At 41.7% G+C, this 124213-nt stretch overlaps 4 protein-coding genes across 10 annotated transcripts; 2 read left to right on the plus strand and 2 right to left on the minus strand.

Moving 5' to 3' along the window:
* The first annotated feature begins 251 nt into the window (after positions 1–251).
* LOC115155325 (trace amine-associated receptor 13c-like) lies at positions 252–1850 on the plus strand. Its single transcript, XM_029701893.1, has one exon. It carries the CDS (start codon positions 360–362, stop codon positions 1317–1319), a length of 960 nt encoding a protein of 319 aa, XP_029557753.1. The 5' UTR covers positions 252–359; the 3' UTR covers positions 1320–1850.
* Positions 1851–24429: 22579 nt separating this feature from the next.
* On the plus strand, positions 24430–25888 carry LOC115156283 (trace amine-associated receptor 13c-like). The gene is made up of 2 exons (XM_029703741.1): positions 24430–25036; positions 25127–25888. Exons 1-2 carry the CDS (start codon positions 24477–24479, stop codon positions 25437–25439), a joined length of 873 nt encoding a protein of 290 aa, XP_029559601.1. The 5' UTR covers positions 24430–24476; the 3' UTR covers positions 25440–25888.
* A 17444-nt stretch (positions 25889–43332) lies between these two features.
* LOC115155505 (ras-related protein Rap-2a-like) lies at positions 43333–68973 on the minus strand. The gene is made up of 2 exons (XM_029702171.1): positions 67880–68973; positions 43333–45860 (listed from the first exon to the last, which is right to left on the minus strand). The coding sequence occupies exons 1-2, from the start codon at positions 68191–68193 to the stop codon at positions 45623–45625; spliced, it is 552 nt and encodes a 183-aa protein (XP_029558031.1). The 5' UTR covers positions 68194–68973; the 3' UTR covers positions 43333–45622.
* A 521-nt stretch (positions 68974–69494) lies between these two features.
* Positions 69495–120532, minus strand: LOC115155503 (muscleblind-like protein 2a). Of its 7 annotated transcripts, none has more exons than XM_029702164.1 (10): positions 120338–120532; positions 110256–111047; positions 85293–85457; positions 84640–84864; positions 83892–84146; positions 80128–80181; positions 79301–79454; positions 77986–78021; positions 76594–76688; positions 69495–73200 (listed from the first exon to the last, which is right to left on the minus strand). In XM_029702164.1, the coding sequence occupies exons 2-10, from the start codon at positions 110427–110429 to the stop codon at positions 73186–73188; spliced, it is 1173 nt and encodes a 390-aa protein (XP_029558024.1). In that variant the 5' UTR covers positions 110430–111047; positions 120338–120532; the 3' UTR covers positions 69495–73185. The 7 variants fall into 7 exon arrangements, with proteins under 7 accessions (XP_029558024.1, XP_029558025.1, XP_029558028.1 ...); XM_029702165.1 differs by lacking the exon at positions 120338–120532 and adding an exon at positions 119029–119467; XM_029702168.1 differs by lacking the exon at positions 80128–80181.
* Between the last annotated feature and the right edge of the window lie 3681 nt (positions 120533–124213).

The following is a 124213-nucleotide window of genomic DNA, read 5'->3' on the forward strand; positions in this document are numbered from 1 at the left end:
ATGCTCAGAATTTGAGAAGATTAACCCTTTCTCTCATGTCTAACTACCAGTAAGGCTGAAGGACAGGACAGGTGGGCACAGCAACATCCAATCCTGTCATACATTACATCATGCTTTCACAAATGATTTCTTTATCCAACCATTTTTTTTCTTAATTTCTGTGCTCACTTGGCTATGTTTTGTGTGTGTGTGTGTGTGTGTGTGTGCGTGCAGAGAGACTCTGGAGAGGGGAGTGGCTGTCAGTCAATCAGGGATAAATAGAGAGGCAGAGCTCAGAGTTTGTCAGAAGGCGGACCTGACAGGGTCACACACAGGACCAAGCAGGAGCAGGACCTCAGCATTTTGATCATTTTCTACAAATGGAGGAACATGAAGATATTCAATACTGTTTTCAAGACAGAAACTCTTCTTGCAGAAAGACTTTGCCATCGACATCTATCTACATAACACTGTACATCTTCTTCTCATTGCTTTCAGCAGTTACAGTATTTTTTAACATACTGGTGATCATCTCCATCTCTCACTTCAAGCAGCTCCACACTCCAACCAACCTGCTCATCCTCTCTCTGGCTGTGGCAGATGTCCTGGTGGGACTGATTGTGATACCAGTAACGACTGTAGCATTAATGGAACCATGCTGGGGTTTTGGGGAATATTTCTGTGTTTTTTATTTCTACATCACTTGTTTATGTGCTTCTTTATCTCTGGGCAGTTTGGTGTTGATATCTATTGACCGCTATGTTGCTGTGTGTGATCCCTTATTGTACCACTCTAGAATAACAATAACAAGAATGATGTGTTGTATATTCATTACCTGGTGTTTTTATATCATATATGATGCTGCTATTATAAAAATATTTGTAAATGTACAGGTACCCAGTCAGTGTTTGAAAGAATGTTTTATTGTTGAAGGGTTTATGTGGGGTAATATCATTGACCTGGTAATTACAATGGTTGTCCCATGTTCTATTATTCTAACACTTTATTTGAAAATCTTTGTGGCGGCCAGATCACAGGCCAGAAAGGTATTTTCAAAAGAGGCTGCCAGTGTGTCTGGTGTTAAAACTGTACAGGCAAATAAGTCTGAGAGAAAAGCAACAAAAACTCTATCTATTGTTGTTTTCAACTATCTCATTTGTTGGATTCCAATTCAATTTTATTTATTTTTTCTTTTAGTTGACAATGTATCATCATTCATCATCAGCTTTCTGCCACTTGTTAATTCCTTAATTAATCCAATAATTTATGCTTTCTTTTATCCATGGTTCAAAGTGACAGCTAAACGTATTTTAACTCGGGTGAAGTTAAGGCGTTCATAGTTTCTATGTTTTTATTCTCTAGTTTGACATAATTATGTTATACTGTTTTGTTGTTGTTATTACTTCTTTCATGTAACAATATATTGGCATTACTTCGCTCCGTGTTCTCGTCATAGATACATGTGGGGTTGATACAGAATGATTTTCCTGAGTTGAATTGGAATGAGTTGGAGAATGCATAAGAAGGCATAAGCTTGTTTTATAAAATACATTGTAGTCATTTTGGGTTGTATATTCCAAATACTAAAGTCTGTGGTTGTTCCATATTATTTAATAATAAATTGTATGTAATTATTCAAAAAGTACATTTTGAGGATGTCTATGTTGTTTAACATCACCCTCTGGTGGCTTAATTGGACACAATGTCTTTAACAAGTGTAGTAAAGTTGAAATGTACAATACCTCATGATATCAGATAACATCCAGGTCTAAATCAATGGTCTATTGTAGTAGTTGATGGTAAAATGTAAGAATATGCAAGTATGGGTAACACTTTATAATAACATTCAGTAATAAACCATTTGTAAGGCATTTACAGTTTGTTCACCATTAATCATTACTCCCACATTAGTTAAATGTTAGTCAGCTAGGTATTCTCACATTTATAAATAACTACTATATGTATTAATGATTAAACACAACAGTGCAGGAGACTGTAGCAGACACTTCAACCTCAACATACTGGGTATGAACACTACCACTACTCTCACTACATCACTGCTGCCAGGTCAGGGGTCAAAGCAGAGCAGCTCTCTCAGATACTGTTTACTCTGAATGAATATAGAGATTAGTAAGACTTTATAATAACACTTTGTAATAAACCATTTATAATTGATTAGTAAATAGTTTATTCATCATTCATTTATCATTACTCCCAGATGTGTTTTAATAATCTAGTTATTCACACATTTATAAACAACTTGTATAGTATGTAATAATGATTCAGCAGATCGTTCATCAGATGTTTAATACATGTCCTTATAAACCATGTACTAATCATTAGTAAAGTCGTTTTGAAGTCTCTAATCTAAAGTGAGGATTATTCTTACGTTCTTAATACTTTATGTGTTTTGAGTGACCAGTGTAATTTATCACAATAAGATGGACATGCTGTTGGTAGATATTCCAGCAGTACCTGATGCTCCTTCAGGTCTCAAAATGACCTAGAACATATAAACGGTTAAACAATAAATACACAACACAGAGGATGTTAAAGGAAATATATTGAACATTTTATTCCAAAACAGTCACTCTGTTGTAGTAGTGTGCTGAAGGAAGTAACGTGTTTTGTCTGAAATTGACAGCATTTGTGTTTGTTGGCAGTGACTACAAAAACCAAAGTATGGATTGCAGTCACTCATTAGAGCAGTTCTTAAACTGCTTACAGGGTAAGGGAAACTATATCTAAATACATAATTTAATTGAACATTACGTTTAAATGGTTACCACCTCTAATACACTACAAGTGAAGTTGTCCAAATACTTATTACTTTTTCAAATGGGGGGACTAGATACATAAGGTGTTTTTGAAAATTCCCTCAAATAAAAGGTGACATTCTATAATGTCTCCTCATATGAAACATTTGATCTCAAATCCATAGTACTGGAGTAAAGATCCTCATTTAAAAACTGTTTCACTGCAGTGTTTTACACCCACTGGGCACACTGGTTGAATCAACGACGTCAGGATGAAGTGGTTGGTGCCGTTCAGTGGGAACGGGCAATCTCTGTGGCAGCGGAGCGATGATCCAGTCCTGCAGAAACGTCCTTGAAGATGATGTGGAGGGCCTCACCAGGAGATCGACAGAGCCCCTCTTCTGTAGGGGGCGTCACCGGGAGGTAGACAGCTCTCCTCTTCTGTAGGGGGCGTCACCGGGAGGTCGACAGCGCTCCTCTTCTGTAGGGGGCATCACCGGGAGGTAGACATCTCTCCTCTTCTGTAGGGGGCGTCACCGGGATGTCGACAGCTCTCCTCTTCTGTAGAGTGTGTCACCGGGAGGTTGACAGCGCTCCTCTTCTGTAGAGGGCATCACCGGGAGGTAGACATCTCTCCTCTTCTGTAGAGTGCGTCACCGGGAGGTAGACAGCGCTCCTCTTCTGTAGAGGGCATCACCGGGATGTCGACAGCTCTCCTCTTCTGTAGAGTGCGTCACCGGGAGGTAGACATCTCTCCTCTTCTGTAGAGGGCATCACCGGGAGGTAGACATCTCTCCTCTTCTGTAGGGGGCGTCACCGGGAGGTTGGCAGCGCTCCTCTTCTTTTTCAGAGAGCATCACGAGCGGGTTCAGAGATACAGCCACCGGTGAGGCATGGAACTCTGGGATGGTTATGGTTTACCTGAACGGGACAACCTTCCCCGGGTGGTGTGACATGAAACTGTCTGTTGTCATGGTGTAGCGGCAGCTCCAGCACCAGTCTGTAGTAACGACCCGGTTTACGCCAGTTCTCTGCTAGTGCTTTGAAGTCCAGGGTGGGGCATCCGTGCTCTGCACTGTTAACCGATTTTGTAATTTCATAAGTAACTTACTGTATTAATTATGGTGCATTGTCGGGAAACATTTGTTGGTGTGGAAAGAGTCTCTGTCTCATTAACATATTTTAAGGCATGTCTTGTATGTTCCAAAATTTTTGGCACCTGCTAGTGAGAGTTGTGTAGCAATTATTACTATCATTATTATACTTTTTTATCATTATTATTATTATTATTATTATATATTTTTTAATCAAATGGCTACCCAGACGATTTGCATTGTCCCCCCCTCTCTGTTTATTATCTATGCATATTCGCTTTAACTCTACCTACATGTACATATTACCTCAATTACCTCGACTAACCGGTGTCCCCGCACATTGATTCTGTACCGGTACCCCCTGTATATAGTCTCGCTACTGTTATTTTACACCTGCTCTTTAACTATTTGTTATTTGTTATTTTAATTTTTTTACTTAACACTTATTTTTCTTAAAACTGCATTGTTGGTTAAGGGCTTGTAAGTAATCATTTCACTGTAAGGTCTACACCTGTTATATACAGCGCATTTGACAAATACAATTTGATTGAATGATTGATTGAAAAACAGATCGAACAGGCCTTGCTTGGAACATCCCTGCCTGGGTACGCATTCGAAGAGGAAGTCTTCGGGCGAGATGATTTGAAAGCCATTCGAATCTCTTCAGTAGCGTATTGTCCAGACTCCAAAGTGACAATTTTAGGTTGTTCTAAATTCAATAGCTCAAATGCCACCAAATCTGTTAGTTCGTATGTATTTTCAAACACTTGCACAGAGGTCAACTGTTTTGTGCCTGTCTTTAGCTTCAAGTGTCGAGATTGGTTTAAGGTGCTTGATATGATGAAACAAGTGCAACAGTTTTTCCACCATCGTGAACATTTACAAAGATGGTCCCTTCTGTCCTAAAGACAGAACTTGGGCTTAACGGCAAGAAGGTTGATCTATCATCAAAAAGAAAACATACGAAACCTGGAAGGCCATGGAGACCCAGCGTGGAAGAGGCCATGTCTGAGGCCCTCACAGCTTGAAGACGGGGATTTGGAGAATGATGGGGTTGTTGAGTTACAATTGCTCCCTGAAAAGGAGGAAAATGCTGATTCATCTTTTTCTATAAGAAAATAATAATAGTCTTTCCCATAAAAAATTATTATACAAATAAACATGTACTATGTAGTAATTTGTAGTATTGTGTCATAATAACATGTATGATTTATATAAAGGTTTAGTATAACAAATATAGTTTAATATTGTATAGTGAACTTTTTAGTAATTGTAATATGCATGTATTTCTGTACTAAACATTTTGAAGAAAATAAAAATATTTAAAAAGAAAATTGTATTTACCTTCAATGAATGACAGCTCTCTCTCTTCACACAAGAGAAATTGGTTAGTTGGGGTGTGTGTGTTTGTGTGTCTGAGGCCAGGCTGCGTGGATGGTGTCAGGTTACAGTAGGACCCTGAAAAGGATCAAATGCCTTCTTTTCTAAGAAAATAGAATGAACAGTCATTCCTTAAAAAATGTATTATACAAATAATAATGTATTGGGTATTAAAGTGTAGTATTTGTTTGATAATAATATGTACAATTTATAAGAAAAAAAACATTAAAAAAAACATGTTGTATAGTCTAATATTGCATAGTGAACTTTTAATAATTGTAATATGTATGCATTTCTGTCCTAAACATTTAGAAGAAAAGAAAAGGTTTGAAAGAAAATTGTGTTTACATTCAATGAATGACATCACTCTCTCTCTCTCTCCCTCTCTCTCGCTCTCTCTTTCTACACAAGAGAAATTGGTTCGTTGGGGTGTGTGTGTTTGTGTGTGTCTGAGGCCAGGCTGCATGGTTGGTGTCAGGTTACAAGCGGAGAGAGATAAAAAAAAAACCTGATCAAGGAGAAAAAGCCTTGTTTTCTAAGAAAATAATAATAAACAGTCTTTCCTACAAAAAATAATTATACATTTAAACATTTATTGGGCATTAAAGTGTAGTATTGGTTAATAATAATTTATATCTATACTTTACTGGTATAGTTTAATATTGCAAAGTAACTTTTAATAATAGTAATATGTTTGCATTTCTGTACTAAAGATTTAGAAGAAAATGTAATTGACCTTTTATGAAATCTCTGTCTCTGTCTCTCTGATCTGTGTATCTCTCTCTCTCTCTCTCTCCACACAAGATAAATTGGTTCACTGGGGTGTGTGTGTGAGCGTGTGGTGTTTCTTTAACCTGTTTAATCTTTAAACTTTTTAAAAGAGTTCTCAACAATATACATTTTAATGGTCAATAGTTTGCTCTTCTAGGGGGTCCCTTAACCACAAGGGGGAACCCCTAGTGTCTTCGAATCAACTGTTATAAACCTATCATTTATATTTTTACATTTATTTTATTTTATATAACCTTAATTTAACGGGGCAAGTCAGTTAAGAACAAACTCTTATTTACAATGACGGCCTACTCCAGCCAAACCCGGGCGACGCTGGGCCAATTGTACGCCGCCCTATGGGACTCCCAATCACTGCCGGATGTGATACAGCCTGTATTCGAATCAGGGACTGCAGTGACTCCTCTTGCACTGAGATGCATTGCCTTAATATTATAGACTACAAATAGAAGCACAGCCGAGAGCTGCGCAGTGACACAAGCCTACCAGACGAGCTAAATAACTTTTATGCTCGCATCGAGGCAAGTAACACTGAAACATGGACGAGAGCATCAGCTGTTCCGAATGACTGTGTGATCACGCTCTATGCAGATGATGTGAGTAAGACATTTAAACAGGTCAACATTCACAAGGCCGTTGGCCAGACGGATTACCAGGACATGTACCTCAAGCATGCGCTGACCAACTGGCAAGTGTCTTCACGACATTTTCAACCTCTCCCTGTCTGAGTCTGTAATACCAACATGTTTCAAGCAGGCCACCATAGTCCCTGTGCCCAAGAACACTAAGGTAACCTGCCTAAATGACTACCGACCCGTAGCACTCATGTCGGTAGCCTTGAAATGCTTTGAAAGGCTGGTCATACCTCACATCAACACCATTATCCCTGAAACCATAGGCCCACTCCTATTTGCATACTGCACCAACAGATCCACAGATGATGCAATCTCTATTGAACTCCACAATGCCTTTCCCCACCTGGACAAAAGGAACACCTATGTGAGAATGCTATTCATTGACTATAGCTCAGCGTTCAACACCAAAATGCCCTCAAAGCTCATCACTAAGCTAAGGACCCCGGGACGAAACACCTCCCTCCGCAACTAGTTCCTGGACTTCCAGACGGGCCGCCCCCAGGTGGTAAGGGTAGGTAACAACACATCCGCCACACTGATCCTCAGCATGGGGGCACCTCAGGGGTGCGTGCTCAGTCCCCTCCTGTACTCCTTGTTCACTCATGACTGCACGGCCAGGCACGACTCCAACACCATCATTAAGTTTGCTGATGACACAACAGTGATAGGCCTGATCACCCACAACGATGAGACAGCCTATAGGGAGGAGGTCAGAGACCTGACCGTGTGGTGGAAGGGCAACAACCTCTCCCTCAACGTGATCAAGACAAAGGAGATGATTCTATACGACATGAAAAGGAGAACCGAGCACGCCCCCTTTCTCATCGACGGGGCTGTAGTGGAGCAGGTTGAGAGCTTCAAGTTCCTTGGCGTCCACATCACCAACAAACTAATACGGTCCAAGCACACCAAGACAGTCGTGAAGAGGGCACGACAAAACCTATTCCCCCTCAGGAGACTGAAAAGATTTGGCATGGGTCCTCAGATCCTCAAAAGGTTTTACAGCTGCACCATCAAGAGCATCCTGACGGGTTGCATCACTGCCTGGTATGGCAACTGCTTAGCCTCCAACCACAAGGCACTACAGAGGGTAGTGCGTACTTCCCAGTACATCACCGGGTCCAAGCTTCCTGCAATCTAGGACCTCTATACCAGTGTCAGAGGAAGGCCCTAAAAGTTGTCAAAGACTCCAGCCACCCTAGTCATAGACTGTTCTCTCTGCTACCGCATGGCAAGCGGTACCGGATCGCCAAGTCTAGGTCCAAGAGGCTTCTTAACAGCTTCTACCCCCAAGCCATAAGACTCCTGAACAGCTAATCAAATGCCTACCCAGAGTATTTGCATTGCCCCCCCCCCTCCACTGACGTTACTCTCTGTTATTATCTATCCATAGCCACTTTAATATCTCTACCTACATGTACATTATTACCTCAATTACCTTGACACCGGTGCCCCCCACACATTGACAAATTGACTCTGTACCGGTACTGTATATAGCCTCCACATTGACTCTGTACCGGTACTGTATATAGCCCCGCTATTGTTATTTGCTGCTGCTCTTTTATTATTTGTAAATCTTATCTCTTATTTTTTTAGGGATTTTCTTAACCTCATTGTTGGTTAAGGGCTTCTAAATCAAATCAAATCAAATACATTTTTATTGGTCACATACCCATGGTTAGCAGATGTTAATGCAAGTGTAGGGAAATGCTTGTGCTTCAAGTTCCGACAGTGCAGTAATATCTAACAAGTATTCTAACAAATTCACAACGACTAATTTATACTCAATGTAAGTGGATGGAATAACAATATGTACATATAAATATATGGATGCGCGATGGCCGTCCGGCATAGGCAAGATGCAATAGATGGTATAAAATACAGAATATACATATGAGATGAGTAACATAGGATATGTAAACATTATTAAAGTGGCATTATTTAAAGTGACTAGTGATACCTTTATTAAATCCATTTATTAAAGTGGTCAGTGATTTGAGTCTGTATGTTGGCAGCAGCCTCTCTATGTAAGTAAGCATTTCACTGTAAGGTCTACATCTCTTGTATTCAGCGCATGTGACAAATAAAATTAGATTTGATTAGACCGCTGCGCCACTCGGGAGCAAATAATAATGTCTAACCTTTAACCTTTTAAAAATAGTTCTCAGGGGGGAGCATCCTAGGATGTCCGAGGATGAAATGTCCAGGGAATGTCTCAGTCAACCCAAAAACTCCAGAGGCCTCACACCCTCTTCTTTGAAAGGGCCATTGCACTCTTTCAGATGTGCCATTTATTTATGACGTAAAACCTGTTGGGGTTAGAGGGCAGTATTTGCACAGCCGGATAAAAAACGTACCCGATTTAAACTGGTTACTACTCTTGCCCAGAAACGAGAATATGCATATAATTAGTGGATTTGGATAGAAAACACTCTAACGTTTCTAAAACTGTTTGAATGGTGTCTGTGAGTATAACAGAACTCATATGGCAGGCCAAAACCTGAGAAGATACAGGAAGTGCCCTGTCTGACAATTTGTTATCCTTCTGTTGCATCTCTTTCGAAAATACAGCATCTCTGCTGTAACGTGACATTTTCTAAGGCTTTCATTGGCTCTCAGAAGGCACCAGAACGTGGAATGACGTGTCTCCTGTCTCTGGGCGAAGAACAGCAGGAGTATTTGTTAGTGGTCAGGCTGGGAACAGTGACACTGGAGATGCGCGTTCATGAGAATTCTCCATTTTTTTCTTTCAGCCTTTGAATGAATACAACGTCGCCCGGTTGGAATATTATCGCTATTTTACGAGAAAAATAGCATAAAAAATTGATTTTAAACAGCGTTTGACATGCTTCGAAGTACAGTATTGGAAAAAAATTTGTCACGAAATGCGCTCACGCGTCACTCTTCGGATAGTGACTTGAAAGCACGAACAAAACAGAGCTATTTGGATATAACTATGGATTATTTGGAACCAAAACAACATTTTTTGTTGAAGTAGAAGTCGCCGAAAAGCTATTTTAAAATCTGACACCGCGATTGCATAAAGGAGTTCTGTATCTATAATTCTTAAAATAATAGTTATGTATTTTGTGAACGTTAATCATGAGTAATTTAGTAAATTCACCGGAAGTTTGCGGTGGGTATGCTAGTTCTGAACATCACATGCTAATGTAAAAAGCTGGTTTTTGATATAAATATGAGCTTGATTGAAAAAAACATGCATGTATTGTATAACATAATGTCCTAGGAGTGTCATCTGATGAAGATCATCAAAGGTTAGTGCTGCATTTAGCTGTGGTTTTGGTTTTTGTGACATATATGCTTGCTTTGAAAATGGCTGTGTGATTTTTTTTGGCAGGGTACTCTCCTGACATAATCTAATGTTTTGCTTTCGCTGTAAAGCCTTTTTGAAATCGGACAATGTGGTTAGATTAATGAGAGTCTTGTCTTTAAAATGGTGTAAAATAGTCATATGTTTGAGACATTTTTTAGGTATTTGTATTTTGCGCCACGCGATTCCACTGGCTGTTGACTAGCCCAGGGAAGTTAAACAGATCATTTTACCCCCTTAACAACCTTTTAATGTAGTGGGCTAAATCAGGGGCAGTCAAACAAATCTACTGGGAAACAAAAGTATACACCTCAGACAATATATTCATTTTTGAGTTTGCATCACAATATGACACTGTAAATACTTCACAGAAGACTGAAATGTAACAAAAAGCTTAGTGTTTATAGAGCTGAATCACAAAATATCTTACAGGTATTCCCTCTTTCACTCTCTCATCATGTCACAAGCTGACAGGCTCCCAGAGACAGGGTCATAAAAGGCCCCAGCTATCTCAACTGCCCCTCCCCTCTCCAACAGCCATCAACCCAGAACATCCTGAAGACAGAATATCTAAAAGATTATCTGGGAATCCTTTCTTGCTCATGTAGCTTTTTGAAGGTGAGTTGAATATTCAATGTTATGTTTGTATATAGATATATATTATTTAGGAATGACATGTATGTTTAAAAAATGTTTATTTATCCATTGAGCAGTAGTCATTGTTTTTATTCATACTGTTTGTAGACAATAGTTTCTGCCCTCTTAGGTTCTATTTGATCCTCTTACTATATCAAAACCTCTCATAATATAATCTAAGATTAGAAACTATGATTAGAAATTATGATTAGAAACTATGGCCAACTACATTCAAACTATGATTAGAAACTATAATTAGAAACCTTGACAAACTATGATCAAACTATGATATGAAACTATAAACAACTATGAAGCCATATCTGTGTTTGTGAGTGATGATCTACTATTTAATAGTGTAATATTACTCTCTCTATCTCTCTCTCTCACTCTCTCTCTCTCTCTCTCTCTCTCTCTCTCTCTCTCTCTATACTATCAACCAATCAATCAAATGTATTTATAAAGCCCTTCTTACATCAGCTGATGTCACAAAATGCTATACAGAAACCCAGCCTAAATCCCCAAACAGCAAGCAATGCAGATGTAGAAGCACGGTGGCTAGGAAAAACTCCCTAGAAAGGCAGGAACATAGGAAGAAACCTAGAGAGGAATCAGGCTATGAGGGGTGGCCAGTCCTCTTCTGGCTGTGCTGGGTGGAGATTATAACAGTCAAGATGTTCAAACATTCATAGATGACCAGCAGGGTCAAATAATAATAATCACAGTGGTTGTAGAGGGTGCAACGAGTCAGCACCTCAGGAGTAAATGTCCGTTGGCTTTTCATAGCCAAGCATTAAGAGTTAGAGACAGCAGGTTTCCATAGCCGCAGGCAGAACAGTTGAAACTGGAGCAGCGGCACGACCAGGTGGACTGGGGACAGCAAGGAGTCATCAGTGTCACATCTACTCCCAAAACGCCCTCTGGTGTCCATCCGGTGTCATCCTAACCTGCAGTTTTTGCGTCTCTCACATGGATAGGCTGACCATTCCATAAAAATGTAGCTCTATAGGAGAAAGCCCTGCCTCCAGCTGTTTGCTTAGAAATTGTAGGGACAATAAGGAGGCCTGCGTCTTGTGACCTTAGCGTACGTGTAGGTATGTACCTACTTCAAACCAAGATGGCGTAGAAGTCGGACGTCTGTTTTTGTCTTGTCCCGTTTCGTGTATATATCGTTTTCTTCGTATATATTTTGCATATTTTTTCATCTCAATTTCCATCTACTTACTGAACATACTCTCCTGCATCCCGCCTCACCCAATGTGGTACGGATCTGCTATTTTTATACTTTCGAACCGGAACCCCCACCAGAGGCTAGCAAGCTAACTAGCTACTAGCTAGTAGTCAATTAGCCACTGCTAGCGGTCATCACTGTTAACTCGGCCATCAGCCAGCCTCAGCCCGTCAATTCGTGCTAGTCTGCACAGTGCGGTATCAACCCAGAGCATATCGGACTGCTTTTTCTCTACCACATCTCCGGATTCCTACCGCAAGCTCTGAACCTTTACACCGGATCATCGCAGCTAGCTAGCTGCTATCCGAGAAACTACTCCTGGCTAACGTCTCTGTCCCGAAGCAAGCACCAGATAGCCTGGAGCTAGCCTGGAGCTAGCCCCATCTCCCGGCTAGCCGAAGAGGTCCATCAGCCAGTTCTTGGGCTACAATACCTCATTTGCCAATTGGCCTGGACCCTTTACTGTCGACACGGAGCCCCACCAATCCATCACGACTGGTCTGCTGATGTAACCGTCCGAGGTGGTTTCAACAGGCTCTTCCATTGCAATGTCCCCGGATGCCCGTCTGCTAGCCCCAGCCCGCTAGCTGTCTGAATCGCTGTGTCTCCAGCTCGCCTAGCATAGTAGCACTACTGAATTGGCTCCCTGACTCATCTATTGCTACTCACTGGATGCTATGATCACTCGGCTACACATGCCTCTCCCTAATGCCAATATGCCTTGTCTATTGCTGTTTTGGTTAGTGATTATTCTCTTATTTCCTTGTCGAGCATCCAGCCCTTCCCAATATGCCTAAATTAGCCATTTTGTTCCACCCCCCACACATGCGGTGACCTCACCTGGCTTAACTGGCGCCTCTAGAGACAAAACCTCTCTCATCGTCACTTGTCCCTTGTCTGTACATTATGCATTGAATCTATTCTTCCGCGCCCAGAAATCTGCTCCTTTAACTCTCTGTTCCGAACGCACTACATGACCAGTTCTTATAGCCTTTAGCCGTACCCTTATCCTACTCCTCTTCTGTTCCTCTAGTGATGTAGAGGTTAACCCAGGCCCTGCAGCCCCCGGCACCACTCCCATTCCCCTGGCACTCTCATTTGTTGACTTCTGTAACCGTAAAAGCCTTGGTTTCATTCATGTTAACATTAGAAGCCTCCTCCCTAAATTAGTTTTTTCACGGCTTTAGCACACCCCGCCAACCCGGATGTCCTAGCCATGTCTGAATCCTGGCTCAGGAAGGCCAACAAAAATCCTGAAATTTCTATCCCTAAATATAACATTTCCCGACAAGATAGAACTGCCAAAGGGGGCGGAGTTGCAATCTACTGCAGAGATGCAGAGCCTGCAGAGTTCTGTCAAACTATCCAGGTCTGTGCCAAAACAATTTGAGCTTCTACTTTTAAAGATTTTTCCAGAAACAAGTCTCTCACCATTGCCGATTGTTATAGACTCCCTTCAGCCCCCAGCTGGGCCTTAGACACCTTATGTGAATTGATTGCCCCCGATCTATCTTCAGAGTTCGTACTGTAGCTCTTCATCCCAGCTGCCCACTGCACTGATGCTACGAAACACTGTCACCACCGATAAATCTACGATAATCGATCATTTCAATAAGCATTTCTCTAAGGCTGGCCATGCTTTCCACCTGGCTACCCCTACCTCGACCAACATCTCAGCACCCCCTGCAGCAACTTTCCCAAGCCCCCCCCCCCACTTCTTCTTCACCCAAAACCAGACAGCGAATGTTCTGAAAGAGCTGCAAAATCTGGATCCCTACAAATCAGCTGGGCAAGACAATCTGGACTAGACAATCTGGACTCTCTCTTTATAAAATTATCCGCCGAAATTGTTGCAACCCCTATTACTAGCCTGTTCAACCTCTCTTTCGTATCGTCTGAGATCCCCGAAGATTGGAAAGCTGCTGCAGTCATCCCCTCTTTAAAGGGGGAGACACTCTAGACCCAAACTGTTATAGACCTATATCCATCCTGCCCTGCCTTTCTAAAATCTTCGAAAGCAAAGTTAACAAACAGATCACCGCCCATTTCGAATCCCACCGTACCTTCTCCGCTATTGAATCTGGTTTCAGATCTGGTCATGGGTGCACCTCAGCAACGCTCAAGGTCCTAAACAATATCATAACCGCCATCGATAAAAGACAATACTGTGCAGTCGTATTCATCGACCTGGCCAAGGCTTTCGACACTGTCAATCACCACATTCTTATCGGCAGACTCAATAGCCTTGGCTTCTCAAATGACTGCCTCGCCTGGTTCACCAACTACTTCTCAGGTAGAGTTCAGTGTGTCAAATCGAAGGGCCTGTTGTTCGAACCTCTGGCAGTCTCTATGGGGGTGCCACAGGGTTCAATTCTCGGGCCAACTCTTTTTTATGTTTACATCAATGATATCACTCTTGCTGGTGATTCTCTGATCCACCTCTACGCAGACTACACCATTCTGTATACATCTGGCCCTTTTTTGGACACTGTGCTAACAAACCTGCCAACGAGCTTCAACGCCATACAACACTCCTTCCGTGGCCTCCAACTGCTTTTAAATGCTAGTAAAACTAAGTGCATGCTCTTCAATCGATTGCTGCCCGCACCCTCCCACCTGACTAGCATCACTACTCTGGACGGTTCTGACTTACGACATGTGGACAACCACAAGTACCTAGATGTCTGGTTAGACTGTAAACTCTCCTTCCAGACTCACATTAAGCATCTCCAATCCAAAATGAAATCTAGAATCCTATTTCGCAACAAATCTTCCTTCACTCCTGCTGCCAAACATACCCTTGTAAAACTGACTATCCTACCGATCCTTGACTTCGGCGATCTCATTTACAAAATAGCCTCCAACACTCTACTCAGCAAACTGGATGTAGTCTATCACAGTGCCATCCGTTTTGTCACCAAAGCCCCATATACTACCCACCACTGCGACCTGTATACTCTCGTTGGCTGGCCCTCACTACATATTCATTGCCAAACCAACTGGCTCCAGGTCATCTATAAGACTTTGCTAGGTAAAGCCCCGTGTTATCTCAGCTCACTGGTCACCATAGCAACACCCACCCATAGCACGCGCTCCAGCAGGCATATTTCACTGGTCATCCCCAAAGCCAACACTTGCTTTTTTCCAGTTCTCTGCTGTCAATGACTGGAACAAATTGCAAAAATCACTGAAGCTGGAGTCTTATAAATCCCTCTCTAACTTTAAGCATCAGCTGTCAGAGCAGTTTACAAATCACTGTACCTGTACACAGCCACCCAACTACCTCATCCCCATATTGTTATTTATCCTCTTGCTCTTTTACACCCCCAGTATCTCTCCTTGCACATCATCATCTGCACATCCATCACTCCAGTGTTAAATGCTAAATTGTAAATATTTCACCTCTATGGCCTATTTATTGCTGTCACGTCCTGACCAGTAAAGGGGTAATTTGTCATTGTAGTATGGTCAGGGCGTGGCAGGGGGTGTTTGTTTTGTGTGTTTTGGGGTTTTTTGGTTCTAGGGGATTTTGGTTGTAGTTTTCTATTTCTATGTTTTTTTTTCTATGTGTGGCCAGGTATGGCTTCCAATCAGAGGCAGGTGTCTTTCGTTGTCTCTGACTGGAAGCCATACGTAGGCAGCTTGTTTCTCCTGTGTTTTTGTGGGTGGTTGTTTTCGGTATAGCCTATGTGCCTTACAGAACTGTTTATTGTCAGTTTGTTATTTTTGTTTAAGTGTTCACTTTATTTAAATAATAAAAGATGAGCACTTTACCCGCTGCGTTTTGGTCCCCCTTCATCGACACTTGTGACAGAACCACCCACCAAAGAAGGACCAAGCAGCAGAAGAAGGAGCAGCAGGAGAGATATTTGGAGTCATGAACGTGGGAGGAGATCCTCAGTGGCAAGGGTCCATGGCCCAGGCTGGGGAGTACCAGCGCCCGAAGGCGGAGCTGGAGGAGTCGAAGAGGGAACGACGAGGGTACGAAGCGTTTTATCCTCCTATTCAGGAGGTGGAGAGGCAGCCCCAAAAACAGTGACAATTGCCTTACTTCCCTACTCTTCTACATGTGCACACACTGTACAGAGATTTTTATATTGTGTTTTTGACTGTACGTCTGTTTATGTGTAACTCTGTGTTGTTGATTTCGTCGCACTGCTTTGCTTTATCTTGACCAGGTCGCAGTTGTAAATGAGAACTTGTTCTCAACTGGCCTACCTGGTTAAATAAAGGTGAAATAAAAATAAAATAAATAAATATACGGCAGGACCAAACCAGAGAGATAGGTAGGAGCAAGCCCATGTAATGCTTTGTAGTTTAGCAGTAAAACCTTGACATCAGCCCTAGCCTTAACTGGAACCCAGTTTAGAGCAGTTAGCACTGGAGTAATATGATCAAAGTAAAGCATTGCAGTAGTATAATCTAGAAGTGGCAAAAGCATGGATTAACTTTTCTGCATCATTTTTGGACAGATAGTTTTGCACGGTTGATCACTGAGGTCCTTCACAGTTTTATTTGAGACGACTGTACAACCATCAAGATTAATTGTCAGATCCAACAGAAGAGCTCTTTGTTTCTTGGGACCTAGACCTAGCATTTCTGTTTCGTCCGAGTTTAAGAGTAAAACATTTGCTGCCATCCACTTCCTTATGACTGAAACACAGGCTTCCAGGGAGGGCAATTTTGGGGCTTCATTTTCATCGAAATGTACAGCTGTGTATCGTCCACATAGCAGTGAAAGTTAACATTATGTTTCCGAATGACATCACCAAGAGGTAAAATATATAGTGAAAACAATAGTGGTCCTTAAACAGAACACCGAAACTTACAGTTGATTTGTCAGAGGACAAACCATCAACAGAGACAAACATATCTTTCCGACAGATAAGATCTAAACCAGGCCAGAACTTGTCTATGTAGACCAATTTGGGTTTCCAGTCTCTCCAAAAGAATGTGGTGAGCTAGGGTGTCAAAAGCAGCACTAAGGTCTAGGAGCACGAGGACAGATGCTATGATGTGGTCTAAAACCAGACTGAAGCGTTTCGTATACATTGTTTGTCTTCAGGAAGGCAGTGAGTTGGTGCGGAAAAGCTTTTTCAAAAAGTTTTGAGAGGAATGGGAGATTCAATATAGGCCGATAGTCTTATATTTTCTGGGTGAAGTTTTGACTTTTTCAAGAGATGCTTTATTACTGCCACTTTTAGTGAGTTTGGATACACATCCGATGGATAGGGAGCCGGTTATTATGTTCAACATAGGAGGCCCAAGCACAGGAAGCAGCTCTTTCAGTAGTTTAGTGGGAATAGTGTCCTGTATGCAGCTTCAAGGTTTAGAGGCCATCACTATTTTCATAAATGTGTCAAGAGATATAGGATTAAATAACTTGAGTCTCTCCCATGATCCTAGGTCCTGGCAGTGTTGGGCAAACTCTACCTCTCTCAATGTATACCAAAGTAACAAATATTTAACAATGTTTCAATGTTTTGTGTTACAACTGTTCTGAAAGACACGGACATACCATTTTTAGGGAATTATTCATATAATGTGTTACATAATGTGCATCTTTATGTAATAGATCATCTCTCTCTCTCTCTCTCTCTCTCTCTCTCTCTCTCTCTCTCTCTCTCTCTCTCACACTCTCTCTCTCTCTCTCTCTCTCTCTCTCTCAGGTTTTGAAAAAGACAAATGACATTTACTCCTGAGTGTTGAACTTTTGCCCACTCTAAGCCACCCTGGTCCTTATCTGACCCTGCTGGTCATCTACGAACGTTGGAAAATCTTGAATAACAATAAAGGGCACATGATCTCTTAAATGTGCACTCAGCACAGCCCTTGGAGCATGGTTCCTCTCTAGTTTTAATCCTAGGTTTATTACTTCTAGGGATTGTTTCCAAGATGCTGTGCTTCGGCATATGCATTGATTGGTCTTAGGTTTTTAGATTGGGTATCTGTAAAACTCTTTGACAACTGCTGATGCAGGAATATCTACAGGGGGTCAAAATTGTTGTTCAAATGTTGCATATAAAAAATGTTAGTACCTAGGCATTGCGCAATATGTTAGAATGTCTAATAAACAACTATATTGTATACATTAGCAATATTGTTTTGTCAAAAAATGATTAAAGTGTGTGTACCTAGTATGGTGTATAAACGTTAAGTTGTCTTAAAAAACAGCATGTTGATGAGTTAGTACCTCTTAAGGATTGGACCCTTTTTTTCAATTTTTCGCCTAAAATGACATACCCAAATCTAACTGCCCGTAGCTTAGGGCCTGAAGTAAGGATATGCATATTCTTGATACCATTTGAGTGGAGAACAGGAGGGCTAACCTGTTGGGGCTAGGAGGCAGTATTTTCACGGCCGGATGAAAAATGTACCCAATTTAAACAGGTTCCTACTCTGGCCCAGAAAATAGAATATGCATATTATTAGTAGATTTGGATGTAAACCACTCTGAAGTTTCTAAAACTGTTTGAATGGTGTCTGTGAGTATAACAGAACTCATATGGCAGGCAAAAATCTGAGAAGAATTGAATCAGGAAGTGGGAGAAATTAGAAATGCAGTTTTTCTTTTGAATCCCTTGAAAAATACAGTGACATAGGATTTACATTGCACCTCCTAACTCTTCCATTAGCTGTCAACAATCTTTAGGAACTGGTTTCATCCGTCACCTGTTACCGGGCAGAAAATTGTGGCTCAGTCAATCACTGGCCAGTCTGAGGACAGGTGTCTTATGACGCACATGCACGTGACTTCGTTGTTTTATATGTTTCTTCTGGGATGAATACCTATTGCCCGGTTGTAAAATTATCGCAATTTTACGTAAAAAAAATACCCTAAAGGATTGATTGTAAAAATCGTTTGACGTGTTTCTACAAACGGTAATGGAACTTTTGGCCATTTCGTCTATGGATTTGCATCCACGCCTCATGGCATTGTAAAGTGTTCTGGATGGGTCAACAAAACAGACATATTTGGACATAAATGATGGACTTTGCAGAACAAATTAACATTTCTTGTGGAAGTGGGTAGAGTGCATTCCGCCGAAGATCAGCAAAGGTAAGTAAATATTTCGAACATATTTTTAGAGATTTGTCGACGCCGTGGTTATAGGCTAACTGTATAGCTTAGCATTGAAGGCTAAGTTCTGTACTCAGAATATTGAACAATGTGCTTTTTCTGTAAAGTTATTTTGAAATCTGACAAAGTGGTTGCATAAAGGAGTAGATTATCTCTAATTCTTTAAATAATTGTTATAAATTTTGGCAACGTTTATGAGTTCTTCTGTAAATGTATGTGCCTATTCATCGGGAGTTATGGGGAGAAAACATTTTCTGAACGTCATGCGCCAATGTAAATATTGGGTTTTTGGATATAAATATGAACTTGATCGAACAAAAAATGCATGTATTGTCTAACATGATGTCCTAGGAGTGTCATCTGATGAAGATTGTCAAAGGTTAGTGCTTAATTTTAGCTGTATATCTGGTTTTGTGACGGCTATCCGTGCTTGGAAAATTGCTTTTTGTTTTGCTAATGTGCTATCCTAAAATAATCTAATGTGCTATCCTAAAATAATCTAATGTTTTGCTTTCACCGTAAAGCCTTTTTTGAAATCGGACAATGTGATTGGATTAACGAGTAGAGTATCTTTAAAATGCCGTATAATACTTGAATTTTAGTTTTGAGATTATTATTTTTTTGAATTTCGCGCCGCGCTATCTCACTGGTTGTTGTCCAACCAATCCCGTTAACGGGATTTTATCTCGAAGGGGACCTCCTGTTCTCCACTCAAATGGTATCAAGGAGGAGATGGGAAACAAAGTGAAAATTACATGATTTGGGAATCTGGGGCCAAAAGGGGAAGACTGGGCGAAAGCATGAGGAAGCTTCTTTAGGGCTTTTATTTTTTTGGCGTCCAGCAGAAAAGAATCCTGGAGGCATAGAGTCAGGTGAAGAGAGAGTGGGAATTGTCATGGTCTCAGATTTCAGTTTTCATGAATATAGTTATGCATAACATAGCACATTGTTAATACTGTTACGTTTTGTGTTTTTCGTTGCTTTGCAAGTCTTGTGCTATCACTCTCTTAGGAATCAGAAGAAGAAAGTGGAGAAACTAAAAGCAGCTCAGCTGAGGTGAAGGAAGCCACCAGCTTCAGCTGGAATGTCATTTTGTTGTGTGATGAGTGATGGAAATAAGAGGGTGTATGGTGTAATCATAGAACAGAGGCCATAAGTCTCTAAGTTTGAATGCCTCACGAAAAAACAGGAAAGAACCTGGACCGTGAGGTTCTACATCCGGTGATACCAGGGGATCTGGTATACCTTCGAGTGTTCCGGAGAAGTGGAATCAGCCAAGGAGGGAGGGTCCCTACGAGGTGGATCGAGCAACGTTAACTGCCGTCCAGTTGAAAGGCAGAAACACGTGGTACCATCTAAACCACTGTACCAAAGTCCCGTTGGAAAGGAGGAGACAACCACCAGGCCATGAAGACGCAGAGGATGCTGATACACCAGGTGGGTGTCCAAAGGGAACGAGAGCAGAGGAGATCAACGCGCCAGGCAGGGGCCAGGCAGGAGCCAGGAAGAAGCCGAAGAAGAGGTGGATCAAGGAGCAACTGCCAACAGACACTCTCTCCTGAATATCCAGAGAGTCCAGGGATGGGGAGGAGTGACATGCTTGTTGCTCCTGATGACATACCTACTCTGGCAGATACCCCTGACAGAGGTGCTGTCCAAGGGGATGGAGAAACAACTACAAGAGAATGGGAAGGAGACTTTCTTACCATCAACTTCTCTGTCCTCACATGGTCTTTCTAATAGAAAGTGAAAACCAGTACAGATTTAGAACGGTAGAAATGGCCTTGACAGCAACAGCGACAAACCTAGAAGAAATTGTAAAATCACCTCCCACTAGAGACTAGTACACTAAGACAATAGCAAAACCACAATAAAGTGGGTTGATGCAAAACATCTGGACATCTGTTACCAACTGGGGTAGAAGAAATTACCCCAGAATCAAACATTGACCAAAAATGTAGAAAAGCAATAACAAATGGCTGGTATATTAAGTGGGCTCAGTACACAGCAACCAAACATGGGATGGACAATTGTATATTGTGTAGCAAATCTCCTTTGGCAGATCTGTTAATTGTGCCTGAACCTGCATCATTTATGGAATGTGCTAAATGGAAAAATGTGGAATGCAGGTTGGCATTAGGTGGCACTAAAGGCAGAAGTGAATTAAACTAAACTATGTTGGGAGACCATGAATGTGCAGCATATGACATAAGAACTGAATTAAATGGTCCTCATAAAGGTTTACTATTGTAAAAAGTAAATATGAATGGTTCTACAGCTATGGAGATAGTGGGATAGATGTGGGAAAAACGACAGTTAATAGGTTCAACTATTTGGGTGTTAGAAACTGCAGGAGTTCGTAAATGATAAAGGAATGATTATAAATCACAAAGGTAAATGTGGTAATATAACTCAAGTAACACCATCTCTTACGATTTTAAAGAATCAGGATAGAGGTATAGCTGATAGCTTCTGGATGTTTTGGCAGAACAAAAACTCTTGAATGTTTTACCAGAAGACTAGACAGGTCTCTGTGTCTTACTTAGAGCAATACAACAGGTGACCATTATTAAATCACAGCAGCATGAGTCTGTAAAGCATAGAGTAAGGAGAGCCTATGAGAACAGGTGTAGGCGACTAGCAAAATGATATGGCAGAATAGACAAGCTTTAAATTGATGTTTAGCTGAGAAAGGTGGTGTCTGTGTGGTGTTTGGAGATGATTGTTGTACTTTTACTCCCAATTACACTGCACTAGATGGATCTTTTACTTTAGCTATGACCAAACTGAAGGGACTGTGACAAGAGGTTAAGGACAATGCAGGATTTGATACCCATGCTTGGGACTGGCTGGATTTAGCTTTAGGTAAATGGGGTGCAATGTTTACTAAAATGGCTATCATGGTAGGCCTTGCACTTGTGACAAGGAAATTGTTTTCTGTTTTGTCCTACCTCTGTTGAAATCTCTGTTTGTCCAAACTACAGTTAAACAGATGGCGATAGGTCAATACCGCCCTCCAGTGGTTGTTAATGCTGTACCTGGGGCTCCTGGACAATATACAAATAGACATGGTGTAGCTTGTAATGCTCTTGGAGGACCACTTGATTGTCCTTTTGGTAACCCAGATTGTCTCTATGGGGTTACTCCAGGATATGATAAGGTTAATAAGATAAGGTGAATGCACCAATTTGTAAGTCGCTCTGGATAAGAGCGTCTGCTAAATGACTTAAATGTAATGTAATGTGTCGTGAGGTGCCTGGCAATTCCCATGCCTACTGTATTCTGTACTACTGTTTATGGGTGCAGACTAATCTGTCCACAAGAGATCAGCTGCTGACTGACTAACTAGTTGTCACGTGTGCTCCCTCTCCGGCCTCTAGGTCACCAGGCTGCTCGTTATGGTGCACACCTGTCACCATTGTAACGCACACCGTGTGGCTCAGTTGGTAGAGCATGGTGTTTGCAACGCCAGGGTTGTGGGTTCGATTCCCACAGGGGACCAGTACGGAGAAAAAAAATGTATGAAACGTATGCATTCACTACTGTAAGTCGCTCTGGATAAGAGCGTCTGCTAAAGGACTCAAATGTAATATGCTTGCAATGATTATGGTGATCAAGGTTTTCCTGTTTTTAGTAAAGCACCTGACGCTAATGTGCTTGATTGAAAACTGGTCTGCCGCAATATGTATAACCTTGTAATCACTTACTATGGAGTGTATTGTCTATTTCCTTTCTACCTTTGACAAGGGATAAATGAAATTAGAACTTCTGACTTAATCTCGTAGGTAACATGGGGAAATTCCACAGACCAGGTGTTTTCATTTGTGATTTCACTGTTGTTACAGAGGTGTCTGCAAGGAAGGATCTTGTTTAAGTGTCGTATTTAGAATGACATTAAGGGTTTTTATTATTTACTTTATTATTCACACTGTTTTGTTTTGGATTATTATTATTTGTGTTGTTTTATTATTTTCTTTATATTGAATTTAACTCTAATAACCTCAGGCAAGGCTATGTATTACATGCTCATGCTTCTACATTGTATTTTAAGTTTGTTTTTACTTTGTATTTTAACAAATTGGATCTTTTACTCCTTTCCATTGTATATGTATGGTGATGTTTGATCCGGTCTTCTTTGAGTTTGTGGAGTCCCAATCGTTAGGCCAGATAAGGGAACGTTTGCCCCAGTGCTTGACGATTTATGCTCCCTTTGCCGTGATTTAGTTGTGTGTTTGGGACTGAGTTAGTCCCAACGGGGGGATTATGTGGGAGCTAAACTCATGACTATGATTACATTTTCATTATTAGCAGCATCTAGGCTGTCCACTTTGAAGAGCTGAGACAGTAATGGAACATATAGGACCAGGCCCCGCTACCATTATAACCTATACAGCTGTCAGATGTGGGCGTTAACAAGCAAAACTGAGATGGAGAGATAATGGTGGAGAAAGGTCAAGGGAAGCTATTTTCATATAGAGGGAGGGGATTCTATACGTTATGCAAAGACAGAATACTATAAAGGCAGGACTCTAATATAAGAATTTAGTATTTTCCATGGAAGGGCTGGGCTCTGTTACGCTTGTAATCAAGTCTAAATTGAACACACAAGTTCCGGTATCTGTGCAAATACTTGACTCAAGATATTCCACAACAACCCCTGCCTGCCTTATTAACCTGTCTGTTGCCCCACCTCTGGTTTACTGACCCCTGCCTGCCTTATTAACCTGTCTGTTGCCCCACCTCTGGTTTACTGACCCCTGCCTGCCTTATTAACCTGTCTGTTGCCCCACCTCTGGTTTACTGACCCCTGCCTGCCTTATTAACCTGTCTGTTGCCTGCCCCTATTGGATTATTAAACCATTGTTAATTCGACGTTGTCTGCATCTGGGTCTTGCCTTCATACCTGATACACTTTACCCCTTCCTACATAGAAATGACCTCGAATAACCTGTACACCCTCACATCGACTCGGTACCGGTACCCCCTGCACACAGCCTCGTTATGGTTATTTTATTGTGTTACTTTTTATTGTATTTTTTTGTTTAGTTTACGTAGTAAATCTTTTTTTAACTCTTTTTCTTGAACTGCAGTGTTGGTTAAAGGGCTTGTAAGTAAGCATTTCACTGTTGTATTTGGTGCATGTGACAAATACAATTTGATTTGAGTTATCCTCTTTCCCCTGTAAACTATAATTTGAGTGACCAAAACATCACCCATACTATATTTTCTCCACTAAAATGCTCAGTTGAGAAAATGTACCTTTTCTCTCATCTCTAACTACCAGTAAGTCTGAAGGACAGGCTAGGTGGGCACAACAACATCCAATCCTGTTATACATTACATCATGCTTTCACAAATTATTTCTGTGCTCACTTGTGTATAGTGTGTGAGTGCGTGCGTGCGTGCGACTGTGTGTGTGTGCAGAGAGACTCCGGGGAGGGTGTCTGTCAGTCATTCCGGGATAAATAGAGAGGCAGAGCTCAGAGTTTGTCAGAAGGCTGACCTGACAGGGTCACACACAGGACCAAGCAGGAGCAGGACCTCAGCATTTTTACCTTTTATTACAAATGGAGAAACATGAAGATGTTCAATACTGTTTTCAAGACAGAAACTCTTCTTGCAGAAAGGCTTTGCTATCAACATCTATCTACATAACACTGTACATCTTCTTCTCATTGATTTCAGCAGTTACAGTATTTTTGAACATACTGGTGATCATCTCCATCTCTCACTTCAAGCAGCTCCACACTCCAACCAACCTGCTCATCCTCTCTCTGGCTGTGTCAGATCTCCTGGTGGGACTGATTGTGATACCAGTAGTGACTGTAGCAGTAATGGAATCATGCTGGAGTTTTGGGGAATATTTCTGTGTGTTTCAATTCTACATCGCTTTTTTATGTACTTCTTTATCTCTGGGTAATTTGGTCTTGATATCTATTGACCGCTATGTTGCTGTGTGTGATCCCTTATTGTACCAGTCTAAAATAACAATAACAAGAATGATGTGTTGTATATCCATTACATGGTGTTGTTGTATCATATACAATGCTGTTATTATAAAAAACATTGTAAATGTACAGGTACCCAGTCGGTGTTTGAATGAATGTTTTATTGTTGAAGGGTTTATGTGGGGTAATATAATTGACATTGTAATTACAAGGGTTGTCCCATGTTCTATTATTATAACAGTTTATATGAAAATCTTTGTGGTGGCCAGATCACAGGCCAGAAAGGTATTTTCAAAAGAGGATGCCAGTGTGTCTGGTATTAAAACTGTACAGGCAAATAAGTCTGAGAGAAAAGCAGCAAAAACTCTGGCTATTGTTGTTTTCAACTATCTCATTTGTTGGATTCCAACTCTATTACTTTTCTTCTTTTTTTCTTTTTTAATTGACAATTTATTATCATTGTTCATCAGTTTTCTGCCAATTGTTAATTCCTTAATTAATCCAATAATTTATGCTTTCTTTTATCCATGGTTCAAAGTGACATGTAAACATATTTTCACTCTGAAATTAAGGCGTTCATAGTTTCTATGTTTCTATTCCTAAATTGGACAAAAACTATATGTTATACAATTTGTTGTAATTTTTTCTTTCATGTAACAATACACTGACATTACTTATCTCAGTGTTGTCATCATAGATACATGTGGTGTTGATACAGAACAATTTGTCTGGATTGGAATGGAATGACTTGGAGAAGGCATAAGAAGGCTTAAACTTGTTTTATAAAATACATTGTAGTCATTTTGGGAAGTATATTCCAAATACCAAAGCCTGTGGTTGTATTCTAAAAGTACATTTTGTGGATGTCATGAGTCATTCTATATCTTGTTTAACATCACCCTCTAGTGGCTCAATAGGGACAACGCCTTCAACAAGTGTAGTGAAGTTGAAATGTTCAATACTGCATGATATCAGATAACGTCCAAGTCTGTCTCACTGGTGTATTGTGTAAGTAGTTGCAAGAGTATGCAATTATGTGTAACACTTTAAAATGTTCAGTAAATAAACATTTGTAAGGAATTGACAGTTTGTTCACCATTTATTATTAAGCCCACATTGGTGAAATGTTACTCACCTGGGTATTATGACATTTATAAATAACTACTATATGCATTAATGATTCAACACAACAGTGCAGGAGACCGCAGCAGACACTTTAACCTCAACATACTGGGTATGAACACTACCACTACTCTCACTACATCACTGCTGCCAGGTCATACAAGAGCAGCTCTCTCAGATGCTGTCAGATGCTGTTTACTCTGAATTAATATAGAGATTGGGTTTCACTCTAAATCATTTATAATTTATAATGGATTAGTAAATAGTTAATTTATTTATCATTACTTCCACATTTGTTTTAGCAAGCCGGCTATTCACACATTTATAAACAACTTTTATAGCATGTAATAATGATTTATAAGATAATTCTTAATATGTTTAATATATGTCCTTATAAACCATTTAATAATCATTAGTAAAGTTGTTTTGCAGTCCCTAATCTAAAAGGAGGACTATTCATACGTTCCTAATACTTTATAAATGTTTTGAGCAGTGACCAGTGTAATTTATCCCAAAAAGATTGACATGCTGTTGGTAGACATTCCAGCAGTACCTGATGCTCCTTCAGGTCTCAAAATGACCTAGAACATATAAATGGTTAAACAATAAGCACACAACACAGAGGATGTTAAAGGAAATATATTGAACATTTTATTCCAAAAGAGTCACTCTGTTGTAGTAGTGTGCTGAAGGAAGTAACGTGTTTTGTCAAAAATGATAACATTCTTGTTTGTTGGCAGTGACTATCAAAACCAAAGTGTGGATTACAGTCACTCATTAGAGCAGTTCATAGACCGCTTACAGGGTAAGGGAACCAATATCTAAATATTGGTTCTGAACAATATCTAAATATTGGTTCTGATCAGTTAAATATCTAAATATTTAACTGAACATTATGTTTAAAGGGTTACTACCTTTAATACACTACAAGTGAAGGTGTCCAAATACTTATGACGTCTTCAACTGGGAGACTAGATACAAAAGATGTTTTCATATCTAAACAGTCAAATAGATATGTATGAAAAAACCGTCAAATAAAAGGTGACATATTCCGGTTGGAATATTATTGAAGATTTATGATAAAAACATCCTAAAGATTGATTCTATACATCGTTTGACATGTTTCTACAAACGGTAATGCAACTTTTTTTTACTTTTCATCTGGACTTTGTGCATGCGCCTTCTGCATTTGGAATAGTGAACTGAACGTGCAAACAAAAAGGATGTATTTGGACATAAATATGGACTTTATCGAAACAAAACAAACATTTATTGTGGAACTGGGAATCCTGGGAGTGCATTCCGATGAAAATCATCAAAGGTAAGTGAATATTTATAATGCTATTTCTGACTTTTGTTGACTCCACAACATGGAGGGTATCTGTATGGCTTGTTTTGGTGTCTGGGTGCTGTACTCAGATTATTGCAAAGTGTGATCATTGAGGAGATTTTTTGAAATCTGACACAATGGTTGCATTAAGGAGAAGTTTATCTTTCTATGCATAACACTTGTATATTTTATCAACGTTTATGATGAGTATTTCTGTAAATTGATGTGCTCATTCACCGGAAGTTTTAGAGGCAAAACATTTCTGAACATTACACGGCAATGTAAAATGCTGTTTTTGGATATAAATATGAACTTTATCGAGCATAACATACATGTATTGTGTAACATTAAGTCCTGGGAGTGTCATCTGAAGAAGATCGTCAAAGGTTAGTGATTCATTTTAGCTGTATTTCTGGTTTTTGTGACGCCTCTGCTTGCTTGGAAAATGGCTGTGTGGTTTTTCTTGTCTAGGTGCTGTCCTAACATAATCTAATGGTATGCTTTCGCCGTAAAGCCTTTTTGAAATCGGACACTGTGGTTCGATTAACGAGAAGTTTATCTTTAAAATGGTGTTTTTATTTATTTGTATGTTTGAGAAATTTGATTATGAGATTTTTGTTGTTTTGAATTTGGCGCCCTGCTATTTCACTGGCTGTTGGCGAGTGGGACGCTACCGTCCCACATACCCCAGAGAGGATAATGTCACTTTATATGAAACATTTGATCTCAAATCCCTTTTTTTGTTTTACTGCAGAGTGAAACAAAGAGAGGGATTGCTTTCAGTTTGTGCAGTGGCCAGAAGATGTCAGTATAATTCAAAACCTGTGACAGGAATAACTTGATTTACATTAAGTGTACGAAACATTTCTATGACAAGGCGAATCCAGGTAAAAGCCATGATCCCTTATTGATATCACTTGTTAAATCCACTTCAATCAGTGTAGATGAAGGAGAGGAGACATGTTAAATAAGGATTTTTAATCATTGAGACATTGAGACATGGATTGTGTATGTGTGCTATTCAGTGGGCGAATAGGCAAGCCAAAATATTTAAGTGCCTTTGAATGGGGTATGGTAGTAGGTGCTAGGCGCACCGGTTTGAGTGTGTCAAGAACTGCAACGCTGCTGGGTGTTTCACGATCAACAGTTTCCCGTGTTTATCAAGAATGGTCCACCACCCAATGGCAATGTTTAGGTATAATGCTGGGAACAACTTGTGGATTTGACAGCTCTAATGCAGTTCCACCTCCGACACCGTCAAAACATCAGCAATGTTTTGTGGATATGGGCCCAATTTTGAAACATAGGTCTACAGTATTGCAATACATGATTGTCTCACCTGAGCTTCAAAACCAAAAGGTTACGTCCTGATTGCTTGACCAATGACCAGTCATCAGCATCAGCGCACAAAGGCAGACATGCATATCCAGATTAGTATCCACAAAGCATCTTAGAAAAGGTCCTAGGAATCCTGTTTGGCATATTTGTTAACAATTTGACGCATGAAGTCAACACAGTGTATCACGTTGTTAAGAAAATATGCCTAAATTGGGCATGCCTATAAATTGGGCAATTAAAGGCATCTAGGGCTTATGTTCACTTTGATTGTGTTCTAAGAAAAGTATAGATCTTTCAAACGTTGATTGCAACGTTGTATGCAACATTAATTGCAGGTGAGTTGATACCTACTGTGCCAAAGCGATTTAGAGTTAAACAAGGGTAACGAGTGTGTTGACATAACGGTAATATTGTGAAAATTCCGCTTTTAAAATCCATCAGAATTTGTTTAAAAAAGATTATGTATGCACATTAGGCAATAATTACGAGTAGGCAAAGCGATTGTGTTAGGCGAAAATTATATCAAAGTTTTACCATTGTAACATTTAATGTCTGTATGCACCTGTCTGAAGCCTGCTATGGAGTTCAAAGCTGGCGATGCCTCATCGCGACAATGTCAATGAGCTTCATCACTATCTTTCCTTTGCAGTACCTCAAATTGTCATGATTACCATCTGAGATAAACTTTTATGAGTTGATTTTAATCCATGTCTAAGAAGTGTCTTAACATCCTAAAACCTACTCTGAGCTGGGAGTTTTTTTTGTCTTAAAACTGTTTTTTAAACCTAGGAGATTTTCTGAGATGATTTGTGGATAAAGGCCGTTGTACTCCAGAGAAGTGACATGATATCCATCGTAGATATTGGCTGCTAACATTATTGTTTTTCATCAAAAAATGAATGTGTAAAACTTATTTTTGTATCCTGCATTTTGAAAATGCATAGCTGTTTATGGCTATAGGCTTAATTACATTTTCTCAGCGATTGTCTGCGCGTGTGCTCGCATGCATGGGGTTCTCGAGGTTTGAACCACTCCATTTTGGGGTCACGGGGCTAAAGGTTTGCTCTAACTAACCACCATATACTAAAATATCCACACAAGCCACTAGCAAGCCAGCCAAATATCGTGAGTTAAAAAATGATGAATATTAGGCTATATTATGAAGTGATTATTTAAGAGCATAGAAGATAAATCACAATCAGTAAAAACATTTTTTAGCTAGCCAATTTGCAGATTTACATTAGGCATCTCCTCAATGATCAATTGATAGCCTATCCTCTTTTCCCATGTCAATGGGAAAAGTGGTCCCGTGTGGTTCAGTTGGTAGAGCATGGTGTTTGCAACACCAGGGTTGAGGGTTCGATTCCCACGGGGGACCAGGGTGGAGAATAAATTGTGTGAAATGTATGCATTCATTACTGTAAGTTTCTCTGGATAAGAGTGTCTGCTAAATGACTAAAATGTAAAATCATGTCTTCAGGAGGCACTGTAACTAGCTTGCTTACCATTTGTGATGAGAAATACATGTAAAAAAGTTTGCTACAGATGCAGTTAGTATGTTCTAGTATTTATTTTATTTTGATCACCTGCCCCCTGAAAAGCCCGTTAGCAGCATAGGGTTCACAGATGAAAGAACTGTCTCCTTCCTCTATGCAAGACATACAGTGCAGTGCTCCAGTTTCCCTGCATGTCTGCATTCCTAGTTTCTTATTCAGGAGATCTCTGCTCTACTCTGCTCTGGGCTTTGACCAGTGCCTCCGCTCTGCCTACTCCTGCGTGTAGATGGGGATGGGGACAGGGATAAAAGATACAGACGCCTGGTGGTATCTGGGGTGGAGGGATGGAGCTGGGCTTGTTTCATGCCTTTGCTGTTTGGCATCCGCCCACCTTCTCCCTGGATCTACTGGCAATAAGAGAAGTCTCCTACGCCTTGTGTTCTGTGGGACTGAGATGTGGAAATCACACTCTGCCTTGGCAGCATCAGAACAGAACCTCTCTCGAGGCTTAGAGAGAGCATGAAAAATTGTGTGTTTGTGAGAGAGAGAGAGAGAGAGAGAGAGAGAGAGAGAGAGAGAGAGAGAGAGAGAGAGAGAGATATATGGACCAGGCATGTAATAATTTATGCCTTTAGCAGTTTGATCAAGTATCTTACCTTGCCTCCTGCTATCCCTGGCATCAGAGAGAGGAGAGAGAGAGAGAGAGAGAATTTGTGCTGCTGTGGACCAGACATGTAATAATTTATGCCTTTAGCAGTTTGATCAAGTATCTTACCTTGTCTCCTGCTATCCCTGGCATCAGACAGGTCCAGTGAGAGGCTCTGTAGTCCAGTCTATTGAAAGATTGTAATTGTTGAGTTGTTTCCCTCTGTTAATCCAACCCTTCACTAAACCTACAGGGCAGAGGTCCCTTAGTGTTGACATATTCACAAGGGTGTTGGAACAGTCGAAGAGTGACTCAGATGTAGCGATCTGACATGCATTTTAATATCAAATCAATATCAAATCAAATCAAATTTTATAAGTCACATGTGCCGAATACAACAGGTGTAGACCTTACAGTGAAATGCTTACATTCAAGCCCTTAACCAACAATGCAGTTAAAAAAAATGAATAAGAATAAGAAATAAAAGGAACAATTAATTAAAGAGCAGCAGTAAAATAACAATAGAGAGACGATATACTGGGGTACCAGTACTGAGTCAATGTGCGGGGGCACCGGTTAGTCGAGGTAATTGAGGTAGTATGTACATGTAGGTAGAGTTATTAAAGTGACTATGCATAGATAATAACAGAGAGTAGCAGTGGCGTAAATGAGGGGGTGTGGGGGGGAGGGGGTGCAAAGCAAATAGTCTGGGGTAGCCATTTGATTAGATGTTCAGGAGTCTTATGGTTTGGGGGTAGAAGCTGTTTAGAAGCCTCTTGGACCTAGACTTGGTGCTCCGGTAACGCTTGCCGTGCAGTAGCAGAGAGAACAGTCTATGACTAGGGGGACTGTTACAGTACAAGATAGACGCAGCACAACACTATGTATGTCATCTATAGTAAACTATTGCATAAACATCTCACTCAATCATTTCAATGAGGCGGTGACAATCATTCATTTGTACACCAGACAGTCAACAGCAGAACAGGAACTCATGCTCGCAACCAGAGAATGTATTGCTGTAACCAAGAACTGGAGACAGATTCCTTGGAAGGACATAATGTGAGGTAGTCAGTATAATAAGCCTTGCTTCCCTGCAACATGTGTATGCCCTGCTATTAGTGAATGAGGCTTGCTAGCTCTTTCGTTATTAGAGGAGCACTGATATATCTGCAGACCCACAGGAAGCTGCGTTGTTTGTTCAGATGCTACTGTGAAGAGAGGCTGCATCACAGTGGATGGGAGACCAAACAGAAAATCACACACTGTACACTGTATATACACTGTATATCCGCTATTATAAATGCCCCAATTATGTATTGAAATTGGATTTGTTGGTTACAGTGCATTCAGAAAGTGCAGTCCTGTGTGGCTCAGTTGGTAGAGCATGGTGTTTGCAACGCCAAGGTTGTGGGTTCGATTCACACGGGGGACCAGTACAGAAAAAAAAAATGGATGAAATGTATGCATTCACTACTCTAAATCGCTCTGGATAAGAGCGTCTGCTAAATGACTAAAATGTAAGTGTATTCAGACCCCTTGACTTTTCAACACATTTTGTTACGTTACAGCCTTATTCTGAAATGGTTTAAATCTGTTTTTTTTCTTCTCATCAATCTACACACAATACCATATAATGACAAAGCAAATAAACATTTTGAAATTTTTGCAAATGTATTAAAAATAAAAAACTGAAATATCACATTTACATAGGTATTCAGACCCTTTATTCAGTACTTTGTCAAAGCTCCTTGGCAGCGATTACAGCATTGAGTCTTCTTGGGTATGACACTACAAGCTTGCCACACCTGTATTTGGGGAGTTTCTCCCATTTTTCTCTGCAGATCCTCTTCTTTGCTATTTTCTGGTCTCTCCAGAGATGTTCGATCAGGTTCAAGTCCTGGCTCTGGCTGGGCCACTCAAGGACATTCAGAGACCTATCCCGAAGCCACACCTGCGTTGTCTTGGCTGTGTGCTTAGGGTTATTGTCCTGTTGGAAGGTGAACATTTGCCCCAGTCTGAGGTCCTGAGCACTCTGGAGCAGGTTTTCATCAAGGATCTCTCTGTACTTTGCTTTGTTCATCTTTCCCTCGATCCTGACTAGTCTCCCAGTCCCTACCGCTGAAAAACATCACCACCATGCTTCACCGTAGGGATGGTACCAAGTTTCTTCAGGAGGTGACGCTTGGCATTCAGGCCAAAGAATTCAATCTTGGTTTCATCAGACCAGAGAATCTTGTTTCTCATGGTCTGAGTCCTTTAGGTACCTTTTGGCAAACTGCAAGCGGGCTGTCATGTGCCTTTTACTGAGGAGTGGCTTCCGTCTGGCCACTCTACCATAAAGGCCTGATTGGTGGAGTGCTGCAGAGATGGTTGTCCTTCTGGAAGGTTCTTCCATCTCCACAGAGGAACTCTGGAGCTCTGTCAGAGTGACCATCGTGTTTTGGTCACCTCTCTGACCAAGGCCTTCTCCCCCGATTGCTTGGTGTCTTGATGGTTCCAAACTTCTTCCATTTCAGAATGCTTGAGGCCATTGTGTTTTTGGGGACCTTCAATGCTGTAGAAATGTTGTGCTACCCTTCTCCAGATATGTGCCTCGACACAATCCTGTTTCGAAGCTCTACGGACAATTCCTTCGATCTCATGGCTAGGTTTTTGCTCTGACATGCACTATCAACTGTGGGACCTTATATAGACATATGTGTGCCTTTCCAAATCATGTCCAATCAATTGAATTAACCACAGATGGACTCCATTCAAGTTGTAGAAACATCTCAATGATGATTAATGGAAACAGGGTACACCTGAGCTCAATTTCGAGTCTCACAACAAAGGGTCTGAATACTTACTTACTTACTTATAAGCTTGTATTGTATGAAACAAAAACTAAATATATATAACCCAAATTTTGCCGCAAACGAGAGCGGTAGAAGCTGTCTGTGCATCAGAAGTCACAGCAATGATGCACAACAGGCAGACAAGCACAAGGGGTGGTAGGTGTGTGGCTGGAGAGGGAAACTCTAAGATCGCAGCCGTGCCTCAGCTGTGTGCTGTGACGTTATCCTCACTGAAATTTGTTGGCAACACTGTTCGTCTATCTTTGCTAGTAGTAGCAGAGAGGAAGAGGCAAAGAGAGAGGGTCCACTCCCGTCAAAATCTGTCCATATGAGAATACAGTGATAAGCAGACCACCTGCCTTGTTTCTTTTGGGACACCGACTTGTTAAGGCGGAGACAAGACCATCTCTTCACTATATACAATATCTCCGTAGTAGATAGCTGGCTTTAGCATGGCTAGAAACATAGCAAGTTAGCTAGCCTTTTTAGCTTCCCACATCTCCATGTGAAATAATCAGCTTTATAGTTAAATATAATATGCTATTCTTATAATTGCCAGTGTAACCTACAACATTATCCCAAGTTGATATGCTGCTTAATATCAGCTAAAAATAGAATGTCATCATATCAAGGAGAAAAAGCACATGGCTACCAAGTTTCAAAATAGCCTCGTAGTTATTACTTCTCAACAAAATGCTGTTTGGTTTATTGTTTAAACAGTTGCTGAGATTATATTTGGTCATCAATGCAAAATTGTTGGCAGGTAGCCTAGCGGTTAAGAGCATTGGGCTAATAACCGAAGGGTCACTGGTTCAAATCATTGAGCTGAGTAGATGCGGGGAATATGTTGATGTGCCCTTGAGCAAGGCACTTAACTCTAATTGTTCCTGTAAATTGCTCTGCTAAATTACAAAAAATGTAACAAAATCTAGATCAGATAAAAGAATCAAGCAACAGCTTCATTGCCTACACAACACTGCCCCCATGGCAGCATAATGAACTCTACGTAGAGTCACAGATGTAGAGCTGAGCAAAAATCTATAGGCAGGACCATGTTCTACAAGGACATCTCTCCATCCACATTAGCATCTCCTGTCATGTCACAATGTTCCTCCACCTTTTAATACCAAGTTATTAGAGCTGGAGATACTACTTTTAAATCCCCCTAGCCTCCTGCTATTACAGTCTGAATCTTTGACTCTCTAATTTTTCATTTTGCTAGACAGTCAAGTTCACTGTAAAATATTAGTCCCATTTCATTTGAAATTTACTGGTTGTTTGTATTCTATTACCAGAGCTGTCCTTAATAAAATCAGGGAACAATTATGCTAGACAATGGAAGGTCAAACTGTCAGTCAAACAAGTAGCCAATTACTACAGTTCTACTTGACTTTGAAGTGCTACTAAAATATGCATTTGTTTCCCCATCTGATTACTTAAACACAATTACTTACATAGATCAGTAGAGTTCTGTGCATTAATTTAATATCTCCCTTTCTACTGTATTCATCCGGCAGCATCTGGCCACATCTGGTAGCATTTGGCAACATCTGGCAATGCACTTAAGGAGAGGAGAAGGAAAGATGGGAGGATATTTGTTACAGCTGATCAAGCAGAGAGGGAGGGGAAGTACAGTATTTGTGGATAGAGGCCATTAACCCTAACCCTAACCCTCTCCCCCCCAGGTGCTCGAGGGCGCCAGGCTGCCCTGCATTATGCATTCCTGCCACCTTCATTACGCACACCTGCTTCCCTCGTCATGTGCATCAGCGATTCATTGCACTCACCTGGACTCAATCACCTTTGTTTTTTCCTTCCCTGTATCTGTCTGTTCCCCAGCTCTGTTCCCCGCTTCAGCATTAATTGTCGTATGTCTTTGTATTACCGGTTCTGGCGCTGGTCCTGTCCTGTTCCATGTCTGTGTAAATTAAATGTTCACTCTCATTACCTGCTTCTCATCTCCAGCGTCGGTTCTTAGACTAACCCTGCCAAAAATGAACCCTAACCTGTCAAAAACTAACCCTAAACCTAACCCTGCCAAAAACTAACCCTAACCCTTACCCTGCCAAAAATGAACACTAACCCTGATGAAAACTCACCATAACCCTGCCAAAAACTAACCCAAACCTTAACTCTGCCAAAAACTAACCCTAACCCTGCCAAAAACTAACCCAAACCTTAACTCTGCCAAAAACTAACCCTAATCCTGCCAAAAACTAACCCTAACCTTAACTCTGCCAAAAACGAACCCTAATCCTGCCAAAAACTAACCCTAACCTTAACTCTGCCAAAAACTAACCCTAATCCTGCCAAAAACGAACCCTAACCTTAACCCTGACAAAAACTAACCATAACCCTGACAAAAACTAACCATAACCCTGCCAGAAACCGTCTGCTCCTCCCAGTGCTGCTGAGTCGTTAACACCAGAGAGATGGATAACATTCACATACTATTATTTTACTCTGTCTGGGTGATAGAGTTTTGGAGAGTTATTTATGGGGGTGTGGGAGAAAAGGAATGACTGACAGTAGGCTACCAACTTGCCCTTTACATGGCTTGTCACATGGCTAGTTTACTAAAACCTGTTATTTAAACCTGTTACTCAAACCTGTTACTTACTTTTGGGCTCCCGAGTGGCGCAGCGGTCTAAGGCACTGCATCTCAGTGCTTGAGGTGTCACTACAGACAACCCGGTTGGATTCCAGGTTGTATCTCATCCGGCCATAATTGGGAGGTCCATAGGGTGGCGCACAATTGGCCCAGCATCGTCCGGGTTTGGCTGATGTAGGCCGTCATTGTAAATAAGAATTTGTTCTTAATTGACTTGCCTAGTTAAATAAAAAAAATACATATAATTAAAAACATGTTATTCAAATCTGTTACTCAAACATGTTACTAAAACCTGTTACTCAAATACAGTATGTCCACCTTAACCTGTTAATACATCAGAGGGAAAAATATTCCTCCTAGTTAGGGGCATAATTTACGATGCCCCTTGCTCGGGACAACATAATACCTACCCTGCACCTTCCTCATTCTCTCTCTCGCAGGCTGTCTCTTTTTCAGACAGAAATGGCCCATACAATGTTACACTGGTGTGAAAGTTGTGTTGTGCTCTACAATGACATGTCTATTCAATTGTATTCTATTCTAATGTTTGGTTGAATGGGCTGTTGCTCAGGGGACTGTAGGCTTGGCTCTTTACTAGCTCTTTGTTTTTATACATGAATTATGCATCATATTTCATGTTCTCTCAAGCATGATACATTTACAGTAACTCAGAGGAAATATAGGTAGATGATGAGTAACCAGTCTGAGACCATTGGGCGCTAGCAATCTCCCCAAATCAATCTTCATGAACGCTCTCAATTAATCTACAAATAGGCTTACCAGACTCTTAGCAAATGCTCCGAAGAGATGCTGTTATGGATGTTTTCAAGCTTGAAAGCTAGATGTCAGCCTTGAAAAAGGGAAAACATGGATTTAAATCTGTAAATAAGAAATGGCCAACCACATGCCAAGATCATCCCCCTACACAGTGCAAATTACACAGTGAGATTCACAACTCATGTGTTGCCATCTGGTTGCCATGACACACAATCATTAGGCCTCATGCCAGTCCTACCCAGGCCAGTGCTTTCTATCTCTCCCTCGTCTTCTTTCTATCTCTCCCTCATCTTCTTTCTATCTCTCCCTCGTCTTCTTTCTATCTCTCCCTCATCTTCTTTCTATCTCTCCCTCATCTTCTTTCTATCTCTCCCTCGTCTTCTTTCTATCTCTCCCTCGTCTTCTTTCTATCTCTCCCTCGTCTTCTTTCTATCTCTCCCTCGTCTTCTTTCTATCTCTCCCTCATCTTCTTTCTATCTCTCCCTCGTCTTCTTTCTATCTCTCCCTCATCTTCTTTCTATCTCTCCCTCATCTTCTTTCTATCTCTCCCTCATCTTCTTTCTATCTCTCCCTCGTCTTCTTTGTATCTCTCCCTCGTCTTCTTTCTATCTCTCCCTCATCTTCTTTCCCATTGTTCCCATTCTGAAAGGCATGAAACATCAAGGAGGGTTGTGTGTGTGTGTGTGTGTGTGGGGGGGGGGGGGCTAGGCACTAGACAGGAGGTGGGGGTGCTCTGACTGCAGTTGAGCTGAATGAATTCCACCTGATGTACTGTCTTAGAAAAAAAGGTGCTATCTAGAACCAAAGCGTTTATTCAGCTGTCCCTATAGGAAAACCCAAATGTGTTTACTCCTCCTCATACACTTTTATAAAACAAGGCTTATAAAAAGGGTTCTTCGGTTGTCCCCATAGGAGAACCCTTTTTGGTTACCGTTAATTTTTTAAACCTTTATTTAACTAGGCAAGTCAGTTAAGAACAAATTCTTATTTCACAATGACAGCCTAGATACAGTGGGTTAACTGCCTTGTTCAACAACACATTTTAACCTTGTCAGCTCGGGGATTCAATCTAGCAACCTTTCGGTTCCTGGCCCAACGCTCTAACCACTAGGCTACCTGCCACCCCATGTAAAACCCTTTCCACAGAGGGTTCTACATGGAACCCAAAATAGTTCTACTTGGAACCAAAAAGGGTTATCCTATGGGGACAACCAAAGAACCCGTTTGAAAGCCTTTTTCCTAACAGTTTATGAGGAGTAAACATATCAACACATTTGAGCTGTGAACGCTGTCACATTGTCCAAGCATGTGTTTGGCCCTGCACTCTACAGATGTACCTAGTCCAGCAAAAAAAAACCCCATAACTATTAGCTGTTCATTCCATGTTCGATTTCTGTATTACTTTATGATGCTGTTACCTGATCTGTGGTTTGTCTCTCTACATCTAACCCCATTATCGCCCACGATCCTGAATGTGAACCTGTTCAGCTACTGAGACTTTTATTCTCCACAAAATAAATGTTAGCCTTTATCTATGGGTTATGTGAAAGACAGGACCACATTGAGACTTTGTAATGCTCCACTGATCAATGTAAGGCTTATCCAATGATCAATGTAATGAAACCCTTTTTGTGTGGTCCATCCATTGGAATCTCTTTGATCTCCAGAGAGTCTCCAGAGAGTTTTCCCTGATCTCCTGATCCGGGCTCCGTGAACTCCTTTACTTTCCAGTTCACAGTGTGGGGAACGTGTGTTTTTTAAAGGGGAAGAGAAAGAGAGCCTTCCCCGTAGTGTCACTAAAGTTCCCCCAGTGACAGAGTTAAAGGCAGGGAGGCAGAGGATGGTGTGACTCATGCAGCGCTCCTCTTCATCTTGACATTTGACATACTGACGGGGATCTCAGCTGGAACAAACATGCCACAGAGTGTCACAGCTGCTGGGAGCAGCGAGAGCAGAGTACGACTCCGGTCTGGAGCTGAATAGGTAACCATGAGTCAGCTCCTATTTAATTCATACACCTACACTCCACAGATCATGGCCGCTCTTTTCAAGCATTTTTTTGCTGCCGCCTGTTCTCCATAGATGATGCTGAACTCTGATTGTGCTCGGATTTCTTTGAAAGTCTGTCTCCCAGTGACTCTGTGCTGAACACTGTGGGTGGGTTGGAGAAGTCAGACTGCAGTGTAGTGACCTGCTGGCGTTGGCTCTGAGAGGACTGCAGTGATACACCAGACCCACGGCCATATTCCTCATAGAAAAAAAAAACTGGAACATACTGTACTGTACAACTACAAGCAGGCTACTGCTAAAGTTGAAACAAACGCCTACACTTTCTTTCTCAACTTGATCAGATAGATCAATACCCCCCCCAAATAAATATTCTCTATCTCTGTATGAGACATACTTTAGATACAAGATACATTATATGTATATATTATAACTGTCTGACTGGGACATTTAACTCTATGGGCTAGGTGGGACGCTAACCAGTGAAATATCAGGGCGGCAAATTGAAAAACAACAAAATGTCATAATTCAACTTTCTCAAACATACAACTATTTTACACCATTTTAAAGATAAACTTCTCGTTAATCTAACCACATTGTCCGATTTCAAAAAGGCTTTACAGCGAAAGCAAAACATTAGATTATGTTAGGAGAGTACATAGACAAAAATAATCACACAGCCATTTTCTAAGCAAGGACATGTGTCAATAAAACCCAAAACACAGCTAAATGAAGCACTAACCTTTGACGATCTTCATCAGATAACACTCCTACGACATTATGTTACACAATACATGTATGTTTTGTTCGATAAAGTTCATATTTATATCAAAAAAGGCATTTTACATCGGCGCGTGATGTTCAGAAAATGTATTCCCACCAAAACAGCCGGTGAATGTGCACATCATTTTAGAAAAATACTCATCATAAACGTTGACAAAATATATAACAATTATTTTAAGAATTATAGATAGACTACCCCTGGATGCAACCGCTGTGTCAGATTTTAAAATAGCTTTACGGAGAAAGCACATTTTTCAATATTCTGAGTACATAGCTCAGCCATCACGGTGAGCTATTCAGACACCCGCCAAGTTCGGGGCAAGCTAAACTCAGAATTAGTATTAGAAATATTCTCTTACCTTTGCTGATCTTCGTCAGAATGCACTCCCAGGACTGCTACTTCCACAAGAAATGTTGTTTTTGTTTGAAATAATCCATATTTATGTACAAATACCTCCGTTTTGTTCGTGCGTATAGATCACTTATCCAAAGGCATAACGTGCGAGCGCGGAACAAGAGACGAAAAGTCAAAATGTTCCATTATCGTACTTAAAAGCATGTCAAAAGCTGTTTAAAATCAATCTTTATGGTATTTTTAATGTAAAATGTAGATAATATTCCAACCGGACAATAGCATATTCATTCAAGAAGAAAAAGAAGGAGGGGCGCTCTCGCGGGACCGAGCATATCCAATCCCTTTGTTGCCAGGCAGACCACTCAGTAACTGAGCTCCTATTATCTGCCCAGTGACAGGAAAATGCTCAAACCACTTTCTGAAGGCTTTAGACAGCCAATGGAAGCCTTAGGAAGTGCAACGTCACCCCACAGACACTGTAGCTTCGATAGAGAATCAAAAGAAGAACTACAATTCTCAGACTTTCCACTTCCTGCTTGGAATGTTCTCAGGTTTTTGCCTGCCATATGAGTTCTGTTATACTCACAGACACCATTCAAACAGTTTTAGAAACTTCAGCGTGTTTTCTATCCAAATCTACTAATAATATGCATATTCTCGTTTCTGGCAAGAGTAGTAACCAGTTTAAATCGGGTAAGTTTTTTCATCCGGCCGTGAAAATACTGCCCCCTATCCATATCATGTTAACGCAGTGTCATGATGTTGCCCTCTTTGGGTACAGTGAGCACAGTTGACCCCCTCCCTCTGCACCATCTCCCTCTGTCTCCTACACCCAGGCTGCTGTGGTCAGAAGAGGTCATAAATACCTATGAGGAGATTTTCTCCTCGTGGCCACAATATAGAGACAGAGTGGTTTCATAGAAAGAACCCAGAAATTCTTCCACCTCACAGGACTGGAGAACCGAACGACATTTATGTTCTGGAGAAGGTATAAAAGATCAGTGAAGAATCCAGCTACGAACTGGTCCGTTTGGTACAATTTTGTGAAAGTCATGAGAGACACATTACCATGGCTCTGTTTATATAATAGCCTCAGTTGTGAGACTTACATCTAATGGTTGTATAAAATGAATGAATAAGGATGGAACTGTTTGTGAAATTGTGTAATGTGATTTTGGACTGTTTAATGAAGGAAACTCCAATTCCCTTTGGAGTCTTAACCAAGTCCTTGGCACGCCCCCAGGGACACAGACAGGACCAGGCGTCCTGAGACAGCCTTTTTCTGTATTCCGAATATAACCCCCACCCAGGGTTTCTATCACCAGACCAGCTTACCTCGATAACGAGAGGGCCAAGGTTTGACCATGCATTCCTCGTTCTGAACTTTAACCATACCACGTGGTTAAACTCTTAGACTATTGATACCGACAGAATAATAACAAGTCTTTGATATTAACTACTAGTCTGCAGCTAGGAATTCGGTATCATTGAACGCGAAGACCGACAACCGCCGGAAACATCTATCTATAACGACATGAATGAATGTCACTCTGAACTATCCATCCTAACCACGAGAGAGAGAGAGAGAGAGCGCGGAAAACTCTCCAACAGAAACAAACTTTTCAACAAAGATCCCGACGACACACTCAGCGTAAATATATATATTGATTGCAATTATTCCCGAATGAGTGAGCATTCATGTGCAAAGGATTAGCATTTCAATTGTAATATTTATCAACTCTGTAGTGTCTTCTCCGCTGACCCCACCCCCCTTTTCTCTAACAAGCCGCCATGCCGGTTTATCCCACTAGGGCACATTCTCCTATCATTTCCTTGTAACCATATCTGTTTGTTATACATTTCTGTGAATTACTTAGTTAGTCAATAAATGATTTTAAGACAATTGATGTATGGATGACTCACAGTGAAGACTGGGTTTGTGCAGATAACTGTCACGTCCTGGCCAGTATATAAGGTTAATTGTTTTGTAGTTTGGTCAGGGCGTGACAGAGGGTATTTGTTTTATGTGGTTCAGGGTGGTGTGTTTGTTTAAGGGTGTTTGTTTTAGTAATTCCGGGTGTTGGTTTATGTTTAGGTATTTCTATGTGGAGTCTAGTATGTCTGTTTCTATGTCTGGTGAATTGGTGTTGGGACTCTCAGTTGAAGGCAGGTGTTTTCTATCTGCCTTTGATTGAGAGTCTCATAAATGAGGGTGTGTTTGTGTTTGTGTTTTGTGGGTGATTGTTCTGTGTAAAGCCCTATGCTTTGCCAGACTGTTGTGTTGTTCGTTTGTTCTAGTGGTTTTGTTATTTTGTATTCAGTTGTTTTTGTAAGTGAATAAATCTAAATATGAGCATACACGTACCTGCTGCATTTTGGTCCTCATTCACCAACGACAGCCGTGACAATAACCAACAATTTACGACGTTTGGAATGAGACTGGCGTGAAGTAAATACTAATACGTCATTAATCAGGAGACTCGTGGATCAGATATTATGATATCTGAAAGTTATATTAGGAAAATTATAACTTTGTAATCTGAATATTTTCCTTGGTGCCCCGACCTAGTTAATTACAGTTACACGATTAATCAGTTTAATCGCGTAATAATAATTACAGAGAGTTATTTGATAAACATGTCTTCAGTTTAATGATGCCAAAGACACGACAGCAGGTTGATGTTTATTGGGATGAATCTGGTCCTGGAGGCAGAGCTGAGCGGTTTCCACTAGATGGGAAGGCAGCAAAGTCAAAATTGGTTTTATAAACTGGGTGGTTCGAGCCCTGAATGCTGATTATCTGACAGCCGTGGTATTCTACAGGTAAGACACAACATTTCTTTTTACTGCTCTAATTAGGCCATATACCACACCCCCTTGTGAATTATTGTTAAATATATCATAAATATTAATTAAAACAACAATTTGCTTTTTGGTCTTCATTTAAGGTTAGGGTTAGGCATAAAATCTGATTGTATGACTTAGTGGCTGTGCCAGCTAGTGACTACCGTGCAGAGCTGCCTCCAGTACATGAGTCATCCCAGTAAATACCAACCTGCAAGCTAAACAGTAGTGTGTATTGGGCCCTTAGATAAAGTATTCTTCATATTATTATCATAATTCTTATCATCATCATCATCATCATCAAGGAACACAAAAACACAACCCCCATATAAACAAAGAAGAAAGTAAAGTTTAATTCATCAAGCATTGTGCACTTGCTGTAGCAATCAACGTTGGGTTCTTGTAATTCACAAAGTGACTGTGCTATTTAGAACTGGAGGTGGCAAAGGATAGATTTCTCTCTCCCAGAACACTTTAGAGAGAACCCGGTGATGGCGTAGAGTGCCTTTCACTCCAATAAGTAAACATAGAAATAGTGTCATTCACGCTGCAATGCATTGTGCTAAATTAAAGTGTCATTCATCCATTCATTTAGGGAGGGAGAAAGAGTAAATGGTGACATAAAAAAAATATAAAATGAACAATGAAAATGGTAACCCAGGCAAGGTCTGGCTCCCCGTGGCCTACAACAATGTATAGTTGAGACAGTGTCCGGACCCAGATGTGTATGTGTTTGGTTTGTACGTTTACACAGCCTATAATAATCTCAAACAATAAAGTCATCTTCTTTTGTTTACTAGCCATGCATACAGTTCACAGGAGGTTGGTGGCACGTTAATTGGGGAGGATGGGCTCGTGGTAATAGCTGGAACGGAATCAGTGGAATGATATCAAACAGTTTTCAGGTGTTTGATGCAGTCCATTTGCTCCGTTCCAGCCATTATTAGAATGCTGCTCTCCCCTCAGCAGCCTCCACTGATACAGTTGACAACAGTTCAGTCAGTGTCTTCATAGGAGCTGGCACTTTCCAGACAAAATATTTACACTACTGTTAAAAAACAATCATCATCATCATCATCATCATCATCATCATCATCATCATTACTGTTACTACTATACATTTGAATACTCTGAATACTTAAAGAGGAGTGGGATGATGAGAAAACGTTGCACCCCATTTCATTGTGATACCCAATTAAAATCAAATTCAATGGAGAGGATGATGAGGGATGGCACCCATTCCTGAAAAGTAAACCCTTTCTAGAGTCTGTAGAGATATTCAAATACTGAAAGATGGAGTCCTCCTAGTCCCATCTGAATGAAACGGTTACAATATTCAGAACTTTCTGAAACCAAAACAAATGACAGGATTATGTGACAGACACCTCTGCTACACTTAACACAACACCTCCAAAAGGAGAAAACAGGAAGCAAGACTGTCTTTTCCACCAGTTTATCCCCCTTCCTCAAAACAAATAAAAGAGAAAATTAAAAAGAGGCTCTTTCAAGTCACCTCTTTGATTCTGGCCTAGTGATGAGTACAAAACATCTCAATGGATAAAGGTAGGTAGGCTTTCTCTTTTCCTGCACAGAGAAACCTAGTACACAAATCAATTACTCACCAATGTTTCAAACAAGTGGATCTGAGGGATTACCTCCTCTTGAGTCGATGCAGTTGCTATCTTCTGCTCTGTCAGTTAAAATGGAGAAAGAGGCTCGATGTGCTGATAGAAAAACTGGGTCATATCAACAAAATTAAAACTATGTTAAAGAAACATATTAATGATCGCAGAACAGCATAAAGAGTACACATCCTGTTCAGTAATTCCGACAGACGACTCAAGACAGAAAAAACAGGATAACATAAAGCGAGTGCACTTTTCTTTAGTCCTGTTTGTTTGTCAATTTCTCTTGAGGCAAATCCTTTGAATTCCTCATTTAATTCTATTAATTATGAACATATCATTATTATTAATTACATCATGACTGATTTTATGCACCAAAGAGTTCAATTCCACCACATTTCTACCATGAGTTTGTTAATCGTCGATGTTGTTGGTGTAAGTATTGTCCTCCTCTCTGTGAATCTTCCTGTATGCAGACTCCCTGGCGTTGCCCTAGGCCCTGGGACTTTGTTCTCTCTCCACTGGCCACTAGCGTCGCCCTAGTTCCTGGGGGTACGTCCTCTCTCCCCTGGTGTCGCCCTAGGACTACGTCCTCTCTCCCCTGGCGTCGCCCTAGGCTCTGGGGCTACGTCCTCTCTCCCCTGGCGTCGCCCTAGGCCCTGGGGCTACGTCCTCTCCCCTGGCGTCGCCCTAGGCCCTGGGGCTACGTCCTCTCTCCCCTGGCATCGCCCTAGGCCCTGGGGCTACGTCCTCTCTCCCCTGGCGTCGCCCTAGGCCCTGGGGCTACGTCCTCTCCCCTGGCGTCGCCCTAGGGCTACGTCCTCTCTCCCCTGGCGTCGCCCTAGGCCCTGGGGCTACGTCCTCTCCCCTGGCGTCGCCCTAGGCCCTGGGGCTACGTCCTCTCCCCTGGCGTCGCCCTAGGGCTACGTCCTCTCCCCTGGCGTCGCCCTAGGGCTATGTCCTTTCTCCCCTGGTTTCCCCCTAGGCCCTGGGGCTATTGTATATTGCAGGAGGAGCAGCATGGGTCATTCTTGTCTGGCTGGGCGGCATAGTCCATCTGCCGAACAATCTCGGCAAACAGTTCGTCCACCATGGTTTTGCTCTTGGCCGAGGTCTCCATAAAGGGGCAGCCCCACTCCTCGGCCAGAGCCTGGCCCTCGCTGGCCGACACCTCCCTCTCACTCTCCAGGTCCACCTTGTTCCCCACCAGGATCACTGGGACCTTCTCGTACCTGCAGACGACACACACACAAACAGATGCAGAAAATGACCAGAAACCATCATGTGACATGAATACTATGCACTGTCAAGGCAGATCAGAATGAGATGTGATTTGCTGAGATGAACTAAGATACAAGGGTGCTGACTAGTTTCTCAGCCTTTCTGTTTTCATGTACCTGACGTCATGTACTCTGCACTCTCCTAAATAATCATTTAATAGGCATAATGAAAGCTTCTCTGCTGCCACATAAACAATTACATTAAATCCGTGTGGCACATTTTCCTGAAATATATAATCTAAAAGGCCTGACAAATTCAGTTCTGAGACGTGTCTTGCTGAGAAAGAAATCTATACCGCCAACATACTATATTCCTATTACTATCAATGACAACTCACTATCAATGACAACTTAACCAGCCCAGCAGTCAACAGGAAGTGGGCGAAATCACCCACAATCCCCTGGAGGCAGGAAGAATCAATATTGGGCGAGTGCTGCCACTGAGGAACTGGGCTACTTGCACGAGTGCCAGAAAGACAAGTGTTACATCCTATTCCTAATGAAGGACCTGATGTCTTAATACTAACACTCTCAATGAAGAGTACCACAAACATTTACTGAACATGATTCAAAATGTCTGCATCTTATTGATGAATACAAATAAATTGGTTATATTGACAACATTTCAGTTAATTGTAGACATGTCGGGAGGAGCTGCTGATATGAATTAGGCAGCTCTATTTTGGACACATCACAGAGAATAAAGGCTGTGCTTTTATTCTTTATCTGCAAGTAGTTTTCTCACTAGTTATAATATGAACCAGAACACACCGCTATGAACACTACTCTTCTCATGTTATTGAGCACAAACATCCCAGGGGAATCATGCTCCCAGACACCTTCATTAGACTTTTCAAAGGTTAGCCTCTCTGTATGAAATATTAATTCCTCTAAATGATTTAACACTATTTGACAGAAAACACCTGTCCTTGATTTCTATGGTAACAGGTACACAAGGAAATGCATAGTATTGGAGAGATTGAGAGAATCAGTGACTTTCTTAAGTAGAGGAACGTGAGCTTCTTCTCACGAGGTCCATGGTCTGCAGGTTCAAGTGCTAAATAAGCTTCAACTGATCTACTCCTGAATATATTATCCAGAATGAACCCTAATTTTCACTTTCCTCATTCTGTGGGCAAGCCAAGAACTACAGGGGGTTAAAACAGCAGAGTTCAGGGGTCTGTGAGCTACTGTGTGTGGCTGTGACGCACAATACAGTCAGCCACCACACAGCGTTACAGAACGGCTGGAATACAATAGCCTTTTGAACCCAAAATGTACAGTCCTTCGATTGTTCAAACAGCTGGAGACAGCATTCCTAACTCCAACAAGTTATTGGAGGCCCCTGATTGGGCAACACTGTTATTCAGGAACACATTTTTGTGGCGACAGTAAAAACATGCAGTCCAACTATACACTCCCTCCCCATGATCACTGACAGGGCCTAACCATAGTGGTGAGGGTGTGTAGATTGGAGGGCCTGACCAGGCCCTGCCTCTGTGGAGGTTGTGCCCATTTAGAGAGAACCCACAGGGGGCACAGCATTTAGGGGGATAATGGCAGTCCCCTCCACGGGCGGGCGTCTCTATTCTGAACAGGGCTGTGGTGACGGCGCCATCTCTACCAGCCCCAACTCATATGGAGGCCTGTGGCTGTCGTCACATGACTTCCCATACTGCCTCACCGCCTCACCACCTCGGATTACAGCCTGCTGTCCAAACCCACTCATTCATGGGAAGAAATGCCCTGGAGATCCCAGGGAACATGGAGAACAGTGGTATGGAAGCGTGTGTTTATTCTAGAGCGTGTGTGTGTGTTTACGCAGAGGTAAGAGCAAAAGTAACACTATTTGGTAAAGGACTTGAGCCTGGCTCTGAGACTCACTGAGCTCTGATGGAAAATGATTTCAGACGAGCTTACAAACACAGCATCTCTCCCTGCTTCTATTGTCACAGCTGTCTGCTTCTCAGCACTCTATACTTCACGGGAACAACCCCAAACAACCCCAGATGATTATGGATGATGAGCTAGAGAGGAGCAGCCGGGACGGGAGAAAATAATTCAAATGAAAACATATGCATCCATTAAAATAATGACAGATTTCATAGGCTACCTAACGGTCTAAAGGCAGAACAGCCACTCCACCATGCAGGAGAGCAGAACAGGCAGCACCAAAAAAATATTTATCATCTGGAGAAGGGCTATAAATATCCGTAATAACAGAGGGGAATCCTGCAATCCCAGGAGGTGTGTGAGGACGGCTGCCACGGATACCAAAGTCTCACAGAGACTTCGCACAATGGGCTCTCTAGGCCAGGCGCTGGGTGAAGGAAGGGAGGATGAGGGTGGACAGAAAAGGTCCAGGGTAGCTTATACTTATGCCCCTATTTTAGGTTTCGAGCCTGTTGGGTGTACATTCTCCACTCTGAAGTCTTGAGCGGTAGTCTTCAACGTAGATACACGGCCGAGCATGCAAACACTCCACTCCCACTGTCTGTCAGTCTGACTGCATGTGGCTAAAGCACTGTCGCTGCAAAACACCCAGCGCAGCTCTCCCAGACACCCCTTATTTATAATGCAAGATTCATCAACTGATATAGTCCTGGGCCTAGCTGAGGGAGGCTGGGTGGGAGCTACGTGGTGGTGTCTGGGCCCAGCTGATGGGTTTATCAGGCCCTAGCTGAGACAAAGCCAGCCAGCCTGGCCTACATGGTGAAAGAGGGCCAGCCAGGTCCCTGCACAGTGAGATGGAGTTTGTCCTGAGTCTCCTGTACCTCAGGCTGGCTGTGTGTCTGTCTCAGTGAGTTCACACAATGGCGCCCAGCTGAGGAGGAGTGGGTGTGACTGGAGCTGATGCAGGTGGTTTTACTGAGATGAATCAGGGCAGGGGCACAAATGAAATCCACCACAGTCCAGGAGAGAGGGGATTCATTAAGGCTGATGAGGTCCACCACAGTCTACGGGAGAGGGGATTCATTAACTTCTCTGGGCAAGGTGGGACGTGACCGTCCCACACTATTCAACAGCCAGTGAAATAGCAAGGCGCGAAATACAAAACAGCAAAAATATCATAATTTCAATTTCAATTTTCTCGAAAAATCAACTATTTTACACCATTTTAAAGATACACTTCTCCTTAATGTAACCACATTGTCCGATTTCAAAAAGGCTTGACAGCGAAAGCAAAACATTAGATTATGTTAGGAGAGTACATAGACAAAAATAACCACACAGCCATTTTCCAAGCAAGGAGATGTCACAAAAACCCAAAACAAAGCTAAACGAAGCACTAACCTTTGACGATCTTCATCAGATGACATTCCTAGGACATCATGTTACACAATACATGTATGTTTTGTTCGATAAAGTTAATATTTATATCCAAAAACAGCATTTTACATTGGTGCGTGATGTTCAGAAAATGTGTTCCCACCAAAACGTCCGGTGAATGAGCACATCAATTTACAAAAATACTCATCATAAACGTTGACAAAATACATAACAATTATTTTAAGAATTATAGATACAGTACTCCTTTATGCAACCGCTGTGTCAGATTTTAAAATAGCTTTTCGGCGAAAGCACATTTTTCAATATTCTGAGTACATAGCTCGCCATCAAAGCAAGCTATACAGACACCCGCCAAGTTCTGGGGTCACCTAAACTCAGAATAGGTATTATAAATATTCTCTTACCTTTGCTGATCTTCGTCAGAATGCACTCCCAGGACTGCTACTTTCGCAAGAAATGTTGTTTTTGTTCCTGAGAAAAATTGAATCAGGAAGTGGGGGAAATTAGAAATGTAGTTTTTCTTTTGAATCCCTCGAAAAACTACAGTGACATAGGATTTACGTTGCACCTCCTAACTCTTCCATTGGCTGTCAGCAATCTTTAGGAACTGGTTTCATCCGTCACCTGTTACCGGGCAGAAAATTGTGGCTCAGTCAATCACTGGCCAGTCTGAGGACAGGTGTCTCGTCACGCACGTGCACGTGACTTCGTTGTTTTTTATTTTTCTTCTGGGATGAATACCTATTGCCCGGTTGTAAAATTATCGCAATTTTACGTTAAAAAATACCCTAAAGGATTGATTGTAAACATCGTTTGACGTGTTTCTACAAACGGTAATGGAACTTTGAACATTTCGTCTATGGATTTGCGTCCACGCCACATGGCATTGTAAAGTGTTCTGGATGGGTCAACAAAACGGACATATTTGGACATAAATTATGGACTTTGCAGAACAAATGAACATTTCTTGTGGGTGCCCATCCAAGTGCATTCCGCCGAAGATCAGGAAAGGTAAGTAAATATTTCGAACATATTATTTAGAGATTTGTTGACGTCGTGGTTGTAGGCTAACTGTACAGCTTAACATTGAAGGCTAAGTTCTGTACTCAGAATATTGAACAATGTGCTTTTTCCGTAAAGTTATTTTGAAATCTGACAAAGTGGTTGCATAAAGGAGTAGATTATCTCTAATTCTTTAAATAATTGTTATAAATTTTGTCAACGTTTATGAGTTCTTCTGTAAATGTATGTGCCTATTCACCGGGAGTTATGGGGAGAAAACATTTTCTGAACGTCACGCGCCAATGTAGAAATTGGGTTTTGTGACGGCTATCCGTGCTTGGAAAATTGCTTTTTTTTGTTTTGTTAATGTGCTATGCTAAAATAATCTAATGTTTTGCTTTCACCGTAGCCTTTTTGAAATCGGACAATGTGATTGGATTATCGAGTAGAGTATCTTTAAAATGCCGTATAATACTTGAATTTTAATTTAGAGATTATTATTTTTTTGAATTTCGCGCCGTGCTATCTCACTGGTTGTTGTCCAACCAATCCCGTTAACGGGATTTTATCCTCTCGAGGTTAAGGCTGATGAGATCCACCACAGTCCAGGGGAAAGGGGATTCATTAAAGGCTGAGCCCTTTTAAATACATCACCATCAGCAGAAGAAAACAGCTCCGGGTCCTGATCCCAAAAAGGATGTATAGCCCTAATGGCAGGATGTATAGCCCTAATGGCAGGATGTACAGCCCTAATGGAGGGATGTACAGCCCTAATGGCAGGATGTACAGCCCTAATGGAGGGATGTACAGCCCTAATGGCGGGATGTACAGCCCTAATGGCAGGATGTACAGCCCTAATGGCTGGATGTACAGCCCTAATGGCAGGATGTACAGCCCTAATGGAGGGATGTACAGCCCTAATGGCGGGATGTACAGCCCTAATGGCAGGATGTACAGCCCTAATGGCTGGATGTACAGCCCTAATGGCAGGATGTACAGCCCTAATGGCAGGATGTACAGCCCTAATGGAGGGATGTACAGCCCTAATGGCTGGATGTGCCAAAAGGATCCCTCTGCTGGATGACAAAAGCAGACAACAGCTGAGATATTACTCCAGGCCCCTGAAAACAATCTCCTTGGATCCCCTTCCGACTGTCTCAAGGTAGCAGGAGGATATCCACTCCTTCCCGTTTCCTGTAAAGCTCTGATACTATTCTTGGAATATGACGAGACGAGTTTGTCAAAAACAGGAGTTAGAAATGAAACGAGTGACAAATGCTAGACATGCACTATTGTCATCGCTAGGTGGAAGATGTTAGACGGCCCACTTACAGTTGAAGTCGGAAGTTTACATACACTTAGGTTGGAGTCATTAAAACTAATTTTTTCAAGCAGTCCACAAATTTCTTGTTAACAAAGTCTAGTTTTGGCAAGTCGGTTAGGACATCTACTTTGTGCATGTCACAAGTAATTATTCCAACAATTGTTTACAGACAAATTATTTCACTTATAACTCACTGTATCACAATTTCAGTGGGTCAGAAGTTCACATACACTAAGTTGACTGTGCCTTTAAACAGCTTGGAAAATTCCAGAAAATGATGTCATGGCTTTAGAAGCTTCTGATAGGCTAATTGACACAACTTGAGTCAATTGCAGGTGTACCTGTTGATGTATTTCAAGGCCTACCATCAAACTCAGTGCCTCTTTCCTTGACATCATGGGAAAATCAAAAGAAAATCAGCCAAGACCTCCACAAGTCTGGTTCATCCTTGGGAGCAATTTCCAAACGCCTGAAGGTACCACGTTCATGTGTACAAACAATAGTACGCAAGTATTAACACCATGGGACCACGCAGCCGTCATACTGCTCAGGAAGGAGACGCGTTCTGTCTCCTAGAGATGAACATACTTTGGTGTGAAAAGTGCAAATCAATCCCAGAACAACAGCAAAGAACCTTGTGAAGATGCTGGAGGAAACAGGTACAAAAGTATGTATATCCACAGTAAAACGAGTCCTATATCGACATAACTTGAAAGGCCGCTCAGCAAGGAAGAAGCCACTGCTCCAAAACCGCCATAAAAAAGTGAGACTATGGTTTGCAACTGCACATGGGGACAAAGATCGTACTTTTTGGAGAAATGTCCTCTGGTCTGATGAAACAAAAATAGAACTGTTTGGCCATAATGACCATCGTTATGTTTGGAGGAAAAAGGGAGACGCTTGCAAGCCGAAGAACACCATCCCAACTGTAAAGCACGGGGGTGGCAGCATCATGTTGTGGGGTGCTTTGCTGCAGGAGGGACTGGTGCACTTCACAAAATAGATGGCATCATGAGGCAGGAAAATGATGTGGCTATATTGAAGCAACATCTCAAGACATCAGTCAGAAAGTTAAAGCTTGGGCGCAAATGGGTCTTCCAAATGGACAATGACTCCAAGGATACTTCCAAAGTTGTGGCAAAATGGCTTAAGGACAACAAAATCAAGGTATTGGAGTGGTCATCACAAAGCCCTGACCCTAATCCTATAGAAAATTTGAGGGCAGAACTGAAAAAGCGTGTGCGAGCAAGGAGACCTACAAATCTGACTCAGTTACACCAGCTCTGTCAGGAGGAATGGGCCAAAATTCACCCAACTTATTGTGGGAAGCTTGTGGAAGGCTACCCGAAACGTTTGACCCAAGTTAAACAATTTAAAGGCAATGCTACCAAATACTAATTGAGTGTATGTAAACTTCTGACTCACTGGGAATGTGATGAAAGAAATAAAAGCTGAAATAAATCATTCTCTACAATTATTCTGACATTTCACATTCTTAAAATAAAGTGGTGATCATAACTGAACTAAGACAGGGAATTTTTACTAGGATTAAATATCAGGAATTGTGAAAAACTGAGTTTCAATGTATTTGGCTAAGGTGTATGTAAACTTCCGACTTCAACTGTATATGCTGACTGCAGCTCTAAGGCTGATTTGTTGCTTTTCTCAGAAGACAAAAACACACCCACATTGGGGCAGCTCACAGTCTGTCACGCCCTGACCATAGAGAGCCATTGTTTCTCTATGGTGAAGTGGTTCAGGGCGTGACTGGGGGGTGATCTAGTTTATTTATTTCTATGTGGGGGTTCTAGGTTTTATTTTATATGTTGGTGATTTGTATGATTCCCAATTAGAGGCAGCTGGTAATCGTTGTCTCTAATTGGGGATCATACTTAACTAGCTTGTTTTTCACATGGGGGTTATGGGATATTGTTTATGTGTTGTTGCATTGTCGTAACGGTTCATTTATTCTTTATTTGTTTCTGTATTTTTCTAAAGTTTCACTTTCTAATAAATTATGTGGAACGCTACTCACACTGCGACTTGGTCCGATCAATATTACAACGAACGTGACAGAATATCCCATCTGACCAGGACCAAGCAGCATGACCAGGTGAAGGAGTCCTGGACTTGGGAAGAGATTCTGGATGGGAAGGGATCCTGGACTTGGGAAGAAATCCTGGCAGGACAGGATCGCCTTCAATGGCGGGAGACGCAAGCGGTGAAGTAAGGACAGCGACGACGACAGGGTTCGCGGCCACGACAAAAGCTCAAGAAGCAACCTCAAAATATTTTTTTTGTGGGGGGGGGCACATGGGTTGGTCGGCAAGGCCGAGGGGCGAGTCGGAGAGCGAAGCGGAATATTGGGGTGAGTCAGAGTCCGTTGAGGAGTTATTGGATAAATTGTAGGAGAGTGAACGGAGGGGAGATTTAGAGACTTTCGAGGAATTGTTGGATAAATTGGAGGAGCGGGAAGAGAGAGAGCTGTTGGTTTGGCGTAGTATGCACCGCATTCGCCCTGAGGAGCTTGTTAGTCGTCCAATGCCACCTGTGTCAGCTCCCCGTACTCGTCCTGAGAAGTGTGTTAAAGTTCCGGTAGAATTGAGGCCGGCTATACGCACCAGGTCTCCAGTGCGCCTTCACAGCCCAGTACTCCGTGTCACCTCCTCGTACTCTCCCTGAAGTTCGTGTCCCCAGTCCGGTACGTCATGTGCCTACTCCTCGCACTCTCCCTCAAGTGTGCCTTCCCAGTCCGGTGCGTCCTGTGCCTGTTCCTCGCACTCGCCCTGAAGTGTGTGTCACCAGTCCGGTGCTACCTGTATCGGCCTCACGCATCAGGCCTTCAGTGCGCCTTCACAGTCCAGGATATCCTGCGCCAGCTCTACGCATTGGTTCGCCAGTGCGCCTTCACAGCCCAGTGTGTCCTGTGCCAGCACCCCACACTTGCCGGGCTAAAGTGAGCATCCAGCCAGGACGGGTTGTGCCAGCTCTACGCTCCACACCTCCAGTGCACCTCCATGGTCCAGTCTATCCTGCACCGGTTCTACGCACCAGGTCTCCAGTGCGCCTCCACAGCCCAGTGCGTCCTGTGTCTGCTCCCTGCACTCGCCCTGAAGTACGTGTCACCAGTTTGGCACCACCTGTGCCGGCTCCACGCACTAGGTCTCCAGTGGAGCATTCCCAGTCCAGTACGTCCTCTGCCTCCTCCTCGCACTCTTCCTGAAGTGCGTGTCCTCAGTCAGGTACGTCCTGGGCCTGCTCCCCGCACTCGCCCTGAGGTGCATGTTACCAGTCTGGCGCCACCTGTGCCGGCCCCACGCATCAGGCCTCCAGTGCGCCTTCCCGTTCCAGAGCTTCAGGCGACAGTCCCCAGTCCAGAGCTTCCGGCGATGGTTCCCAGTCCAGAGCTTCCGGTGACGGTTCCCAGTCCAGAGCTTCCGGCGACATTTCCCAGTTCAGAGCTTCCGGCGACAGTTCCCAGTCCGGAGCCTCCTGAGACGGTCCACGGCCCGGAGCCTCCTGAGACGGTCCACGGTCCGGAGACTCCAGCTCAATGGCCGGAGCTTTCCTCTGCGCCGATACCCAGTCTAAGCACGGCGGCCAGTCCAGCTCCAAAGCCAGAGTCTTCTTCTGCGTTGATGCCCAGTCCAGGTCCAGCGTCCAGTCCAGCTCCAAGGACAGAGTCTTCTTCTGTGTTGGTGTCCAGTCCAGGCACAACATCCAGTCCTACTCCATGGCGGGAGTCTTCCTCTGCACCGAGATCCAGGCCAGGCACAATGTCCAGCCTGGGTCCATGGCTGGATCCGAGTGATGAGCGGGTTATTCGGCCCGCATCAGAGCCACCACCAAGAATGGTGGATCCGCGAGCTGAGCGGGTTCTTTGTCCCACACCAGAGTCGCCTCCGATGCCGGCCGATCCGCGGGATGAGAGGGTTCTTCGTCCTGCACAAGAGCTGCCACCGACACTAGACACCCCCCTAACCCTCCCTTTTGGTTTCAGGTTTTGCGGCCGGAGTCCGCACCTTTGGGGGGGGGTTACTGTCACGCCCTGACCATAGAGAGCCATTGTTTCTCTATGGTGAAGTGGTTCAGGGCGTGACTGGGGGGTGATCTAGTTTATTTATTTCTATATGGGGTTCTAGGTTTTATTTTATATGTTGGTGATTTGTATGATTCCCAATTAAGAGGGAGCTGGTAATCGTTGTCTCTAATTGGGGATCATACTTAAGTAGCTTGTTTTTCACTTGGGGGTTATGGGATATTGTTTATGTGTAGTTGCATTGTAGTCACGGTTAATTTATTCTTTATTTGTTTCTGTATTTTTCTAAAGTTTCACTTTCTAATAAATTATGTGGAACGCTACTCAAGCTGCGCCTTGGTCCGATCATTATTACAACGAACATGACACAGTCATGGTCTCTTATTGGAGGTTCAGTGACATTTCTGAATAATTTGCTAAATCAAAGGGCAGGAAAGAAACCAAACACTTACAAATGACATAACATATCTGAATTAATCAACTTCACCAAATCTGAAATGAATACTGACTGTGTTTAATTTGAAATGTGTTCTACTTTCCCCCATGCTAGATGAAAATATGGGAGAAGAGGAGTAAAGTAGCTAAGATTAGATTGGTCTAATTTCTGGGTTTTATAAATAGAAACTGTGGCTTGGAGTGACAGTCAGTAGGTTTCACCCTCTCTCCCCTGATCTCTGGTTCCACATAAAGATTTGTGGTTCCACATAAGAAGTGGCACACACAATGGAGCATGAACCTATACACATCATCATAATAATAATGAAGTAAATAAAAGTATAGATAACCTTCGGTAACTGTAAATTGTCACCAATAAAACGTAGAAATGCAGCAAACACATGACGTTTTCTGGTAACACGTCGTACGCATACCACTTAATTTAAGGATACATAGAAATGTGATGCATTTGTAAAACATCATAAAACAACAAAATACAAAAAAAGGTGCGCTTGAGGCTGCATGTTTCTCTGTTTGTAATTGTTATTTTCTCTCCCGCTCAGTCATCTTCAACAATACCAGTAAAAGCATCAAACATTACTGTCTCTCTCAACAACAGTGCAATCACTTATATCGCCACTACTACTAAACTGCTTGGCTGACAAGGCAAACTATGCCATTATTTTCTATTGACTTGCCCTTTTCGCTTGTGACTGAACTTCAATCATCTCTGAGTAGCTCTGTTTGTGTGACGCTGAAGCCAGGCTTAGAAAAATAGACAAGTAGTTCCCTGCATCAATTCTTATAAAAAGGTTCAACTTGATCTGGGTGAAACAAATGTGTGGGTGGTCTTGACAGGGGTAACATTGACAGAGTTATTGAAATTCACATGAAACCGATGAACCTGGGGGATTCTTTACAAGTTGACATTCTATCAAATAGGATATTTCTCCATCTAATCACACAATCACAATGCTGTGCTAAGAGAAATTAGGACACTATTGGAAAACCATATAGCCATGATCATTTTAACCAATCGACACATGGCAAACTCTGTTGACTTGATTGGTATATTCTTCAGTTGTAGATCACTGCGACATAGGGTGAGTCCTGCATTCAACTATACTATAAGTGTACTCTGAGAACAACAAAACCTTCTGTGGTCTCATTCTGACCCTGTCACCATAACAACCTAAGTCCTCTGGCTGACAATGGCAAGAAGTACAACATTACCCAGAAGGTAAATCATCCCTGTCCCTCCTCCATTTCTATGCGCTCCATCTGTGTCACCCGTCAGCTGGTATAACCTGTGCATGGCTTACTGTTGCTGGGGAGTGATGATCCCCAGCAGGCATGGGGAAGGAGCTAATCATCAGGCCCCATGACCTCTGTTAATGATGCTCTGTGCCAATGACGGGCGCCTAACACTGATACGCGCTGACAGGGCTCGGGACTGGCGTTGCACACACCAGCGCCTCCGACCTGGCAGGCGGCGGTGACGGCTCCTGTTTGAGACAGTGACGAGGACAGGAGGGGCTAAGTGAACAGCAGTGACAGCTGCATAATCCCCAGTGCAGCATGTAGCCTTGGAGGAGAGACATGGGGCCTCCTTGGCCACGTGGTCGTGAGGAGATGTCAGGATTGCCGGCTGGGCTGTGCACTAAAGCCCCACTCTACTTTCACCCCTCTGTACGTTGGGAGGGTGTGGTGACATCCAGCAGTGCCCAGAACGTCTGTTAATATACTCTCCACTTATATTATTACACTTCTATGTTATACTCTATATACAGACTGATTACTCCAGCACTTCCCAAACTTGGTCCTCGGGAACCCCAAAAGGGTGCACGTGTTGGTTTTTGCCCTAATACTACGCAGCCGATTCAAATGATCAAAGCTTGATGATTAGTTGATTATTTAAATCAGCTGTGTAGTGCTAGGGCAAAAACCAACAGTGCACCCCTTGGGGTCCGGGAGGACAGAGTTTGAGAAAAGCTGGATGACTATGAATCATTCAACTACACTATTTGACAGCCTACTCTTCCATTACAATATGATGGTAAATTAAATGGCTAATGATTCAGACAAGAGGTTGAGTCATTTCCTGATCTACTACCAGGAACAGAATATAAGCTAATCAGTGTTTCTATGTGCAATCATTTAGCTGTTCGCTATGCGCCACGGCAAAATCCTTGCCGCCACGGCCCCAAAAAAATATGGAACATGAAAATATTTCTGCTGAGGTTCACGCTCCCAACATGAGAATACGAGAGTTTACTTTCCCTGGAAAGGCTCACACGAAAATGGCTAACGTAGGCCTAACCGGTTAAATAAAAAGGTTACAAGAAGAGAATAGGCTACAACGACACCGTGAAATCCCCAGTTTGGAAGGACAACAGCGTTATTTACTTTTCCTCTGCAAATGAATAGAATATGACAACCCATAGTAGAATAGTTAATCTATTTACCTAGTCGACATTTTGTGTGTTCTATGCTAAATAAATTGCAAGTGCTATCGGGAGAAAATTCACAGAATATAATACAGGCTGCATTTATTCAGGAGGCTGCTCAAGCTCTTACCATCCGCACTGGTTTACACTTTATACAGTCTGAGTATGGTCTAATTAACAAAATGAATGCAATCATTTAATGATAATGAACTGAATTATGGAAAACAAATAGACCTAACTGCTTGCACTTCGTGCAGGCTGTGTATCCATCTACCGTGTTGTCCTTCCAAACTGGGGATTTCAGTGTCGTTTCTCAGTGCCTATTCTCTATTCGTAACCTTTCTTTTTATTTATCCGTTAGCCATTTTCGTGTGAGCCTTTCCAGGGAAAGTAAACTTGGCAACTTCTCGTATTCTCATGCGGAGAGAGTGAACCTCAACTCTGCTCGTGGACAAATGAGCAGGTTTTCACCACACAAATAAGGGAAAGTTCCCTGCTCCAGACTCAATGCGTGGGTGGCTGGTAGCCTTGCCTGCCTAGCGGATAGAGAGTTGGGCCAGTAACTGAAAGGTTGATGATTTGAATCCCCGAGCTGACTAGGTGAAAAATCTGTCGATGTGCCCTTGAGCAAGGCACCTAATGCTAATTGCTCTGGATAAGAGCGTCTGTTTAAAAAAACTAAAAATGCTAATGTTACACAACAAGCACCTAGGGATTTTAAATGTGTATTATCTTGATTTAAAACGTTCCCGACCCGCAATGTAATTGTTCTGAACAGCGAGCAGACCCACGGGTTGAAAGAATGTTTTCATTCTACCCGCCAGCTGATTTTTTTGCGACTCACCTGCAGGGAATCGTGGGTATACGACGCGATGCAGGACTTTACTAATGATTAGCGCAATAGGATAAATGTAGATTCAGCCTATTTATTTATAGCCACTATGCTGCATCCGCTAGGCTACAGGTGATAACGAATACTGCTAATAGCATAGCCTACCTGATAATGTGGACCAAAATGTACAAATCATTTAAACAAATCATTTTATCAATATGTAATTTTGCTCATTTCTGGAGGTGGAAATTATATTTTAGATGGTGTCAGTATGATTGTATTTTCATCCATTTTGTCGTAGAATGTAATTTTATGTCCCTAAACAAAGTGGACAGTGAACACCATCTGTGGATATGATGCTCATCTTTGTAGTGGTGCCGTCATGCGAGGCAACCATGGGAACAGCTAAGGGGTCACGGTCTGGACGCCCCAGCACATAGAATCCCCAGCGTAACCTCTACTGTGTAAACATTCACTGTAAACACACTGTTCAACTCCAGAGAACATGCTCTTCTCTTCAAACAAACACTGTTTCACTGCTTAAGACGGGAGAGAGCTGCATGTTAGACAAGGGTCACCACAATCTCAGCAATACTCTATCCCACCAACCCTAAAGATTCAGATCAACTTTATTATCCCACTAGGTGGAAATTCATTTGGTCATGTGCTTAAAAAGACAGTACATAAAACATAACACAGAAACCACACAAAATAATTAATTCAAAGTGATATAGCTACACATGTACAGTGAAAGTTCAATATGCTGTATACTCGAGGGACCAACAGACTAAAAGAGTCCCCATATCTATCTGTTTTAATTTGATTTTGTCTGGCTACTGCTGTGACTGAATTTTGAGTGAAGGGGATGATTACTGTTCTGTAAAATGCTTTCAAGTTTTAGGAGGATGAGTTGTGTATACAGGTAGGTGGCTGATTCTTCATCTATACCAATGATCCTTCCTGCAGTCTTAATTAAGCGCTGAAGCTTGACTTGGTCTTGCACTCACATGTTCCCGAACACGCATATCAGACCAAAGGACTGCACTCTGCAGGACAGATTTATAGAACATTTGTAAAATATGGCGATCAACATGTAAATGGTTCAGTTTGCATAAAAAAATAACATTCTATGTTGCAATTTCTTTATATTTGCAAAGTCACAGTCATTGAATTTCAGTTTGTCTATTTCGATTCCCAGGTAGTTATATGTGGTCACTCTATCGACTGATTCCCCATTGATCTTCGCAGGGATAGTGGAGTTTTGTTCCTTCTCAAATCCATATCCATCTCTTTTGTTTTCTTAACGTTTATTTCAAGAAAGTTATCTGCACACCACTGGATGAATTTTGCTGTTTCTCTGTGAAAACCTTGGAGAGAGGCTTGATCTGGGTGGAGGAAACGTTTCTCTGTGAAAACCTTGGAGAGAGGCTTGATCTGGGTGGAGGAAACGTTTCTCTGTCAAAACCTCGGCGAGGCTTGATCTGGGTGGAGGAAACGTTTCTCTGTCAAAACCTTGGAGAGGCTTGATCTGGGTGGAGGAAACATTTCTCTGTCAAAACCTCGGAGAGGCTTGATCTGGGTGGAGGAAACGTTTCTCTGTCAAAACCTTGGAGAGAGGCTCGATCTGGGTGGAGGAAACGTTTCTCTGTGAAAACCTTGGAGAGAGGCTTGATCTGGGTGGAGGAAACGTTTCTCTGTCAAAACCTCGGCGAGGCTTGATCTGGGTGGAGGAAACGTTTCTCTGTCAAAACCTTGGAGAGGCTTGATCTGGGTGGAGGAAACATTTCTCTGTCAAAACCTCTGAGAGGCTTGATCTGGGTGGAGGAAACGTTTCTCTGTCAAAACCTTGGAGAGAGGCTCGATCTGGGTGGAGGAAACGTTTCTCTGTGAAAACCTTGGAGAGAGGCTTGATCTGGGTGGAGGAAACGTTTCTCTGTCAAAACCTCGGCGAGGCTTGATCTGGGTGGAGGAAACGTTTCTCTGTCAAAACCTTGGAGAGGCTTGATCTGGGTGGAGGAAACGTTTCTCTGTCAAAACCTTGGAGAGAGGCTTGATCTGGGTGGAGGAAACGTTTCTCTGTGAAAACCTTGGAGAGAGGCTTGATCTGGGTGGAGGAAACGTTTCTCTGTGAAAACCTTGGAGAGAGGCTTGATCTGGGTGGAGGAAACGTTTCTCTGTCAAAACCTTGGAGAGGCTTGATCTGGGTGGAGGAAACATTTCTCTGTCAAAACCTTGGAGAGGCTTGATCTGGGTGGAGGAAACGTTTCTCTGTCAAAAACATGGAGAGGCTTGATCTGGGTGGAGGAAACGTTTCTCTGTCAAAAACTTGGAGAGGCTTGATCTGGGTGGAGGAAACGTTTCTCTGTCAAAAACTTGGAGAGAGGCTTGGAGGTAACCCACAACAGCGGTGTCATCTGCATATTTACAAAATGTGTGGGCTGCGTCGGTGAAAGTACGCAACCTTAAGGGACTCCCATATTCACCTTTCTAGATGTAGAGATGGCAGAGTTAAACTTCAGTTGTTGAGTACAGTTCACAAGGAACCTATTAATCCACTTGATCAGTAGAGAGTTGACACCCAAATTCACAAGCTTATCCACTAGGCTATTTGCCTTTTCTAAAAGTTGGAAGATATTGACCAGCATGACCACTAACGCATCATCAACACCCATGGAGGCACAGTAGGCCAATTGGTTTGAGTCTAATTGGAATGAGAGACCAGACAGAATTAGTTTTAGAATAATTTTTTTCACTACATTTCATAAGTACAGATGTCACGGCTACAAGGCGTAAACACATAGGGCATAGGATGATCTGCAAAATGTAAATACTGTATGTCCTCCCTAGAGGTCAACCGATTAATCGGAATGGCTGATTAATTAGGGCCGATTTCAAGTTTTCATAACAATCGGAAATCGGTATTTTTAGACACCGATTTTGGACAATATATATATATTCTTTACACCTTTATTTAACTAGGCAAGTCAGTTAAGAACAAATTCTTATTTTCAATGACGGCCTAGGAACGGTGGGTTAACTGCCTTGTTCAGGGGCAGAACGACAGATTTTTACCTTGTCAGCTTGGGGATTCGTTTTTGCAACCTTCCGGTTACTAGTCCAACGCTCTAACCACCTGCCTTACATTGCACTCCACGAGGAGCCTGCGTGGCAGGCTGACTACCTGTTACGCAAGGGCAGCAAGAAGCCAAGGTAAGTTGCTAGCTAGCATTAAACTTATCTTATAAAAAACAATCAATCTTAACATAACCACTAGTTAACTACACATGGTTGATGATATTACTAGTTTATCTAGCGTGTCCTGCGTTGCATATAATCGATGCAGTGCCTGTTAATTTCTCATCGAATCACAGCCTACTTCGCCAAACGGGTGATGATTTAGCACTGTCGTTGCACCAATGTGTACCTAACCATAAACATCAATGCCTTTCTTTAAAATCAATACACAAGTATATATTTTTAAACCTGCATATTTAGTTAATATTGCATGCTAACATGAATTTCTTATAATTAGGGAAATTATGTCACTTCTCTTGTGTTCCGTGCAAGTAGTCAGGGTATATGCAGCAGTTTGGGCCACCTGGCTCATTGCGAACTGTGTGAAGTCCATTTATTCCTAACAAAGACCGTAATTAATTTGCCAGAATTGTACATAATTATGACATATAACATTGAAGGTTGTACAATGTAACAGCAATATTTAGACTTAGGGATGCCACCAGTCTTTCACTGAAAGAATAAACGTTTTGTTTTCAAAATTATAGTTTCCGGATTCGACCATATCAATGACCAAAGGCTCGTATTTCTGTGTGTTATTATGTTATAATTAAGTCTATGATTTGATATTTGATAGAGCAGTCTGACTGAGCGATGGTAGGCAGCAGCAGGCTCGTAAGCATTCACTCAAACAGCACTTTCGTGCGTTTGCCAGCAGCTCTTCACTGTGCTTCAAGCATTGAGCTGTTTATGACTTCAAGCCTATCAACTCCCGAGACTAGGCTGGTGTAACCGATGTAAAATGGCTAGCTAGTTAGCGAGGTGCGCTAATAGCGTTTCAATCGGTGACGTCACTCGCTCTGAGACTTGGAGTAGTTGTTCCCCTTGCTCTGTGTCATGACTTCCCCCGAAGTCGGCCCCTCTCCTTGTTCGGGCGGCGTGCGGCGGTCGACGTCACCGGCTTACTAGTCGCCACCGATCCATGTTTCCCTGTTCGTTTTGTTTGTTCTTTGTCAGTGGTTGTTGGAGGTGTTTCTCCTCACCCTGTTATTTTGCTGTTGGAGATTTTGACTTTGTTTTTTGAGTAAACAAGACTGTTTTTGAACTCAACCTGTGTCCTGCGCCTGACTCCGCTACGTCTCCAAACCAAAAGCGTTACACTCTGCAAGGGCCGCGGCTTTTGTGGAGCGATGGGTAACGATGCTTCGATGTGTTCCTGGTTCGAGCCCAGGTAGGAGCGAGGAGAGGGACGGAAGCTATACTGTTACACTGGCAATACTAAAGTGCCTATAAGAATATCCAATAGTCAAAGGTATATGAAATACAAATGGTATAGAAATAAATAGTCCTATAATTCCTATAATAACTACAACCTAAAACTTCTTACCTGGGAATATTGAAGACTCATGTTAAAAGGAACCACCAGCTTTCATATGTTCTCATGTTCTGAGCAAGGAACTTAAACATTAGCTTTTTAACATGGCACATATTGCACTTTTACTTTCTTCTCCAACACTTTGTTTTTGCATTATTTAAACCAAATTGAACATGTTTCATTATTTATTTGAGGCTAAATTGATTTTATTGATGTATTATATTAAGTTAAAATACGTGTTCATTCAGTATTGTTGTAATTGTCATTATTACAAATAAATAAATAAAAAAATAGGCTGATTAATCGGTATCGGCATTTTTTTGGTCCTCCAATAATCGGCATCGGCGTTGAAAAATCATAATCGGCCGACCTCTAGTCCTCGCTACACTTTACTTGTTATACCTGTGTAATAACACTACAATTACCCCATTAACAACATTGTGTTACCATTTTGTAGTTGCTTAACAGAGGAGAACAGAGGTGTTACATAATTGTAAGGTAATTACAAAATCATAACACGTTGTCGATACATTTATGATTAGTGTGACTACACACTGTATATGGGCAACTGTCATGCAAAGGGTTGGTTTATTGTCCATAAACGGGCATTGCCTTTGTTCCTGTGGGGCTGTGGTGGGGTATTGGTGTGTCTTACAGTGGAATAATAAGTAGCCCGAATGCCTTAGGAAAGTGCAACCAGACTTGAGGAGAGACTCTGAGACAGTCCTTGGGTGTGTGTCTGACTCCACAAATTGCTGGCCCACACCTGATGCATTCACGCACGCATGCACGCACGCACTCACACACACACACTAGGGGATGATTCCCCGCCAGCCAGGCAGCCTCCCTCCCCTCACATACCTCTCCCTGTACTCACCTCTATGGGGGAAAACATACCTCTCCCTGTACTCATCTCTTTATGGGGGAAAACATACCTCTCCCTGTAGTCATCTCTTTATGGGGGAAAACATACCTCTCCCTGTACTCATCTCTTTATGGGGGAAAACATACCTCTCCCTGTACTCATCTCTTTATGGGGGAAAACATACCTCTCCCTGTACTCATCTCTTTATGGGGGAAAACATACCTCTCCCTGTACTCATCTCTTTATGGGGGAAAACATACCTCTCCCTGTACTCATCTCTTTATGGGGGAAAACATACCTCTCCCTGTACTCATCTCTTTATGGGGGAAAACATACCTCTCCCTGTACTCATCTCTTTATGGGGGAAAACATACCTCTCCCTGTACTCATCTCTTTATGGGGGAAAACATACCTCTCCCTGTACTCATCTCTTTATGGGGGAAAACATACCTCTCCCTGTACTCACCTCTTTATGGGGGAAAACATACCTCTCCCTGTACTCACCTCTATGGGGGAAAACATAACTCTCCCTGTACTCTTGTCTTTATGGGGGAAAACATACCTCTCCCTGTACTCTTGTCTTTATGGGGGAAAACATACCTCTCTCTGTACTCACCTCTTTCTGGGGGAAAACATACCTCTCCCTGTACTCACCTCTTTCTGGGGGAAACATGCTGACATCATTCTTTCATCTAGTCAGGACAGGAATTGATGTGAATGGTTTTAAATGCAATTCAAACTCAGCGCGATACTGAGCTTATTGAAAACAAACAAACGCCAAGATATCCAGGAGACTAACTCATAAATTGGTCATGGCAATTGTAGTAGTAAATATTGGAGAAGGCAATTTCAGCTCCAGATAATGATATTTCGGAGAAATCAGATTACTTGAGACCACGTTGTTCATATGCAAAGACTGAGGGGATTGTAACATGCCAATGGAAGGGTGCAAATGAAAAGTTGAGTCATTTAGTAGTTCTGTGTTGTTAATCTAGTTCTCCATTGAGAGGCTTCTCAGTGGGCAGAGAACCTTTTCTCTTTGTAGCTCATCAGACTCCTCCATTGAGAGGCTTCTCGGTGGGTAGAGAGCCTCGTCTCATTGTAGCTCATCAGACTCCTCCATTGAGAGGCTTCTCGGTGGGTAGAGAGCCTCGTCTCATTGTAGCTCATCAGACTCCTCCATTGAGAGGCTTCTCAGTGGGTAGAGAGCCTCGTCTCTTTGTAGCTCATCAGACTCCTCCATTGAGAGGCTTTTCGGTGGGCAGAGAGCCTCGTCTCTTTGTAGCTCATCAGACTCCTCCATTGAGAGGCTTCTCGGTGGGCAGAGAACCTTTTCTCTTTGTAGCTCATCAGACTCCTCCATTGAGAGGCTTCTCGGTGGGCAGAGAACCTTTTCTCTTTGTAGCTCATCAGACTCCTCCATTGAGAGGCTTCTCAATGGGCAGAGAGCCTCGTCTCTTTGTAGCTCATCAGACTCCCTCCGTTCACCCTGTCAGATACACTGACACCTACAATGAGTGATGTACCCAGCGCCACAGCTCAGTGCAGGCTGAATCCCCACTTCACACCAACTCTAGAAGAGGGAAACACCAAAATGTGAATGTAGCCCAGGTTTGACGATACTATGGCATTCATATGGTGAGTGCATTTGCATAAGGTTTTTACCAGGTCTTGAGAGTGGATGACTCATTTCTTGTGTGACTTTGTAAGTCCGCCACAAATTAGGCCACTGCACACTCTGCCTTTATGAATTACTTTGCTAAGCTAAGGGATAACCGAGTCGTCTTTATAGCATGTCTCATTATTGTAGCATGATTATAAACATGCAAGGACAATGTAAGGACAATGCATGCGGACACTAAAGATGGCCTGGACCACCCATATAATGACAGTGCTGATCAGTGCTTTTCACACGCAGATTGCGACAATAATTAATAACATAACTTCCTCTCTTCAGAAACAGGCCTCAAAGTGATCCTCCAAACGTTGCGACTCTTGCCATTTTGAGGGTCTGTCTGTCTGTTAGAATCAGGCCTCTGTCTCTCTCTGCAGAGGCACTGGAGATGTGACTCTTGGGTATTCCAACTGTCTATTTCACTGGGGTTGCAGCATCCAGGCTCATCCAGCATACAGTTTTATGGACAGCCCATCAAACACACAGAGCAGAGCTGCATTTGAGGTAGCCAGTCAGATAGACAGACAGACAGACAGAGACAGACAGACAGACAGACAGACAGACACTATCTCCACTGTAATAAGTGCAGGGGAAAGACAGACAGACAGACAGACAGACAGACAGACAGACAGACAGACAGACAGACAGACAGACAGACAGACAGACAGAGACAGACAGACAGACAGACAGACAGACAGACAGACACTATCTCCACTGTAATAAGTGCAGGGGAAACTGGTCTCAGATCTACTGATGTCCAGGGCCTGGTGTAGTTCAGTAGTACAGTAAAGTCTAACAGAGGAGAAATAACAGCATGGACTTCTTACTAAAATGGCTCTAGAGCTATAGGGGAAAAATAGAAGATGCCCAACCATATGCCTCCTACCATACAAAATAAGACACAGATATGTCGTAAAAACTATGCTAAATAGGCTATATCATTTATATTGTTGAAGAACCCGGTTGAACTGCCTTCAGAGAGATAGATAGGCTAGTGTTGGATGATACAGCACCACTTGAAGAGATTACCCACTTGGCACATACTGGTTGAAACAACGCTGTTTCCGCATCATTTCAATGAAATGACGTTGAACCAACGTAGAATATACGTTCAATTGACGTCTGTGCCCAATGGGTTTGCAGTAGTAGGCTATACCATGCTTCAATAGGCCAGAGTAGGCAGTGGTTCTGCGTGTTGTATCATCACAGGCCACATCCTCAAAAGTAGTCATTTTTGTGTCTACTCTGCACAAAGGTGCTTCTTCACAGATTGTGTAGTACCATTTGAGATATTAATTATGTTTTCTGTCAATGTGACAGATGAGTTGTCAGCTATCAGTGGGAAAATACAAGCAGGCATTATCATACATTGACATCTATGCATGTTTACAATGAGAAATAGGCCTACTGTTGGCCTTCCATAATACATGAATTTGATCCAAAACCACCCACCTTTTCACTCTGATGATCTGGTCCCTCATGGGTTTGATGTCTTGGAAGCTCTGCTGGTTGACAAGACTGTAGACCAGTATGAAGCCTTGGCCATTTTTGATGTAAAGGTCCCGCATGGATGCGAACTGTTCAGTACCAGCAGTGTCAAGAATCTCCAGAACAGAGGGTGAGGAATCCACTTCGATTTCTTTGCGGTAAAAATCCTCAATGGTCGGGTCGTATTTCTCAATAAAAGTCCCGGTGACAAACTGAACAGTGAGGGCGGATTTCCCGACCCCACCGCTGCCAAGGACCACCACTTTGTACTCGCGCATTGCTCCCTTGTTAGTTGATGATTTCAAGAGATTGTCGAAAGCTATCACTCTCCGCGAGACATAGTAGAATATCCCCGCCCAAATGGCATTTATTCCTGTTCCATTTTGTACGGATATAAAAAATATTGCCTTCCTTACCACCGTTCAGCAATGGCAAATACAAAAGCAGAGCACAAAGCCTTGCTGACCGAAAATGGATTTCATTGTAGAAATTCCCCCAGGCATACCAGACATGACTATTTGCATCCAAACGATTACAACTTCAAAATGTGCATTAAAAGCTATCAAAACGCTTCGCTTACCATTCTATGCATCATAAAAACAAAACTTGCTCCAGCAAAGACATTGGAGAAAAATCCGATGACGGATTCTGGAAGACTGGCGCGTATTAACTCAACAAATGTTGATAAATAAATACTATTTTAAAAGTTAAGAATACAAGCGTTCTTCTTTGGTTATTTTCACCATCGCTTCCCGTCCTTATACGCTCACCAATACAATCCTGGCCGCCATACTCTCGGGTGGAGACCCACCGCCGCCGCGTAACCAACCAGTCCTCTCGGCTTCCGTACCAACGAAAAGGAGACGGGTCTTCGCCACTAGAAAGATGTACCAGGAGCCCAATGGCTACCTTTATTTGCTGTAAACCTCACTTATGACTATCTGAATGCAACACGGAAACGGCCAGTAAAATTCTAGGGCTGGATTTCCGTTCATGTGTTGAATTTCCCATCATTCGGTAGCCAAGTGACATCCTCGGGGCGCTCATCCAATCACAGAAGCAGCTTGAGGATGTGTATCCAAGACAAGGAATGTGCGCCTGGATGCTGTTGCGATGGTAACGCTACAAGCCGTGTACATGCATCAAAAAAGTAGCTGTCTTTCAAACAAACAGCAGTGCAATGTGAAAGTGGAGGCTAGCAAAATACCATCTTGGACTAGACTGTATAGAGGACTATAAATAACTAGACAGCAGGACGTGGATGTATTTGGATGAGTCAATGTCTTTGCAATATCTGCGAATATGTGTTATCAGATGCAGATGTGCATAGACAGACTATGTGATACAAATGGCAACAACTTAGCATATTCATCCAAAAATACCCAATAATTCATGTTTTTTTTTGTCATAGGAAATGGGATAAGACTAAACCTAACATGTACATTGAATTCCTGAGGTGGAGCATTTCATTATTTGGGCTTTTGAAATAATGTCCTCTGCTTATATAAAATACCCTAAATAAATAGGCCTATTATTTCCTATGTGAATCACCAAAACAAAGGAATCAGAAAACTTGGCATTTACTTAAACTTTTATTTATTTTTTAACATTAGATTTTACACAATTTTGCATTTACCAAAACTACTGTATAGAACATAAATGAGCACAAATAAAACATTTAAAATTGCCACATGAACAGATTCAAAATTAGTAAGGGTTTGTCCCCTCTGTTCTAGAGTACGGCACAACAGATGGAACCATATGTGAACCAGCACAGCAGTTTAAACATAACCCTGCAGTAACTGTAGCACCACCATTTAGAATGGCACCTGTCAGTTTTCTCATCATCAAGCTTTTCTCAGTGAAATATTTGACTGCACTCTTTACAATCTACCATTTTGACCTCAAAATGAAAATGTACTGTAGTGAGAATTAAAACAGCATATTTCACAAATTGCAATAGTCTAATTACAATCCTTATATTTCATGAGTGCTAACACAGAACAACTTAAGAACAATACATCAAAAGGCAAGGCAAAGATCACTAATAAGCTAGTCTGCTCAGATCAGTTTACCAACTGTTCACAAAGTGCTAAGGAATCATGTTACTATTGGGTCAGTAAAAGTGAACACATTCTGACTGTCCAAATCTTTTGATTGAGTGGTCTAAAATCTCGACTGATTTTCAGGTGCAGATTTATCTAGCTATAATAACATTCAAAACATTTAGCAAAAATCAAGTTGAAATTAACATTGAAATAAACATACATTTTCATAGAAACATTTTTTTCTTGTGAAAGATGCCTTCGGTCAACAATTGACATAATTTAGGAGAATCATTGCCACATTAGCCATACCCACGACTATATGTTTAACAAAAGTGCTTTTTTGAGTTTTCCCTTGTCTGTATGAGTCCAGGGATGTTTTTTATCTGGTGGAATAGAAAGATTAGAACATGTATTAATGGGTATGTAAATGCCATGGGTAGGCTGTCAAATGCAAAATCAATATACTACTGTGATACCAAGGCAACATGATACTGAAAATATTGTTTTTGCCACAAAATAGGAAATGTTCAGATTCCGGCAATACAATCTAGTGTGTTGCAGTGCTCTAGAAAAGCATAACAATTACATCATTTCCAAAAATACAGAGCTTCCGTAATTGCAACTTTAGGAGACAAATTAATATAGTTATGAAATTATACTGTACTACAATGAAAAGTACATTTACTTAAATGTTTATTTTTTGGTAGACTGTGACCTATACAATAAACTGTTTTTATACATAATAAAAGCAATTCTACAACCTTGCTCGTACTGCAGTGTGTTGTCCTGTATAAGTGACAAGGCAGTGACAAAGATGAGATGTGGAAGCTTGCCATTGGTAGCTCCAACATTCCATCCCTGATCACAGACGGTTTTTCATAGGCTAACGTGACAGGACAGGTCCTTTTGAGGAACCACCAGCAGAGCAAAGCTCAGCTTAATAAATTACATTCATTTTAAAATAGAATACAACATTGTTCAATAACTAATGTTAAACAAATAAAACTAAGTATATTCCATTTATTTCCATCAAACATTACATAAAAATGAACTTTTCTGAAAATGTTAAATAAAAAAAAGTGTTGGAAAAGGACAAAGATGGTAAGGACATGCGTAAAGGAGTCTCATTGTTGATTGTCTGAATTGATCAAACATCATGGAAAAAAATGTCCTTGATACTGTTAAGATTTTTTTTTTTTTTTTTACATCTACAGATTTCACTCACACACAAAATTAAAAGGGGAGAATGAAAGACTGGGTAGCATTTAGAGTTTGCACCTGTGTGAAAATTTTAACTGTTATTTCAAGATCAAATAAAAACATACAAGTTTGAGCAAAAAGGTAAAATAATGGTACGTGTAGATACATTGTAAATAGTTCAATATTTTTAACTTTGTTTTTGTCTTTTATATCCTTCTGTAAATAACTGGCTTCATTAGTCTTCTATACCCTACTGTAAATAACAGGTATAGACTTTGGACTGGTGGATAAATCTGTCTTGTGTTTGTAAGTGCTAGTTTTATAGACCAGTTTGTAAATACAATGAAGCTTTGACAATAACATATGTAGAGTTATGAGTTTCCTTACATTTGTAATGTGACCACGTCCTACCACTAAAACATATATTGTGATACATTCTACTTGAAAGATGTTAGACTATGATATCAATGCAGTAAACGTGAGGATATGATAAAGACAGCTGTATAAAGAGAAGAATGAGTTAGCAACATAGAATTACCATACATATCCGGTTTTCTAATCTCATCTCCAATCACTTTTTTTTAGTCGCAAAACACTTTCAACTCATTAAGAATGAAGCTAAACCATGTTACATAATGAACCCTCACTGAACATCATGCCAAAGCAGTCATGTTCAGATCTGTCAGATATTGACATCTCAAAACAAAAAAAAAGTAAATGATCAATGAAACGTTAAAGCAGTAAAAACTAACCCACTGTACAAAGAGTACCAATGCACTGAATTCACATCACACAAAACAGGTGTTAATTTTCTTCCAGAAGTGATTATTGTGAGACTGTGGAGTGTTTTGAGAAATTGTGAGGGTTTTCTATTTAATGTGTAATATTTTTTCACACAGAGCCTTTTCAAGATGCATGTTATATACACATTACTTTAGGCACTTCTACAGTTAAAATAAGACAGGATTAACAAGTGACCTCCCATCATGTGTAAGTCAGCCTTTTTAACAAAGATCACATGTACTATACCTTTCTTTTGAAGTCGTATCATTCTGGTCCCCCTTTAATGTCTGTGGCCTTGGGAGTATAACCACCTAACCCTTTAAATGTCTGTAATACCAAACTCTTACTCAGCCTTTCAGTTCCTCTAAGGTGGCTTATTTTCAGCCCACCAATCACTCTGCTAGGTCATTGGCACATCTGGTATATGTTGTTTCTTGGATGAATGCTAAAACACTCAAGGCCCAATAGACATAACGCAAACAGTGCAGCGCAAACAGACACTTGGAACCAGTGATCGCTAGATTCATTATCAATTCTGGAATTAGTGGCTGATTAAATCACTGCCATTTGGCCACCATAAGGTAGAATAATTAAATGTTCTGCTATTATCATGTCTTATTCCTTCATCATAAAGGGACCAAGGCACACCGGGAGGGGGAGCAGTGATCCTATACTCAGAGAACAACCATCAGATAAACAACAACAGACTATCCATCCTCCGTCACATTCATCCTTTACAAGAACAAGAAGAGCACTCCTTCCAGCCTGATGCACAGGCCAAGTGGAAATTTGTATATAGGGTAAAAACAAGAGAGCTTTCAATGGTCTGTGTTTTAAATAAAATTAATCAAACACTTAGATGCACAATCATTTCTGAAAAAAAAATAAAATAATGATTTGGGTGAGTTGTGTAGTTTTAGCAAAACATTAAAAAGGTCATAAAAGTAATTGTTGAATACCTTTATAATTACATTTTCAGAATCCCCAATCATGTGTGTATACATATAATAAAATCAGTCATTTACATATCAGTAATGGTAGTAGTCCTAGCAACACAGGTATGTCATCTGTATATATATATATATATTTTACCATAGCTCAATGTTATACATTGCCTCTAATCTTCTTCTCAGCATGCAGGTTGCTGTAGTTCTCTTGTGGAGCAAATGTAGTATTTACAGACGGGCTGTTTGGGACCTCTAAGGGCAGCGTCTTGACACTCTGTTCCTTTCCTGTTAGTTACTTGAGGATGATCTGTTTTAGGAGCAGAGATTGAGACATCATGTTACTCAATTGGTGGCATTCAAAATCAACATGACCGATTGCCCTTAGGTCCAAGTAACAGTACCAGTGAGTTTTTGGAAGACAAAAACAGTACTGATGCAGTTCTGTACAAGATTCATGGCAGGAAATGATGAAAGAAAAAGGGTTCTTATCTGCAGAAGTAGAACAGTAGCAAAACTGTGACCAGTATAATCAAACAATGCTGACGAAACAAAGAAAACCATGGGTAAAATATACATTTAAATCCTGCATGTAAAACAAACATAATTCTGTTGAGTTGAGACATCTTCAGATAAGATTCACAGCTGAGGCAGTAGTTTACATACCCAGGTTATTGTAATAACATTGAAAATAAAAATAACAAAAATCGACAACAAAAGAGCAAAGTAAAATGTTGCAAATCTCAACAAAAACTAACTGAAATCAGAGAAAGTAAAAAAAATTATGTATAGCCTAGCTAGAGATTTTTTTTGTATATTTATTTTATTTAACTAGGCAAGTCAGTTAAGAACAATAACTCTTATTTACAATGACGGCCTAGCCCAGCCAACTCTGGCCCAATTGTGCACCGCCCTATGGGACTCCCAATCACAGCCGGATATGATGCAGCCTGGATTCGAACCAGGGACTGCAGTGACACCTCTTGCACTGAGATGCAGTGCCTTAGACAGCTGCGCCACTCGGGAGACACACACATACACTGAGTGAGTACACCAAACATTAGGAACACCTTGCTAATATTGGAATAGCACACATACACAATCCATGTCTCTATTGTCTCAAGGCTTTCTAATCCTTCTTTAACCTGTCTCCTCCCTTTCATCTACACTGATTGAAGTGGATTTAACAAGTGACATCAATAAGGGATCGTAGCTTTCACCTGGATTCACGTGGTCAGTCTATGTCATGGAAAGAGCAGGTGTTCCTAATGTTTTATACACTCAGTGTATATTCCATGTTAACAACCTGGGTGAAAAAAATACCAAAATATCCAGCAGAATAAGAGCTTCAGGACAAGGCTGGTGGTTTGCAAGTATGTGTATGTTTTAATGTTCTCCCAGAATCTGACCTGACCCCCAAGTGGAAGTGTCTAAAAGAGGCAACACAGGGAAGTCACAGGCACATGTGACAGCCCTGTCCCACACACACTAGAGCTGGGCGGTATACCGTATTGTACTATATATCGGTATTGATGCAGGACCGGTTTGGGTTTTTACTTCACTTTCTATAACGGTATTTGAACGTTTGGTTTGTTAAATGTGATACGCTGTGTGTAACGTCCATTTTTATAGTTTACTTTGCTACTTGAGTCATCTCTCTCCGTACCACTTTCCACACAGACCTAGCCCCCGCCCCCTGGTACTCAAGGAGCGCATTTGTTGTTCCTCGATCACGAGAAACTTTGTTCAGTCTGCATGGTCAATGCAGCACATGCAACAATGTTGACGACAACCAGTGGTGTAGCGGTGCCTTGAGAAGTGGGTATACTCTAATTTTGCCACGATCTTTGCCGAACGGCCCGTTTGGGCAAAGGAAAGGCGCACTGTGTGAAACATTCTATGAGAAGCAGTGACATACACTCTGAATGATCTAAAATGATGAAGCCCATATTGGTCTTTCACAGTCAGGCCAACCCAAGCTGTACTGTGCAGTAGGATAATAGTAGGCCTACTATTGAAACAGATAAACTGAGGCAGAAATTCACAGGTTCAGATTTTTACCCATTATTTTCAGATTTTCGTTCTCAAAGTCAGACCTTTTTATTTTTTTCTATTTACTTTTTAAACAACAAAATGGTATATTCTAAGTCCATAACAAAACCACATCAGGAGACCACTTTTGAGGTCTGGGGGGGGGGGGGGGGGGGGGGGGGAAAATCGAAGAAATGTTGATTGCTGAGAGTAGTTCCCCTTTAATTGAAGTGTGCAGGCACCTAGCACTACTGTTTGATTAGCAGTGTTTCTCTAGCACATGAGATGGATATTTGCAAAATGTATTTATACATCATATACCTCCACTACACTACTTTGATATGTATCAGTGGGGATTAAGAAGTGAGTATACGCAATGCCCACTGAAAAATAAGTGGGTATACCATCCACTAAACCACTGATGACATCAAGGCTGTTTTCACTTTGCTTCTTAATATAAATCCACTAACATTCTATAACTACACTATTAGTTTGTGTTTCTTACATCTTCAAACAACTAGTTTGTGTTTTCTTAGCAAGTTGGGCCTAAATCTTGTTAGCCTGATAATACCGGTGATGGTGTACACCTAAATCAGCATGTTGTTTGTGCAACAGTATCTTCTAAATCAAAGAGGAAGCATGAATGTGTTCGCTACATGAAGTAGCTAAGAGAATACATTCAATATGTAACCAAATATTATAGGGTCCGCTAGGAAACACTGACCAACACTTTGGCTTCCTACCCTGTCACAATAACTCCTCCCTGGCATTTTAATTAATTGTCATGTCAAAGAACACTGTATTCAAAGTGCCCACTATTATATTCTAACTACAGAACTAGAATAATCATTCTATTTCCATGATTTCAACAGTTCACCCCCCCAAAAAAAATATTAATAAGGCCAAAAATAAGGCCAAGAATTGTTTGCCCATATCGTCCAGCCCATTGTGTGGAAATGATCTCAAATGAGTACAAGAAAAAGAAATGCAGAAATTTATGAAAATGTCGACAATTATTTTTGATTGAAGTTGAATTGAACTGTATCAAACAATCAGAATGGCAGAAAACCCATTCAAATCACTTAAGAAAGTATGTGTTGCCACCCTAGAGTCACACACTACTCATGAAGCACATTAAGAACTTTTATTATTCAAAAACATAAAATTACCATCAAATACGGTCCGACTTTAAAAAAAAAAATACAGTGATATATTTTGTCCATAACGCCCAGCCCTCTCTCTCACACACACACACACATACACACACACACTTAAGTCCTTGTGATAATAACAGCAGATTCTAAGCTTTCATTCATCCAATTGGTCTCTTCAGTCTGAGGGGCTAATTTAGGCTGGTTCAACCCATAGGCTTATCTAGAGCTTTTTTTCCCCCCATCACTTGACAGAATTATAGTCACACCTGAATTAAATAAAAATCAATTGTCACTAAATAAAAAACTATTAAGGAAGTTCTGCAACAAACTACTATTTGCAAATGAGCGCTCTCTAAGTGCTTTCTGTCATTACTATATTTTAATACAGCATGTAGAACCATTCTAGTCAAGCTTGCTAATAAGCAAGGCAACAGGCAGGAGAGCCTTGATGATGTCATGACCAGCACTTATTCAGAGCTCAGGGATTCATGAAAGAAGGCTTTAAAAAAGGAGCAAACCTGATTGGCTGGTGCTGTTGCTGCGTAGGGAACACTTGTGGCAGGAGTAGTTGCTGCAGAGACAGTAGCAGGCGTAGCACTGTACATCATGGGTACTTTTTCAGGAAGGGAACCATGGAAGCAATGAACAGGTAGCTGGAGCATTATGGTAACCATAGCAACATTTAGTCTATTTCTTCTTCGCATGGTGAATACAGTACAAAACATCAGCAGCAAGCCATCATTAGGTTTTTATTTTAATGTAACCTTGATTTAACATTTTTTTTTGTATATTTCTTTTATTTAACTAGGCAAGTCAGTTAAGAACAAATTCTTATTTACAATGACGGCCTACCCCGGCCAAACCCTCCCCTAACCCGGACGACGCTGGGCCAATTGTGCGCCGCCCTTTGGGACTCCCGATCACGGCCGGTTGTGATACAGCCCGGGATCAAACCCGGGTCTGTAGTGACGCTGCTAGACCACTGCGCCACTCAGGATCCCTAGGTTAGACCAGCAGATGGCATGCAATCACAGTGCAAAGGGTCATGCAATCATAGTGCAAAGGGTCATGCAATCACAGTGCAAATGGTTATACAATCACAGTGCAAAGGGTTATACAATCACAGTGCAAAGGGTTATGCAATCACAGTGCAAAGGGTTATGCAATCACAGTGCAAAGGGTTATGCAATCACAGTGCAAAGCAAGAAAGCATGGGATAAATAATGGAGGAAAGCTGTTTTAAGTAACAGTTCAGGAAACTTGTCAGATATTTGTCTGATTCCCAGAGAAGACAATTTGAAACTAAACGCTTCCAATTACGACATGGAAAAATGATGTTTTGCTTATATCATCATTAGGAAGGTATCTTCACTGCTGTGTTAGAAATAAGTTCCCTTTTTATACAAATAGAGGAAAGACCAAGACCTGTCCAATAAAATCTCTGGGAAACTGATCAAATGTCCTAATGCACAGAGCAGTAAAGAACTATAAATATCAACCAGCAGCGCTTATAACTGATGTCACATATTTTGAATACTTGTATTATCTACAACGGTATGATTATCACTACAGAGAACAACAGACACAAAACAAATAAACTAAATAATCATAAGAAAAAAGTAGGCCACTCAGTGATGGCGAAGAGTATAAAATAAAAGCCAGAGCTTTGTCACGGATATAGCTAACCGAGAAAAAAATATATGCTGAAACTTGTTATAAAATACACTTTCACACAGGTGATTTAAAAATGTACTGGTTCCTAACGTATATAAAAACACCCTTACCCCCTGACCCAGAGAATATTTAACATTGGAATAACAGGAAAGTATTTTAAACCAACAGAGAGAACATTCCACCCATATTCTCCATTCATTAGAGGTGATATCAGAAAAAAGAAACAAGGGACCTACCAACGCCGGTAGCAGGAGACATGCAAAACACTGACCCTGTGTGATTGTGCAGTGGGAAGTGAGTAGAGGAAAATGAGGGAGAAAAACAGGTTAGCTAGTTTTCAGCATGCTTTTACACATTCAAAAACCAAATACAAGCCAGACATTAACCCCTCAATGTAAACCAAGGGTTCTTTAGCTTGGCGAGCATACACAGATACAAGCCCATGACAACCGATGTGTGTTAGAAGTATAATGTGTGGGTTTAAGTGTAGGGTGTAGATGAGACTTGCAGAATAAAATAGCTCCTGTCGACTGACATGGGAATCAGTGCTAGGGCAGCCAGGCAGTACAGTAGTTAATTTAGTAGGGCGATAAAGCATCAAACAAGAGTGCATAGTGGCTGTTACTGTTGATTATGGCTGTCAGAGGAAGGCCATGATGAGAGAAAGAGCTAAGCTCATGATATAATTAAGCAATAAGGCCCGAGGGGGTGTGGTATATATGGCCAATATACCACGGCTAAGGGCTGTTCTTATGCACGATGCAAAGTGAAGTGGCCATATACCACAAACCCCCGAGGTGCCTTATTGCTATTATAAACTGGTTACCAACGTAATTAGAGAAGTAAAAATAAATGCTGTGTCATACCCGTGATATACCACAGCTGTCAGCCAAATCAGCATTCAGGGCTCGAACCACCCAGTTTATAATGGTATATTCATATGGGGTTCTACTTAGCCATGTACTTACTGTATCACAACAATGTAGGCCAATGGTCTGAATTTGATACATTTGATTAAAGCAGGTCTCCTTCAACCAACCTGGATGATGTCATCTGGACGCACTGATATATCTAACTGCCAGGACATTGAACTATTACGCATGTGACAGTGACATTGAATGTGCATAATTTGCAAATAATTAACAGCTCAAATTACAAGGTGTTGCATTACTTCATCATAGCTAGGAATGCAGAAAAACAAGGAAAGACACCTGACTCACAATAAGACACCTTAAACAGATATAACCACCAAACATTAGCAGGGAGCGAATGAGGAGTGAATTATATAATTATAAAGTCCTCATTAGTCATAAAGGGACAGCAGGGCTGTGGAACCATGAATTATACTCAGACAGCTGGGCTGTGGAGCCATGAATTATACTCAGACAGCTGGGCTGTGGAACCATGGATTATACTCAGACAGCTGGGCTGTGGAACCATGGATTATACTCAGACAGCTGGGCTGTGGAACCATGGATTATACTCAGACAGCTGGGCTGTGGAGCCATGGATTATACTCAGACAATTGGGCTGTGGAGCTATGAATCATACCTGTGGGATAGAACGCAGCTGTCTGCTGGAGCTGTGCATTGGCCAGAGCCTGCTGGTAGTGCAACATACTGGGGTTGAAGAAGGAGCTGGCCCCGTGGCTCTTCTCCAGTGCTTGTCTCTTTGGTTGGGGCTGCATGCAGCCATAAGGGAACGCCTGCCGAGGACAAAGAACATGTTAACACAACACAGATAAAACACTTAACAGTAGCTCTCAAAAATTCACTGGCTATGAGCTTTATACTGTATGTAAATAATATTACTGGCTATGAACTTTATACTGTATGTAAATAATGTCACTGGCTATGAGCTTTATACTGTATGTAAATAATATTACTGGCTATGAACTTTATACTGTATGTAAATAATGTCACTGGCTATGAGCTTTATACTGTATGTAAATAATATTACTGGCTATGAACTTTATACTGTATGTAAATAATGTCACTGGCTATGAGCTTTATACTGTATGTGAATAATATTACTGGTTATGAGTTTTATACTGTATGTAAATAATATTACTGGCTATGAGCTTTATACTGTATGTAAATAATATTACAATCATTGCCAAATGGTAGAGCAAAACTGTATACAACTATTACATGACAAAATAAAGGTATTTATGATCAAATTAGTGAATGTCTAAAACTTCATACTGTTAATTTAACACCTATTAAATTACTGAACGATAACTGACGGTGAATGATTCTGTACACATACTAGAGGAGTCTTAAGAAGTTATAAAAACAAAAATGACAAATTAAATTATGTGAGTTGCTACAGTACAATTAATAGCTACATGCAAAGCAAAAGGTGAAAGGTCAAAGTACCAGGTCTACAGTTGCCTCGAGGGGTCGCTTCATTGCTTTGGCAGTCGACTGAGTCTTTTAATAGCAGACAGCGAGCACATGATGGCAGTGGGCCAATGGGATTCAAGCGTATTAACATACAGGTAACAGCAAGCAGAGGTGCGTCATGGAGACAGCATTGCATTGTGGATAGGTGAGAAGGAGAAAACAAAAATAATCTGAATGCAGTTTACCACCACATACAAAACAATAGGCATGCACAATAAACAAATGTAACTGATTTAAGGAAACATACGACTGACTCCTGAATTAGTATGTAAGCATTTACCATACTCATTAATAGCTTAATCTAATAGAATTTAGAATCACAACAATACTGTGCAACGACAATAGGACTGAGGTTATTTTCTAATGTAAAAAACAGAAACAGTAGTAGATCAAAATATGTTCATAATTATCAAATCATTATCAAATTGAATATACAGTTTAGTCTACTAAATAAACGTTCTAGTAATGCATTAATTGACAGACAATTGCTATACCAGGATTGTACATAATACACATAAATTTGAAATAGAGACAAGAGGTAAAAGGCTAACTGGCATTAGCTAGGCTACTGTGAATGGTCACCCTTGTGAATTTGTTCTCGACTGAGAGCTAGGTCTGATTGATGTAATCTTGAGTGTTTTACATGTCATACTAAATAGGGAACAGAGAGAACAATATACCCACTGAATTGATGATAACTTATGTACAGAATGTGGAGCTCTGTTTATTGTGAGATTAGGTATCAAATTTGCACTTTTTGTTAAATTTGTTAAACACATTGGTCATTCATCGTTTCAGTCAAAAACCGTACCTTCACTACACTACAAAATTCCTCAGCATTACAGACGTATCACTACATGACCAAAAGTATGTGAACACCTGCTCGTCGAACATCTCATTTCAAAATCATGGATATTAATATGGAGTTGGTCTCCCCTTTGCTGCTATAACAGCCTCCACTCTTCTGGGAAGGCTTTCCACTAAATGTTGGAATATTGCTGTGGGTACTTGCTTCCATTCAGCCACAAGAGCATTAGTGAGGTTGGGCACTGATGTTGGGCGATTAGGCATGGCTCGCAGTCGGCGTTCCAATTCATCCCAAAGGTGTTTGATATGGTTGAGGTCAGGGCTATGCTGGTCAGTCAAGTTCTTGCACACCGATCTCAACAAACCATTTCTGTATGGACCTCGCTTAGTGCACAGGGCCATTGTCATGCTGAACAAGGAAAGGGCCTTCCCCAAACTGTTGACACAAAGTTGGAAGGACAGAATTGTCTAGAATGTCATTGTATGCTGTAGCGTTAAGATTTCCCTTCACTTGAACTAAGGGGCCTGAACCATGAAAACAGCCCCAGACCATTATTCCTCATCCACCAAACTTTACAGTTGGCACTATGCATTGGGGCAGGAAGCGTTCTCCTGGCATCCACCAAACTCTGATTCGTCCCTCGGACTGCCAGATGGTGAAGCGTGATTCATCACTTCAGAGAACACATTTCCACTGTTTCCTGAGTCCAATGGCAGCAAGCTTTCCACCACTCCAGCCGACGCTTGGCATTGTGCATTGTAATCTTAAGCTTGTGTGTTGCTGCTCAGCCATGGAAACCCATTTCATGAAGCTCCCGATGAACAGTTATTGTGCTGACGTTGCTCCCAGAGGCAGCTTGGAACTCGGTAGTGAGTGTGTGGCCTACCACTTGTGTGGCCTACCACTTCACAGCTGAGCCAATGTTGCTCCTCGAAGTTTCCAGTTCACAATAACAGCACTTAGTTGATCAGGGCAACGGTCGGACTTGTTGGAAAGGTGGCATCCTATGAAGGTGCCCTGTTGAAAGTCACTGAGCTCTTTAGTAAGGCCAATCTACTGCCTATGTTTGTCTATGGAGATTGCATGGCTCTGTGCTTGATTTTATACACCTGTCAGCAAACGGGTGTGGCTGAAATAGTCAAATCCAGTAATTTGAAGGTGTCCACATACTTTTGTATATATAGTGTATCAAGGTACTAAAGCATTTACCAACTCTAGTAATACTAGTGCTGTAATACAACAGTATTTAAGTAATTCTGAGACCATGCAAAAAATGAAAACAGATGATAACTGATGATAAAATATATGGAGGAACAGAAAATAGCAGAGCAAGGATGGAGGATACAGAACAGTCTATGTAAGGCCATGCATGTTGTTAAAATTAACAGCCAAAATAGAAGTCTGAATGTGCCATTATGTGAAATGTGTACATTGTGTACATGAGTAATGTTAACTGCTGAATCAGCTATTCAAATGCTGCTGCTGGAGAATTTGACCATGGATGTTTAGCAGATAGGGCTTTATTCTTAGGAACTTCTTGGAAGTTTAAGATGAAGGCAAAACCAACAGCAGACAATAGATCACAATGAAACAAGACAGTAACTGTAGAAACAGGGTTCACTTTGCAGCAGCTGGCAAATCGAACATAGATTTTCAAAAAGCATGAAAGCAAAGTGAGACGGCCAAAGCTAATCTTTAGTTAAACAACTAGGTAAAGGTTGGCTAACCTGCTAGGTAAAGGTTAGCTAACCTGCTAGGTAAAGGTTAGTTAAACAGCTAGGTAAAGGTTAGCTAACTAGCTAGGTAAATGTTATCTTTAGTTCAACAGCTAGGTAAAGGATAGCTTTAGTTAAATAGCTAGATAGAGGTTAGTTAAACAGCTAGGTAAGGGTTAGGTAACCAGCTAGGTAAAGGTTAGGTAACCAGCTAGGTAAAGGTTATCTTTAGTTAAACAGCTAGGAAAAGGTTATCTTTAGTTAATTAAACAGCCAGGTAAAGGCTAGCTTTAGTTAAACAGCTAGATACAGGTTAGTTAACCAGCTAGGTAAAGGTTCGTTAACTAGCTAGGTAAATGTTACATTTAGTTAAACAGCTAGATAAAGTTTAGTTAAACGAATTGGTAAAGGTTAGTGAACCAGCTAGGTAAAGGTTAGTGAACCAGCTAGGTAAATGTTAGTGAACCAGCTAGGTAAAGGTTATATTTAGTTAAACAGCTAGGTAAAGGTTAGTTAAACAGCTAGGTAAAAGATTAGCATCACATAAGGAGATACACAAATGTATGTTTATGCTATGTGACAGTTTAAAGGCAATTGAGGACTACTACTTACTTGGCAAACTACATTTTGAGTCTTAAGAGCATATATTAGATGTAACAATCTTTAATGTAGCTACATTGTAAATAAAAATAGGGTGGCAGGTAGCCCATCGGTTAGAGCATTGGAACAGAAACAGAAAGGTCGCTAGTTCAAATGTCTGCACTGACAAGGTGAAAAATCTGCAGATGTGCCCTTGAGCAAGGCACTTATCCCTAACTGCTCCAGGGTTGCTGTTGATAATGGCGGACCTTGGCTGTGACCCACTCTCAGGGGGAGTTGGGGTAAGCAAAAAACACATTTCCAATTCAAACATAAGTATAATACATACTTGTACATGTGTGAAATAGGATAAATATAAGCACCCACTAAATTATTATTATTATAAATAAAGCAGTGCTCCACATTCAATAAGTTAGCTAATCAACCAACAAAGGGTTATTGAATAGGATTAAGATAGTAGGCCTACTGCTGTGAATGAAGAAGACATTGCATTTTAAAATGAATAGGACAAGTTGCCCTTAATCAGAAGGGATGCTACAGTATTATAGTAGCTATATAGGCCAATGGTGTGTGTTCTATGCTGCTGCACATGGGTCTGGAGGGAAGCATCTTACCATGGCTGCAGCTGCTGCCTGGGCTGCCACAGCCGTATGGTTGACCTGGTGTTGAGAGGATTTGATTTTGGCCTGTAAGTGTGCAGGGGGGTGGAAGTACTTGCACTTCTCCCTGGAGCAGCGCGACTTGATGTAGTCCATGCAGACGGTGACCGTGTTGTCACTGGTGTCGATCATGGGGCTGTCGCTGGGGTGGGCAAAGCGGCAGTCCGTCTCGCCTCGCGCACAGGTCCCCCGCTGGAACTCACGACACACCTACAATAGGACAACCACACAGGAAGAGATGGATGAAGTAATAGCGTCCTGGAAATGTACCCTGTTTGACAGTCAACAGGCATTCCGTAATGAGTGTGCAGTGAGTCTACAAAACATTATGAACACCTGCTCTTTCCATGACATAGACTGACAAAGTGAATCCATATGAAAGCTATGATCCATTATTGATGTCACTTGTTAAATCCACTTCATATCAGTGTAGATGGAGTGGAGGAGACAGGTTAAAGAAGGATTTTTAAGCCTTGATACAATTGACACATGGATTGTGTATGTGTGCCATTTAGAGTGAATGGGCAAGACAAAAGATGTAAATGCCATTGAACGAATTGAGGCTGTTCTGAGGGCAAAAGTGGGGGCTGCAACTCAATATTAGGAAGGTGTTCTCAATGTGTTGTACACTCAGTGTATTAATACAGCATATCTCAGACAATGATACGGCCTTGTTCTTGTTCGTGTGAAGGTGATTTGTTACCTCAAGTTTGTCAACGCGCAATAGCTTCTGTGAGGGGGAAGAGGAGGACGAGTTGGAGCTCTGGAGTGTGACCGGGGGGCTTCCAGGAACCATGACTGGGGTGCTGGGGAGCAGCTCCGTGGGTATCAGGCTCATCCCATGGCTCATGGAGGTCATGGGTGTAAGGTAAGGAGAGTAGCTGAGACCTGGGCTCGTACCAAGCCCCTGGGTGACATTGAACGCAGGCTGTAAAAGAGAAGGGACAGCAGTCAGTACAGACACTACTACACATCTGAAATGAAGGATCTGAGTTTTTGGATGGTGTATAATTAAGCAATAAGGCACGAGGAGGTGTGGTATATGGCCAATATACCACGACTAAAGGCTGTTCTTACGCACAACGCAACGCGGAGTGCCTGGATACAGCCTTTAGCCGTGGTATATTAGCCATGTCACCAACCCCCGAGGTGCCTTATTGCTATTATAAACTGGTTACCAACATAATTAGAGCAGTAAAAATAAATGTTTTGTCATACCCGTGGTATACGGCCTGATATACATACCACAGCTGTCAGCCAATCAGCATTCAGGGTTCGAACCACCCAGTTTATAATGTCTGATATACTACGATTTTCAACCAATCAGCTTTCAGGGTTCAAATAAACTGTACTTACTACAGGCTGCATGCTCGTGCCTGGGATCATGAAGTGCATCTGCTGGGCTAGCATGGCTGCTGCCGTCTTCTGCTGGATGAGGTTGTTGCGTCCGTTAATCTCTAGCTGGGTTTTTAAATGAGAAGGTGGATGAAGGTACTTACAGTTTTCTCTTGAACAACGACCCTGGAATAAGAGTAAAAACACAAAAGAAAGCTAACTATTAGACAAGATAAATCCCTTAAATGTAGGCCTAAGCCTAACATGAGTAGTCTATGCCTACAGCTTTATAAATACAATATACATATTTATTTTACATAAAAGTGAAGCATCATTACTGGACAGGGTCACTAGAATTCATTGACAACCAAGGAAAGCGACAAAGACGTCCATAAAAATAAGACACAAAAGACCATCCCCAGAACATTCATGAAAGATTCATGTTGAGCCTCAATCATGTCCTGAAGATGCAGTAGCCCACGCCCCTATCAGACCAAGACCATTCAGCTCAGAGGACAGGACACTAATGCAATATCAGGAAACTCAATCATAGTGACACAGAATCACACCTTCACACTTGAAATGTTTTTCTGTGGGGACAGATAGTATGGTAGTTTGGCTGATGCTATTGTTGTTGCAGAGGCAGTATGATTGACAGAGAGGAGCACACTGTGCCCCAAGACAAATGCACACAAGAGATGGATGCCTGTAGAGCAGGTATTCCCAAACTGGGGTACGCGCAATGCCGTCAGTGGTACGCCAAATAAAAATGTGATTCAAATGTTTTATTTTTTAATTTATTTTTATCACATTTTCAAACAGTCCATTTATATTTTCCAACGGGGCTATACATTTGGGTGAGTTTTTTCTCCTTGCCTGAGAAGCCTTGTTTCACTGCCAAAAATACAATTAAACCATCTAGTGTTCAGCAAAATAACAACACAATGTCAAATACAGGAAGCCTAGTCAGATAATTAACATCCAATCACATTAACCGTTACTTTCTCACGGGAATTCCAATAACGGTCCGTATGTTGCCAAACGTAGCTGCTGCACATTCCGTTTGCTCGAAAATTGATAAATGGTTAAAAAAGTAAGGCCCGCGCCCATAGAGACACACACCAACTCTACTGGTGGTACTGCTACTACCAGCAATACTACATGTGCACCTGTCAACGACAAGTTGTTCTGTTTTCACGAGCACATCCAACGCTAGCATCAGTAATTCTACATTTGTTGTTAGCCCAGCTAACATGTACACTGACAGTTGTGAATCTGATGCAGCTGAAGAGCTACTGCCCTCTTATCCGGGAAAGCACAGAACAACAGACAGGACGTTGGACCCTCGAAGAGGCGCAAATATGATGAGAACTACATTGATTTGGAGTTCACTTATATTGGGAGTAGCGTCTTTCCTCAGCCACAGTGTGTTATACACTACCGGTCAATTGCTTTATAACACCTACTCATTCAAGGATTTTTCTTTATTTTTTACTGTTTTCTACATCGTAGAATAATAGTGAAGACATCAAAACTATGAAATAACACATATGGAATCATGTAGAATCCAATTTTTTTTAATACAAATCAAAATATATTTTAGATTTGAGATTCTTCAAATAGCCACCCTTTGCCTTATTGACAGCTTTGCAAACTCTTGGCATTCTCTCAACCAGCTTCACCTGGAATGCTTTTCCAACAGACTTGAAGGAGTTCCCACATATACTGAGCACGTGTTGGCTACTGTTCCTTCACTCTGCGGGTGACTCAGCCCAAACCCTCTCAATTTGTTTGAGGTCGGGGGATTGTGGAGGCCAGGTCATCTGATGCAGCACTCCATCACTCTCCTTCTTGGTAAAATATCTCTTACACAGCCTGGAGGTGTGTTGGGTCATTGTCCTGTTGAAAAACAAATCATTGTTCCACTAAGCCCAAACCAGATGGGATGGCGTATCGCTGCAGAATGCTGTGGTAGCCATGCTGGTTAAGTGTGCCTTGAATTCTAAATAAATCACAGACAGTGTCACCAGCAAAGCACCCCCACACCATAACACCTCCTCCTCCTTGCTTTACAGTGGGAAATACACATGCGGAGATCATCCGTTCACCCACACCGCATCTCACAAAGACACGGCGGTTGGAACCAAAAATCTCCCATTTGGACACCAGACCAAAGGACAAATTCCCACCGGTCTAATGACCATTGCTTGTGTTTCTTGGCCCAAAGAGGTCTCTTCTTCTTATTGGTGTTCTTTAGTAGTGGTTTCTTTGCAGAAATTCGATCAAGAAGGCCTGATTCTCTTTGCTTATTTGAGCTGTTATTGCCATAATACGGACTCTGTCTTTTACCAAATAGGGTTATCTAAATTAACTTTTAAGAAGGCACACCTGTTAATCAAAATGCATTCCAGGTGACTACCTCATGAAGCTGGTTAAGATAATGCCAAGAGTGTGCAAATCTGTCACCAAGGCAAAGGGTGTCTATTTGAAAAATCTCAAATATAAAATATATTTTGATTTGTTTAACTCTTTTTTGGTTACCACATGATTCCATGTGTGTTATTTCATAGTTTTAAATGGCTTCACTATTATTCTACAATGTAGAAAATAGTAAAATGAAAGAAAATTCCTTGAATGAGTAGATGTTCTAAAACTTTTGACCGGTAGCGTATGTGCAAAAGTACTATCTCAGAACTCGATAAAACCTTAACTCTTGCGCAGACATTTAGAAACAAAACATGCCAATTTGAAAAATAAGCCACAGGAGTTTTTTGAGCGAGAATTAAGACGACTTTCGAGTAGTAAGACATGTATAAAAGCAACAGATACCAATAATAAGAAGGGGCTAGAAGCGTCTTATATTGTGAGCTACCGAGTGGGTAGGACAGGAAAGTCCCATACTACTGTGGATGACTTTATTCTTCCTGCTGTCACGGATATGGCTGGGACAATGCTGGGGGAAAAGGCCCCAAAAACTATATACAGTGAGGGAAAAAAGTATTTGATGCCCTGCTGATTTTGTACGTTTGCCCACTGACAAAGAAATGATCAGTCTATAATTTTAATGGTAGGTTTATTTGAACAGTGAGAGACAGAATAACAACAAAAAAATCCAGAAAAACGCATGTCAAAAATGTTATAAAATGATTTGCATTTAATAAGTATTTGACCCCCTTTTAATCAGAAAGATTTCTGGCTCCCAAGTGTCTTTTATTCAGGAAACGAGCTGAGATTAGGACCACACTCTTAAAGGGAGTGCTCCTAATCTCAGCTTGTTACCTGTATAAAAGACACCTGTCCACAGAAGCAATCAATCAATCAGATTCCAAACTCTCCACATGGCCAAGACCAAAGACTGACATTAACCTGTGGTGAGTTACTCACAGTTTTCGATGAACAAATAAGGTTTTATAAGGAGATGGTTAAATAAAGAGCACAATTATTGATTATTATAATATTATTATTATTTGTGCCCTGGTCCTATAAGAGCTCTTTGTCACTTCCCACGAGCCAGGTTGTGACAAAACCTAAACACTCCTTCTTATGTTTAATAAATATAGTGTGTGTGTGTGTGTGTGTGTGTGTGGCAGGCTTACAATGATGGCAAAAAAAACAACATTTGAGAGTGAGCTGACCCTGGTGCTAGAGGATGAACGCAGCTGGAGGTTAAACGTTTGAAGGGGTACGGGACTTTAAAAAGTTTGGGAACCACTGATACATTTTTACATTTTAGTCATTTAGCAGACACTCTTATCCAGAGCAACTTACAGTAGTGAATGCATACATTTCATACAATTTTTTTTTTTCCCGTACTGGTCCCCCATGGGAATTGAATCCACAACCCTGGCATTGCAAACACCACGCTCTACCAACTGAGCCACATGGGACCAGAGTAATGGAATGGAAAACAGTTTGAAATGCTTTATTGTCATAAGTGTTTCTCACTATGATCAGGAGGTTATCCACAGACACACTAGGAGTAATTTATGAGAATAATAATGAACAAAGTTGATAGGCCTAAACTTTTACCATTGCAGGAAATCAGTAGGCAGGGCTTTCTCCTATTGAGCTAAATGCTTATGGATTGGTCTGCCTTTCCTCTGACCCTATTACGGGGGCTGAGTCACTGTCTTACTAGTGCTCTTCCATGCCGTCCCTAGGAGGGGTGCGTCACGTCGTACCAGACTATACTCGAATTGAATGGGTTGAGTCACTGCCGTGATCTTCGTTACCGGATTTTATGGAGCGAGATCCCTGCCAACAGGTTGAACGTACGTATCGTTAGTATTGTATGAAAATCTGTACGTAAAATGTTAGGATTGTAAGAAAAGCCATGAGTGAAACATTAAATGTAAACGTGAAATTTCATCAGTTAACATACAAACACAATGTTACGATTACGGACTAACATTCAAGGCTTGAACAAATCTTCTATTTAATTTCTGAAGTACAATAATACCTTTCAGACTTGAGGGTTTCATCTCACACAAAAACAAAAAAAAACGTACACCAAACGGCCTGTGAGGAGTGCTACGTCGACAAGCATAACACAGTAAAGTTTCAGTCCGCTAGGTATCTCTACAGCATAGACATATCTCTGGGTGACGTGGACATCCCCATGCATGCGCCTTATCAGAATAGAACTAATTCAATATTGCACCATCCCATTCTCTGGGCTCTGTTCGCAATCATAACCAATAGAATCTTCCAGGAATAATGAATCATAACCAATAGAATCTACCAGGAATAATGAAACAGATTAATAATAGCTGTTTGGTGAATCTATTAATTATGTATGACAACTGGAGTCTTTGCCACTCCCCAAAAATAATAAATATATATATATATATATATATATATATATATATATATATATATATATATATATATATATATATATATATATATATATATATATATATATATATATATATATATATATATATATATATATATATATATATATATATATATATATATATATAAATAAATAAATAAATAAATAAATAAATAAATAATTAGTATTTTGATATACATTTTTTTTTTTACTCAATCTTGCCAAAGCACATTCTGTAGGAGGGGTTAACATGAATTTAAAATAATTTGACATGATTTACATGCATCGGGTCACGAACGTATGGACTTTGTCGCAGAGGTCTTAGGTAGTCTCTGTATAGGCTAATCCCTCCATCACGACACTGCTGCCCAGTTGAAGAGCTTGAGATCTCACCACAGCACCATGCGCTTTCAGAAAAGCACCCCTCAGCCTCAGAAGATGCCCTTCTGGAGGGATTCAGCCATAGTCATTATACCCTAATGTAGGCCTATTTGCCTACTAGCAAAATAAAGTGCAGAGCATGCATGTGTGCAACTCATCATTCACACATATTTGAACATTTAATTCATCCTTCATTCAGCTCAGTCAGTCAGTATGTCATCCATTCAGTCATTTGTCTTAGTTGCAATAGGAACTAAACCAAAGGGAAATGTTACTATTCACATACGTTCAATACAACAGGTGTAGACCAGTGAAATGCTTACTTATAAGTCCTAACCAACAATGCAGTAATTTTGTTTTTACAAAATCCGAATAAGAATAACAAATAAAAGAAACAAGTAATTAAAGAGCAGCAGTAAAATAACAATAGCGAGACTATATACAGGGGGGTATCGGTACAGAGTAAATATGCGGGGGCAACGGTTAGGCGAGGAAATTGAGGTAATATGTACATGTAGGTAGAGTAATTAAAGTGACTGTGCATAGACGATAACACAGAGATTAGCAGCGGTGTAAAAGGAGGGGGGGGGGGCAGCAATACAAATAGTCTTGGTAGCCATTTGATTAGATGTTCAGGAGTCTTATGACTTAGGGGTTGAAAATGTTTAGAAGCCTCTTGGGCCTAGACTTGGCGCTCCGGTACCGCTTGCCGTGCGGTAGCAGAGAGAACAGCCTATGACTAGCGTGGCTGGAGTCTTTGACAATTTTTAAGGCCTTCCTCTGACACTGCCTGGTATAGAGGTCCTGGATGGCAGGAAGCTTTGCCCCAGTGATGTACTGGGCCGTTCACATTACCCTCTGTAGTGCCTTGCGGTCAGAGGCCGAGCAGTTGCTATACCAGGCAGTGATGCAACCAGTCAGGATGCTCTCGATGGTGCAGCTGTAGAACCTTTGAGGATCTGAGGACCCACGCAAAATCTTTTCAGTCTCCAGGGGGGGAATAGGTTTTGGTGTGCCCTCTTCAAGACTGTCTTGGTGTGCTTGGACCATGTTAGTTTGTTGGTGATGTGGACACCAAGGACCTTGAAGCTCTCAACCTGCTCCACTACAGCCCCGTCGGCCCTCTTTCCTGTAGTCCACAATCATCTTCTTTGTCTTGATCACGTTGAGGGAGAGGTTGTTGTCCTGGCACCACACGGCCAGATCTCTGACCTCCTCCCTATATGCTGTCTCGTCGTTGTCGGTGATCAGGCCTACCATTGTTGTGTCATCGGCAAACCTAATGATGGTGTTGTGCCTGGCCGTGCAGTCATGAGTGAACAGGGAGTACAGGAAGGGACTGAGCACACACCCGATGGGCCTCTGTGTTGAGGATCAGCGTGGCCGATGTGTTGTTACCTACCCTTACCACCTGGGGGCGGCCTGTTAGGAAGTCCAGGATCCAGTTGCAGAGGGAGGTGTTTAGTCCCAGAGTCCTTAGCTTAGTGATGAGCTTTGAGGGCACTATGGTGTTGAACGCTGAGCTGTACTCAATGAATAGCATTCTCACATAGCTGTTCCTTTTGTCCAGGTGGGAAAGGGCAGTGTGGAGTGCAATAGAGATTACATCATCTGTTAGGGTTGTATGCAAACTGGGGTGGGTCTAAGGTTTCTGGGATAATGGTGCTGATGTGAGCCATGACCAGCCGTTCAAAGCACTTCATGGCTACAGACGTGAGTGCTACAGGTCGGTAGTCATTTAGTGTTCTTGGGCACAGGGACTATGGTGGTCTGCTTAAAACATGTTGGTATTGCAGAATCGGACAGGGAAAGGTTGAAAATGTCAGTGAAGACACTTGCCAGTTGGTCAGCGCATGATCACAGTACATGTCCTGGTAATCTGTCTGGCCTTGTGAATGTTGACCTGTTTAAAAGGTCTCACATCGGCTACGGAGTGTGTCATCACACAGGCTTCCAGAACATCTGGTGATCTCATGCATGTTTCAGAATGATTTGCCTCGAAGCGAGCATAGAAGTAGTTTAGCTTGTCTGGTAGGCTTGTGTCACTGGGCAGCTCTCGGCTGTGCTTCCCTTTGTAGTCTATAATGGTTTGCAAGCCCTGCCACATCCGACAAGCATCAAAGCCGGTGTAGTACGATTCGATCTTAGTCCTGTACTGATGCTTTGCCTGTTTGATGGTTCGTCGGAGGGCATAGCGGGATTTCTTATAAGCTTCCAGGTTAGAGTCCCTCTCCATGAAAGCGGCAGCTCTACCCTTTAGCTCAGTGCGGATGTTGCCTGTAATCCATGGCTTCTGGACGGGGTATGTATGTACGGTCATTGTGGGGACGACGTTATCGATGCATTTATTGATGAAGCCAATGACTGATGTGGTGTACTTCTCAATACCATCGGAGGAATCCCGGAACATATGCCAGGCTGTGCTAGTTTCCCTGCATTAAAGTCCCCGGCCACTAGGAGCGCTGCCTCTGGGTGAGCATTTTCCTGTTTGCTTATGGCGGAATACAGCTCATTGAGTGTGGTCTTAGTGCCAGCATCAGTCTGTGGTGGTATGTAGACAGCTACGAAAAATACAGATGAAAACTCTAGGTAGATAGTGTGGTCTACAGCTTATCATGAGATGCTCTACCTCAGGCGAGCAAAACCTTGAGACTTCGAGACAAAATAAGTTAAAAAATGAAGTTACAAACAACGCAAAGAAACGAACAAAAAAAACACAATTGGATAGGAACACGTAAAATGTCAGCCTTCTTCTCCGGCGCCATCTTCTACTCCTAAAAGTCTTATCCATTTGTTTATTGAAATTATATAAATTCTCAAAATGTTCTTTGGCCTATTACTTTAATAAAAATACCCCATAATGACAAAATGAAAACAGGTTTTCAGAAATTGTTGCGAATGTAATAATGAAATAGCTTATTTACATAAAGATGCAGACCCTTTGCTGTGAGATTCAAAATTGAGCTCATGTGCATCCTGTTTCCATTGAGCATCCTTGATAAGTTTCTACAACTTTGAGTCCACCAGTGGTAAATTCAATTGATTGGACATGATTTGGAAAGGCACACACCTGTGTATAAGGTACCACCGTTGACAGTGCATGTCAGAGCAAAGAAATTGGTAGAAGGAATTGCCGAGACAGGATTGTGTCGAGGCACAGATCTGGGGAAGGGTACCAAAACATTTCTGCAGCATTGAAGGTCCCCAAGAACACAGTGGCCTCCATCATTCTTCAATGGAAAAAGTTTGAAAACACCAAGACTCTTCAATAGCTGGCCACCCGGCCAAACTTAGCAATCAGGGGAGAAGGGCCTTGGTCAGGGAGGTGACCAAGAACACGATGGTCACTCTGACAGAGCTCCAGAGTTCCTCTGTGGAGATGGAAGAACTTTCCAGAAGGACAACCATCTCTGCAGCACTCCACCAATCAGACCTTTATGGAGAGTGGCCAGACAGAAGCCACTCCTCAGTAAATGGCACAACAGCCCGCTTGTAGTTTGCCAAAAGGCACCCAAAGACTCTCAGACCATGAGAAACAAGATTCTCTGGTCTGATGAAACCAAGATTGAACTCTTTGGCCTGAATGCCAAGCGTCATGTCTGGAGGAAACTTGGCACCATCCCTATGGTGAAGCATGGTGGTGGCTGCATCATGCTGTGGGGATGTTCTTCAGTGGTAAGGACTGGGAGACTAGTAAGGATCGAGTCAAAGATGAACATAGCAAAGTACAGAGAAATCCCGCTCCAGAACGCTCAGGACCTCAGACTGGGGTGAAGGTTCACCTTCCAACAGGACAACCCTAAGCACACAGCGAAGACAACGCAGGAGTGGCTTCGGGACAAGTCTCGGACTTGAACCCAATCAAACATCTCTGGAGAGACCTGAAAATAGCTGTGCAACCCCCTCCAACCTGACAGAGCTTGAGAGGATCTGCAGAGAGGATTGTGAAAAACTCCCCAAATACAGGTGTGCCAAGCTTGTAGATTCATACTCAAGATGACTAGAGGCTGTAATCACTTCCAAAAGGTGCTTCAACATAGTACTGAGTAAAGGGTCTGAAAAATTATGTAAATTTATTATTATTATTTTTTTTTACACATTTGCAAAAATGTATAAAAACCTGGTTTTGCCTTTTCATTGTGGGGTATTGTGTGGAGATTGAGGATTATTTTGGGGGGGAATAAGGGTGTAACTTAACAAAATGCGGAAAAAGTCAAGGATTCTGAATACACTATGTTAATGAGATTTAATTCTCAATAATTTAGCAAACATTTCTAAAAACATGTTTTCACTTTGTCATTATGGGGTATTGTGAGAAAATGTTTTATATTTAATCAATTTTGAATTCAGGCCATAACACAACAAAATGTGGAATAAGGGGTCAAGGAGTACGAATACTTTCTGAAGGCACTTTATGTTGAGTCCTGACACACACAGATGGGGCATTCCCGTTCCGTTGTTGCCTCTTCAGGAAGCTGGTATATTTTTGGTCAATTGCATATTACTGTTTGAATAAATCATGATTATAAAAAAAAAAGCAAATTGTGAAACAAGTGTCCAGGTACAGTTGAAGTCGGAAGTTTACATACACGTAGGTTGGAGTCATTAAAACTCATTTTTCAACAACTATAGTTTTGGCAAGTCGGATAAGACATCTACTTTTTCCAACAGTTGTTTACAGACAGATTATTTCACTTATAATTCACTGTATCACAATTACAGTGGGTCAGAAGTTTACATACACTAAGTTGACTGTGCCTTTAAACAGCTTGGAAAATTCCAGAAAATGATTTCTTGGCTTTAGAAGCTTCTGATAGGCTAATTGACATCATTTGAGTCAATTGGAGGTGTACCTGTGGATGTATTTCAAGGCCTACCTTCAAACTCAGTGCCTCTTTGCTTGACATCATTGGGAAAATCAAAAGAAATCAGCCAAGACCTCAGAAAAAAAACTGTAGACCTCCACAAGTCTGGTTCATCCTTGGGAGCAATTTCCAAATGCCTGAAGGTACCACGTTCATCTGTACAAACAATAGTAAGCAAGTATAAACACCATGGGACCACACAGCCGTCAAACCGCTCAGGAAGGAGACGTGTTCTGTCTCCTAGAGATGAACGTACTTTGGCGCGAAAAGTGCAAATCAATCCCAAAACAACAGCAAAGGACCTTGTGAAGATGCTGGAGGACACGGGTACAAAAGTATCCATATCCACAGTAAAACAAGTCCTATATCGACATAACCTGAAAGTCCACTCAGCAAAGAAGAAGCCACTGCTCCAGAGCTGCAAAGAAAAAGCCATATCTCAAACTGGTCAATAAAAATCCTATTCTCACTATACACCAAGTCACTTGGCTCTGTCATATCCTCACATGGTCTCTCCTATCATTGCTATGCAGACGACACACAATTCATCTTCTCCTTTCCCCCTTCTGATAACCAGGTGGCGAATCGCATCTCTGCATGTCTGGCAGACATATCAGTGTGGATGACGGATCACCACCTCAAGCTGAACCTCGGCAAGACGGAGCTGCTCTTCCTCCCGGGGAAGGACTGCCCGTTCCATGATCTCACCATCACGGTTGACAACTCCCTTGTGTCCTCCTCCCAGAGTGCTAAGAACCTTGGCGTGACCCTGGACAACACCCTGTCGTTCTCCACTAACATCAAGGCGGTGACCCGATCCTGTAGGTTGATGCTCTATAACATTCGCAGAGTACGACCCTGCCTCACACAGGAAGCGGCGCAGGTCCTAGTCCAGGCACTTGTCATCTCCCGTCTGGATTACTGCAACTCGCTGTTGGCTGGGCTCCCTGCCTGTGCCATTAAACCCCTACAACTCATCCAGAACGCCGCAGCCCGTCTGGTGTTCAACCTTCCCAAGTTCTCTCACGTCACCCCGCTCCTCCGCTCTCTCCACTGGCTTCCAGTTGAAGCTCGCATACGCTACAAGTCCATGGTGCTTGCCTACGGAGCTGTGAGGGGAACGGCACCTCCGTACCTTCAGGCTCTGATCAGGCCCTACACCCAAACAAGGGCACTGCGTTCATCCACCTCTGGCCTGCTCGCCTCCCTACCTCTGAGGAAGCACAGTTCCCGCTCAGCCCAGTCAAAACTGTTCGCTGCTCTGGCACCCCAATGGTGGAACAAGCTCCCTCACGACGCCAGGACAGCGGAGTCAATCACCACCTTCCGGAGACACCTGAAACCCCACCTCTTTAAGGAATACCTGGGATAGGATAAAGTAATCCTTCTAACCCCCCCCTAAAAGATTTAGATGCACTATTGTAAAGTGGTTGTTCCACTGGATATCATAAGGTGAATGCACCAATTTGTAAGTCGCTCTGGATAAGAGCGTCTGCTAAATGACTTAAATGTAAATGTAAAAATAAAAGATCAAGATGGGCAAAATAACACAGACACTAGACAGAGGAACTCTGCCTTGAAGGCCAGCATCCCGGAGTCGCCTCTTCACTGTTGACGTTGAGACTGGTGTTTTGCGGGTATTATTTAATGAAGCTGCCAGTTGAGTACTTGTGAGGCGTCAGTGTCTAGTTTGAGAAACACTAATGTACTTGTCCTCTTGCTCAGTTGTGCACCGGGGCCTCCCACTCCTCTTTCTATTCTGGTTAGAGCCAGTTTGCGCTGTTCTGTGAAGGGAGTAGTACACAGTGTTCGAGATCTTTCGTTTCTTGGCAATTTCTCGCATGGAATAGCCTTCATTTCTCAGGACAAGAATAGACTGACGAGTTTCAGAAGTGCTTTGTTTCTGGCCATTTTGAGCCTGTAATGCTGATGCTCCAGATACTCAACTAATCTAAAGGCCTGTTTTATTGCTTCTTTAAATCAGAACAACACTTTTCAGCTGTGCTAACATAATTGCAACAGGGTTTGCTAATGATCAATTAGCCTTCTTAAATGATAAACTTGGATTTGCCTACACAACGTGCCATTGGAACACAGGAGTGATGGTTGCTGAGAAATGGGCCTTTGTATGCCTATGTAGATATTCCACTTTAAAAAATCTGGCATTTCCAGCTACAATAGTCATTTATATTAACAATGTCTAAAACTGTATTTCTGATCAATTTGATGTTATTTTAACGGACAATTTTTATTTTTTTGCTTTTCTTTCAATAACAATGACATTTCTAAGTGTCCCCAAACTTTTGAACGGTAGTGTACATCTCGTTTGACCAGCGTTGTGTCAGGTCATTCCGGTTCACACTGACCGTGGTGTGCAGAACTTTTTCCAACTGATCTGTCTATAGCGCCTGCTAAATTCAGGGCATCAATGTTGTTGCGAAAAGAAGCAAAACTTTTGTAGTTCTCGATGGCTAAAGTTATATCTTTCAAAACAGCTGCGGTAAAAAGGACTATCAACATATATTGAGCAGCTGACATTATAGACAGAAGCACGCTACATGGCAGACCAATCCAAACTCATCTCCCGGCATGTCCAGCCCATCCATTATGTCAGCCAATCATGGCTAGTGGGAAGGTTCCCACTAGCCATGATTGAAGGCTCTTAATTTAACCATTTTATTTGTATTTACAGATGGAATACAAGTTTGTTATTAAGGCACATGAAAGTTCACATGAAACGTATTTTGCTATAAAAAATAAAGCCATTCAAATGCCTCTCCTGTGAAGTAGTGACATGCGACATATGCCTAGCTTCCTGAAACGGGTCACATATTGACATGAATATACACTGAGTGTACAAAACATTAAGGACACCTTCCTAATATTGAGTTGTACCCCTCCCTTTTACCCTCATAACAGACTCAATTTGTTGGGGCATGGAATCTACAAGGTGACAAGTGTCCAACAGGGATGCTGGCCCATGTTGACTCCAATGCTTCCCACAGATGTGGTAAGTTGGCTGGGTGTCCTTTGGGTGGTGGACCATTCTTGACACACACCGGAAACTGTTGAGCATGAAAAACCTAGCGTGAAAAAGTCACACCAATAAGGGATCATAGCATTCACTTGGTCAGTCTGTGTCATGGAAAGAGCAGGTGTTCTTAATGTTTTGTACACTCAGTGTACATTATTCAAGTTATGATGAAATGTCAAATCAATATGCAGTGCTTAGGCCAGGAGTGGATAAATAACCAATGATAATGACGTTAGCAGCATGAAAGGTCTCTGGAAGACACAAGCAAAACGTGAGGATACAGTACTAGCCTATAGATTTATGTAAATTGAGTGAGCATAAAACAGGTATAGATGAGGTACTGTAAATGTCTGGGGTCATTCTGGGTTTGAAGCCATTATTTTAATACGATAGTATTTTCATCTGTACAATGCATGGCCTTTCAGCTCTTCTGCTGACATATTTACTGGTCCTCAACACATTAAAAGGGAGCGCACAGTCTTATGGGGGCACGGGGCAGTCTTATGGGGGCACGGGGCAGTCTTATGGGGGACCGGCGCGGGATTATGGGGGACCGGCGCGGGATTATGGGGACTTGGCAGTCTCAGCTGCTGTAAAAACAGTGCCGGAAATAAGGGATCAAAAATAATGACCCTGGGTGACGCACAGGCGCCTCAATTTGCTTTAGCCTACTTCTGAAAAGAAGGTGAAGCGGGTGCTGACTGCTGAGAGGAAAGGGGTGAATTAGGGGTGACGTAGTTACCCCCCCCTCATCATAAAAATGCTCTAATGTACTGTAGATCTGCTCTCTCGGTCCCGTGTGGCTCAGTTGGTAGAGCATGGTGTTTGCAACGCCAGGGTTGTGGGTTCGATTCCCACGGGGGACCAGTACGGAGAAGAAAAAAAAATGTATGAAATGTATGCATTCACTACTGTAAGTCGCTCTGGATAAGAGCGTCTGCTAAATGACTAAAATGTAAATGTAAAATCTCTAAAGTAGTCCTTCTCTCAGTCTGTCACAGATTTGTTCCTAGTGTGAAATGTTAAGCATTGGTGGAGTTCCCTTCCGTTTCACAAGTGGACTCTGTTCACCCCTCTGGTGTCCTTGGCTAGTCCTCAGTGCACTGCTGTTCTAGAATAATGCACAAGGATTTGCTGAGGTAGAACAAACGTTAAAAATCTTGTATTGACAGAACAGGATTTAGGCTACACTGGCTTTTAATCATTTATTTCTAATCTCAGAATGATACATTATGTTTCATCCATCTAATGTCAAAGAAAGTCACCTTTTAATATTGGGCAGATGTTCAGTGATCAATTTATACATTGATTATCAATTTGTCATATCACACATTGTCTCAGATTACACAGAATGAAGCGAATAGCTGACTTCAACAATTGCTAGGCTATTTGGAGGAGATATAACTCAGAGTAACAAGAGAAGGTTTTATTTTTCCCTTGGCGTAAACCCTCCACATCTAAAAACAGGCTTCACAATATATGATCTACCAGGCGCTGAAAGTACAAGCTCATGAAACACAAGAGCCATTTTTGTGATGTACTGTATCTGGTGGCAGCTCTGTACATAATTTTCGCTAGCACGGCAGCAGACAAATGAGACTAATCTCAGTATAACAGCGTGTTGTGCTATACTGCGCTGGCCACCCCACCCACACACTGAATGTTAAACACCATGCAATAAACAAGACAGCCCGAAAAGCTGAAGGAGCAGCCTGAGCACAAAATACACAATTCATATTTGCTCTTCAGTCCTGTTTGGGATGCAGGTTAATGGGGATTAAAAGTGATTCTGAGCAGAGACATGTAATAAGACTTTCAGCTTTAGTCCCATGCCCAGCGCAGAATAAAAATTGGCGTAGCTCACCACATTCCAGCAAAAGAATAGTCAGTCATTCTGGTGTCAGCCTAGTTTAAACCACCTAAAGTCTTCTAATCTCATTTCCCCCCAAATGTGTCAGGAGGAAATTAGGCCTAGATTCAGTTCACACTTCACAGCTAGCTAAATTGACAGCCATTCAAGAGGCATGGAATGGATGTTCCATTTAATATTCCGGCTGCTACTTTCAATATAGCTGTTAGCACAATGATACAGTTTTAGCTTAGGCTACATCCTGTTGTGTTGGGAGGTAACTGTAGTGACCTACACAGTAGTTGAGGAAAGTGTGTCCTACATTTTTTAATTTTCAGAGTGCTATAGTTAAGCAATAAGGCCCGAGGGGGTGTGGTATATGGCTAATATACGACGGCTAAGGGCTGTTCTTACGCCCAACGCAACGCGGAGTGCCTGGACACAGCCCTTAGCCATGGTATATTGGCCATATACCAAAAACCCCCGAGGTGCCTTATTGCTATTATAAACTTGTTACCAACATAATTACAGCAGTAAAAATAAATGTTTATACCACGGCTGTCAGCCAATCAGCGTTAAGGGCTGGAACCACCCAGTTTATAGCTAGTAATAACACATGTACAACCTAATAGGCTTGCGTAGGCTGTAAAACCTAAAGGCTAAGCTAACTTGTAGGCTAAGCTAACCTAGACAAGGCAAAACGACTTAAGCAGCCATCCAACTGAATTAAATGTTTACTACTCAATGCTTTTGCATCAACTGGTGCAACTAGTTTCACAATAAGCTCATAATCATACAATATATGACCCAAATTGCTACAGACCTATATCCATCCTACCCTGCCTTTCTAAGGTCTTCGAAAGCCAAGTCAACAAACAGATTACCGACCATTTCGAATCCCACCGCACCCTCTCCGCTATGCAATCTGGTTTCAGAGCTGGTCATGGGTGCACCTAAGCCACGCTCAAGGTCCTAAACGACATCGTAACCGCCATCGATAAGAAACAATACTGTGTTGCCGTATTCATTGACCTGGCCAAAGCTTTTGACTCTGTTAATCACCACACCCTCATCGGCAGACTCAGTAGCCTTGGTTTCTCAAACGATTGCGTCGCCTGGTTCACCAACTACTTCTCTGATAGAGTTCAGTGTGTCAAATCGGAGGGCCTGCTGTCCGGACCTCTGGCAGTCTATGGGGGTACCACAGGGTTCAATTCTTGGGCCAACTCTTTTCTCTGTATACATCAATGATGTCGCTCTTGCTGCTGGTGAATCTCTGATCCACCTCTACGCAGACGACACCATTCTGTATACTTCTGGCCCTTCTTTGGACACTGTTAACAACCCTCCAGACGAGCTTCAATGCCATACAACTCTCCTTCCGTGGTCTCCAACTGCTCCTAAATACAAGTAAAACTAAATGCATGCTCTTCAACCGATCGCTGCCTGCACCTGCCCGCCTGCCCAGCATCACTACTCTGGACGGTTCTGACTTAGAATATGTGGACAACTACAAATACCTAGGTGTCTGGTTAGACTGTAAACTCACCTTCCAGACTCACATCAAACATCTCCAATCCAAAGTTAAATCTAGAATTGGCTTCCTATTTCACAACAAAGCATCCTTCACTCATGCTGCCAAACATACCCTCGTAAAACTGACCATCCTACCAATCCTCGACTTCGGCGATGTCATTTACAAAATAGCCTCCAATACCCTACTCAACAAGCTGGATGCAGTCTATCACAGTGCCATCCATTTTGTCACCAAAGCCCCATATACTACCCACCACTGCGACCTGTACGCTCTCGTTGGCTGGCCTTCGCTTCATAATCGTCGCCAAACACATTGGCTCCAGGTCATCTACAAGACCCTTCTAGGTAAAGTCCCCCTTATCTCTGCTTACTGGTCACCATAGCAGCACCCACCTGTAGCACGCGCTCCAGCAGGTATCTCTCTGGTCACCCCTAAAGCCAACTCCTCCTTTGGTCGTCTCTCCTTCCAGTTCTCTGCTGCCAATGACTGGAACGAACTACAAAAATCTCTGAAACTGGAAACACTTATCTCCCTCACTAGCTTTAAGCACCAGTTATCAGAGCAGCTCCCAGATCACTGCACCTGTACATAGCCCATCTATAATTTAGCCCAAACTACTACCTCTTCCCCTACTGTATTTATTTATTTTATTTATTATTTTGCTCCTTTGCACCATATTATTTATATTTTAACTTTGAACTTTCTTCAAATTATAATTCTACTATTCCAGTGTTTTACTTGCTATACTTTATTTACTTTGCCACCATGGCCTTTTTTTGCCTTTACCTCCCTTTACCTCCCTTATCTCACATCATTTGCTCACATTGTATATAGTCTTATTTTTGTCTACTGTATCATTGATTGTATGTTGTTTTACTCCATGTGTAACTCTGTGTTTTTGTATGTTGTCGAACTGCTTTGCTTTCTTGGCCAGGTCGCAATTGTAAATGAGAACTTGTTCTCAATTTGCCTACCTGGTTAAATAAAGGTGAAAAAAAAAAAATATATATATATATATATATATATATATATATATATATATATATATATATATATACACACACACAAGTATGTGGACAAGTTGTAGAAACATCTCAAGGCTGATCAATGGAAACAGGATGCACCTGAGCTCAATTTCGAGTCTCATAGCAAAGGGTCTGAATACTTACAGTACCGGTCAAAAGTTTGAAAACACCTACTCATTCAAGGTTTTTTCTTTAGTAGTACTATTTTCTAAATTGTAGAATAATAGTGAAGACATCGAAACTATGAAATAACACATATGGAATCATGTAGTAACCAAAAAAGTGTTAAACAAATCCAAATATATTTTAGACTCTTCAAAATAGCCGCCACCCTTTGCCTTGATGACAGCTTTGCACACTCTTGGCATTATTTACATTTACATTTTAGTCATTTAGCAGATGCTCTTATCCAGAGCGACTTACAGTAGTGAATACATACATTTCATGCATTTTTTTTTCTTTTTGTACTGGCCCCCCGTGGGAATCGAACCCACAACCCAGGCGTTGCACACACCATGCTCTACCAACTGAGCCACATGGTGGCTATTTTGAAGAATCTCATAAAATATATTATGATTTGTTCAACACTTTTTTTGGTTACTGCATGATTCAATATGTGTTATTTCCTAGTTTTGACATCTTCACTATTATTCTACAAGAAAAACCCTTGAATGAGTAGGTGTGTCAACTTTTGACTGGTGCTGTACATTTTTTTTATAAATTTGCAAACACTTCTAAAAACCTGTTTTTGCATTGTCATTTTGGGGTATTGTGTGTAGACTGACGAGGAAAAATAATTAAATAAATTTTAGAATAAGGCTGTAACCTAACAAAATGTGAAAATATTCAGACCCCTTCTCTTTTTCCACATTTTGTTACAGCCTTATTTTAAAATTGAGTAAAATATTTTTTCCTCATCAATCTAGACACAATACCCCATAATGACAAAGCAAAAACTGGTTTTTAGACATTTTAACAAATATATAAAACTGAAATCACATTCAGACCCTTTACTCAGTACTTTGAAGCACTTTTGCAGTGATTAGAGCCTCGAGTTCTTGGGTATGACACTACAAGCTTGCCACACCTGTATCGCCCAATCTGCAGATCCTCTCAAGCTCTGTCTGGTTGGATGGGGAGTGTTGCTGCACAGCTATTTTCAGGTCTCTACAGAGAAGTGTGATGGGGTTCTAGTCCGGGCTCTGGCTAGGCCACTCAAGGACATTCAAAGACTTGTCCCGAAGCCACTCCTGCGTTGTCTTGGCTTTGTGCTTAGGGTCGTTGTCCTGTTGGAAAGTGAAGTCTGAGGTCCTGAGCGCTCTGGAGCATGTTTTCATCAAGGATCTCTCTGTTCTTTGCTCTGCTCATCTTTGCCTCAATCCTGACTAGTCTCCCAGTCCCTGCTGCTGAAAAACATCCCCACAGCATGATGCTGCCACCACCATGCTTCACCATAGGGATGGTGCCAGGTTTCCTCTATCTGTGACACTTGACATTCAGGCCAAAGAGTACAATCTTGGTTTCATTAGATCATAGAATCTTGTTTCTCATGGTCAGGGTCTTTACGTGCCTTTTGACAAACTCCAAGTGGGCTGTCATGTGCCTTTTACTGAGGAGTGGCTTCCATCTGGCCACTCTACCATAAAGACCTGATTGGCAGGGTGCTGCAGAGATGGTGTTTCTCCTGGAAGATTATCCCATCTCCACATGGGAACTCTGGAGCTCTGTCAGAGTGACCATCTGGTTCTTGGTCACCTCCCTGACCAAGGCCCTTCTCCCCCGATTGCTCAGTTTGGCAGGGCGGCCAGCTCTAGGAAAAGTCTTGGCGGTTCCAAACTTCTTCCATTTAAGAATGATGGAGGCCACTGTGTTCTTGGGGACCTTCAATGCTGCATCATTTTTTTTGGTACCCTTCCCAAGATCTGTGCCTCGACACAATCCTGTTTCGAAGCTCTACAGACAATTCCTTCGACCTCATGGTTTGGTTTTTGCTCTGACATGCACTGTCAACTGTGGGACCTTATTTAGACGGGTGTAACGGCTGTCGTAGTGAATGGACCAAGGCGCAGCGGGTTGAGTGCTCATCTTTTAACTTTTATTGAACACTAAACAAAAACAAGAAACCGAACGACAGCTAGACAGTTTTGCAGGCTACACACACAGCAATGCAAAATCAACTTCCCACAAAAGACAGGTAGAAAAAGGGCTACCTAAGTATGGCTCCCAATCAGCGACAACGATGTACAGCTGTCCTTGATTGAGAGCCATACCAGGCCAACACAAAGAAATACACAACAGAATGGAACATAGAAATAGAAAATATAGAACATACCCCGAAACACAAAAAACACACTCCTGCCACATCCTGACCAAACTACAATACCAAAATGGCCCCTTTACTGGTCAGGATGTGACAACGGGTGTGTGCCTTTTCAAATCACATCCAATCAATTGAATTTACAAAAGGTGGACACCAATCAAGTTTCAGAAACATCTCAAGGATGATAAATGGAAACAGGATGCAACAGAGCTCAATTTCGTGTCTAATAGCAAAGGGTCTGAATACTTATGTAAATAAGGTATCTCTTTTTATTTTTTATAAATTAGCCAACATTTAAAAAAAACGGTTTTCCCCCTACTACAATTCCAGGGGGTTGCCTGCCTCTTATCTGAGGCATGAGCAGCCATGCCTTTCTCACCTGCTGATTTCCTCCCCAGAAACAGGGTTGGGCATCAAGCCTTGTTCCTCCCACTGCTCACAGCCTAACCCAACACTGCTGTGCTGGCTGGCTGGCTGGGGGCTGGCTGCTAGCTCCAGGCATATGCAGCACTTTTCCCTTCTCTGCTCGGTCTTCAGAGGCTTCCTCCGACCCAGCTTCAGCACAGTCTCCTGGGACCAGCCCACAGGAAACAGCTCCTCTCAGTCAGATCATGACTGATAGCCAGCCAGCCAGCCGCCAGCCAGCCAGCCAGCCAGCCCCCAGCCAGCACAGCAGTGTTGGGTTAGGCTATGAGCAGTGGGAAAAACAAGGCCTGATTCCCAACCCGGTTTCTGGGGAGGAAATCATCAGGTCAGAAAGGCATGGCTTCTCAACATGTTGATTCCGATAAGAGGCAGGCAACCCCCTGGAATTGCTATGAGACTCGAAATTGAGCTCAGGTGCATCCTGTTTCCATTGATCATCCTTCAGATGTTTCTACAACTGGACTGGAGTCCACCTGTGGTACATTCAATTGATTGGACATGATTTGGAAAGCCACACATCTGTCTATATAAGGTCCCACAGTTGGCAATGCATGTCAGAGCAAAAACCAAGCCATGAGGTCAAAGGAATGTGTTATACCCCCAATACATGCCAACTAACCTCTGACCATTAAAATAACATGGGAGGTTCTCATTTTTGGGGTGTATGATATTTGTGCATCTGTAACTTCCTCACTCTTAATTATTCACGATTTATTCAGGACTATCTGTAATCATGGTAGCATCCACATTAATGTAGAAGAGTTTAGAAACAGTTTATATTATTTTTTACAATAAAAGTTACTCAAATTCTACAATACATTATTTACCATCTATTTCTATTGGGCACAATAATCTGAAACAACCAAAACAAACAGCAAATCCAATACGTATTTTTAATGGAAAAACGCTTCCAATGTAAACTTAAACCAGATATAAACTATGTAGAAAAGGACCTATGTAAAAAATATATATATATAATCTTTGAGAACTAACTATCACCTAAATAAGTCAGACAGTCGGGGACAATTGGAAATGCCAAAAACAATGAAATTAGTAGGGCTGTGACAATACCATTGTCGCAATATTTTTTTCCATGCCAAAAATAAAAACATGAAGCTGACCATACTCTTTTGTCCTTTAAAAACCTGCTGTATGTAAAATATTGTTTGCTATAAGCTTGGGAAATAAATAAATGTTGACTCAGGATGACAATATAATGATGTTTGTTTCCAACATCAGGGCTGTTTTCCTAAACTTAAATCCACTTTGTGTTTTGTTTTCTTTCCACGATATGAGCGAGTATCGCGATACTGATATCCTCCAGTATTGATTTTGATATTATGTTTGCGCAAAATAACACAGCATTGCCATGGCAAAATGCATAGAACTACAGGAAATTTGCTTTAAAACGGCAAAAAAAATTCTCAGCTCCATTAAAGAATATGTAGAATCACAGGAAATGTCTTTAAAACAGCAACATTTTCTCCAAATTCCATGCCCCCTTGCCGCGCCCCTGCCACGCCCACTGCATTCGCCCCTTTTTGAACGAGAAAAAACCCTGGTAGTTACTGTCATGCATGGATTTCTGCTGTGATGGTGGAATCCCATGCAGTTAAGCATGTTAGGGGAAGAGTCAGGACGAGAACAGCCTTGTAACAACCATAAGAGGAGATGCTTCCTTACCAGTTGTTCAGAGTTAGGCCTAAGCTCCAGTCAGCATTTATTAAAATGGTTCACCTCCAAAATAATTTATCAGATTACTTTTGCTATGGGAGGTTGATAAGGGAGTAAGCCTATCATCAAATTTACAAGCTGAACACACACTGGTTTTTCTTATGATATTACATCCAAACTGTCAACGTGGGCCAACATGGCTTGCCTATCATTCAGTTTACTGAAGCACACAACTCAAGCGACAGGTAGCGGTTAGACCATTGGGCAAGTAACAAAAAGGTCACTAGATCGAATCCCGAGCTGACAAGGTGAAAAATCTGTTCATGTGCCCTTGAGCAAAGCACTTAGCCCTAATTGCTCCAGAGTTGCCGTTAATAATGGAAGACCCTGGCCATGACACCGCTCTACAAGGATCTCTCAGGGGGAGCTGGGACATGCAAAAAACACATTACCAAGTTACACATACATGTGTGAAATAGGTCAAATATAAACACAGACCAAATTATTATCATCATCAATATGAATTGTGGGCTAGGCTAAATCACAGTGGAAACCACTGTCAAAGCTGAGCCAATGGAAGTGTCAGGAACAGACTACACTCAAGTTACTCTCTTTAGACAACAGGCTATTCAACAGAATAGTGACATCATCACATGACTGAGGCATTTGTATATTTTCTAGCCAATCTCTTCCCATCCCCCTTCCATCGGCTAACAACAGCTCCTCCTCTCTCACTCTCACTCACTCTCTCACTCACTCACTCACTCTCTCACTCTCTCACTCTCTCACTCTCTCACTCTTAACAGTGCAGATAGTCCTACACGTTTTAGGCTAATATGTATCCCCTAATATCATCAGGGATTGTCGTTCAAGCAAATCAAAATCCTGATTAGGAATCATTAGCCTTTTCAATTGAACCGCAGCAGAAAATCAATTCACCTTAGAAATTAACAAATTATAGGACCCAGAAGTGATGACATTTAGCCTAGTGTCATTCAAATCAGTTCAAGTGTCGTCAAAAAACAACAACTGAATACTCTCTCATTAGAAGAGCAACGGTGACATAACAATTCAGACAATACTGGCTGAATTGAAGCGTGTGGGTGGGTTGAGAAAGAGGATGTTAATCCTGTTTGCTAAAGGCATTAATGTAGCCTTGCTAGCACACCTCAATATTTCCGAATAAACAACAAAAAAGTTAAAGATGCAATATGCAGAAATAGCTGTGCCTTTTCCTGGTTGCTAAAATTCTAAATTGTTTTCCTAATTTCTGTTTATGTGCCAAAACAAGCTGTGTATAAAGTAGAGAATCATTGTACCATCTAAACCACTGAAATACATTTTTATTAAACCAAAACTCTTGTATTTTCAGCTGGTGTACAAAACCAAAAGTAAGACGCTAAAATGGAACTTAAGAACGGGAAGCATAGAAATACAGCACATAGAACATATCTACCACTTCTTAGACTTGCCTTCAATGAGTGACAGATCTACAACACACATTTCTATGTGAATTTGGTCAGATCGTCCGAAAAGTTACATATTGCAGCTTTAAGAAAATTATTTATTTTGGGAACGAGAGTAGTACACTCAATATACTGTCCCCAGTCGTAAAACCTTGTCCACCTACACTTCAAACTCAATTCAGATGCACACAAGTCTCTGTTATGAAGAAACCTGTAAGTTCTGAGTAGACTTCCCCCAAGGTTCTATCACCAGCCTTGTGATGTGATCACTCCAGTCTCAGAGGGCCCAGTAAGTAGGCTGTCACATGATTTGGATGGTAGGTATACAAGAATTGTAGGACAAGCAGCTCAATGCCTACACTGTTCTGGAATGAGCTTGAGCAACAGTGTGACTCTTTATAAGATTAATGGCTGGGCAACTAGTCAGGCCCTAAATTCCCTGCCACCAGTGAAGGCTGCTGAGGGGAGGACGGCTCATAATAAATATCTGGGATGGAGTCAATGGAATGGTATCAAACACATCAAAGACATGGTTTCCATGTGGTTGATGCCACTCCATTGACTCCGTTCAGGACATAATTATGAGCCGTCCTCCCCTCAGCAGCCACCACTGCCCTGCCACCCATAGCAATAAGAAAAAGTGACTTGCAACACTATCTCCGTCTTTTAAACCCTTCAAAAAAGGACCAAAACCTAGAGAGGCATTTTGGAAAATAGGTCCTTTGTAGCAATTCCTGTTGATGGTTGGCTGAGCACCAGCCTTGACCAACAGGGACCAGGCCCTTTGCCCTGGCACACCGTGTTTAAAATGGCCAGTGGAGGTAAGGAGATGATTGAACATCAGAATAATCCAGTGGGCAGCATTGTGTTGCGGTGGTAGTGTGAGCTTCTCTGTGGATTAACCCCAGCAGCAGACAGCCAGGCACATCCACAGATAGCCAGGCTCAGCAGCAGACAGCCAGGCCCATCCGCAGACGGCCTGCGGCTGGGCTTGACTCACAGACAGCCAGGCCCAGCCGCAGACAGCCAGGCCCAGCCGCAGCCAGGCCCAGCCGCAGACAGCCAGCCGCAGACAGCCAGGCCCAGCCAGCCAGGCCCAGCCGCAGACAGCCAGGCCCAGCAGCAAGCACATCCGCAGACAGTCAAGCCCAGCCGCAGGCCCAGCCGTAGACAGCCAGGCCCGGCAGCAGACAGCGAAGCCCAGCCGCAAGCCCATCCGCAGAAAGCCAGGCCCATCCACAGAAAGCCAGGCCCATCCGCCGACAGCCAGGCCCGGCGGCAGACAGCCAGCCCCAGCAGCAGACAGCCAGCCCCAGCAGCGGGTGAAAGGGAGAATGCAGTAATCCCACTGGAAGCCAGCACAAGGCTATAGCCTGCACCCCATGGGGCGTAGTAGTGTGGGACGTCCAAATTTGCTTAGAATCTGTACTGTACTGTTTATTCTGTCTCCATTTCCTTACAGTAAACACTTTAGAATGTAATTATCTGTTTAGGCTCCTACATATCAGTCTCCTGGCATATAAAGCAGAGTCATGAATCTAACAGAAGAATGGTGCATGACATTCCTTACCTTTAACGAGTCGAAGCAGGCAATAACTCTTCCATTTTCAACCTGGCAGCTTGTTGGTGGGTGTGCAAATTTGCATTCCTCATCACTCCGTGAGCAAGTTCCTCTCTGAAACTGCCGACACACTTCCAATGTCAGCCATTTTGTGTCCCTTATTGAAGATATATTGAGAGCCATGTCAAGAGGTTCCAATCGAACGCTGCCAGTCCAATGTATCAGTTGAGTTGACTCTTAACTCAAAAAACGGCCACACATAAAAAAAAGTTCACAACTTTTGTCTCTGTTTGATTAGTGGTTGAAAAGTTCTCAAATCATATGAAGCAACCAGACTGGCCTCACTGCATCAGCCGGGAGGAAGGCTAATCAATCAACGAGCAATCACTCATCAATCAGTTTGCACCAATGGGAGAGCTCTGGAAGGTTTGAGGGCTTGCTCTGTGACACAACTGTGTGTCTATACTCCTCCACTGACAAGGACGCTCTCATTAATGGTATGTCGAGGCAATGGAGCTCCTTGAAAGAATATTAATGAAGACTTGCCTGGTATTGACTTTGGCAACTTCTCACAATTTGTGCTTTGGTAGTTCTCCCCTCCAGTAAATCTTTCCCCTTGGGATACCTTAGCCACTGGAGTCGTTCAGAAATGAATTGGAGGCGGATGAAGATATGCAGCTGAAGTATCCCGTCACTGCTCAGGCCTGGCCTAGAAGGAAGGGTTGGCTTCCCATGCACATTTAGACCAGAGAGCAGGTTGAAGTTGGAGATGTTTTCTGAAAAGCACTTTCTGTTGGTGATCTGGAAGATAGGAAAGAGTTATTTGTTTAAAATACAATTATTGCTCTTATTATACTATAATTATTGCTATACTATAGGCTTACTTTCATGTTATGCTGCTCGAGGCTAAGGCCTCTTTTCAAGTGATGAAACTGAGGCAATCTCAACGCTACAGTTGTGAAAACAGGGTGGGTTACAGCATAGCAGTGTTTACTCTGGAAAAATGTGTAGCAGTGGGGGGGAAAAAAAAGGTTGAAGGGGGGTATGTGAATTTTTAAAGGGACATTATACTCCAAAATGAATCAAAATAAAAGAATGCTGATACCATCTAAAATAGAATGTCCACCTCTAGAAATTAGCCCAATAACACATTGTTAAAATTATTTGTTAAAATTATTATAACATATTGGACCATGCACTGTATTTAGCCTATGCATGGTCCATATTATCAGGTATGCTATTAGCAATAAACATTATCAGCTGTAGCCTAACTGATGCAGCAAAGTACAAATAAATAGGCTGAAGCATGGGGTTGCCTATCTGCATTTACCCTATTGGGCTAATCATTAGCCAGATCCCAAATGTGATATTTTAACTAGTTGTTATCCTATTAATACATTTTATTTGCCCCAAATTTTTCATAAACACAGTTAATATAATGTAGGCCTATCTGTTAGGGTAACACACCCCATGGCCTGTACTTCTCACATAAACCATGTCATGCCACAATTACTCTTGCTCAACTAAAAATATAATCCGTCTCATCACAATTTAAGTCACTCCCCCAAAATTGTTTTGAGGTAGAGTGGCATTGTACCCCCAAGTTACCCTACAATTGACCAGTGTTACATTTGGCCCCTCTCCCCTATGCTCTCACTGCTAATTGCAGAACAGTAACATGCTTAACCATGCTGCTGCTAAAAACTCTGGGTTTAAAATGGCGCAGTTCACGCATATCTAGGAGTTGAGAAATAAATAATGTAGGAATGGTAAGCTGGAAACCCCCTCTTTTTAACAAAGGCCATTAAAACTGCTGTTTTTGCAAGTGCAATAAGTTATGGTATTCATAACTGAAATGCACTACGAGAAGAATATCTCTCTCCCATAGAACACAAGAACAAGCCGACTAGGTAAACAGAAACTATTCTACTATGGGGTCGTCAGATTTTTCTATTAAATTACTTGAGGAAAAGTAAATGTGGACTGTTCTACCATCTTCAATGTGCGCCTCGGCAGGAATATTTTTTCATGTTCAGTTTTTTCTATGCTTGGCGGCAATGATTTTGCCAATTTCCTGCGATTCTCAGAATTTCTTCATGGAGCCGAGATACATTTTTGCAGTTTTAAAGCTCATTTCCAAGGATTCTACATATTCTGCCATTGAACTGAGAGAAAACATTGCAATTTTAAAGATAATTTCCTGCAATTCAATGCATTTTGTGTTCTTTTGCTCAAACTTAACACCAAAAATCAATACTGTATAACTTCCCCTGACTGTCTAGCTTTTATTTTGGTGATTGTTAGTTCTCAAAGATTAATTAATTTAAAATTATATAGGTCCATTATCTTTTCTACATACAGTGCATTCGGAAAGTATTCAGACCCCTTGACTTTTTCAACACTTTGTTACATTACAGCCTTATTCTAAAATTGATTAAATAAAAATCCTCAGTCTACACACAATACCTTATGACAAAGCGAAAAACAGGTTTTTAGACATGTTTGCAAATGCATAAAAAATAAAAGCAGAAATGGCTTACTTTCATAAGTATTCAGACCATTTGCTACGAGAAATTGAGCTCAGCTGTATCCTGTTTCCATTGATGATCCTTGAGATGTTTCTACAACTTGAATGGAGTCCACCTGTGGTAAATTCAATTAATTGGACATGATTTGGAAGGGCACACATATGTCTATATAAGGTCCCATGGTTGACAGTGCATGTCAGAGCAAAAACCAAGCCATGAAGTCGAAAGAATTGTCTGTAGAGCTCTGAGACAGGATTGTGTCGAGGCACTGATCTGGGGAAGGGTACCAAAACATTTCTACAGCATTGAAGGTCCCCAAGAACACATCGGCCTCTTATCATTCTTCAATAGAAAAAGTTTGGAACCACCAAGACTTTTCCTAGAGTTGGCCTCTCCGACCAAACTGAGCAATCGGGAGAAGTGACTTGGTTAGGGAGATGACCAAGAACCAGATGGTCACTCTGACATAGCTCCAGAGTTCCCCTGTGGAGATGGGAGAACCTTCCGGAAGGACAACAATCTCTGCAGAACTCCACCAATCAGGCCTTTATGGTAGAGTGGCCAGACAGAAGCCACTCCTCAGTAAAAAGTAAAAGCCCACTTGGAGTTTGCCTAAAGGACTCTCAGACCATGAGAAACAAGATTCTCTGGTATGATGAAAACAAGACTGAACTCTTTGGCCTGAATGCCAAGAGTCATGTCTGGAGGAAAACTGGCACCATAACTACGGTGAAGCATGGTGGAGGCAGCATCATGCTGTGGGGATGTTTTTCAGCGGCAGGGACTGGGAGACTAGTCAGGATCGAGGGAAAGATGAACGGAGCAAAGTACAGTCGTGGCCAAAAGTTTTGAGAATGACAAATATTAATTTCCACAAAGTTTGCTGCTTCAGTGTCTTTAGATTTTTGTCAGATGTTACTATGGAATACTGCAGTATAATTACAAGCATTTCATACGTGTCAAAGGTCTTTTTCAAGACCTCTGCAATCCGCCCTGGCATGCTGTTAATTATCTTCTGGGCCACATCCTGACTGATGGCAGCCCATTCTTGCATAATCAATGCTTGGAGTATGTCAGAATTTGTGGGTTTTTATTTGTCCACCCGCCTCGAGGATTGACCATAAGTTCTCAATGGGATTAAGGTCTCGGGAATTTCCTGGCCATGGACCCAAAATATTGATGTTTTGTTCCCCGAGCCACTTAGTTATCACTTTTGCATTATGGCAAGGTACTCCATGCTGGAAAAGGCATTGTTCGTCACCAAACTGTTCCTGGATGGTTGGGAGAAGTTGCTCTCGGAGGATGGGTTGGTACCATTCTTTATTCATGGCTGTGTTCTTAGGCAAAATTGTGAGTGAGCCCACTCTCTTGGCTGAGAAGCAATCCCACACATGAATGGTCTCAGGATGCTTTACTGTTGGCATGACACAGGACTGATGGTAGTGCTCACCTTGTCTTCTCCGGACAAGCTTTTTTCCGGAAGCCCCAAACAATCGGAAAGGGGATTCATCAGAGAAAATGACTTTACCCCAGTCCTCAGCAGTCCAATCCCTGTATCTTTTGCAGAATAGCAGTCTATCCCTGATGTTTTTCCTGGAGAGAAGTGGCTTATTTGCTGCCCTACTTGACACCAGGCCATTCTCCAAAAGTCTTTGCCTCACTGTGCGCGCAGATGCACTCACACCTGCCTGCTGCCATTCCTGAGCAAGCTCTGTACTGGTGGTGCCCCGATCCCGCAGCTTAATCAAGTTTAGGAGACGGTCCTGGCGCTTGCTGGACTTTCTTGGGCGCCCTGAATCCTTCACAACAATTGAACCCCTCTGCTTGAAGTTCTTGATGATCCAATAAATGGTTGGTTGATTTAGGTGCAATCTTACTGGCAGCAATATCCTTGCCTGTGAAGCCCTTTTTGTGCAAAGCAATGATGATGGCACGTGTTTCCTTGCAGGTAAAAATGGTTTACAGTGGAAGAACAATGATTCCAAGCACCACCCTCCTTTTGAAGATTCCAGTCTATTATTCGAACTCAATCAGCATGACAGAGTGATCTCCAGCCTTGTCAACACTCACACCTGTGTTAACGAGAGAATCACTGACATGTCAGCTGGTCCTTTTGTGGCAGGGCTGAAATGCAGTGGAAATGTTTTTGGGGGGATTCAGTTAATTTGCATGGCAAAGAGGGACTTTGCAATTAATTGCAATTCATCTGATCACTCTTCATAATATTCTGGAGTATATGCAAATTGCCATCATACAAACTGAGGCAAAAGACTTCGTGAAAATGTATTTGTGTCATTCTCAAAACTTTTGGCCACGACTGTACAGTGAGATCCTTGATGAAAACCTGCTCCAGAGTGCTCAGGACCTCATACTGGGGCAAAGGTTCACCTTCCAACAGGACAACAACCCTAAGCACACAGCCAAGACAACGCAGGAGTGGCTTCGGGACAAGTCTCTGAATGTCCTTGAGTGGCCCAGCCAGAGCCCGGACTTGAACCCGATTGAACATCTCTGGAGAGAGACCTGAAGATAGCTCCCTATCCAACGTGACAGAGTTTGAGAGGATCTGCAGAGAAGAATGGGAGAAACTCCACAAATACAGGTGTGCCAAGCTTGTTACGTCATACCGAAGAAGACTCGAGGCTGTAATCGCTGCCAAGGGTGCTTCAACAAAGTACTGAGTTAAGGGTCTGAATACTTATGTAAATGTGATATTGCAGTTATGTTTTTGTTTTTTATAAATTTATAAACAAATCTAAAAAACAGTTTTTGCCTTGTCATTATGGGGTGTTGTGTGTAGATTGAGGGGAAGAAATGATTGAATCAATTTTTGAATAAGGCTGTAACGTAAGAAAATGTGGAAAAAGTAATGGGGTCTGAATACTTTCCGAACGCACTGTTCATCTGGCTTTAGTCGTTTAGGTTTACACCGAAAGCGTTTTTCCTTCCCGAAAAAAATGTCTTTTTTAAAAAACAACAGTTTTACAATTTGGATCCGCCTAAGGGTTTCCATGGCAGAAAAATCCCTGTCTCTGATATGTTGTTTTGACATTACAAGAGATGTGCATGCGTTTTCTGTGATAAATCCACAGCCCAGGCACCAGCCTCACACACAGCAGCCATCATCTAATCAGAGTGACATATTTGACTGATTAATGCTTCTGACCTTGAATCTGTGTTCAGCCTTTGACTTACGACATTTTCATTCTGTGCACTCCATCTCCAGGCAGCTTTTCTATTCAGACCGACAAGTCCAATAAGATAAATGTATCAATATGCTTGGCGGGAGCCAGAGCAGCTGGGGGTACCCCAGGAGGAGGAGCCCAAAAAGATTAAAGGTCCCCGAGTCTAATAGTCACAGGCAACGATATACATTTTGTTGACATCCTTGAAGGGCAGAAGAGATTAAAATGTTAGCCTCAATGTCAGCATGATATTGCTGATGAGACTATTTTTGGGGAGGCATGGCCAGAGCTACTGAATGCATTTTATTATGCTACGTCATGAACGAAAGGTTGAAGGTAAATAAATTGACACCTAAGCTACTTACAATTGAAGTAAATGATTAAAGTGCCAACAACAATATCCTTCACATTCTAACTGCTGTCGCTGGTGGGGGAAAAAAAGTAGGACACCGGGTCACAGAAAGAAAATGACAATTTAATTAATAGACAGAAATTTATGTAATTGGGGTAATTGTGATATCTGTTTCTTTCTCAAGCAACTTTAAATAGCTTGTAAGGAATAACTGAAGGTAGGCTTGCACATCTCTCGTGAGAGGTATTATTCTATTGTAAACAGCACGTCTTCTGTATTTTCTGTACTGTAGAGAAAGTGTGTGTGGTTTTGCGGTTATTAACAAAACATATCAGGGCAACGGAAATACAGAAATGCAACAGTATCACTGAATAGTTTGACCTTTATTTTAGTGTGGGAGGCTCTGCACTGCAACACTTGTGAATTCAGTTGGAAGGTTGTCAGTGAGAGAGAGAGACACTTATTTTGCTCCTGGCTCATCCTGCTTTGCAGTAGTCCTGGTTCTGTTCAGCTCCTGGTTTTGAGTGTTTATACTTATCCCGGGATGCCCTAAAACACGGGATGCCCTAAAGACAGCTGGATTCCCTAAAGGTAGATGTAAAATGCAAATTAAGGGACAGCCTTAAATAATCCTATGGACCAGAGAATGACACTTAAAAATAGCCTACTTTCCTACAGACTGAGAGACTGATCTCATGAAAAGATTGACTCTAGTTTGATAACATGTGAGAGGTCTTGGCAAATTTCTCATTACATTTATTAATGGAGTCAAATTATCCGCTGTGTATACAAATGAAACTAGGTCTAGGCCTATCTATAGATTGATGGGCTAGTACGGTCAGTGTGAACTCTGGCATCCTGTTATGTCTGTTTGGGATGAGCAACTGGCTCTAGGGCCTAACAGTTACAGAGGTTACTACTGTAAACCATCTAGCTTTCAGCCAGGCACAATGCAGGTAGCTATTTACTGAGTCTGCAGGAGCATGAACTTCATATTATAATAGTCTTAACTACCAACTGAACTGGCGTGACTTGAATTTTCTTAATGTGTAACGATCGTCGTAAGGAGGAGACCAAGGTGCAGCGTGGTAAGTGCTCATGATTACATTTTATTTATACTCAGAACACTAAACAAAATAACAAAGGAAAACGAACGTCACGTTCTGCAGGCTTTCACTGAGCTGTACAAAAACAAGATCCCACAACTGAAGGTGGGAAAAAGGGCTGCCTAAGTATGATTCCCAATCAGAGACAATGATAGACAGCTGCTTCTGATTAGGAACCATACTTGGCCAAACACAAAGAAATATATGACATCACACCCTGACCTAACCAAACAGAGAAAAACGGCTCTCTCAGGTCAGGGCGTGACATATTGTTACTAAGGCTCCAATCACACTGCTGTATGAGACAATCAGCAGTACTTACTGTATCTACAGTAACCAGGGAGACCAAACTAATACAACATTAAATAAACCCTTCCTATAGTGTATGCTGTAATTTCCTTGGCTTGAGATTTATTTTTATTTTTTTAAAGTTTAGCTTCCAAACAGTTTGAAATAGCACTGGTTTTGAGTGAAAATAAAAAGTTGTCATTCAAGCACTGCTGTCAAATAATGGATTTGGAAGTTGCAACATTAATAACTTCCAATAAAAAAAGATCATAGCCTAGCTTCAATAATTATTCTATAGTACAGGAGAACTAGTGATGGGGAAAGAATCGATTCAGCTACATATCGCAAAATCATTTTGGACGATATTATATCAATACTTTGTTTTTTTGTTCTGATAGGCAGTGTTCGCTAGCGCTAGTTGTCTGTAACTGCCCCAAAACTCAGGTATTTTTAAACCAATAGTTTGTTCTCCATCTTATTTTTAAAGTGAGCCAACATGTTTTCAGCACTTTTATTCCCATGACCCATCAAAACTAATTTTCTCATAGTCTCACTTGTCTCTCTGCAGCAGACATATACAGAGCACTGCATTTGGAACAGCAAATTGCAATAAAATGGCAGTATCGAATCGCAATGCATACTGTATAGAATTGCAAGAATCGTGATAATATCGTATCGTGAGGTCCCAGACCTAGAAAAAAAAACTGTACACCAGCCCAACCTACAACTTTGTATTGGGAATGTAGAGTAGAAAAAACCTTTCATGTCCCTATTTGTGACAGTCCTTCTCCAGTTACTTTCCTTGGTGTATTCTGTCTGTGTTTGCATTGATGACAGGTTAACGAACACCTGTTGCCTGAGAGAATCAATCATGCTTATGAGATGTGTTGGCCCTCAGTCCTCCACAACCATGTACATAACACTCCTACAAACCTTGTAAAAACACACACACACACACACACACACACACACACACACACACACACACACACACACACACAGTTAAAGTCAGTCAGACACAGGACAGACAGCCTGGGTAAGTAGTGAAACGCCACAGGAAGTTGCAGAGCAGGCAGGCATAAAGGGAGCACCTTGTTCTTTCCTGGCAGGATGGGAGTGGTACATTCCCCACACTGACCAGCTAAATTTGAAATAAACAACCATTATAAGCAGCAGCAATGTCAAGAGAAGCAGATTCTAACCATCTCTACGAGTGAAGTCCCCTATCTCTCCCTCTCACCGCATGGTATGCAGCATAATGCAGCAAATTCCTTTATGAACTAGTCAGGAAAACAGGAGCAGCCAGGGAAACAATCCTCTCACCTCATGCAGTGTTGGAGCTCTCCAGTCTTTCTAGCCTCCACCACAGTCTGGGTTAGCAGTCCGACTTCTTCTCCTAATTACTTTCTGTCTAAATATAATCACCATGTGTATAGTTGTCATTCCCCTCTCAGTGCTATGTGCTCAGGCCCATGCCTACACAGGGATTTTCTTTCCACGACAGTGCAGTAAAAGACTGTCTGCTTAACTCTCTGGCTAAAACAATTCCAGCCACCCCTTTTCCTGCCTGCCCACCCACCTCCAGGAAGACCCTCCCAGCAGGCTCTGGCCAATAGCATATCAGGAACAGATTTGCTGTGCAAAAAAATGGCTGCAAGGCTCAGACTGACAGCCAGGCTAGCTGCAGACACTGATCTGATGCCAAACCTGTATGCTCTGTTGATAAGCATTATTACCCATGGATGCTGCTGAGGGGAAGATGGCTCATAATAAAGTCTGGAACGGCACAAATGGAATGACATCAAACTCATGGAAACCATATGATTGATGTATTTGATACCATTCCACCGATTCCGATCCAGCCATTACCATGAGCCAGTCCTCCCCAATTAAGGTGCCGCCAACCTTCTGTGATTATCTCATGATCTCTAGACCCAAGTCTTAACATAACTCCTCCTTTGATTTGGAAGCATTATTGTTTACTGTTACATATAAATACATATAATAATTTACTAAACTAAATATTGGATGTGTAATCAAGAACATCTCTAACATAACAGCACTTTCTCCACTAGCTTATTCAATGCTTTCTCATAAGGTGGACAACCAAAAATGTTTACACTGGCAAAAGGTTTTTAACGTAAACGTCTCTCTATTTAAAGTCCCCCCCACCCACTTTGAAGCCGAAAACCAAGAGATGTCATCAAAGTAACTTGTAATGTAAGTTTATAGCTGGCAATAAACAATAAACACCAACAATAAACAATAAGTATCGGTATCTGAAGTCTTGGGAGCTACCGTTACTGTATTCATCATGAGCTAGCAAGGAAAATAGGCTACAAGCTATCTACCAAAGTCAGTGAACGAGCTACCACCACACGTCACAGCTAGCTAGCTGCTGTACAGTAGCTGGAACTTTGATAGCTAGCAAGCGCTAACATGACAAGCAGAATATGCTAGCTTCTGTACTCCAATTTAGCTAGTCTCTTAGGGATAACACTTTATTACTAGGTACTCACTTTTACTAACCTGCAATACATGACACAACACGTCTGGGGGGGACATAGCGAGCTAGCGCGCTAGCAAGACAACATGTCTGACAAGGTTGAAGCTAGCGTTTCTACCTGCTTACCTCATCATCACGTGAAGTAAAGAGGACAAGGTGCTGTTCAATGGTCCACTTTAATTATTGTCGTATTACCTAGCTATAGACACTTTCAGAGAAAAACAACCAGGTGCCTGATTTCTCTTCGTTACTTTGTAGCACAGATTTGACACAAGCAACAAGCATTTGACAGCTCGCTCTACGACTGCCAGTTTGATTTATTTGAAGGGTAACATTCTGGCACAGTATGCCAATGTGCATACTAAAATCTGAAGATTCGTTGGAAATATGAATCTTTTTGAAATGTTAACAGATATGGCACGTTATTTTTTGTCTTTCAAATAACGTCCTTTTAGTCAAACGAAAGTATTAGTGAAATGGAAATGTACCTATCGCCCCACAGCAGCCATAATGGTACATTCCAAGCGAATGTCAGGAGGCTCCAGAAGGGCAAGGGTTTGCTTGTTACCAAGGGAACAGCAATGGAATCGAGAGGAAAATTACAGGGATTTTTTGTTTTTAGTTTATTACAGGTTTTTATTTCAAGGATTTCTGAAAAAAAATCTAGCCAGCATCCATCTCCTTTATTTTTTCTCGGAAGAAAACACTGCATTTTTTTGTTATTCCTCTGTTAATGGTATTATTCACCACTAGATATTGAACTTAAAACAATTGGCCTATGGGATGTTTTAAAAGCTGACCCAAAATGTTGTCATTATAAAATTCATGAAAAAAAAAACAATTCAGTCTGATTAAATCTGAATCTGAGTTGAAATCGTATCCTATGCTTACTGATGCTCTTTTTCAACTGCAGCCTGAGGGAATGAACAGCAAGCATCCTCCTGACCCTGCATTACAATCAAGGTCACCACAAGGTCACCGCAGCAGAATGACCAGGGCAGAATGCTGTGGACAAGAAAGGCTGCACCTTGTTGATTGATGGGATGTTGTCTATAGTATAGTAAGAGGATCGGCAATGATAAAACTTCCATCTATACCTTGCTGAAATCAGGACAGTTTAGATGCATTGAAATAACTAGGCCTAAACCTAAACGTGTTCAGAGAGGATGTGTTAAAGAGTTTCGATCAGGCAAATTGAGTAATGAAATCATCTGCTACAATGGCTATAGGAAGTGTTCAGTATGTATTGTGAACTTGTTAACCTCGGAGAAGTGGTCAATGAAATCTATCAGCCTGGAACTTTACCACTGACATCATGTTTAGGCCCTGTGTGGCCACTCTGTTACACATGCATGCCTGCAGGACACACACCAGCAGTTATACCTAATGTATAAATCGTAACATCGGTCTTGGGGACATCACACTCTAATGATGTACACGGTTAGCAAACCTTTGCATTTATGGAAATCTCTACAAGATAGAACACTGCATAATCCTGTGACATTTTCTCCAAGGACAGTATATCTGAGGAAGATTGTGAGGATTTAGTGTGAATCTTGCTTGTTAAGACATTTACACACAGATGGTCCATTTCTAGTCAGGAAGTCACAGGACGTTCTTGTCATTTATTTAATCTCTTTTGACAGACCGCCTATATTCTGTCACGTAACCATGGAACATGTCTTTTCCCTGTCATTTGTTGAGTGCCAGATATGGGATTATGGAGGTATTTATGGAGACAAACACATTCCTTCCACTAAATTGAAAGTGGTATGTGTGGAATGATGAGCCGGTATTGTTCTAGGCATAGGAAAAAAGATAACCAGACTGGAATGTCAGACTGGTGGTGGGGGAAGCCTGCTGACTGGGCTCCGCTACCCTGGCCACTCCACAACCCACCAATCATGTGACTGTCAAGCAGAGGTGGGGCAAAACGGCACTGTCAAATGATACAGCCATATAAATTGTCATCTAAAGTAATCTACTACGATGAAATTCCATTCATACCATCCTTCTACTGGTCAATAATGCCTAAATCAAATGGAGTCAGTCTCTGAGTAGGATAGCAAAATTAAACTGGGTCAGTCTCTGAGAAGGATAGATAAATTAAACTGGGTCAGTCTCTGAGAAGGATAGCAAAATTAAACTGGGTCAGTCTCTGAGAAGGAAAGCTAAATTAAACTGGGTCAGTCTCTGAGAAGGATAGCTAAATTAAACTGAGTCAGTCTCTGAGAAGGATAGCTAAATTAAACTGAGTCAGTCTCTGAGAAGGAAAGCTAAATTAAACTGGGTCAGTCTCTGAGAAGGATAGCAAAATTAAACTGGGTCAGTCTCTGAGAAGGATAGCTAAATTAAACTGAGTCAGTCTCTGAGAAGGATAGCTAAATTAAACTGAGTCAGTCTCTGAGAAGGATAGCAAAATTAAACTGAGTCAGTCTGAGAAGGAAAGCTAAATTAAACTGGATCAATCTCTGATGAGCACGATAGCTAAATTAAACTGAGTCAGTCTCTGAGAAGGATAGCTAAATTAAACTGGGTCAGTCTCTGAGCACGATAGCTAAATTAAACTGAGTCAGTCTCTGAGAAGGAAAGCTAAATTAAAACTAAGTCAGCTAAATTAGACTCTTGATTCAGATGTCATATCATTTTATGTAGCTTTGAGATTCCATATTGACCACCAGGAGAGGTCCAATCTTTGATCTTGTCACATTGACTGTCCCCTTCAAAAGAATGAAGCAGAGACATCAGAGCTGTGTGTGGAAAGGTCACCACCTTTCTCCCTTCTAGACTGGAGAAATGTCACTGTCGCTGACCAGGTTGGTCAAACAGACTGATATATGGAAGAGACAATATGAGAGTGAAAACAGTTACCCGTTGACTTTGTTGAGGCATCAAACTGATTTATCCTCCTCTGTGCGCTATATTGGAATCTATGAGCTAATTTGTAAGATAAAAAAATTGTGCAATCAATAAATTTTTGTCATTAAATGTTCCCCCCAAAAAAAATATTTTTGAAAAAGTGGTTATTCTAAAACTTTTCCTACCCTAATAATGATGATTACCAACCTTCTTTGGCATCCACTCATACCAACACACATATATTCTTATGTTTTTAATTGTTATTATTTAGGTAATTTGTTAATACTAGATTGATAGTAGCCTACACTACACTCTCTATTCCAACAGCAGTCACTGTTGTGCTGGATGTATTTGGACTTAACCATTATTTCTCTCAGTTCAGTTGCTGAAAATATTTACAGTCGATGTGCTAAATCAATAAGTTCAGAGCAATTAAAGCAATACAACTCTGAGACAGAATTACTGGATAAAGGGTAAGGTCCTATAAAGCCTATTCAAACCCGTTTTCCTCCTTGTGTTTATTTGTGTGAGAGAATGAGAGTGAGATACACAGAATGCTAGAGATGAGGGAAGAAGTACTGCACACAGAAATAGAATGCTAGAGTTGAGGGAAGAAGTACTGCACACAGAAATAGAATGCTAGAGATGAGGGAAGAAGTACTGCACACAGAAATAGAATGCTAGAGATGAGGGAAGAAGTACTGCACACAGAAATAGAATGCTAGAGATAAGGGAAGAAATACTGCACACAGAAATAGAATGTTAGAGATGAGGGAAGAAGTACTGCACACAGAAATAGAATGCTAGAGATGAGGGAAGAAGTACTGCACACAGAAATAGAATGCTAGAGATGAGGGAAGAAGTACTGCACACAGAAATAGAATGCTAGAGATGAGGGAAGAAGTACTGCACACAGAAATAGAATGCTAGAGATGAGGGAAGAAGTACTGCACACAGAAATAGAATGCTAGAGATAAGGGAAGAAGTGCTGCACACATAAATAGAATGCTAGAGATAAGGGAAGAAGTGCTGCACACATAAATAGAATGCTAGAGATAAGGGAAGAAGTACTGCACATAGAAATAGAAACAGGAAATGAGAGAGACAGTACCTCTCCAGTTTGTGTATCAGAACTTCTCATTT

Source organism: Salmo trutta, chromosome 20 (genome assembly GCF_901001165.1).
Source record: "Salmo trutta chromosome 20, fSalTru1.1, whole genome shotgun sequence".
Classification (NCBI taxonomy): Eukaryota; Metazoa; Chordata; class Actinopteri; order Salmoniformes; family Salmonidae; genus Salmo; species Salmo trutta.

Excerpts from the sequence above, each read along its gene's own strand:
- LOC115155325 (XM_029701893.1), top strand. The coding sequence starts at position 360 with ATGGAGGAACATGAAGATATTCAATACTGTTTTCAAGACAGAAACTCT.
- LOC115156283 (XM_029703741.1), top strand. The coding sequence starts at position 24,477 with ATGGAGAAACATGAAGATGTTCAATACTGTTTTCAAGACAGAAACTCT. Across the intron at positions 25,037-25,126 it reads TTTATTGTTGAAGGGTTTAT|ATCACAGGCCAGAAAGGTAT; the intron begins GTGGGGTAATAT and ends TGTGGTGGCCAG.
- LOC115155505 (XM_029702171.1), bottom strand. The coding sequence starts at position 68,193 with ATGCGCGAGTACAAAGTGGTGGTCCTTGGCAGCGGTGGGGTCGGGAAA. Across the intron at positions 45,861-67,879 it reads CAGATCATCAGAGTGAAAAG|GTACGAGAAGGTCCCAGTGA; the intron begins GTGGGTGGTTTT and ends TGTCGTCTGCAG.
- LOC115155503 (XM_029702164.1), bottom strand. The coding sequence starts at position 110,429 with ATGGCTCTCAATATATCTTCAATAAGGGACACAAAATGGCTGACATTG. Across the intron at positions 80,182-83,891 it reads AGGCAGCAGCTGCAGCCATG|ACTCAGTCGACTGCCAAAGC; the intron begins GTAAGATGCTTC and ends TGCTATTAAAAG. Across the intron at positions 78,022-79,300 it reads AGCTGCGTTCTATCCCACAG|GGTCAGTGTTTTGCATGTCT; the intron begins GTATGATTCATA and ends ACAATCACACAG.